The 139,792-nt window shown below is 44.9% G+C and overlaps 9 protein-coding genes across 19 annotated transcripts; 3 read left to right on the top strand and 6 right to left on the bottom strand.

The window, feature by feature from the left end:
- Nucleotides 1-12,864: 12,864 nt before the first annotated feature.
- Nucleotides 12,865-27,749, top strand: ZC3H12A (zinc finger CCCH-type containing 12A). Of its 2 annotated transcripts, XM_087727021.1 has the most exons (6): nt 12,865-13,848; nt 14,240-14,794; nt 23,186-23,325; nt 24,153-24,387; nt 24,740-24,846; nt 24,931-27,749. In XM_087727021.1, exons 2-6 carry the CDS (start codon nt 14,292-14,294, stop codon nt 25,854-25,856), a joined length of 1,911 nt encoding a protein of 636 aa, XP_087583147.1. In that variant the 5' UTR covers nt 12,865-13,848; nt 14,240-14,291; the 3' UTR covers nt 25,857-27,749. The 2 variants fall into 2 exon arrangements, with proteins under 2 accessions (XP_087583147.1, XP_013923080.1); XM_014067605.2 differs by lacking the exon at nt 12,865-13,848 and having other exon boundaries at nt 13,904-14,794.
- Nucleotides 27,750-32,502: 4,753 nt separating this feature from the next.
- Nucleotides 32,503-36,284, bottom strand: MEAF6 (MYST/Esa1 associated factor 6). Of its 4 annotated transcripts, XR_015698270.1 has the most exons (9): nt 36,022-36,284; nt 35,775-35,890; nt 35,589-35,676; nt 35,456-35,501; nt 35,091-35,280; nt 33,795-33,824; nt 33,593-33,651; nt 33,078-33,111; nt 32,503-32,777 (listed from the first exon to the last, which is right to left on the bottom strand). XR_015698270.1 is itself a non-coding variant. In XM_087727118.1 (8 exons), the coding sequence occupies exons 1-8, from the start codon at nt 36,124-36,126 to the stop codon at nt 32,769-32,771; spliced, it is 618 nt and encodes a 205-aa protein (XP_087583244.1). In that variant the 5' UTR covers nt 36,127-36,284; the 3' UTR covers nt 32,503-32,768. The 4 variants fall into 4 exon arrangements, 2 of the variants coding, with proteins under 2 accessions (XP_087583244.1, XP_087583245.1); XR_015698271.1 differs by lacking the exon at nt 33,795-33,824 and having other exon boundaries at nt 36,022-36,280; XM_087727118.1 differs by lacking the exon at nt 33,593-33,651.
- A 288-nt stretch (nt 36,285-36,572) lies between these two features.
- SNIP1 (Smad nuclear interacting protein 1) lies at nt 36,573-41,707 on the bottom strand. The gene is made up of 4 exons (XM_014067609.2): nt 41,558-41,707; nt 41,365-41,473; nt 40,339-40,919; nt 36,573-37,191 (listed from the first exon to the last, which is right to left on the bottom strand). The coding sequence occupies exons 1-4, from the start codon at nt 41,626-41,628 to the stop codon at nt 36,921-36,923; spliced, it is 1,032 nt and encodes a 343-aa protein (XP_013923084.1). The 5' UTR covers nt 41,629-41,707; the 3' UTR covers nt 36,573-36,920.
- Nucleotides 41,708-41,832: 125 nt separating this feature from the next.
- DNALI1 (dynein axonemal light intermediate chain 1) lies at nt 41,833-44,288 on the top strand. The gene is made up of 6 exons (XM_014067610.2): nt 41,833-41,984; nt 42,068-42,204; nt 42,285-42,454; nt 42,535-42,713; nt 42,867-43,031; nt 43,713-44,288. The coding sequence occupies exons 1-6, from the start codon at nt 41,904-41,906 to the stop codon at nt 43,746-43,748; spliced, it is 768 nt and encodes a 255-aa protein (XP_013923085.1). The 5' UTR covers nt 41,833-41,903; the 3' UTR covers nt 43,749-44,288.
- Nucleotides 44,289-60,326, bottom strand: GNL2 (G protein nucleolar 2). The gene is made up of 16 exons (XM_014067608.2): nt 60,196-60,326; nt 60,031-60,115; nt 57,084-57,178; nt 56,764-56,903; nt 54,908-55,092; nt 53,996-54,062; nt 53,396-53,554; nt 52,982-53,095; nt 51,395-51,523; nt 50,062-50,166; nt 48,536-48,694; nt 47,965-48,072; nt 46,837-47,240; nt 45,469-45,548; nt 44,809-44,897; nt 44,289-44,437 (listed from the first exon to the last, which is right to left on the bottom strand). The coding sequence occupies exons 1-16, from the start codon at nt 60,260-60,262 to the stop codon at nt 44,309-44,311; spliced, it is 2,115 nt and encodes a 704-aa protein (XP_013923083.2). The 5' UTR covers nt 60,263-60,326; the 3' UTR covers nt 44,289-44,308.
- A 14,769-nt stretch (nt 60,327-75,095) lies between these two features.
- LOC106549851 (SMAD family member 9-like) lies at nt 75,096-88,622 on the bottom strand. The gene is made up of 6 exons (XM_087728257.1): nt 88,106-88,622; nt 86,229-86,489; nt 85,023-85,154; nt 83,627-83,845; nt 79,193-79,449; nt 75,096-75,542 (listed from the first exon to the last, which is right to left on the bottom strand). The coding sequence occupies exons 1-6, from the start codon at nt 88,515-88,517 to the stop codon at nt 75,399-75,401; spliced, it is 1,425 nt and encodes a 474-aa protein (XP_087584383.1). The 5' UTR covers nt 88,518-88,622; the 3' UTR covers nt 75,096-75,398.
- Nucleotides 88,623-96,616: 7,994 nt separating this feature from the next.
- Nucleotides 96,617-107,122, bottom strand: TMEM234 (transmembrane protein 234). Of its 4 annotated transcripts, none has more exons than XM_014067615.2 (5): nt 107,027-107,122; nt 104,928-105,079; nt 100,900-100,966; nt 100,140-100,232; nt 96,617-99,982 (listed from the first exon to the last, which is right to left on the bottom strand). In XM_014067615.2, exons 1-5 carry the CDS (start codon nt 107,118-107,120, stop codon nt 99,906-99,908), a joined length of 483 nt encoding a protein of 160 aa, XP_013923090.2. In that variant the 5' UTR covers nt 107,121-107,122; the 3' UTR covers nt 96,617-99,905. The 4 variants fall into 4 exon arrangements, with proteins under 4 accessions (XP_013923090.2, XP_013923089.1, XP_013923091.1 ...); XM_014067614.2 differs by lacking the exon at nt 107,027-107,122 and adding an exon at nt 106,794-106,969; XM_014067616.2 differs by lacking the exon at nt 107,027-107,122 and adding an exon at nt 106,794-106,969 and having other exon boundaries at nt 104,928-105,052.
- Nucleotides 107,123-107,282: 160 nt separating this feature from the next.
- EIF3I (eukaryotic translation initiation factor 3 subunit I) lies at nt 107,283-117,698 on the top strand. Its single transcript, XM_014067612.2, has 12 exons — nt 107,283-107,309; nt 107,413-107,604; nt 109,775-109,867; nt 110,548-110,635; nt 111,223-111,288; nt 112,987-113,136; nt 113,235-113,362; nt 115,464-115,574; nt 116,318-116,407; nt 116,777-116,850; nt 117,041-117,133; nt 117,223-117,698. Exons 1-12 carry the CDS (start codon nt 107,283-107,285, stop codon nt 117,302-117,304), a joined length of 1,194 nt encoding a protein of 397 aa, XP_013923087.2. The 3' UTR covers nt 117,305-117,698.
- Nucleotides 117,634-139,356, bottom strand: LOC106549856 (myotubularin-related protein 9-like). Of its 4 annotated transcripts, XM_087727882.1 has the most exons (13): nt 139,140-139,356; nt 138,018-138,062; nt 137,263-137,483; nt 136,303-136,362; nt 134,627-134,735; nt 130,913-131,038; nt 129,325-129,498; nt 127,198-127,415; nt 124,768-124,929; nt 124,472-124,613; nt 122,906-123,126; nt 120,589-120,731; nt 117,634-118,310 (listed from the first exon to the last, which is right to left on the bottom strand). In XM_087727882.1, the coding sequence occupies exons 2-13, from the start codon at nt 138,018-138,020 to the stop codon at nt 118,198-118,200; spliced, it is 1,692 nt and encodes a 563-aa protein (XP_087584008.1). In that variant the 5' UTR covers nt 138,021-138,062; nt 139,140-139,356; the 3' UTR covers nt 117,634-118,197. The 4 variants fall into 4 exon arrangements, with proteins under 4 accessions (XP_087584008.1, XP_087584010.1, XP_087584009.1 ...); XM_087727884.1 differs by lacking the exon at nt 136,303-136,362; XM_087727883.1 differs by lacking the exon at nt 138,018-138,062.
- Between the last annotated feature and the right edge of the window lie 436 nt (nt 139,357-139,792).

Raw genomic sequence — 139,792 nt, 5'->3', positions numbered from 1 at the left:
GCAGTATGGAAATTTGAGAGGAGAGCTCCATTTAATAAACCATACTCCTAGGGTTTTGGACTCTCTGAATTTGATTGAGGTGTGGGTGTTTATTCCACTTGTATTGCTGTTATGACAGGAGTTGAAGGAACAGCTGTGGAAATGAGAGGATTTCTTAATGAGATGACTTTATTGTTCCAAGATATTATGAACTTAGTCGATGGTATGGACCAGAAAGTGGAAAACATTTTGCAAAGAACAAGGAAAAAAGACCAAACTTCCCATGAACTTGTGGAAACAACAGAAAGATTGGATGAAATGGACTATTTAAGCCAACAAATGGAACTCAAACAGGGGAAAAATATGGATCAGAAAAATCAGCAAATAAATCAACAGCTTGACGAAGAGGAGGACCAGATAAATGATAAGCAAAAAAAGCAGAAATAACAGGTGGATTGGTCACATCAACAAATAAATCAAGGACTGGAACAAAAAATAGGATTGACAAATCAGCTCACAAAGGAAGAAAGACCGAAGAAAATAAAACAGATAAATCAACAATTGGAGAGTCAGATTTAGATTTTAGATTTTATTTATTATTTATAGGCCGCCCTTTTCCCTGAGGGGACTCAGGACGGCTTACAATTCACGGGAGGGGGAGTGCAAGACAAAACATAAGACAATACGTGAGTAAAAAAAATTAAAACAATAAAACGCAACTTTCATTCAACATTCGGGTGGGGCGGATTAGAATTTTTATCCCCAGGCCTGACGGGATAGCCAGATCTTAAGGGCTGTGCGGAAGGTCTGGACGGTGGTGAGGGTGCGAATCTCCACGGGGAGATCGTTCCAGAGGGTCGGAGCTGCTACTGAGAAGGCTCTCCTCCGTGTAGTCGCCAGTCGGCACTGACTGGCGGATGGAACTCGGAGGAGGCCTAATCTGTGCGATCTAATAGGTCGAAGGGAGGTAATTGGCAGGAGGCAGTCTCTCAAGTACTCAGATCCACTACCATGGAGGGCTTTATGGATGGTAAGTAGCACCTTGAAGCGCACCCGGAGATCGACAGGTAGCCAGCACAGCTCGCGGAAGATAGGTGTTATGTGGGCGAACCGCGGTGCGCCCACTACCACTCGCGCGGCCGCATTCTGGACTAGCTGAAGTCGCCGGATGCTCTTCAAGGGCAGCCCCATGTAGAGCACATTGCAGTATTCCAGCCTAGAGGTCACAAGGGCTCGAGTGACTGTTGTGAGAGCCTCCCGGTTCAGGTAGGGTCGCAACTGGCGTACCAGGCGAACCTGGGCAAATGCCCCCCTGGTCACAGCCGACAGGTGATGGTCGAAAGTCAGCTGTGGGTCCAGGAGGACTCCCAAGTTGCGAACCCTATCTGAGGGGTATAAAATTTGACCCCCCAGCCTGAGCGATGGAACACTGGCCAAATTATTGGGAGGGAAACACAACAGCCACTCGGTCTTGTCTGGGTTGAGTACCAGTTTGTTAGCTCTCATCCAGTTCTTAACGGCTTCAAGACCCCGGTTCATCACATCCACCGCTTCATTGAGTTGGCACGGGGCGGACAGATACAGCTGAGTGTCGTCCGCGTATTGGTGGTATTTTATCCCGTGCCTCCGAATGATCTCACCCAGCGGTTTCATGTAGATGTTAAATAGTAGGGGGGATAAGACCGAACCCTGCAGCACCCCATATGTTAGGGGCCTAGGGGATGATCTCTGCCCCCCAACCAACACCGACTGCAACCTGTCCGAGAGGTAGGAGGAGAACCACTGCAAAACAGTGCCTCCCACCCCCACCTCCCGCAGTCGTCGCAGAAGGATACCATGGTCGATGGTATCGAAAGCCGCCGAGAGGTCAAGGAGAACCAGGATGGACGCATGGCCTCCATCCCTGGCTCTCCAGAGATCATCGGTCAATGCGACCAAAGCGGTTTCTGTGCTGTAACCAGGTCTGAAGCCGGACTGGAAGGGGTCAAGGTAACTAGCTTCCTCCAAGGACCGTTGAAGCTGGAAGGCCACCACCTTCTCAACAACCTTCCCGACGAAGGGGAGGTTGGAGATTGGACGGTAATTGTTAAGAACGGCTGGATCCAAGGATGGTTTCTTCAGGAGGGGTCTCACCACCGCCGCTTTAAGTGCGGCGGGGAAGTGCCCCTCCTGAAGAGAGGCGGTAACGACCGCCTGGATCCAGCCTCGTGTCACCTCACTGCTGTTGGCAACCAGCCAGGAGGGACACGGGTCCAGTACACAGGTGGAGGCACTCACAGCTCGTATGGCCTTGTCCACATCCCCAGGGGCAACATCCTGAAACTCAACCCAGAGATGGTCTGTCAAGTTATCTCCCTGTGCCTCGGCTGGATCTGCAAAGGTGGAGTCCAAGTCCGACCGAAACCGAGCAACTTTGTCCGCTAAGAACTGGACATAATCATCAGCCGTACCCTGCAGGGGGTCCCCCGTATCCCTCCTATTTAGGAGGGAGCGGGTTATCCTAAACAGGGCGGCTGGGCGGGACTCAGCGGACGCAACCAAGGCAGGAAGATACTTTTGATAAGGAGATTGGGATATGGGTGGAAAACTGGGAGAATTGGCAACACAAGACTGCACTGGGAGAAAATTTTAGATTGAACAAAAAAGAGATAGACTAAAATAGAGATAAAGATGAGGAGTGTGGGAGGTGAATAAAAAAATGGATAAGAAGTGAAGCACTAAGGAAGAGATGATGGATAGAAAAATTGTCCTTTAAAATTAAAATAGCCTGAGTGTAAGCTAAGGAGGCAGAAATAAAATTAGGGGAAATATTAGAACATAAATTGTTTATAGAATGAATAAAAATAATAGATAGATTAGAAGTTTACAGATTCTAGGCATTTTTCTTTTATGTACGTTTAAATAATATAATGAGAATTACTATTCGATTAATGTGATAGAGATTATTAACAATGTTAGCATGAATTAGATTGATATAAATGATACCTAGTTAAATTTGTTCATGTATAATAGAGGAATGTTTAGAGTGAACAAGAAAGATACAGATACAGCGACAAAGATGAGGAGTTATGCATTTTTTGTTTAGGTATGTTTGAACAATATAATGAGGAGTACCTAAACTTGATAAATGTGATAGGGATCACTAATACTGTTATTAGAAGAGATGACATTAGGCATTCTCCTTTTATGTGTGTTTAAATAACATAATGAGAATTATATAAAGTTGATAAATGTGATAGAGATTATTAACAATGTTAGCATGAATGGGATCAATATGAATGATATCTAGCCAAATTTGTTCATATATAATAGAGAAATGTTTAGATTGAACAACAAAGACATAGATGGAGATAAAGAAGAGGATTTTCTTGCTTATATATGTTTGAACAATATAATGAGGATTACTTAATTTTATAAATGTGATAGAGATTACTAATACTGTTGTTGTGAATTGGATTAGTATGAATGATACCCAGAACCAGCCCTGTTCACACACAATATGGATATATATTTAAATCATCATCATCATCATCATCATCATCATCATCATCTAGAAAAATTGAAAGATATGAGGCAAGAATCATCCAATATAAACAAAATCAGCAATTCGATCAGACCAACGGCGTTTTTATCAAAGTCTTAATGTGAATGGTGACACCAAAAGTGAAAAACCAGAAAAGCAGGCCACAGTTGAATTCTGGAAAGAATTGTGGGAAAATGCAAAGGACTACAATAAGGAAGCAAAGTGGATACATGACTTTGAGAAAAGCATTGGCAACAAACAAATGCAAGTATTAGAAATAACAACTGAGATGGTCAAAAATCGAGTAAAAAAGGTAAAGAATTGGACATCACCTGGAAAGGACCAATTACATGGTTTCTGGCTCAAATATCTGACCAGTTTACATGCAATATTGGCCAGGCAACTGAATGAAATTTTACAAAAGGGCCACATTGATGAATGGTTGACAACTGGAAAAACATACTTGATTCAGAAAGATGCAACTAAAGGAACAACACCTGAAAACTACAGACCAATAACATGCTTGCCATCAACCTTCAAATTACTCACAGGCATTATTGCAGATAACATGATGGATTATTTGGAAACAAACAACATCTTGCCAGTAGAGCAAAAAGGCAACAAAAGAAGGAGCAGGGGCACAAAAGATCAGCTCCTAATTGATAAAATGATATTAGAAAATTGTAAGAACAGAAAAACGAACTTGAATATGGTCTGGATTGATTCCAAAAAGGCATTTGACTCACTGCCACATAGTTGGATCATAAAATGCTTAGAAACAACTGGCATTAGCAAAAAATATTACATCCTTTACTGAAAAGGTGATGAAACAATGGAGAACTGAGTTGGCAGTAGGGAATGAGATCTACGGAATGGTTAATATCAAGCAAGGAATTTTCCAGGGTGATTCACTTTCACCTCTTCTCTTCATCATCGCAAAGATCCCACTATCAGTAATCTTAAAAAAAATGAAATTAGGCTACCAAACAGCCAAAGAAGCTGAAAAAATTTCGCATTTACTATATATGGATGATTTGAAACTCTATGGAAAGTCAGAAATAGAAATCCAATCATTGACAAATACAGTCCGAGTATTCAGCACCAATATTTCAATGCAGTTTGGCATGGAAAAATGTGCCACTGTATCCATAAAAAGAGGCAAAATCACTGCATGTGAGGGAATTGAAATGCCCAATGGCCAACTAATTAAATGCAACAAAAATGAAGTCTACAAATACTTAGGCATTCTGCAGTTGGATAATATCAAGCATGGAGAAGTAAAAACTATTGTCAGGCGAGAGTACACCAACAGAGTTAGGAAAATTTTGAAATCTAAATTGAATGGTGGAAATACAATCAAGGCCATAAATACCTGGGCAATACCAGTTATAAGATACACAGCTGGTATAGTTAACTGGACACAAGCTGATTTGGACCTTTTGGACCGAAAAACCAGGAAACTAATGACAATGCACTACAGTTTACATCCACGTGGTGATACTGATAGACTATATCTGCCCCGAAAATCAGGTGGCAGAGGATTATTACAAGTGAAGCAAACAGTTGAAGAAGAAAAACATGCACTGGATGATTATTTAAAAGAAAGTCAAGAACATCTATTAATTGAAGTAAAGAACAAAAATCTACTGAAGGCCCAACAGACAAAACAAGAATACAGAAAACGTGATAAAATCAAGAATGGGGAGTTGGCAGAACAAAGCACTGCATGGCCAATTTCTGGAAAAAATAAAAGATAAAGTGAACAGTGAACAAACTTGGTTATGGTTAACAACAGGTACATTAAAGAAAGAAACAGAGTCACTAATCCTGGCTGCGCAAGAACAAGCTATCCGCACAAATGCCATTAAGGCCAAAATTGAAAAATCCTCTGATGATGCCAAATGCAGACTTTGCAAAGAAGCTGATGAAACTATTGAACACATACTCAGTTGCTGTAAAAAAATCGCGCAGACTGATTATAAATTGCGGCACAATTCAGTAGCACAAATGATCCATTGGAATTTGTGCAAAAATTATAATATTAAAACAGCAACAAACTGGTGGGAACATCAGCCTGAAAAAGTCACCGAAAATCAGATGGTCAAGATCTTGTGGGATTTTCGCATACAAACGGACAAAATACTGGCACATAATACACCAGATATCACATTGGTTGAGAAAAATAAGGTCACAATGATAGACATAGCAATACCAGGTGATAGCAGGGTCGCTGAGAAGGAACATGAAAAAATCGCAAAATACCAGGACTTAAAAATTGAAATTCAACGGCTGTGGCACAAACCAGCAGTGGTAATTCCAGTGGTAATTGGCACACTGGGTGCTATTCCAAAAGCACTGGAATTACATTTAAAACAGTTAAAAATTGACAAAATCACCATCAGCCAAATGCAAAAAGCCGCACTGCTTGGATCTGCACGCATATTACGAAAATACGTTACAACGTCCTAGGCCCCTGGGTGGGGCCCGACTAGTAACCAATGCCAAATCCGGCGAAACAACTGGCCGCTGTGATACAATTGTATTGTAAAATAAATGTATTTTTTAAAAAATCAGATGCTGGCAACTGATGATTACAGTGTCCCTTTTTGTGACCTTCTGACAAGCAAAGTCAATGGGGAAGCCAGATTCACTTAACATGTTACTAACTGAACAGGTGCAATGATTTACTTAACAAATGCAGCAAGAAAGATTATAAAATGGGGCAAAATTTACTTAACAAATGTTTCATTTAGCAAAAGAAATTTTGGGATCAATTGTGGTCTTAAATTGAGGATTACCTCTATTCTGTTTGCCTTTCAGAGTTCCTGTTGAGAGAGGAAGAGGCAGTATAAGTTTGTTCAACAGATCAGTAATAAATTTACTAATCAATCTGGGTGAGCTATAAGGAATCTGACTTGTTTTTCAATCTCAGTATTTGCACACTTTTGAACTGGTTACTGAATTAATCCATTAAGATTTTCCAGGGCCCCACTTTTTCAATATCCTTTTCCCTTTGAACAATTTCGCTTTGTTTAATTCTGCTGAACACTGTATGTCAACCTCCTGTTAATTGCTTTTCCTTCAACTCTGTTTATGCCATTAAACCAAAACATAACATATGACTCATTTTAATATTAAAAAGGGAAACGTGTTTGTTTTATATTAGAGTTACCTACCCTGGCTGCTTTGGCCCACAGAAATATTTCATTTAAAAGGGAAAATAATTAAATTTCACAAAAGATAAAAGACAAAAAAGGAGGAGGTTAAGAAAAGAGAGGTTAAGAGAAAAGCAAACTCAAGAGAACAAAAATAAAGAAAAAAGAAAATGAAAGGCGGGAAAAACTATATTTTCCAACTCTCTTTGGTAAAAATGCAGAAAATAATGCACTAACATCTTACTCTAAAATCAGCACAGTATTTCCCTTATTCATAAACCGTTCTAATCATCACATCCCAAAGTTAAATTTTAATTTCTTTCAGTTTCTAGCAAGAGGTCCAACAATTACCTCCCTAAGACCGATTAGATCCCACAGATTAGGCCTCCTCCGAATTCCATCTGCCAGCCAGTGCTGACTGGCAAATCCCCGGGGGAGGGCCTTCTCTGTGGCTGCTCCGGCCCTCTGGAACGATCTCCCCGTGGAGATCCAGACCCTCATCACCCTCCAGGCTTTCCGCAAAGCCACGAAGACCTGGTTGTTCCGGCAGGCCTGGGACTGATGGATTTCCAGCCCCACTTGAAATGTTGTGATTGTTGTTGTTTTTTACTCTGTTTATCTTTTGTCCTATTTGTACCCCTTCCCCCCCTTTGGTTGTTAGCTGCCCCGAGTCCCTCGGGAGTGGGGCGGCATACAAATTAAATAAACATTCCAAACATTCCATGTGGAAACAAAGTCAGATTTTTTTCCAGGGTTCTGAAAGAGCTGACAAATGGGATCTGTCGGAACCACTGAGCAGAATCATTCAGAGTTCCTGGGACAGGGGAAACTACCAGAGGACTGGAAAAGGAGCCACACGTTTGCGATTTCCCCACTGCCTGCAGAAGCATTTTGGAGCCTTTTTAAAAATCTCTGGTTAAAAAAGTAGCAGTAAGAATAAAAATAAAAAAAACAAAAGTTTCCATTCCTTACAAAGGAAGATGAAAAAGTGTTCTGGATCGAACAAGGAGGGGAGAGCATAGCAAGAACCACCTAATTCAGGGGTGGGTTTCTTCTACTTCCGGTTCGCTCAGGGATGCACTTCGGGCAAGCACCCTCTTGGGGGGAGGCCATGCACAGTAGATTAAAAAATGCTTCTGCATGTGCCTACGGTGCCGCCAATAGAACCAGTTCGGGGGCGTGGCCGGCTGAATTACTATCTACTCGGCTGAACCAGTCCAAACCAGTAGGAACCCACCTCTGACTAATTTTAGAGATCTTTATTTGGAGGGGAGTATCCATTAGATTAAGAAATAGTATTTGGGGAAATAAATTAAGGGGGAGGGGGTGCAACCTTTCCTTGTTAATGCTCCAGTGTGTTTCCCAGGTTTAACTGAATAACAAGGTTGAAAGGGACCTTTGAGTTCCTCTAGTCCAATTCCCTGCTCAAGCAGCAGATTCCTAGACCATTCCAGACAAATGGTTGTCCAATTTAACCAAAGGTTAAAAACTGCCAGTGTTGGAGCACCCACAACTTCTGGAGGCAAGCTGTTCCACTGATTAACTGTCAGGAATTTCCTCCTTATTTCTAGGTTAGACCTCTCTTTAATAAGCTTCCTTCTGTTACTTCTTCAGGTGCTTTGGAGAATACATTCACCCCCTCCATCTCTGTCAAATGTTTGAACACTGCTATCATGTCATGCCTAGTGCCAACCATCCAGTGGTGGGATTCAAAAATGTTTACTACCGGTTCTGTGGGTGTGGCTTGGAGGGTGTGGTGTGGCTTGGTGGGCGTGGCAGGGGAAGGAGAGGGTGGAGCCTAATAACTTTAGGAACTCCCTCCAAAAGTGAGAGGTGACTTGGACCCCCTATCTGAGAAATGCGTTCAGGAACACCGTGTAATTTATACACATATAGGATGAACAGTTTAACCAGCGTTTTTGCAAATGAAATCTTGGAGCAGGGCACAAAATGCACTTGCTTGGAGAACAAATATATGACCACCCAAATGACAAAACTCCACAATAAAGTCCATGGATATCTCCTTCCAAATGGCACCAGGTCCTTGAGGTTTTCTTGGGGGTCTCTTTGCCGCAGCACAACCAGGACAACTAGCAATGTAGGATTCTATGTCTTTTTTCAGAGAAGGCCACCAAAACTATCCTTTAACCAAATGTAAGGTCTTCACGAATCCAAAATATCCAGCTGCTTTTGAATCATGGGCCTGATGGAGGACAACACTTTTTAGACTAGCAGGCACATACAACTTGGCTCCCACCCATGCAAGGCCATCCTGCATGGTGCACTCATTTGAATGGGACTAGAAGTGGAAGTGGAACCACACGTGAATTGGAGGAAGAGACAGCTACGCATCCACTCCGCCCAGCCGGGAAAGGAGGTAGGGAAACCCTCCTGCATAGCCAGAGCCATGAAAGAACTGGCAGTGTTCACATGCAAGAGAATTGAGGGGAGAGGAGAAAATCTCAAAGGAACATTGAGACCTCAGAGGGACATTTAGCGAAAGGGCTTCCAATAAGCTCCCACCCTATCACCCTACTGATTGCAGTGTAGAATTCGTCCCAGGGATAAAACTCCTCAAGCCGCAGATTTACTTGATGTAAATCGAGGCTGACAGTCACTTTTTTTTCAGTATATATTTGAACCATTACTTAAATGAACTGTTGTAAGTTGAGGACTACCTTTAAGAGTCTGAATTCTCACTATATGTATAAACAGATCAGCTAAAAACCAAGTAAGCTCTGTATGTCAAAGGTTCAGCACATCTGAGACCTAAACACTTGGAAGGCTAAGCAAAGTGTCAGTCAGAGGCCTAGGAAAAAATGGCTGTGCAAGGCAGCGGCAGATCTTTGCTGCTAGCAAACGGCCCACAACACAACATAGTCTGCCAGATGCTTCCCTTATCAGAAAACAATCATTCTGCATTCGTTGGAGGGGGGGGTGAGGATCATGTGTTCCTTCCCCTCCAGAAGTGGTGGGTGGCCGATGCTCTCTGGGGAAAGCAGAAGTGCAGAGTTTGGGGTTTTTGCTTAAGATAGCATCAAACATTGAGCAGCTTCCCCTTTCGGATTCTAGGCCTCTTTGTTGTTTGGCTGCTGCTATTTTATACACAGAAGAAATTCGAATATAGCAGGAACAGAATGATAGAGTTGGAAGGAACCTTGGGGTTCTTCTAGTCCAACCCCTTGCTCAAGGGGGGGACCCTTTATCATTTCAGATAGTTGTCCAATCTCTTCCTTGGTACCTTGGGTTACCCCACTGCTTACTTTCCTTCATGTGGATATAGTTCCATTAAGGACTGACTATACATTGAGTGCAGTTTGTCAACCATTTATAAATCCATCTGGTGGTGGTGCTGACTAACCCAGATTTTTCTACTTTATCAAGTAGTTTGTGGTCTATTACGTCAAATGCCTTACTGAAGATGTGTACTGTGTCTAGGGCATTCTGAAGGTCCACTAACTTAATCACTTTGTCAAAGAATGAAATAAGATTTATTTGGCACGATCTGTTTTTGACAAACCCTTAGCTATAACTTCTGGTTATAGCATGTTTATGAAGTGGCAGCGTCCAGGACTGAAGTGCTGGTCTCTATCGGGCTTTTCTGCAAGAAAGCCAGGCTTTCAACACCTACGGCTATAGGTAGGAAGATGGGGGATCTTGGGAGTAGAGCCTTTGGTGCCAAGTCCCTCTTCTGCCCCCATGAAAATTGTCCTTCACCCTACCCCCTTAAATACATGTAGGGTGTTTGTTTTAAATGGATAAAAAGATCTGTGCTGCTCGTTATCAAAATCCAAGTGAAAGTGAGGCCGCCGCCGGTCCCCGCCGCTGGGAACTACCCAAAAACGCAAGGCACGGAGGTGGCGATGGCCTGTGGCAATCCCTGCAGCCTGGAACAGCTGATTGGAGGTATTCTGAGAGGTCAATCCATCTGCTAATCAGCTGCTTGTGCTGAATCAGGCTGCAATAATGTGCTGAAGATGACCAGGCTGTTTGCTATTTGCTGCAAGGACGTTAGCCAGATGAATACCAATGGAAGCTGGTAGGCAGAGGAAGATTTTTTTTTTCTCCCCCAAAACTAAGGTGCATTTTATACTCCGGTGCATCTTATAGTCTGAAAAATATGGTAAAAATTTGGGTGCATCTTATACACTGAATACAGCATTTTTGGCCTACCGAAACCCCGCACCCTTTGCAAAAATGGACGTGCAGAGGGTTTGGGAGGCTTGCAAAGTGCTCCTGAGAGCTGGGGAGAGCAAAAAATAGGAAAAAATGGGCCGTTCCCCCCCCCCTGCCCTCAGGAGCACTCTACAAAGCTCTGCATGCCCCCTCTTTTTTTTACAAAAAATGAGACGTGCAGAGGGTTTGGGAGGCCTACAAAAACTTTTTTTAAAAAATTTACCTCTTCAAAATCATGGTATGTCTCATACTCCAGTGCGTCTTACAGTCTGAAAAATATGGTATATCCAAAACATACATACAAAATGCATGTAAGGAATAGCCACTCCCCTACGAGAGTGGCTCAGTGTTGTATACATTTTACCCCATAGAAACAAAGTTTACCCAATCAGAGACAAAGGTTCGTTACCAATGTGATTTTTAAAGTGTTCTTTGTTCAGGCTCGTTTCTGTCCATCTTATCTATAGAGCATTCCTATAGCCTTGTGTACAGGTGGTCCCCCACCCCTACCTCAACCTGGCCAAGTTGTTTATTCAGCAGAATGCTTTCAGCATTCAGAATTTATGAGGCAGGAAAACTCTCTACTCTGGTTCCTTTATACAAGGGGCCTGATATTCCTGGGTAACAGTTTCTTCTATATTTTCAAGGATGTGCCTAACTTTGAGGCCAAGAATAGAAGTGAGAAAACAGAAGTGAGATAACAAACTGCACTATACCAACCAGTATTAAGGTTACAATTTACTAAGTTAGAATTAGTTGCTAACAATTACTTTCTGACAGTGTACAATAATATAAGCAGGAGCCAATAACAAAGCTTAATTCCTAATAAATGATTTCTTGCAGCTTGTCAGAAGCAAACAGCAAATATTGGTTTAATCATTAACAATTATATCAGGGATCTCCAAACTTGTCCACTTTTAGACTTGTGGACTTCAACTCCCAGAATTCTTGGAGTTGAAGTCCACAAGTCTTAAAGCGGACAAGTTTGGGGACCCCTGAATTATATATTAACCTAAGCAATTTATAATAAAAGCAAATAGCCAATATTACTTTGATTCATATACTCCTTCAAGTACATTCCAGTCATGAGTTTTAAACGCAAGTTTCAATAATGGCAACTACATCACATCTGCCTTCAGGTCCTAATACTTCAGGTTCACCCTGTTTGTTCCCCAGACTTTAAGAGTTGGGGTACAGGCATTGGAGTCCTTTTGGCTGACCCTGGGGACGCTACCGACCTTTCCTGCTTCCTATGGGGTTTTCTTTCCTTCCTTCCTTCCTTCCTTCCTTCCTTCCTTCCTTCCCTCCCTCCCTCCCTCCCTCCCTCCCTCCCTCCCTCCCTCCCTCTACTTTGTTTGATTGGGAGTTTCTGCTTGGGGGGTCCTAAACAACTTAAAGGCGGGTCACCTACCCCCAGGGGTGGGTTCCTACCAGTTCCCCTTTTCTACAGAAGAGGTTCCACAAATCTACAGTGCTGTTTAGAAATAGTTCCAGCTCCCTCCCCCTGCCCGTCTGCACATCATCAAGATGAAGAGTGAGAGGAGGAATTCTGGGAGTTGAAATCCACAAGTCTTAAAGCTGTCAAGTTTGAACACCTATGGGTTTTTTTTCTAAAGTATTAGGGGTGGATCTTGTAACTTGACAGCTTTGAGACTTGCACACTTCAATGCCAGAGTTCCTTCGCCATCATGGGGAGGAATTCTGGGAACTCCACAAATCCACAAGCCACTCCCATCCAGTCACATGGTCAGTAAGCCACTTCTACAAAGCAGGCCACACCTACAGAAGAGGTTCTAAAAAAAATTGAAACCCACCACTGCCCACCCCCACCCCACGAGTTTGTTTTGGAGAGGGGGGGAGAACCGGCAACTCCCCTGGCTCCACGCAACCTGGCAACCGAAGGGCAGCCAAAGGCCCGAGGGCGTAAAGGCTCCAGTGAAACCAGGAAGCAAGTGCTGCTCTTCCCAGGGGAGTCCCTCTCCGGCGCGGGGATGCAAATCTTCCCCGGCCTTGGACGGCCTGCTTTGCATAGAGAGGCCAGGCGTCCTCGGGGGAGTCCCGGCCCGCCGCCTCGGGCAGATGCGGTGCCTGATGCTGGAGCAGTCAAGAGCGGGCAATCCCGGGCGGAGGCGGGAGCGCATCCCTCCCAACCCGCCTGGAAAGAGAGCCAGCCTCACTCGGAAGACGGAGCCGGCGAGCCCATCTCGGCCGCCCCCGCGGGCGGCACCGGGCGCTTCTGACTTCCAGCGCCGGGCTCGGCTCCTCTGCAGCCGCCAGCAGCTGCTGCTGCCCCAAGGCTCGCCTGAAGGGCCGCGGCCCCTTCCCTGAACCGGCCACCGCTGGACAAGAGTTGCCCAAGCTGTTCGGCTGCCCTGGAAGGTCGCGTCGATCAGCGCTCTTGCCCGCTCCCGCAGAGCTCATTTGCTGGCTGCGAAAGTGCAGTTGCTGCCCGGGGAAGAGAGACCCCCGACGACGCGCTCCCTTCACCGGGGCTGCTCGGCGGGGAGACCAGAGCCCTGTCCTGCCCCGCCAGGCAGCAGCTCCATAGCGCTTTCGGGGCGCTGCCCGATTAACGCAGCTGCTTCCGACGGAGTTCCCGAGGGTGCGGCCCCTTCCTTGCACTGAAGGCGGCCTTCTGCCCTGCAGCCTCCCCGCCATATCACCGCCCTCAGCGGAGGGTTGCTTGGCCGCCGTTCCCGGGAGGCTCCGGCCTTTCGAGCGCCGTCGCGGGGGGAGGCCTGGGAGGGCGAGGTGAGCGGAGCCGCCGACAGGAGCTCCAGGCCCCGCGTTCCTCCCCCTCCAGCGGCTCCCAACAACCTCGCGAGGCAGGCAGGCCCGTCCCAGCCAACCCCCGGCCACGGGTTCCATCCGCCCGCCGCGCCTCTTCCGCGGAGACCTTCCAAGACAAGCCCGGAGGGGGGAGAGGCGGAGGCGGCGCCACCCGGGCAGCCCTCGCCCTCCATAAAGAGGCGGCGACGCGCGGACGGGAACACTTCGCCCCCATGGAGGCGGCCGGTAAGCAACTTGGGGGGTTGCTTGGGGGTGGCGGGGTTTCTCTCCGCGCGAGAGGGGCGAACGGGGAGGGCGCTGGCCGGACCGGGGCTCGGAGTCCCACTTCCCGTGGAAAGGCCCTCTCCCTCTAGCCTTAAGGTGGCCGCCGCTTCCTGCCCCGCCGCTTCGGGGAAGCCCGGCTGGGCGCCCCGTGTCGGGACTGGTAGCGAGCGGAGAAGCGCCGAGCCCTCCCCCGTTTCCTGCCGGGCTCGGCCGGTTTCCCCCTTCGGAGGGCGGGGCGCACTTCTGTTTGGAGGGAGGAGCCTGGCCGAGCTCGGGATCGCCTTGCCCGACCCGCGGGCTCTCCTGCTTCTCCGGCCCGGCCGCCTTCCTAGCTGCGCGCTTCTCTCGGCAGGCCAGGCGTGAGCGAGCGAGGAGCAGCGCCGCCAGAAGCAGCAGCAGCAGCCATGGACCTGGACCGACCGCCGCCCAGCGCCCTGCGCTTCTCCGGCTGGGCCGAGCCCCCGCTGCCCTGCGCTCGCGCCGTGGGCCGCGAAGAGCCTCCGGAAAGCGGCTACCTGAGTCTCTGCGGCTGCAGCCTGGAGGGCAGCGGAGAATCCGGCGGGGGAGGCGACCCCTGGAGCGCCCCCGAACAGGGCCGAGCGGAGAGGCGGCAGAAAGTTGAGTTCTTCCGCAAGTTGGGCTACTCTTCGCAGGAGGTGCTGGGCGCCCTGCAGAAGCACGGGCCGGAGGCGGACACCAACACCATCCTGGGGGAGCTGGTCAAGCACGGGGCGGCCCCCGGCGAGAGGGAGAGAGAGCCCGCCCCGGAGGCCCCCGAGCCGCCGGTGCCGCTTCCCAGAGCGCGGCCTGCCCCCAACAGCCCCCCGACCCAGCCGGGGCCTCCGGAGGAGCAGGACGGGGATCATCTGCGGCCGATCGTCATTGATGGGAGCAACGTGGCCATGAGGTGTGTCTAGGCGGGCTCCTCCGCGTTGGGGCCCACCCAGTTGGTCCGGGAAAGTTCTGCCGCCGTGGCCGGGCCGGCTTGGGGGGGACTCTGGGGGGCTCTTTCCTCTTCTGGGTCCCTGGATGTGCTGGGGCACAAAGCGGGCGCCCTTCTCAGCCCTGCCGCTTGCGGGCTCGGGGATTCACACCCGTCGGGTTCAAGCAAAGACGCGACCCCCATGCTCCAGACTTCAGGGAGGGAAAGGGGAGGCTGCCCCCAGAAAGGGAGGTTTGGCCTTGGGAGGTGAAATAGTCCGGAGTGAGCTGCTTCCAGCCACAGACACAAACACACACTTCCCACATTGTGAGTTGCTGGATCTCTCATCCACTGGGTTCTGACCTTGCAGTGGAAACAAAATGGGTCTTCGGAGAACGAAAGCACCACCAGGCTTCCATTTCCTCATGGCAGTCCTGCCCATGCATTCCTAGTGAGATCGCCACCACCACCACCACCAAAAAATCCAGATCTTGGGATCTGGTGTTGATCTGGAGTGGGGAACAATGGAGGCGGTTGAGGCTGAAACCCCCTCGATGTCTCTGCTTTGGCTTCCCTCCTTCTTAACCCTACAGATGGCCATAAGAAGTCATTTTATCTTCTTGGGGGTTTCATAATGTTTGGTTGCTGGATTTTGATAATACTGTAAGGCTACGTGATTAGATGAGATTGGACAGGTGGGTTTTGGGGGTGGTGCATCCTTGTCTTTGTTGCATGTGAGGGGGTCTGCTTGGGACCCCCTGCAATTCCCTCTATTTCTGAAGCAGGAAGGATTTTGCCAGGAGGCTGGGGGAGCATGTGGCAACCAGTCTTGTGGCTCAGGCAGCTCTGCCTTTCAGCTGCATTGACTCTGTTGGGCAAACATTCTTTCTTATCTAAACAGGAAGAAACCCAGTGACTCAAGCACCAGTGCCTGCGGGAGCATTTTTCTCTTCCTCCAGAGGTCCCCCCCCCCCAATCAATTGGCCTCTCAGGGGGAAATGAAGGGGATGAGGCACCACAGAGAGAGAGGCACTGGAGGAGAGGAGGCAAGCTCTGGGCACAACCAAGTGTGGCCCTTAGTGCAGACTGAATTGGAAAGAAGGGTGGAGGGCCCAGGTTGAAAACAGAATGAAGCCCAGCCAGTCCTGGGTGAGAGGGTGGCCACCCCAGGGAAGGGAACTCACATTGCTTCCCTGTCCGTGGGAGAAACATTTTGGTTTTGAGATGAAAGCTGTGCTTCCTAGAATAACAACTTCTCCATTTCCCAGGATTCTAAAACGGTTGGAAATACAGCAGCCCTCAATTTAAGACCACAGATGAGCCCAGAATTTCTGTTCCTAAGTGAGATAGTTAAGTGAGCTTCGCCCCATTTTACGATCTATCTTACCACAGTTGTTAAGTGAATCACTGCAGGTTTTTTTAAAGTTAGGAACATATTTGTTAAATGAATCTGTCTTCCCCATTGACTTTGCCCCACAAAAGGTGACCACTTGACCCCGGGACACTAACCGTCATAAATACATGCCAGTTGGCAAGTGTCCAAATTTTGATCATGTGACCATGGGGATGCTCGAATAATCGTGAATGTGATAAACGATCATAGGTCACTTTTTTCAGTGCTGTTGTAACTTTGGTTGCTAAATGAATTGTTGTAAGTTGAGGACTACCTGCACACGATAGGGCAAGGATCCATGAACATTTATCCTGAGCTGTAGCTGCTTAAGTGGGGAATTTGCAGTTGGAGATGCTGGAAGATGCGGCATTCTCTCCTAAGCACCATGCGCTGGCTTAACCACTGAACCTGGAACTTTCCTGGCAAGTATCACTGACTGATCACGTGATGCCAGCAGTGGTGGGGCTGCAAAAATCTGGACCGCTCCCAGATGGCAGGAAAAAGACAATCGAGCCCTAATTCTGCTCTTGGCAATCCAGATCTGGTAGCCTGCAGGGAGAAGCTAGCAGCAGTTCCGGACTTCTGTCCTTTCCTTGCTGTATTTAAGATAAGCCAGATTGCTCTCCAGCTGTAAATGCCGGCCAGAGGGCACTTTCTGTTGAAAAGGGAGGGGGGCGAGTGGAGTTTCTGAGTGGTGCCTGGAGCAGCAGAGGAGTTTCTGAACAATCTCTTTTCAAGGAAAAAAAAAAAACCAAGGGGAATTTTTACAGACTGCTTCCTGCATGAGTGGAGTGACGAACTGTTCCTCACCGATTTACCCTTGCTTGGATAACACTTGTGGCAGGTTTATGCAAATCTTGGGAGGGATGTGTGCAGAGCAGAATTGTCCCCGACTTCCTTCTACGGGAATTTCTCACGTCTGTTGCCACATCAGATGAACTACTTGGACATGTTGAGAATGGGGAAACGTTGGAGGAGATCCCGTCCCTGGTATTCCTTACTCATCCTGAATTGCACTTGCAGGATACGGAGGGGGAGCAGAAGGGCAGGGTTGGCTAGGCAGCTTTGTGGAGGGGGTAGTTTTCAGAAAAAGTAGGTAACGAGCTGTAGTCTTCCTGATTTCATCACTGCTTTTTCTAACATTGGACCCAGGAAATAATAGAATAACAGAGTTGGAAGAGACCTTGGAGGTCTTTTAGTCCAAACCCCCTGCCCAAGTGGAGACCCTATGCCATTGCAGATAAGTGGCTGTCCAGTCTCTCTTTAAAAGCCCCCAGTGATGGAGAAACCACAACTTCAGACTAAATGAGAGTGGCAACCTTCATAAGAGCCCACCCTCTGAGAAGAGTATGCCCTGGGGCAGGGGTTGGCAAACTTAAACACTCAAAGAGCCATTTGGACCCGTTTCCCACAGAAAAGAAAACACCAGGAGCCACAAAGGTCCTTACCAGAAGCACCCCCCCTTTCAATTCTGAAGCTGATCGGAAGTTCAGTTCCCCCAGCATAGAGTCTCCTCCTAGAGTGGTGTACTTTTTCCTCTACATGTCATAACCGAAAGCCCTGTCAATTGTGGAGACAACTGGAAAACCCACCCCTTGCCATAGAGTCTTCTCCTGGCACACTGTGCTTCTCTCCCATCGGAAGCTCCTCTCAAAATTGTGGTGCCGACCGGTGACGGAGCCGCAGCAGAGGGAGGAAAGAGCCACATGTGGCTCCAGAACGTAGTTTGCTGACCCCTGCCCTGAGAGACTGAGGGGCAAGTAACAGCCTTGCTATTTATTTCATTTGATATGTGTGAACTCTACATTAAATTGGGTGGTGCTGGGATTAAACTGGGATTAAATATTCACCCAGTAGCAAGGTATGAAGAGTTGTATTACCTGCTCTAAGCAATAGCAATAGCACTTAAACTTATATACCACTTCATAGTGCTTTACAGCTCTCTAAGCGGTTTACATCTTGGATGAGAAGTGAAACATCTTCAAAGAAAAAAACAGCAAGTCCAGTTACTCCTTGAAAAATCACCTTTGGAACAAACATGACCTGGATGACTGAGAATCGCCATAGATACTGCTTGCTCTATACCTGTGATGGTGAACCTAGGGCACGCGTGTCTCAGGTGGCACGTGGAGCCATTTGTAGGGGCACACAAGGCGTCCAGAGGGCAAAAAACAACCCAACGGACAAACCTGCTTTTGGCACACAATGGGAAATGCTCTATACCAGCGATGGCGAACCTTTTTTGGCTCACGTGCCATAAGTGGGGGTCATGCGCAGGTGTGCCGCAGCCTTAATACAATGCGTGACCCCCCAGTGCATATGCGTGTACTGCAGACGCACCCCCCCCCCTTTTTTTGCATCCTTTTTTCACCCTCCCCAGGCTCCAGAGGATTTATAGGAGCCTGGGGAGGACAAAAACATCCTTCCCCACCCCTCCGGAGGCCCTCCGGAGGCTTCAGGGGGCTTCCCAGAAGCCTCCGGAGCACTTAAAATGACCCTCCGAGCAAACCGGAAGTCCATTCCCAAACTTCCGGTTTGCCCATAGGGCCGGTTTTTTTGCACTCTAGAGGCTTCAGGGAAGCTATGAAGCCTCCGGAGGGGCTCCAGCAGGGGGCGGGGGAGCTCTTTTTGTCCTCCCCAGGCTCCTATAAAGCCTCTGGAGGCTGGGGAGGGTGAAAAATGGCTTTTAAAAAGGGTGAACTCAGCTGGCCAGCGTGCGCATGCCCTAACAAATGGCTCCACGTGCCACCTGTGACACACGTGTCATAGGTTCGCCACCCCAGCTCTATACTGTATTAGTGAGGCCACACATGGAATATTGCACCCAGTTCTGCTTTACCACAATACAAAAAGATGCCTAGGCTCCAGAAATCATGCTGAGAAGAGAAACAAAGAAAGATGAGAAGGGGTCTGAAGGCTAAATCATGTGATGTCTTAGTGGTTTTGCTCTCCAAGCTTGTTTCAATTTAGTTTCTGAATGTTCTGTTACCAGACTAGGTAACATCATCAGGTCTGGGAGCAAAATGTTCAGAAACTACATTCAGAAACAAGCCTGGAGCACAACCACTGCCAAAATCTAAAACCTTAGCTACATGTATTTTCTATTATTTCCATGTATGATGAAGGATTGAGGAACTGGATATGTGCGACTGAAGGGATTAGGGGTAATGGCTGTCTTCCAGTACTTGAGGAGCTGTCACAAAAAAGATGGAGGTCTCACAGTAGGCAATAAAAACTGATATAAAAACACATTAGACGCTTCCCACCAGCTTTCCATTGACCAGCCCCAATTCAACACATCCCAGTTCAATGTTTAAGGGAAGAGCCAAGTTTTTACAGCCTTCCAGAAAACTAAAAGGATAATGCCTATCTCAGCAGGAGGTTATTCCAAAAGTCCAGGCAGCTACCAAGAAGTTGCACCTCCAAACTCTGGGAGAGCCAATGGCCAGCATCTGGAATCATGCAGGAGCCAGGGCAATTGATGCAAGTGGGATGCAGTGGGGGCAAACTGCGGTGCCCAGAACTGTGCATGCCTCTGTATCCTGGACCAGCTGCAGCCCCCTGTAGTGTGCAGTGTAGTAGTCCAACTGAGAAGGGATTGCTGGCAAAACTGCTGGTTTCCCCATGCCAGGTCTAGTTCTTGTGCCAACTCCATCAGATGGCAAACCCTTCTTTCTGCTGTTCCCAACTTTCCTTTGCTCTGCTGCAGAGGTCTTCAAACTTGGCAACTTTAAGATTTGTGGACTTCAACTCCCAGAACTCTCCAGCCAGGAGTTGAAGTCCACAAGTCTTAAAGTTGCCAAGTTTGGGGAGCCCTGCTCTATTGCTTTGGCCATCTTATTAGTGCTGACACTGAACATTAAACTCATCTTTCCAGACAATGGATTTGAGTAGGGAGAGCAGCAGGGAGCAGGCAGAAGAGTTGGGTCTATATGGATCACTTTTAAAGGCAGTGCAGGGAAGGACTTGCTGCAACGAGGCCCAACCCCGTCAAACTTCATCTTCTTGTATCTTCGGTAAACTCTCATTTCACAGCAGCTCTTCAAGTTTTTTAAATTGCAGCGCCATTGTTTTCGGGGATTTGTCCAGGAGATAGGAGAACGAGTTGTTGATTAGGAGGACCATTTATGTTTGATGAAAGTAACACTGCCCAAATGCCAAGGGCTTGCACTATTATGCTGAAGTGGATAGAAACTATGGGATGTATAGAGGGGTGTTTGCCTTTTTCTCACCCTATTCCTAGCAAAACGTTGCAATGGAGCTCCCTCATCAGCCTGGCACCCCACAGGATTTAGCTCTCCAAGGAGAGGTGGCTAGTCCCCCTGGCACCAAGAGAAGGTATTCGCACCTGGGAAGAGAGCAGTGGTGGGTTTCAAATCCTGTTCCAACTGGTACAGTTGGAACGGGGCCAGCGGTGTCCTCATGGACGCCTGCAGCGCACACATGCACATGCATCTTAGGCCTCTGCTTCAGCTGCTCCGCGGAGCATTGCGCAGGTGCTATACCCACCATGCACGTGCACGGCAGTGCAGAAGCTTTAAAACACAGGTAAGGAGCTCAGGTGGGTGGGCGGGCCCTCCAGAGCACCATACCAGAATGGTATCTGGTGCTCCGGGGTGGCTCTGGTACGCCTGTACCGGGGCATACCACCTGCAACCCACCACTGGACGAGAGGCATTAGAAAGGGAGTAGGGAAGGAGATGGATGCCTCCCAAGCATCTTGAAGACCTGCTCAGGGAGGGAAGAGGGGTCAGCAGAACAGCCCCTCCAGGCTGAAGAGGAGAGGGAGGGATAGAAGGGGTAGGTACAGATGAGAAGGTTGCGGTGGTTTTCAAGAATACATTATTTTCCCTGTAGGTTTCTCATTCATCTAAGAATTGAAATTAGTGCTGGAATTGAATACAATAGGTTGGAAGGGACCTTGGATGTCTTCTAGTTCAACTTCCTGCTTAGGCAGGAAACTCTACACCACTTCAGACGTGTTTATCCAATCTGTTCTTAAAAACTTCCAGTGTTTGAGCAGTCACAACTTTTGGAGGCAAGCTGTTCCACTGATTAATTGTTCTAACTTTCAGGAAATTTCTCCTTCGTTCTAAGTTGCTTCTCTCCTTGATTAGTTTCCACCCATTGCTTCTTGTTTTATCCTCAGGTGCCTTGGAGAATAGTTTGACTCCCTCTTCTTTTGGCAGCCCCTGAGATATCAGAACACTGCTATCATGTCTCCCCTAGTCCTTCTTTTCAGAAGACTAGACATATCCAATTCCAGGCAACTGTTCTTCATATGTTTTAGCCTCCAGTCCCCTAATCATCTTCGTTGCTCTTCTCTGCACTCTTTCTGCAGTCTCAATATCTTTTTTCCATTGTGGTGACCAAAACTGAATGCAGGATTCCTAGTATGGCCTTACCAAGGCCTTATAAAGTGATATTAACACTTCATGTGATCTTGATTCTATCCCTCTGTTTATGCAGCCTAGAACTATGTTGGCTTTTTGGCAGCTGCTGCACACGGCTGGCTCATATTTTAAATGGTTGTCCACTAAAACTCCAAGATCCCTCTCACAGTTACTACTATTGAGCAAGGTACCACCTATACTGTACCTTTTTTTCTTTGCCTAAATGTAGAACCTTACTCTTCACCATTGAATTTCATTTTGTTAGATTTTTTTTGTTGTTGTTGTTATTTTTTACTTTCATTTGAGCCTTAGTTTTTCTCACTTCATCTTTGCAGGCTCTGGCTATTTGCTGACATTCTGCCTTAATTATGTGCCCCTTTTTCCAGTTTTTATACTTGTCCTTTTTGTCTTTCAATTTATTAGGAAGTTTTTTATGCAGCTATGCTGGTTTCTTTTGAGAGCTGTTATTTTTCTTCTTCACTGGTATTGTGCTAAACTGGGCTTTTATAATCTCATTTTTCAAAATTTCCCAAGCTTCTTGAGTTATGTTCCCATCAGGATTCTCATCCATGGAATCCTTCCAAAGCTCTCTTTAAATTAGAGAGCAAGTCAAACTATTCTCCAAAGCATCAGCGGGCAAGACAAGAAACAATGCATGGAAACTAAACAAGGAGAGAAGCAACCTGGAATTAAGGAGAACATTCCTGACAGTGAGAACAATTAATTAGTGGAACAGAAGTTGTCTTCAGGAATTGTGGATTCTCCAACACTGAAGTTTTTTAAGAAGAGATTGGTCAGCCGTTTGTCTAAAATAGTATAGGGCCATGATGGCGAACCTAGGGCACGCGTGCACAGATGGCACGCAGAGCTGGCACCCCACCCCAGCTCCACCATGCATGTGTGCGCACCTCCCGCCACCCAGCTGGTCTTTGTATCTCTGCCACACATGCGCGGGAGGCATGCGGGGAGCAGGGTGCATTGGGGAACGTTCACATTGCATTTTGGGGGTTTGCCTTTGTTGGTGCAGCTGGGCACGACTTCGCCACAAGACACTGGCCTGCCAGCACTGCCTCTTTGCCTGCACGAATGGCCTGCAGCCTCAGCCTCTTTGCCAGTGTGAGCCCCACCCCCCACGCACCCTGTTTTGGCTTTCAGGTTGGTGCAGGAGGCTTTCCAGGCCCAAAACGGGGTGTCAGCGGGTGCTCACATTGCATTTTGGGGGTTAAGGCAAGTGCATTCCCACCCACACGCTTTGGGCTCTTGGCAGTGAAAAGGTTAGCAATCATTGGTAGAGGGTCTCTGCTTGAGCAGGGGGTTGGACTAGAAGACCTCTAAGGTCCCATCCACTCTTGTTACTTTGTTATTCTGTTACAATCAGAGTCAATTTCCTGGCATGGTTGAATGAGTTTGTGCACAGATCTCTCTCTCCATCGATGAGCCAACTTGGCTTTATTGTGAATAGCAGAAGTGCAGTGAAGCGTGACCACTGGGAGACTTTGGAAGGGCTGCCCCTCCCCTTTGGCTGCCTGAGGTCTCTTGGATGCCAAGTGGGGGAAGCACTCTGAACCTGCCATTCTCTTCCATTTGCAGTCATGGAGACAAAGACTCCTTCTCCTGCCGAGGCATCCAGCTGGCTGTGACCTGGTTTCTGGATCGAGGACACAAGGATGTCACGGTCTTCGTCCCATCTTGGAGAAAAGAGCATTCACGCTCTGATGTCGCCATTACAGGTAACAAGGTGGCCTTGGGCAGCTGTCCATCCTAGTACATTGATGCAGGCTAGTGGTGGCCCCGTGTGCTTCTTCCTCAGGGTGGGGAGACACTTGACTGAGATGGGACATGCCGCTTCTTATCCCTCTGGTGGGAATTTTGCTTCTCAGTGGCTTTAAGGGGCCGCTCCCTGAATTTTGCTGCTGGCCAAAGCATCAGGAACACTGTGGGCACCATTCAAATAGTCAGCCCTGTTTCCAGACGTCTATCTGGAATCACCTGAACACTTGACAGTTTCTAATGGCAAAAATTATGTTTGCAGATTTTTTTTAAAAATGCTACAGCAATTTTAGAGGATTGATTTGTATTCTTGACCTTCTAAAGCAGGGTCTTCAACCGTAGCAACTTTAAGACTTGTGAACTTCAACTCCCAGAATTCCTCAGCCAGCTATTCTGAGAGTTGAAGTCCACAAGTTTTAAAGTTTCCACGGTTGCAGCCCCCTGCTCTAAATCATAATCTTGTTTAGATATGTAAATTAAGGGTAGAGCTATGGGAGGCAGTGCCTGGAAGAAAACATGGAGGAAGAGGAAGAGGGACATCTAGGCAAACAAGAAAGACTAGAAGGAAGGAGGGAGAGAGGGAGGGAGGGAAGGAAGGAAGGAAGGAAGGAAGGAAGGAAGGAAGGAAGGAAGGAAGGAAGGAAATGATTTGGCAGACCGCTCATTGAGATCAGCCAAGGGCCTTGTCCTGCCAAGGGGCTCTCTGGAGCACCCACAGCTTGGTTCCCCCTGATCTTTCCTCTGTAAGAAGCCTGAGTGGGGATGACTTTGCCACCTCTTCCTGCAGACCAGCACATCCTCCATGACCTCGAGAAGAAGAACATCCTTGTCTTCACTCCTTCCCGGCGAGTGGCAGGCAAGCGAGTGGTCTGCTACGATGACCGCTTCATTGTGAAGCTAGCCTGGGAGTCGGACGGCATTGTGGTATCCAACGATGTCTACCGGGACCTGCAAGCAGAACGGGCAGAGTGGAAGAAGTTCATTGAAGAACGCTTGCTGATGTATTCCTTTGTCAATGACAAGTAAGTCCTTGGCCTTGGGGAAGGCTGGAGGCTGGCCATGAGGCTGAGTAGGGTTCGGGAGTGGTGGTGAAGAGTAGCCCCCCAAGGCTATGGCTGAGAATTCTGGAACATAAAGTTCCTGACTAGGAAGCGCCCTTCTCATTTGCAACCTGAACTGACAGCGTGCCCAGCAGGGTCTTCTTAGTCTCTGCTGAGCTTCCCAGGCCCACCAGGTTGCTCACTTCTAGCCAGCTTTTCAGGAGGCGGTGGAGTTGGTGGGATCATGGCACACTATTGCCTTGGCAGATGGGGAAGGGCTGGGCCTGGCCTTGGGACCTGCAGCTCCTGATGACGTGGTTCATCTGCTCCCCAGGTTCATGCCTCCCGATGACCCCTTGGGGCGCCATGGACCCAGCCTGGATAACTTCCTGAGGAAGACGCCAGCAGTGCCCGAGCACAAGAGGCAGCAGTGCCCATACGGTGAGGCCTTGCTGCTTTAGACAGAGCAGCGTGAAGGGTTTGGGGCGATGGACACCTGTCACATGGCTCACCTTTCTCTTTTAGGCAAGAAGTGCACCTATGGCATCAAGTGTAAGTTCTACCACCCTGAGCGGCCGCACCAACTGCAGCGCTCCGTTGCCGATGAGCTCCGGGCCAACGCCGGGCTCTCCCCCACCAGGACTGCACCAGCCACCAAGGAGGAGAGGAGGAGCTGGAGGCCCCCCCATGGGGAGTTCTGGGGCTCTGTACCTGCAGAGAGTGAGAAAGTCCCCCTGCAGAAGGCCTTGGCTGAGAAGACGAGCTCTGCCCCTCTCATTAGACATGGTGATGTGCCACCCTTCTTCCTCGGTGCCCATGGCATCCCAGCCCGGAAGAGCCACGGTTATAGGAGTTTAGATCAGTACCAGCTGCCTCCCAGGGACTCCCTTGCCCATGTCTCTCAAGACCACCTTGACTCGGGCCTTGGCTCCCTTGAGAATCAGCTCTCTGAAATGTGGCCCAGCCCCTCGGCTAGCCCTGTCAAGTGGGCCCAGCAAGAGCCACTTGGGGAGAGCAGCTGCAGGGGGCAGGGGCCTGCCTATCGGGTTCCTCCTGGCCCGGAATCCAGGAGCTACAGCCAGTACCGGCCTCAGAGCTTCCTGCCAACCCCATCTGAACAGGTCACTCCTCACTCCTTTCCTGGCTATGATGTGGCCTCCAGTGCTTCTCTGGGCCCTAGGCGCAAGTACTGGTCCGAGCCATATCATCCAGGGCCTGCAGTGCGCCAAGACGTGTCGAGAGCTCCCTGCCTGGCCTACAAGGACTCCTCACACCATTGGGCCTCCCCAGACAGTTTTGCAGAAGAGCGTGCAAAGGTGCACGTCAAGCTTTGTGGGATCTTCCATCCTCATCTGGTGGAGACTGTCATGAACCGCTTCCCACACCTCTTGGAGCCACAGCAGCTGGCTGCTGAAATCCTCACATACAAGACTCAACACCTTGGGGTGTGACACAGCTGGAGGAGGGAAGCCCAACTGGGGGGGGGGGCAAAACATCCTTTTCTGCCTGCAGTTTGGACCCTCATCCAGCGGCCACTCATGGAGGGCAGGCACCAGGATTGTAGGGGGCTCAGGTGGGATGGAAAGGTCTGCCTCAAGCAATCCAAGAAACTGGCCCAGGAACCACAATGCTGAGCCATTTTCTCGTGCTGCATAAAGGCTGGCTGGCTGGTTTATGCCAGGCAGAAGGCAGGCAGCACGGCCTTGCTGGCCGTGAGTGTGTCTCTTGCTCCTAACCATGTGGCTGCTCCGAAGAGGTTGATTTGGAAAGGAAGATGGTGTGAGTCCCAAGCTTTCTGGCTATGGCACAGCCAGGACTGGAGTGGGGCAGAGAAGAAGAGGTTATGATTTACAACCATAGCCCTTCCCCAAATGGCTGCAGGGAGATGTAGCCGGTCCCAAAAGAAATAGCAGGGAGAAAAAAGTTCCAGGGCCTGCAGAATGAACTGTGAGGAATGAATGGAATCTGACTTGCATCCTAACTGCGCTGCTTCCAGGTGGCCGAGACATGCTTCCTTCCTCAGCCCAAGGCAGACAGCAGAATGATGGTTTCTCCTCGTATCTGTACCCCAAGAGTTTGATGTTTGTGGAAAAGAAGCTGGCCAGGACAATGACTTGCCAGGAGGGGAATTCTGGAAGGGCTTCCTGCCTCTCTCTGTCGATGTGGTTGTCCTAGTGGTCTCCTTTCCCTTGGTTTGGAACCTCCTTGGATTGTGAAGCATAACATTTGTTTCAAGCCAAATACCAACTGTCATTTCAGTTGCCCAAAGTTCTGTGTTGCTTCCAGAGTAAGATTTGAACACAACTAAGCCCTCCATGTCATTTCCTCTCTTCTGGGAACAAGCCTGCATCCCTCCTCCTCCAGTGCTGCTGGTGGCAGGCAAGTCCTGCCATGCGGGCACCTGCACCTCTTCCCGGAGTGTTCTGGCAAGTGTCCTGAGATGGAGCAGTGAAAATGCTCCATGGAGCATCTTAGCAATGTTAACATCATAATCAAGTTTATATCTAAAGCTCAGATGTCACAAATCCCAAGGCTAAATGCAAAATGCATTAATGTGAAACCAGGAGGGTCTCCAGAAAAGGGACTTGCTTAGATCAACTGTTGGGGAGCCTTTAGTGCCCAGCTGTTTTGGGCAACTTGCTTGTCTGCTGACAGAAGACAACACCACTTTCTTGGTGGCTGTAGAAAGACCCACTGGAAACCTGACCAGGGCGGGGGGGGGGGGTGCATGGTTAGCTAATCCTTTTCTATCACAACTCAGTCTTGAGGATTGGTAAGTCCAATACGGGCAGTTATAGATCCTTCGGTAATGAATTTGCAACGATTGTTCCTGGTCCTGCCCCCTTCAGAACAAGGTTCACTTGCAGGCCAGGATCAGTTGATCGGTTGATGCACATTGCATCTATCTCTCGAGTGGTTCTTTGGAGTGGTTGATGCTGAAGTCATCCTGGGGGCTGCTGCCTGGAGGAGCAGCAGGGCAAGAAGCCCCTGTGGGCAGCTGGCAATGCCACCAGGCCTTGCTGCTCTCCTTGCCAGGAGCCCTGGAAATCGGTCAGCCATGCCAGCACCGTGTGCTCAGGCGGCCACATGGCCAAAGAAACCCTGTTTGTATCTGGTTAATTATGATCCATCACAGAAGTGTGGTGCTTCACGTTAGTAAGCAAAATGCTTTTTAGTAATCATTTATAATCTTACAACTTTGCACTTGTAAATTACAAGAGCCATAGTTTTTAATGAAATGCTTTCTGAGCTGAGGCTGCTTTGGTGATGGTTGGTCTTCCTTTATTCTGCCTTAGGCAGAGATGCAATCAAGTAAAAAAATAAACCAACCTTGAACCTCGGAATGACTGTCTCTTTTCTTCCACCGCAAAGTCTCTTTCCAAAGTACAAATCAACGCTTTGGATGCCAAGACCACTCTTGGCTTTTTCTTTGGCTCCTACAAACCTCAAAGCAAAAGGGTGGGCCACAAGTGCCCTCTGCCATGCCCCAGAGCAGGGGTCCCCAAACCTGTTAATTTTAAGACCTGTGGGCTTCAACTCCCAGCTGGCTGGAGAATTCTGGGAGTTGAAGTCCACCGGTCTTAAAGTTGACAAGTTTGGGGAACCTGCCCCAGAGGCTTCGGAAGGAGGCCACAGGATGCTAGGAAGGCCACAGAAATGTGTCTCCCCTCCAGGATAGCTGAGCTGGGGTGAAACCCTTTGCCCAGTAACTGAGTGGGCTTACATCCAGAGAAGGAGGGGGGGGTTTAGGAAGAGCTCTTTACAACCTGAAGTTTTGAGCATTTCCTCTTCTGTGGCCACCCTAAGGTAGGAACAGGCAACCAGCTTGTGCCACGATTTGCAAAGTAAAGGATAAATATGCTTAAGAGCAGTAATACACACAATTAGGTGGGCCCCTTATGATTGTGCATGAGTGGGGGGGGTTTGAGGGGGGGCTGCCACAGAGAGGAAGTAGTCAAGCTATTCTCCAAAGCACCTGAAGGCCAGATAAGGAATAATGGATGGGAACTTTCTGACAGTGACAACAATCAACCCATGGAACAGAAGTTGCCTTCGGAGGTTGTGGGAGCTTCGTCACTGGAGGCTTTCAAGTAGATATTGGATACCATCGGTCAGAAATGGGGTAGGGTCTCCTGCTTCAGCGGGGGTAGTGATGGTAGTTGGACTAGATGACCTAAAAGGTCCCAACTCTCTTCATCTGTTAAGGCGCTTCACCCAACGACTCCGCGCCCCCCCCCCTGCCACGGCCAGGGAGCGGAGGTGGGGTAGGGGGTTTCCAAAGACTTCCAAACGACCCTAATTTTCCCCGGGAGGGAGGAGCTGATTTCTACACAACCGCCGGAGCCCTCGACCTGCAGCTGGCGAGGAAATGACGGGGCTTCCCGGTTCCTTCGGGGATGACTCTTAGGTAGGCGCCTCCCAGGCGGCCAGTCCACGGGGCGGCTTCGCACGTGGCAGCGCCCACGGCCGAGAGCCAGAGGGTGGGGCACGCGGTCCTCCTCCAGGCCCCCGGAGGTTTCCCCCTCCAGCGCGGGCTCCTGCCAGGGAATTTCCCCGGGCCCCGGGCGCTTCCTGCCGGCGGAGGCGGCCTGGCGCAGCCACGGGGGTGGGGTGTGGGGGGACGGTTGCTCTAAGTGGGAGGGGGCTTTGTGCGGGCCGAGACGGCTCCTGTTTTGCTTAGCCCAGGGGTCCCCAAAGTTGGGAACTTTAAGACTGGTGGACTTCAACTACCAGCTGGCTGGAGAATTCTGAGAGTTGAAGTCCACCAGTCTTAAAGTTCCCAACTTTGGGGACCTCTGATGTATAGTTTGTATAGGCTTAGCCAGAAGCCAAGAAAGGGGAGGGGAGACCTATGTTGGCTTCTCTGTAGCTCATGGCAGGGCTGACCCTCTCCAAAATGCTCCTTCTGGCTCCCCAAACACGCAGGCAGGATGGCAACCCCGATTCAAGGACTTTCAGATGTAGAAACAGGCTCTGGTGGGAGTGCCTGGCCTTGGCACGCCTTCCCCACCCACCCACAGCCTTTTTTATCCTTGGCCTCTCTGGAGACCAGAGTGTGGACAGCCTCCAGCCAGTAAGCCAAACAAAAGGCAAGAGGGAGGCTAGAAGGGGTGAACTTCCTTCCTCTCTCAGGCCAGACTACTCGGAGCGAAACTTGGAAAGTCCCCACCTCCAGAGACAGAGTTGACACGCAGGACTTTCCGGAAATGGTGGAGCAACTCTTTAGGGCTTGGGAGGAAGGAGGGAAGTCCTGGGGATCCATTCCCCAAGGAGAAAGCCACCAGTTGTATCTGGCCATTATTCACTTCAGAGGAAGGGAGAGAAGGAAGTTGGGAGGGAGGAGGGGGAAAGAAGGAAGGAGGGAGGGAGGCAAAGAAGGAAGTTGGGAGGGAGGGAGGGAGGGAGGGAGGGGGGAAGGAAGAAAGAGGCTTTTGATAATATTTAACTATTTAAATGGAACTGAGTGTTTACATATGGGATATAAAGAACTGGGACTAGTGAACTTCTTGAAGGGAAATTTAAGATCAAATAAATAGTTCTTGGATTGCCGGACAAAAATTGAATCCTTTAAAACAAAGTAAGATACTTTATAAGGAAGAAATGAGTGGAATTTCAAAGGAGATGGAGTTACTTTTTCAAAAGACATCATGGAGAAAGTTTTTAAGGAGATTATGGGAAAAATGGAAAATACCATATGAAACATGATGAGTAAAGACCAAAATGCCTAGGAAAGGGGGGAATCAAGAGAAGGAATGAAGGAAGAAGTTGACAAAGAGGAGACAACAATGAAAATAACATTGATTGATGAATTAAACCAGGGAGAAAATATATCAAGAGAGTTGGAAGATATGTTTGAAAGGGAGACGGGTTTGGGTAGAAACTTTAGAAACTGGGCAGTGGAAGAGTAGAGATGGGAGAAATGCCTAGATTGAACATCCAAGAAGCTGATGCAGACAGAGATAAAGATTTAAGAGAGGAATTTGGGAAGCAAGTAAGAAAAAAACATAGCAATTAAAGTATTGAAGTGGGTAAGAGATGATAGATACATTTGTTGTTCTTGTTTGGATTTGTCTAAAAGAAAAAGTATTTTAATAAAGGATGACATAATTAAAAACTAGAATAAGTGATAGAAATAAGAGAAGGGAGAATATTATTGTATACACTTTTATATAATAAAAGTAATAACAAAAGAAAGTCTGGAATAATTGAACAATGATAGATTTCAACCAATATAAATATGTATTATTATTAGAAACACATAGGTGGAATGAATGTAATAATTATGATTAACTTTGCAAGTTTTATTTGTATTAGAATGTATGACACCCAGGTGCCACACTGTTCATTCATTGATTTGACACATTTATAAAAAATTAAAAACTTGGGGGAGGGGGGAGAGAAAGAAGCAAAGTGGTTCAATCTTGACACTACATTTACATGGAGGGAAGTATGCAATAGGGTACCCCAAGGCTCTGTTTTAGGGCCAGGACTCTTCAACATCTTAATAAATGATCTAGATGAGGGTATAGAAGGAGAATTCATCAAATTTGCAGATGACACCAAGTTGAGGGAAATTGCTAATACTTTATATGATAGATTCAAAGATACAGAAGGATCTTGACAGACTTGAGCATTGAGCGCTATCCAACAAGACACATTTCAGTGGTGAGAAAAATAAGGTGCTGCATCTAGTCAGCAAAATCAAATGCACAGCAGAGGTGGGTTCCTACCGGTTTGGCCTGGTTTGGCTGAGTAGGTAGTAACTTGGCCTGCCATGCCCTCGAACTGGTTCTATCGACAATGCCGTAGGCACTTCCATTTTTATTTTTTTTTGCTTCTGCACATGTGCATCATTTTTTAAAGTACTGTGCATGCACACATAGTGCACATTAAGCGTTCGTGCATGCATTTCTGAGCAAACTGGCCGTAGCAGCAGCCGGAACCCACCCCCGATGCACAGGTAATGAATAGGTGGCACCTGGCTCAACAGCTGTAATTGCAAAAGGGATCTAGGTGTCTTGGTGAACCTAGAATATGGAGAATTTTCCTGATAGAACAATTAATCGATGGAACAGCTTTTTTCCAGAAGCTGTGAATGCTCCATCATTGAGAGTTTCCAAGAAGAGACTGGATAGCCATTGTCTGGAATGGCATAGGGCTTCCTACTTGAATAGGCGGTTGGATGAGAAGACCTCCAAGGTTTCTTTCAACTGTTATTCCAAATTCTAATCTTTAAGGACCTGTTTGTATCAGTTGTTTAGGCAGATAACACGTCAGTGGCACAGAAGAGCAGGGAAGGATTGTTATTCTGAGGAACGTCTTTCCAGAGGTAGAAACTCACTGGCAGGGATCCCAATCAATGCCTCTGGATATCTGTGGCAAAGCAAGAGATCCTTCCCTCAAGGGAAACTCCAGAAAGCCCCCAAAAGGCCATTTCTGCCCCACCCACCCACCACGGGTGTCTGAGGAGAGAAACAGAACAGAGGCAGGCTCTGGAATCTGACTCCTTGGCTTGACTTTCTCTGGGAGGCTGAATTCACACAACACCCAAGGCCAAGGCAAGTTTGTTTATCTGCATCTTTCTGTATTGCAACTCAAGCATCATGGTTCATAAATCAGACTTCATTTATTAGATTTTTATCCCATTATCCTTTATAATTCAAGGCAACAAACATACCTGATGTTCCTTCCTTCTCCTATTTTCCCCACAACTAGGGAGGTGGATTGGACTGAGGCAGCACTAGAAGTCTCCCAGTTTCTAGCTTGGTGCCATCACCACTAAACCAGATTATGCTTTAATATTTATGCATCAGCACAATTTAGGATATCTCCTAATTTTGGTTTACTCAACTACCCGTGGTTATAGCTCTCAGTGTGATATGAGCGCAGCTACAAAACAATCTAAAGTGAATGTAGATGTTTTATTTACAATAAGGAGACATACGTATTAAAAAGGAGACTGCTTGCCCCACATATCCATGTTTTTCCCTCAAGTTAGCAGGCGTTTCAGAGTAAAATCAAATCACCTTTTCCAGTTTGAAAAAACTATTTGGGCTCTGAAGAATGAAAGCATCCAGCAGACAATTTGTCTTAATCTTTAACAAATGGAAAATTAAATAAAGTTTATTTTTTTAAAAAAAGAGCCAAATACATAAGACAAAACAATTCAACCAGAAGATGGCAGCAAGTAGAGAGGACTTTACTTCATGGATTTTATGCATGATGAATTGGCAGCAGCTGTTTCAGCCAGCAGGGCCGCTGGTGTATAGGCTGCTGCAGGAAAGAGCTGGGCTTGTGCTTATTCAGTCTCTTGAGAAGGAAGGAAGGAGAAAAGTTCCTGGAAGATTCATCCTGGAGGACTGCTAGTAGTCCTGTGGGCACAAAGGGCAGAGTGAACATCACCGGGGATGCCAGCACAAACCTGAGAGGCATCGCTTCCCACCTAAGGGAGTGAGAAGGACTGCCTGCAGGATTAGAGCAGAGCCAACCCTAGAAAACCCTGCTCCAAACTCCGATCACATCCCCTCCAACAATCTTTCAACCACCTAAAGCAGAGGCTGCAAGGACATTCTTCTCCCCTTTAAGCAACCTTCACCCCAACCCTAACCCAGAACTGTGCAGTAACTGAAAGATGGCAGGACGTTGGGAAGAAAAAGAGGAGGGATACTTACAGCTCGTGGTTTTTTGTTCAACTTGAGATCAATCCTGCAATGGGAAGAAGAAATAAGCGAATATTATGCTTATGGATGGCTAAAAAGGCAGTCCCTGTCTGGGCCACATCAGCAAAGGGACAAGCCTGATATGAGCATTTCCAACCCACCTCCCAATGGCACCGAAAAGCAGATTCCACCCAACAATCAGAAGAAACACATTAGAGAGTTAGGCAGCATCCAAAGACCATGGGAACACGTCATCTGCTGGGTTAGCATGTTAAAGATAGAACTTAGAGGAGGAGGCAGCAGAGGAAAAGGAAATGGTAGCCAGAGGACTTAGTGGCACCAATAAGAATCAAATTGTATTTTCTGCATTTGGGAAACTGCCTTATCTGTAGGCCTCAGAAAGCCAAGCAACAAAAATCAATTTTCAGAATTCAGTAGAAGTTTATCTGCTTTTCAAAATGACATAAAGAAGCAAAGAGGGTAGCCGAATGAGTTTTTTTAGCCAAGGTTATTAAATAAAAAGTTACCTCCGTTGTGCTTTTGTCTGTATTTTTAAAAACTTGCCAGCCTAACCTAATATACATACCTACAATTAAACAGATAAACTATGGATTAGAATAGTCTTGAAAGCGCACATGGGGAAGTTGAAGGAGGATGGTGAAGGGGAAAAGAAAAGTCTACACACTGACATCACAGTACAAAAACTAAGTCAAATCAAGTCAAACTTACTCAAAGTCATAATCAAACATGCCAGACGGGCTGAGGGGCAGCATTCGAAAAGAAGAAAGCAATAGAAATTAATACACTAAGGAATTAAATCAATTAGTTGATTAGCCACCCTAGCAAAGTTCAAAAATAAAAAAGAGCAAGTGGCACATCATTGTAATCTTGAAATATGAAATCCACCCAAGACCACTCCCCCACCCCCCCCAGACATCTGCTACCCCAAATAACCCTATGAGACAAATATCAGCAACCTGGGAAGAAAAGCAAGGTGGGAACCTCCCACAATGCTTGAAAGGAGCACAGCAAACAGCCAGGTCGGTAAAGGATGGGCAAGATTCTGTCACGACTGCCTGGGCAGAATGGAAGAGACTTTCCCCTGCTGCCTGGCTGGGCCTTCTTAGCCCAATGCTTGAGAAGGCAGAACACCAGCCTGGATTAGGGAGAATGCTGGGCCAGGGGGATCAGCCAAGAGAGCCTGCTTTCACTTTCAGGGGTAGCTCTGGCACTGAGAAGACTCTGCTCCCCAAGTCCAGCCCAACCTATGTCTCTGCAGCTTTCTCCCGGCCTGTGAATGGAAAGATCTGGCATCTTTCAGAACAGAATATCCAGGCTCGACCTTTTTGTCTCTTGGTACTTCCTGCCTTGAAAGAAGGCCAATCACCATTTACTTGAAGATTTCCAATTCTCCATAAGGAATGACTCGCTACACAAAAAAGGGTTATCATCAGACACTTGCAACCGAAACAAAATATATATAACAACAACAACAGTCCCACTTCCATCCCCTTCTCTACTATCATTTATTTTCAAGGCTAGGTGACTGCTGGAACAGAGCCACTTCCTTGCGTTGCGGACTGCATACAGAGATAGTTCATGGCTTTAGCAGTAAAATGTCATTTCTAGATCAACCTGCCAACCTAATAGGCTGTGTCTTTAAGAGAAGAGGGGGTGTCTCTCTCTGGGACAGAATCCCTGGAAAGCAGCTGCTGATTTATGATTCTCCTTGGGGTAGAAGACCAGGACCAGCCTCTGAGGCTTTTCCATCTGAACCCCAAGAGGGTCCTTCGGCTGGGGATCAGCTGCCAGATTTAAAGCCCCTCTTGACCACTCAGCTGAGGGGGAGGGATGAACTCTGATCCTCATGCACTTTGTCTGGGCGGGGAAGCAAGACAGGAATGTTGAACTAGGACTGTCCAAGAGAAGGTCAGGAAGACGCTTCCTTCTCCAGGGGCTCAGGTGGGGGCAGCCGAAGACCTGGAGAAAGAAGCTGCTTCGGGGTCTCCAGTCTACCCAGCTCACCTGTGTCGGTTTTTATTCTTCCGCTTTTTGTGGCTACTGTGGTGGCTCCCGGAGGCAGAAGAGGCCGCTTTCTGGGGTTTCACCCCCTGAACGGACCCATCCAGGTCTTCCACCTCTTCCTGGCTCGGCTCATTCTCTTGGTTGTGGAAATCCGGGGAAGTGTCGCTCTCGGTACCGCTGCCGGGCTCGCCTGGAGGGAGGCAAGACCACCGAACTGGGCTACCCAAGACCAGGCAAAGGGGCCAAGGGAAGGCTGGAGGGAGGCAGGCACTCAGGACCCCCGAGCTGGGCTACCCAGGACTGAGCAAAGGGGCCAAGGGGACCTGGGAGAGAGGGAGGGAGGGGCAGAGCACCCCCAGACTTACGCTTCTCAATCAGCTGGTCCTGAACTCCAGCCAAGGCACTGACCGCCTGTGGGGGGCAGAAGAGAGGCAGGAGATCAGCGGGACCTCGCCTCGTCCACTCCCCCCCCCCCAGCGAGCCCCTCCCCCCACTCACAGCGGCCGAGGTGACGGAGGACTTGCTGAAGAGCCGCTCCGCTTCCTTGAACTTCCGGTTCCGACGGTCGTTCTTGCTGTTGGAGTTTCTGCGGGGGGAGGGAGGGGGAGACGGGCGGGCAGTAGCGGGGTCTGGGGGGCGCCCCCTCCCTCCCCCCCCGCAGCCCCCGCCCCTCCCCCCGCTCACTTCTGGTTGGTCAGGTAGCGGTCCCAGCCGCGGATGATGTTGCCGTACATCTGCGTGTCCTCCAGGTAGCTGCCCTCGAAGGCGTAGATCTGCCGCTCCAGGTTGGCCAGCGTCTCCTGCGGAGGAAGCACCGGCCGGGCTAGCTGTGGGGCTCCTCCGCTGCCCGCTCCCATCCCTCTTTCTCCCCCCCCCCAGCCCTCCCGCCCTCCTCCCCCCGGGCGCCCCTCCCTCCCCCTTCGAGGCTCACCGCCAGCTCCTGCTTGCGCTTGACCAGCTCGGCCAGCTCGCGCCGAGTGTCGGGGATCTGCGGCGGGGCGCCGGCCTTGGCGCCCGCCCCGTGCAACGCCGCCATGGCCCGAGCGCCCGCGCGGAGCAGCCCCACCACGACCAGGCCGGCGGAGGAGGCGGCGGCGGGCGGGGCGGAGCGTGGCGCGGCGGTGACGGGAGGAGGAGCCGCGGCCTGGAGCGCCCTCGGCCGGCCGGACGCCCGCCCGCCTTCCTCGGAGGCCGCCGCGCCCCTCGTGCGCCTAGGACCGAGCGGGCCGCGCCAGGGCAGAAGAAGCCGCCTCAAGCAAGGCCGGGCGGGGAAACGCAGGAGGCGGCCCGGGATTGGTGCCCGGAGAGGGGAGGCGGTTCGGCTCATCTCCTCCTTCCCGGAGGAGGACCCCCTCCCCAATTCCACCCCCACCCGCCCAGACAAGCCCCTCCCCACCCCATCCACCTCTGTTGGGGCTGCAGGGTGTGATGAAGGCAGAGGAAAGGCGGTAGGCGAAGAAGAGACACACACAGAGGCCTCTGTATTCTCTGAACCAAAAAGCATCTATTTTTAGACAAACTGCACAAGGAATAAAAAAGGGACAAAACGAGCAAAAGGTTCTATTAACTGTAAATGGCGGCCCTGCGTATTCAGGATGGTCGACCACTTATGAGATTTTAATCATGAAACATGCACTGGAAAAATTACCAGATGCCACTGAAGCATCAAACTTTTAAAAATGTCACCCCCAAAGCAAAAATGGGGTTGTTCCTGGCCTGTTACCATGTCTGGGCATCTCCCTCTGAGGAGCCTCCGAATGTTAAGGCAGCGGGGGCACCCGGAGCCTCAGGGCTCCAATGTCCACTAGATGGATCCTAGGGGATCCAGGTTTACTCGCTATCAGCAGGGCAGACCGATTCTTCCTCCTCCTCCTCTTCTGCCTTCTGATCGTCCTCTGTGGCATCGGAGGACTCGTGGAGGAGGACGTATTCCCTGCTGCTGAAGCCAAATTTTAGCACATCCTTTTCTCTCAGTTCATAATAGCGCTGAGATTCGATGCGTTGGTTATTCAGAAAGGTGCCATTGCCCGAGCCGAGGTCAATGATGTATGGTTTCACCTTCCGACCTGCTGTGCCATCAGGACGGGTGTACTCCACAAGCCTTGCAGAAAAGAGAAAAGAAACCCATGCCAGTTAAAGCCCAAAGACCCAGGAATAGTTTGTGTCATATGTACCTCTGTATTTGGATTCCTTCAGCCTCTCACATAGCTCTAGAGAGAGAGATCAAAAACACCAGATCCCTTTTGATTCCACAGCTGGAGGCCTTTGTGCCCAGATGGGAGAAGGCAGTTTATGTCCCTAGATTGAGTGGCTGCCCAACTCCCAGCAACTCGAGAGACTTGTGGAAGAAGGGATGGGGCCAAACTGTGTTAAAGATGACATTCCTCAAATAGCAGCTCCTGGTTTCCCAGCCTGGAGTCTCTTCAATATCCTGGTGGAGAAAAATCGCTGGAACTCCTAACACTAATCCTTGATGGGCCTTCCTTCCTCTCCTCTTATAAAAATAATGTTCACTTCTCCATCTCAGGAAGGGGTCTTGCACCGGATGATCTAGTTGGCTTGGCCATGGGTGAGGGATGGTTGGAATGAGGCTTAACAAAGTCAACAACCAGATTCTCCACATTGCTGCCTTTCCACTTCGTTGCTAATACTTTCTCCTCAATTCCTTTTGAAAGCCAAAGGAGTGGCCTTCTGCTGGTTATCCTCCCCACCTATTTCTCTTCCCAAAGTCAGGCTCATGTAACCAATGAATTTTCACTTCTCAGCAGTGGTTTTTTTCTTCTAAAAGCTACTCCTCTTTTTCCAGAGGTGGTCCTGAGGGTGAAATCTGGGTGCGTCTTATACACTGAATACAGCTTTTGGCCTCCCAAAACCCCACCCCCTTCACAAAAATGGACGTGCATAGGTTTTGGGAGCCCTGCAAAGTGCTCCTAGGGGGTGGAAGAGGGCAAACATGAGCAAAAAATGGGCTATTTTTGCCCCCACCCCCTCCAGGAGCATTCTACAAGCCTCCCAAAACCTATGCATGTCCTGGGTTTGGTTGTTTTTTTTTTTGCAAAAAACTGGCTCATTTTTTGCTCAAATCCCTCCCCCCCCCCCAATATTTTGCAGGTCTCTCAAACTCTCTGCATGCCCCGTTTTTCACCAAAAACGAGGTGTGCAGAGGGTTTGGGAGGCATGCAGAGTGCAAAAACTGTTTTTTTTTTTTATTTAACTCTTCAAAATCTTGGTGCCTCTTGTACTGCGGGGCGTCTTATACACCGAAAAATACGGTAACTTAGAGCTATAAGGACCTTGACAACAATGGGATAGTTATCAGAAGTCAACACCTCAAGAGCAAGTTTGCCAGGCTAACTTTATCTCACATTTTGATCAGGTAACCAGTGCTTGGTTGTGGAAGCCCTTTGGCAAAAAATATTGACCTCAGGAACACATCTGATGAAATGCCTCAGGACAGGCTGTTTTGCAAGTCAGCTAAGTGTAGCATGAGAATGAAATGTATACCACAGCTGGCTTACAAATCTTATCCCAAGAGTGCTTGTCAATCATTCTGTCACACTAAAAAGTTAAAAGTGGGCAGCAGTGGATCAGAATAGAAGTGGCATCACCTCTGTATCCTCTATTCATCAATGATTTTCTTAATTGGGAAAAAAAGTGATAGGAATTCTTATCAATTTGCAATTCTCTCTCTCTCTCTCTCTCTCTCTCTCTCTCTCTCTCTCTCTCTCTCTCTCTCTCTCTCTCTCTCTCTCTATATATATATATATATATATATATATATATATATATATATATATATATATATATATAATCTATCTATCTATCTATCTATCTAATCATCTATCTATCTATCTATATATATATAAATTTAAAAAAAAATGGATAGATAGCTGACACCTAGAAGACAAGAATAATATGTTGAAAGGTTGGAGAAACAGACCAAAAGTATCATAACAATATTTAAGAGAGACAAATGAATAGGTACAGATCGGGAGATATCTAGCTTTATAGCAATAGTTGTGGGGGGAAATAGTGCTGTGAAACTCTGCCAAAAGCTGTGGAACTAGAATTAGGGAAGCATAGCAAGCTACTCCACTGCTGGGTCGTGCGATGCAAGCCAATGAAGCTGCTTCAAAAGGGGCGACCACTTATAGGATTGCACCACGTGGTCCAGTAACAAAGTAAGTTTGCTATTTTTTCCTAAACCAAGCTCCGGAGATTTTCAAAAGGTGAAGAGGATGTGGGGCCTGGTGGGCCTGCAGAAACATGGGAGTGGAGTTGGGGGCGGATTGAGAGGGGATGCAGCATCCCTGTGGTCTGCTGTATAGGTGAATGACAGCATTGGGGCTGCAGAGGCCATAATTTTGAGACCAGATTGTACGTAGGTTTGGGAGGGTCCATCATACATACCTTTAAACGGACCTATGGACCAGTCAAGAACTACTTGTAAAGAAGTTGACTAAACATGCCTGCGTTATACATACAAATTTAAGCCTGACCTTCTCAAATTCTCCTCCTCCCTATCTACTGAAAAAATCCCATTCCACTTCTTGATTACCATGAAGCATGTATTTATTTATTTGTATCCTGCCTGGCTACTTTACTTTGGCTAGCATGGCAGCAGTAACTGCCACCTCTTTCCAGCAAGATCATGGTTGCCTATTGCACCTGCCAGACTATCCATCTTCTCCTTACACTTGCCTTCTCTTCTACAGATCAAGCAGCAGTTAAGAAACCTGGACCAAGATCTGGAGCAGCCACTGAGACTGCAGAATAACATAGGAAAAACTTGTTTAGCTTTTGCCCACCTTTGTTGGAAAAGCGATGGCAGTGGAATGGCACAACTGCTGCCAAAAGGAGCTGAGCCAAAAGGAGCTGAGCCCTCTGTTTCTTCTTCTCCAGTGGAAGGAAAGAAGAAAGTATAGCGGGCTGGGTGAGAAAATACAGGGGGCAGCAAGCAGCAGGCTCTAGAGGTCAGGGTTGGTGTGGGACAGAGGTTGTTGTTGCTGCTGCTTTTGTTTCTACCACAACAACCTAAATAGGCAGGGAGAGAGTAGAATAGGCAGCCAGGTTGTCCAGAGAAACTCTGCAGGGGGTTGGTTTTGCCTGTGCAAGCTACGTTTTTGTAGCTCTCTTCAAATTCACTCAAAACCTCCCAGGGTGTTGTGGCCCACAGCTTGAAAAATCCTGCCCCAAGCAGCTAACCCCACTCCCCACTTCACCTCACCCCTCTGGATTCAGAACTTACCGGTACTGAAAAACAGCATGTTGTTTAGAGCATGAGGGATGGTCAATAGGAATATCAGCAATGCGTCGGTGTCTTCCCAACAGATAAGCACTCTGCCGGTGAATATACATTACAGGAAGAACCTCATCATTCTTGAAGGGATATAAACGCCATCGCTTTTTGGGAATGCGTGCTTCTGGGGGTTCGGTATATTTGATCACAACACCACGAAAAGTATTGGAATCCTCCAAAAGAGCACCAGATAGTTCAAAGCTTGGTTTTTCCTTCTGGCTAGCCTCCTTGTCCGTATTCTTGTTGCTGGGCCCTTTTCCTTCACTATTTTCCTCATCTCCACTTGCTTCCATCTGTTGACGATGTTGCCGCCGCCTCTCATTATAAAACTCCCTTTCCGCCTGCTGATCCAGGAGATGGTTGGCATCCTGTTTCCTTCCACGACTCTCAGCCTGTTCCTTAGTGAGCTTCCTTCGAGCTGAATGATCCCGGTACCTCTCTCTATTGCTTTTTGGTTGCCTACGGTCAAGCTCTGAGCGGTCTTGATTCTGCCGCTCTTCATGTCCCCTCCGAGAATGATCCTCTGGTTCCTATAACAGTGGAGGAATAAATAGATAGCTACAAGTGGAACCCAGGAATAAAGATAAATGGATTCCTAGCTATACTTTATGAGAGCTCACTATTATTCCAATAATGGTTGAAATACATGGCTGCAAAGCACGGCTAACATTTGAACTACTGAACAACCAAGTGTAACTTAATGGTAAGCCAAATGGCGAAGGGCAGTGGCACAACGGAAGTGCTAGGGCTGCATACCACCAGAAGCGCCTGAACTGGAACCCTGGCACCGAGGCTGGGCTGGTGGCTGTGAGGCCCAGACCCGACATCAGCCGTCTGACCTGCGACCTTGAATCCGCTCTGGAGCCTGGAAAGTTCCGATACACGGAAAGAGAAACGACCTGCCGCTCACGCGGGCCACGGCCTCCTCCGCCTCCCTCACGGCCACCCCGCACGCCCCCCCCCCCAGCCGCCTACCTGCTTTATCCTGACACCGGCGTGTCGGGGACTCCGGCTCCGCTTTTCCCGAGGCAGCGGCGACCTGCTCCTTTTGCCCGAGGACCGGCGCTTCTTCCTCGATTGCGACCTTCCAACGACACAAACCCCGTCAGGCACCAAGGCCGGGCCCGCCACGCCCCTCTCCCGGGCCGCCCCTGCCCCCGACGCTCACCTGCCGGCCTCCCGGGGGCTTCCCCGCGGGCTGCGCTTCCGGTGCCTCCGCCGCCGCTCCGACTCCTCCATGGCGCTTTACCGGCTCCCAGTTCCTGGTTTCCGCCTCTAGGCCGCCGCCACCCTCTACACGGCCCGGAAGCGCTCGACCAACTGCTTCCGCCCTCAGAGGCGTGGCTTGTGCCTCGCGGCACGACGTAGCCCGTGATTGGCCGAGGTCAGCAAGCGGGTTTCTTGCATCATGGCGGGCGGGGGGGCTTTGTGCGCCTGCGCGCCCCCGGCGTCCCTGTGGCCGTGGCAACGGCGGCGCAACTGGCTGGACGCCGGTCGGGCCTGGAGGAACCGCCATGATTCCCCCCGCCGACTCCCTCCTGCGCTACGAGACGCCGGTGCTGGTCAGCCGCAACACCGAGAAGCGCTCGCCTAAGGTAGGCGGGGGCCGGAGGGAAGGGGCCGGAGGACAGCGGGGCCGCCGCCGCCGTCGGGGACTGACCGCTCCGCCGCTCCGCAGGCGCGGCCGCTGAAGGGGACGCCGCAGCTGTCGGTGCCCGCGGGGCCTGTCTCGCCACCCAAGGGCAAAGCGCCGCCGCCCTCGGTGGACCCCAGCAAGCAGGCCGAGGAGATCCTCAATGCCATCCTTCCGCCGCGGTGAGGCATGCGGGGGACGGGGGGGGGGGACTCGGGGGCCCCCGAGGTGGACGGGCTGATAACCTGCGCTCCCCCCGCAGAGAATGGACGGAGGAGAACCAGCTCTGGGTGCAGCAGGTCTCCAGTACGCCCAGCACGCGCATGGACGTGGTGCATCTGCAGGAGCAGCTGGATCTGAAGCTGCAGCAGCGCCAGGCGCGAGAGACCGGCATCTGCCCGGTGCGCCGCGAGCTCTACTCCCAGTGCTTCGGTGAGCGATGGGGGGGGGAGACGGGGCACTGGGTGGGAGGGGCTGCCAGCAAGGCTGACTTGTCACTTTTTGCCCCGCAGACGAGCTAATCCGGCAGGTGACCATCAACTGCGCCGAGCGCGGGCTGCTGCTGCTGCGCGTGCGGGACGAGATCCGGATGACCATCGCAGCGTACCAGACCCTCTACGAGAGCAGCGTGGCCTTTGGCATGAGGAAGGCCTTGCAGGCCGAGCAGGGCAAATCCGACATGGAAAGAAAGGTAAGGTCAGCTAGGCGGCCTGGCCCAGGCAGAGGGAAGACGACTTCCCTCCAAGGCTGCCCTGGGTCTGAGGAAGCCGGAGCAAAGGGCAGCTTGGAAGTGGCAGGCAGCCATTCTTAAAGGTTCCCTGGCTGCTGTCTTCTCTGTCTCAAGATTGCAGAATTAGAGGATGAGAAACGGGACTTGGAGAGGCAGGTGAATGAGCAGAAGGCCAAGTGTGAAGCCATTGAAAAGCGGGAACTGGAAAGGCGACAGGTGGAAGAGAAGAAGCACACCGAGGAGGTCCAGTTCCTGAAACGGACTAATCAGCAGCTCAAGGTTAGGGAAGACACAAACTGAGCACTGGAATTTTAATAGGCTGCAACCTGTAGTCACATTACTCTGCCTTCCCTGCACAAAGTCCTTGACTAACCATAACTGAGCTCAGAATTACGGCGGTTAAGGTTACTGCCTGAGCAGACCTGATTTTGATGGGTTTTTGCATTGTAATTAAGTGAATCTGTTTTGTCATTTTTTGCCATGTGCTCATATCATTGTAGGATGCTGCAAAGGTGAGCCAAGTGCCCAAAATGTGTTCATGTGACAGGGTGCTGCTGCCATCACAACTTTCAAATCAAGTCATAAATTGCTTTTGATGAGTCGATTGTAACTTAAAACACTCACTAAGCAACTGGTTGTAAACTGAGAACTACCTGGACTTGTTTTGTGTCTTAGGCTGAGTTGGACCTGGGCAATTTACACTGCTGGCAGTGTTGAAGTCTCTAAAACAAAGCCCACTATGGATTCTGTTTTTCAAACTTAACAATTATGCTTTAATTTCTAAGCCAATCATACGCTGTTGCAGAATGATCCACTGCTAAAATATTTGATACAGTGTCTCTCCTTCGTGCCCAGTAGCAGCCGTGCCCAGTAGCAGCACCATCTCTCAGGGAAAAGTTTTCTATCTTTTGGCACAGGGCAGTAGTTATTCACTGATTAACTGCTTTGTCTGCATTTTAGGCACAGCTCGAAGGCATCATTGCACCGAAGAAATAAGATTTGTCCGCCCAATGCAAAAAGTGCCTTGAGGGGAAAAGGAGAACACGGCTGTAGAGAATTTTTCCTGAAAGTGTATCCAAACTGTTCCACCTCATCTGAATCAACATAAATCCAAATACTCTTCAAATGTCTCTTGCACATTTAAAAAGGATCTCAACTGGCTTGGGATTTCTTTTCAATTAATATTTACTGGAGGTAAATAATAGAGGTCATTTTTAAAAAATAAAAAAGGCAGTATTTTAGTTCTATGCGGGAGTCTGCCCAACCACAAAACAAAGGGCTTTACAAAATGCGATAAAATTAATCCTGACTTCTGCAATATGATGTAGTGGTTTAACTGGTGATCACACATCCTAATCAACTTCTCTTTTACCATCCATATAAGGCAAAAGTAGTAAGAAATCTTACTCTTTCTGCTATTTTTTTTATTGTTTTTGCATCAATTGTGTCTTTTGTAAGGATCCCAAATGGAAGCCAACAGTTTTCATGTTGTAAATGTTTACTATGTGGATTTATAAAGATAACAATTTCAAGATGTATCTTTATTTATTTATTTATTATGTTGTAAGCCTCTGGGCTTCAGTGTCAATTTTCCTCTTGTTCCTGTTTCTATTTTTGACATTATGAGTATCATAATATCGAACACCAACTTTCTTTGAGTGCTGCTGCCGCTCTGCTCTTCTCTTCTGCAAAGGCAAAACAATGGTTTTGGGAAAATCCAAGACAATGGACAATGTAATAGCTGTAACTTACTATCCCAAAAGGAAAAAAAAATCCCATATGTAAGCGCTACTACACTTCTATTTTTAAAATCCACACTACATGACAACTATGCCACATAAAATGAACAAGTTTCCCTTAGGCTGCACCTTATGAAAGCCACAGAGGACAACTGATTTACATCCTGCCTTGAGTTTCTATATAACTGAAGATGACCTATGTAATGCTCCCACCTCCTCCCCCCCCCCCACCCCAGAACAATTCCATGAGATGGTTTGGGCTAAGGAAAAGTGACCATAGCAAAGCCACTTAGCCAGACTTCACCGCTGACACCTACCTCCTTTGAATTTGGTTTCTTGCAGACGCTGGAACTCTGCTGTTCCTCTCCCTCTGAAACCTTCCTTTTCTTCCTTTCTCCTGGTTTTCCTAAAAGTAGCATGTCAAGAATAGTAAGTGACGAAGCTCTTTCTGAAGAGCCAAACATTGTGAGCAAGAAAGAGTTTTTCAGTAAAGGACAAAACTGTTTTGGAATGGGATGGCTGGGCTCCCCTCCCACATAAAATGACAGCTTCCTGACCTTTCTCTTATGCATACCTTAAATAGGTTCAACAAACAGAAGAAGCAAAGTAGATCACAACAACATGAGGAAAAGTGCTCTCCAGAATAGGTGTGGGCCTTTGTACCAAATGCTACACAGATGCAATTGGGAAGCGCTCCAAAGTGAACAAAGGCAATTACACTTTTTCACTGTCACTCCTTAACAACCAGTACTCAATGCACACTGTCAGTGATTCAGATGTTAGTCAAAATCCATGCAGATTAGTAACAGTTGATAGTTTTGAAAAGAACATTTGTGGACGACTGGACTATCTGCACTGCAACACAGAATTCTGTGGCTTAAGTACGTCATGTGGAATCAAGCCAATGCGGGCCCTTTATAAGAATAAAGCTATGAAATGTGCATAGGATGCAGACACTGCTGCAGGAGCCACCATACCTCTAGTCTTCTGAGTTTCAACAGCCACTGAATCCAACTCCAATTTTGCAAGTATTATTTCATTCAGCCCCTTAGGGATTCTAGGCAGGAAAGCAAACAAGCAGTTACTCTACCTAAATCTGACTCCCCATTCCTCTAGCAGTTATATAGCCTTAAATTTCATAGGATAGCTTAATTCTCTACCATAATCACAAGCTGAAAAAAAATACAATGTAGAATGCATATTTTACAAATGAGTATCTCACTGGCTGCTCAGTTAACCCTGACTTGATGGGATGTAAATAAGGAGGGGAGGCTGCTTTGCACCTAGAAGAAACCCTTTTTTAGGATTATAATGGGGGGGGGGGAATAATCTTTACTTGTCCTGGCTTTGGGAAGAAGAGAATTTTTACAAGGCAAGGATGGTGATGTCACTGTTTCTCATAAACTCCCACTTCCCAAGCTGCAGTCTCCCACTAACCCAACCACCTCTACATTTTCAGGTGCCTCCCTTCTGCAGAAACAGGCAGAATATAAGTAGTAGGTCTTTATCCCAATCATGCTTCATTAGATGTTGAACTGCTTAGCATTGGGAGGGGATGAGATGGGACCTTCACTGACACAAATCAAGGAAAGAAAAACATCCTAATCATAGGGGTTGCTTAATCTCTTTAGGTGACCACAAAGAGATTTACTGACTGCTATAACTGTTGGCAGGCTCTCCTATTATTGCTGGAAGTGATTGGGAATTCCTACATGTGGCAGAAGAAACTGAGAAATTTATTTTATGGCATATCCCTACAGCTGCAGCCCTCTGTGTGTCTTAAGTATATGTCCTAAAGCATGCTTCACACATCTAAGAAGTTCCAAGTAGAAAATGGCTGCCAAAGAGTAAGCTTAAGTGGGCAAGCCTGATTTTTTGGAAAAGGGTGGATAGGGAAAATATGGGTTATGCAAACAGACTGACTGTGCAGGAACAACTATGAGGAGGAGAGAGCAATGCCCAGATTATTCTCTCCCTTCCTCCATAGTACCCTCTTGATTTTTGTGCCCTATTATTCCACTTGCCCCATACTATTTCTACCAGCACTATTCCATTTCAGTCCCTGCACAGATTAAAAAAGCTCCTTTTGTTTCATTCAGGGGACCAGAGAACCCCAAATTCAGGAGGCCAGAGAACTCCAAACGCCACCTGAAGACCACAAAGTTCCAGGCACAAAACATATTGTGCCTGGAACTTTTGTTTTAAATATGAATTGGGTGTTGCAACCGGTGCTGGAAAAAAAGGAAGTTGGGGATCGGTCAGTCTTGAGTTACAATGGCAAGTGGGTGTTTTTAGGCCCTTCTTTCTAACGAATCAGATGAACCAAGGAAGCTCGGATGCCCTACCTTATTGCCGAGAATCTCCTGGCCTTTGCCTTCTCCAAGAATCTCTTGTACTTGGCAATCTTCTCCTCCAGGGACCTAAGTACCACCTTTGGATCTTCTTTAGGGTTAGCCTCACAAATTGACCTCCCATGTGGGGAACTCTGCTCCTCCTCCTCCTGCTCTTCTTCCTCTGTACCACTGTCTGTTTCACTGATACCCAGTATATTCACAGGAGCCAGATCCTCTTCCAAGAACTGAGAGGTCACTGTGATCTTCTTATAGTTTTGTGGCACTTGGGGCAAAGGCCATTTTGGTGTCACACTGGAGCACTCATTAGTCCCAGCCTGTCCTTCACATTGTTCTTTCATCCCTGGCTTCTCGCTGTGACTCAGGCCTATAGTCACATCTGAGGCAGCTTCTGTGGGCTGAGAGATTAAGCAATGGAGGTTTGTCTGTAAGCAAGGTTACTTGTCCATCCCCATCTTTCACTTTGCCACTGGATTGCTCAATTCCAAACAATCGTGGTACCATTTTCTACTTGTAAAGGCCTTCTATAAGACTGGACAGGATCCCAAACTGGCCTGTGCCTGTCAGAACCCAGATTCATGAGAAAGGATAATCAAGCGCCCCCTTTATGCATATGCACCACCACTGACTAACCATCCAATCCTCCCATCTCCCTGAAAAGAAGATAAGGATTCCAGACATAAAAGATGGCTCTGTTTCCTTTTTTTCTCTCTGACAACAGAACATGTAAGAAGGAGGAAGATAATTACAGGTAGTCCTCTACTTATGACCACAACTGAGCTCAACATTTCCATTGCTAAACAAGACAGTTAAGTGAGTTTTGACCCATTTTAAGACCTTTCTTGTCAACATTGTTAAGGGAATCATTGCAGTTGTTAAGTTAGTCACTCCAATGTTAAGTAAATCTGGCTTCCCCACTGATTTTACTTCTTAGATCACAAGGAAGACAAACCATTATAAGGGAAGGAACGTTTCTATTATTTCAAGTTTTTGCTTGAAAGCCAGCTCATTATCAGTTCTGCTTAAATACTGCTTGATCGTTAACTACTGCCCTTTCATTTGCTTTCATTCCCCTTTTTTCTCTTTGAAAAGAAACACTCGAGCTATTCTGGCAGCCCTTACCTGAGAATCATGTTCCACATTTGGAGGCTTCACAAAGAATGGGATGCGGCCTCTCTGCCAGTCATTCAGCACCATCCGACTGACCGTGTGCAGATCAGGCTCTCCTCCCTGAAAAGGCAGAAGGGCCAGCAGTCACAACTGAAGAAGGTTAGAGAGGAGATCAAAGAGAACAGCCTGAGGATGAAGGGGCCTGACATCATGATTTCAGGCAGGATGTGGGGGGGGGGGGGGGGGAGAGGAGGCACTTGTGGGTTAGACTCATGTTGTACCTCCTCAAAATGTTTCACTGTGTACTCCAGTGGCCTGATTCATTCAATATGCAAAGACAAAGAGACACTCTCCAAATTACCATGAACCCCATTTCAGCCCCCTAGAGAATGCCATGAGCAACCACAGTAAGTCATCATCTCTTTGTTCCATAATAATCTTTTCCCTTATCCCTACTGGCTGCTCCCCGCAGGATCCTCAGGAGCAGATTCTCCTTCAGAAAACATCTCTTTTGCTGACGCAACGTCTGTACTAAGGGCTCCAAATTCCGTTTTCTATTCAGCACCCACAAAACCAAATTCACCTTTAATAACTTCCCAGTCTGGAATGCTAACTTCTTCAGAAAATCCTCTGCATTTTCCCAGGACTCTATTTTGTACGTCTTCCTGATATATTCCGGCTTGGCTCTGTCCAGCACTGTAGCAATGTGGTCTTCTGGACTCTTGATTTTTTCTACCTGAACCTGGAAATTACAGAAGAGTCAAACTCCCAGCTTTTACTGAAGACACAGATTTCCACACATACATTTCCAATGACTACTAAAATACAGTTGGGACTTTAGAGGTCTTCTAGCCCAATCCCTATACCATTCCAGACAAATCATTGTTCAATCTTTTCTTGTAAACTTCCAGCAATGGACCATCCACAAAGGTAGCCCATTGCACTGATTAATTTTTCTCACTGTGAGGAAATTTCTCCATAGTTCTAGGTTGGATCTCTTTAATGAGCTTCCATCCATTTGTTTGTTTCCTGCTCAGGTGCTTTGGAAAATAAGTCAATCCCCTCATCTGTAGCAGTCCCTTGTATACTGGAAGGCTCCTAACATGTCACCCCTAGTCCTTCTCTTCGTTAGGCTGGACGTATCCAGTAGCTGGAACCGTTCCTCATACGCTTTAGCCTCCAGTCCCCTAATCATCTTTGTTGCTCTTCTCTGTACTTTTTCTAGAGTCTCAACATCTTTTTGTGACTAAAACTGGGTGCTGTGTAATATAAAGCTCTATTAGCCCTTCATGTGATCTAGATACTATCCCTCTGTTGATGCAGCCTAGGACGGCATTGGCCTTGACAGTTGCAGCACACTGCTAGCTCATTGTGAAATGGTGGTCTACTAGGTCACCAAGATTCCTCTCAGTGTTAATACTGTTGAGCCAAGTGCCACTATTCTGTCTCTATGCATTTTTTTTCTTGTCCAAATGTTAAAAGAGGTTGATTTTCTCACCACTGAATTGCATTCTGTTGGATAGGACCCAGTGTTCAAATCTGTCAAGGTCCTTCTCGATCTTCTAAACTAGGGGTCTGGTTTAGAAGATCAAAGTGGTGGCCCATGGGCCGGAAGCATCACGTGCAGGTCACACCCACCCCGGCTCCGAAAGGCAAACAAAACTGCATTATTTGTCACGTGACATGATTGACAATGTGTTCTAAAGTGTTGACTATTCTTTCCAGCTTTTTGTTATCTGAAAATCTGATGAGTTTCCCTTCTATCCTCTCACCTAAATCATTCATGAAGATGTTAAAGAGTACTGGGCGTAAGACAGAACCCTGGGGCACCCCACTGCATGCTTCCCTACATGGTTCCATTGAGGACTAGATGTTGAGAGCAGTTTGCAGCCAGCAATAAATACATCCGGATAGTGCTGGTGTCTATTCCACATTTTTCTATCTTACTAAGAAGTAGGCTGTGGTCTACTTTGTCAAATACCTTACTGAAATTTTAAGTAAACCAATCTATTGTAATTATTTAAGCACCTATATTTTGGCAACATTTCAATAATAAATAACACTGGCAAATCAGACTAAGATAGAAAAAATATCTCCCTTGACACTTACAACTCCTTTCAGTACAATATCTGTTTCTGTGTCTCCTGAGGGGTACACCACACCTGGGCAATCAATAAGGAAGATACGACGCATTAAAGTGATGTACTGCCATACCTGCAGGGGGAAAAGGCCAGTTTGTCTTTTATTTCAGAAGGAACAAAACACATGGCAGTAGCTCTTGATACTATTCAAGAATCTAAACATGTGAGTAGCCCTTTAATGTCATTACCTCACCTGCTATTATTTTGGAAATGCTCTTTAGCAAGCATGCTAGAGTGCAGGGCAATACAATAAATCTGTGGGGAGTATATTCCTAGTGTTGGGTAGGCTATATATATATGTATACATATACATATACATATACATATACATATACATATACATATACATATACATATACATCATATACATATACATATACATATACATATACATATACATATACATATACATATACATATACATATACATATATATATATATATATATATATATATATATATATATATATATATAAATGGTCGTTGTTGCTTTAAATGAGTGGATGTACTTATCAGGTGTAATTAACTTTACTATAAGAAGGAGTCAAGAGAGCTCTCTCTCTCTCTCTCTGCTAGTCCTATGCTTGATAACTTGATGACTGGAATGTGAACTGCGACTGTAAGCTATTTTTTGTTCTTTGAATTGTGTTTGGACTAATTTCTACTATCTATTATCACTGCTTGTGAAGTAGTAAAGCTTTATCAGTAGTAAAGCTACTTGTTTTTACTAGCAGTGTCTGAAACTCTATTTGTGTGTTTCTACTAGCAACATTCTTTCTCTCTAGCTGTTCATTCCGCTGCACTACTTTCTGTCTTCCAACGGAGATACCCCTAACAAAATCCAAACCTGTTTTTCTTGTCTTTAAAGATAGCTTTTCTAGTGTTCACACATCAGCAAAAACTCAAAACCACATTTACGTGGCAAGGTATTTTTTTTTTATAATGACATTTAAGTGACATTCTGTAGCTGGCTAATCATCTAGGCATAGACACAAAGTTTCTCATTCTATTGCTAGTTCCAACATGGCCATTTTGAGATCTTTTGGCCAAGTTTTGTTCAGCATTGGCCTCCAGGGGATCGTGACAAGTAATCAAGTATTTGTCATATCTGCAAAATTAAAACCTTAAGTACAGAGGACTATGAACTATACATGAGGCACTTTCACCCCAGCCCTGCAATTCTGCAATCCTAGAAATGAGAACATCCTTCACACTGGCACAGAAGACCTTGCCTTCAGGCAGAAGAAGTCCTGTCAATCACAATGGCTATATTTTAATCCTGAATCTGTCGGGAAGCTTGCCTTGGTTTCACCAGCAATGGGAGCCACACTGCAGACTTTCTTGGAGCGGAGAGTGTTGATTACAGAGCTCTTCCCCACATTAGGGTATCCAATGAAGCCCACGCTGATCTGTTTCTTATCTACATGCAGCTGTTAGGGACAAGACACAGAATAACAAACATCCCAAGAATCAGAGAAAGTATCTTTGGACCAGCAATTGGCCTTTTGGAGAGCCAAGTGTAAGATAGTTGATTGACTAAAAGAGTCACCCAAACTGGCAAACTCTCTTTTTCATCTACAGCTTGTTGGTTTAAGCTTTTAAACATAGCTTATAAAATGGGCATTCGTCAGTAGACACTTTAAGCAACCAGGTTTTGTGGAGGACTGGAAAAAGCTTCAACTGATGGGGCAACTTAATCAGACAGGGAACTTACTTCTTTGTTTGGAAAGGGTTAACCATATCTGCTTTTCCCTGAAAAGCTCTGGAGACTGCAAGAGGCCATTCCATACATAACCTTGCAATCCCCTGGCCATTCAAGTGATCTCCTCTACAAGTCCATGCCAATGTGATAATGTCCCATGGAGGACATAAATAGCTCATTAGGATGCAAGCATCCAGTTTTGATCTTTCTTTCCCCATCTGGGTGATGCTGATCCCCCTCCAGACTACGCCACTTCTTGGCCAGTCAGAACTCTTTTGGAAGACAATTCCTTGAAAATGAAAGTTCAGGTGACCTTATATCATCATGCCATTCTGAACCCTCCCTCAAGTAACATTTGACTGTCTACAACAGGGGTGTGAAACTGCCGGTCCACAGGCCAGATGCATCATGTGTAGGCCACGCCAACCCCATCTCCATGAAGGGAAAAAACGTCGTGAAACATCACGTGCCAGCGTGATGCCACAAGTTTTGACACCCGTGGTCTACAGAATAGCATGATCTCTGGGAGAACAAATCTTTCAGACATCCAGCAGCTGACTCCACCTCAGGACTGATCCTTCTTGCTAATTATGACAAATCACCACTCCTATCTGTGTCCCATCAAACAAGCAACAGAATCTCTAAGAATAGCTGCTTCTTTTTTAGTTGAAGCTTCAAGGAACCTCTGGACTAATTAATTCTCTTGGAATTTTGTACTTACATCTTTCGCCCCCACCCCCATCGCACCTCCAATGTTCCAAATTAGTTCCTGCATCTTAGAAAGGTGCTTTGGGGAAGAGGCGGTCAACCTATTCTCCATTCTGAGATGCCAGGATTAATTAGAAAATAGGTTGACTTTTCTGTGACAGCCCCTCAAGCGTTGGAAGACAGCTATCGTGTCACCATATTTCTTTGCTAGACTCAACATATTCAGTTCCTACAACTGTACATTGTACAATTTAGCTTCCCTAATTATCTTTGTTGCTCTTGTCTGCATAATTTCTAGGGCCTCAGCAACTTTTTATCTATCGTGGTGATCAGAACTGGGCCCAATATTCCAAGTATGCTCTTACTAGTGTAGGCCTTTTTTACAGCTGCAGCACACTGCTGGCTCATACTGAAGTGGTGGGCCACTTAACACAGCATTCTTCAGTACATTCAAGACAAGCATAAAGGTTTACTATACCTTTCCAAACTGCCGCAAGAGCTGAATGAAGGCGCCTTTTCCAAAAGGGTTTGTGAGGCTGGCATGAAAAGCCAAGGTCGGATACTCCTGAGACAGCACTGCCACCCAGCGCCTCTGGAAGAAAAAGCCCAGTCTCCATGCTCAGCAGCCCCTCTATCCCATGCAAGCCAACAGCTTAAGGGGGAAGTTGCCAGGTGACAGGTTCTGGACACACACACCCCTCCCAGACCGTTCCAGGATGCAGCAGGTAAAGCACACATCCTAGGAGCTGCAAAGAGTCATTTCTGACTTAAATATCTGCAAGCTCCATTCCTGACATTTCCCAAGCTCATGTGCAAAATGGTCTCATCTACACTGAAGACAAGCAACCAGCAGCTTCTTCTTGTGGCTCACCTCACTTCCCAATCAACCTACCGTCACCCACGTGGGCACAAGATCACATTTGTTCAAGACAAAGATGAGATGCTTCCAAGGCTTCTCCTTCTTTAGGTAGGCCTCCACGTGAGGGGAACGGGTCCCCATGGGATCTCTGGCATCCAACACTTGCACAATGACATCTGATGAATCTATCACCTGGCATTCCAGAAATAGTGCAAGAGATTTAGTGGACTGGGGAAGCATCCAGGAGGATTTCCATGTTTTAACTCTTCATAACAATCAAGTTCAAGCATTTCAAACTATGCAGATAAGGAGTTCTGTCGAGAATGAGTTGAGAAAACTAGAATTGAACACATCAAACTCTAGGCCTACTTCAACTTGAAAGAAACTCAGGGCTTTTGATCTACAGGTTAGGGAATCCTCTCTCAGCCCAATCCCACCTCACAGAGAAAGGTAGGAGGAAGAACATGTATTAGGTATGCTTGCCACCTTCAGTTATTTATACAAATAATAAAGGAATGATAAAGACAAGCAAGCTATCTCAGGATACCTTGGCAGAAACAGTTTTCCCATGCCTTAGTCAAAAATGTTTGTGAGAACACAATTGCAGCCACATTCACCCCCACTTTCATGTACCTTGTAAAGTTCTCCCCAGATCCGCTTAGACTGTCCTTTTTTGTAGATTTCTTCTTGCACCTCCACCCTGAGAAAGGGAACCAGAAGACTCAGTAGCACAAAAGCACAACCATGCTATATGTCAGCAGATGACTAGATGGCAGATTCCTTTTCCCCTGGGAGAAGGAATAGCACCCAACATATTGTCCCTTCTCACAGAATACTCTTCCATCAGCTGAACCATCCATGCAGGTGCTGCTGTGGTGGCTCCTCTCTCATGCCCTATGTATCTTTTTCATGAATAAAATAGGATTCATTTATTCAAAAGTTTTATTGATTTTAATGCCAAGCAGGAGACACATCGCAGCTGCCCCTTTTGTTAGTTCTATGTTAAAACCATTTAATTGTAATTAAGTAAAACAAGCATTTGCAGACTATAGCAAAGCTCACTAGCACATAAAATAATACTGCCCCTGAAGGGCAGAGAATATACAAGTCCCATGGTCAGAATGGGAAGAATTCAAGTTGAGTGGAAGCAGAATTATCACCCAAAAGTAGTAGCATCCACCCAGAACAGAAAAGCTGGAAACAGCCAAAGAAGTCACAGTTCTCAATGAGATGCCTTTAATGCAGGACCAAAAAATCATCCAGGTGCTCCCAATCATGTAACTGGAACTATTAGTGATTAGGGATAGAGGTGGACACAACCTAGACAGTATCATGAGCCTGATCATGATGTATTGTGACTTTTTTGCCTTTGCAAACCCGGGGTGGGCGTGGCCTGCAGGTGACGTATCCTGCCTGCAGGCTGACAGATTGACAGGCCTGCTATAAGGGTACCTACCAACCCTCCAACTAAAAAGAAAAAATGCACCACCCTCCACACAACTCTACACCAAACCATATTTCTAGGTGTCAGTTCCAATAGTATACCTCACTCCAGTTTCCTCTATCACTAGATCCCGGTCTTTGTCTTGGCTGTAGTTGCTGGCCTCAGCTATGGCATTTTCCACCAGAGACTGCATATCACTTGCCAGGAGATTTGGTCGTTTCCGCTGAGATTTTGGACCAAAGGTTGTTCCAAAGGTTTCTGTATCAAGAATGTGGACTTTGGAATTCTAAAAGAAGAAAAAGATCCCATCTACATCCTCCTGGCTCAGAACAGGTTGCTCCAGCTCACCTGTGCCCCACAAAGAATTTCCCCCATCTGAACTTTCCCCAGATATCAGCTACAGGGCCACAGCGACACCACTCCTGGCCAAAGCGGGCTATGCTAGCCAGAGTATAAACTTTGTAGCTTGGCATCCCTTCCTTCCTCTGTGATTGAAGTTACAAGAATGTATCACTGTTCTTTGCTGACTGCTTTGTTTCAGCCACAGAGGTTTCATTCTGTCAAAATTCAGAACTGTCCAGGATAACCTTCCTCAGAGTTTGATTTCTGTTTTGGAAATCCAGCTCCTTCTTTGGAACCAACTCTTCTCTAGCTAATAAGAACTGCTAAGTGAGTAATATGTATTTGAACTTTAGAGGACCCTAGTCAGTATTTATCGGTTTTTTTTAAAATATTTTTTTTAATTTTTTTTGTTACATAGACAACACATACCCACAACAATTTAAAAAAAACATCATCACATATAGCATGTTGTTTGGTTACAAGTGTTTTAACATTTATCATTCTTATACATTTATTATTTCATTTAATAGGTTATAATATACAGTTTGGGTTGCTTTGTTTACCATCCCTTCCTCCTGTTATAACACCACCTTATTTTCCCTTTCTTTTCTCCCTTCTCTACTTTCTTCCTTCCTGCTCTCCTTTCCCTTCCTTCTTCCTGTACCTTTCTCCTACTCCTGCTCTTCCTCATTCCCTTCCTACCCTCTCTCCTCCTCTTTCTCTCCTTTCCATCCTCCTCTCCTTACCTCTTTCTTTTCACCCTCTCTCCCTTCTCTACTTTCTTCCTTCCTCCTCTCCTTCCCCTTCCTTCTTCCCTTACCTCTCCTTTACTCCTACTCTTTCCCTTCCTACCTTCTCTCCCTTTTCTCTCCCTTCCATCTTCCTTTCCCTTTCCTTTCTCCCTCCCTCCCTTCTCTACTTTCCTCCTTCCTCCTCTCCTTCCCCTTCCTTCTTCCCATACCTTTCTCCTACTCCTGCTCTATCGTTTTTATTTTATTAGATATACAATATGGGAACTACTGGAAAAAAGCTGTTCAGAGGAAAGTCAAGCTACACAGGAAAATAAGAAACATGGCTCTTAAACCAGACCAAAAAACCATTTTTGGACTTGAGATCAAGGCATTGGGATCTGGCAAACTGACAGGTAGACCTCACCAGTAGCTTGAAAGCAGTTGGCACCACCATCCCACCAGGGACTTTCAGCCCCTGAACAGCATCATTTTGTATAGGCAAGTCTTTTCCCAATAAAGGCAATTTGGGACCAGAATTTTGCTGGATACCTTCTGACAGAGAAAAAGAAGTGGAACGATCATGCCACATTGCATATATTTTGAGTATATCCCATTTCACTCTTCCTCTCCTCTTTATAGTTAGGAAAGTGAGAACTTTAGCCCATGAAAGACCTAATGCAAACTTGGCAGGCAGAAGAGATCCTACAGAAGAGGCTTTCCTATTGCAGTCTTACATTTTGTAATTGGCAGAGGGCGTCTCATTCTGTGAGGCGGGAACGAGGAAAGGGAGAAAGAGAATGCAACTAGAGTCTCCCCCAGAGTCCGAACCTCCACCCACACACTGTGGTAATACAATAGGTCAACAGGAGAAGCATACTACTCACATGAGGTTTAATCCGGTCATGGAGCAGAGAGAGGGGCAACTTGCTTTGTTTCATGACCACTCGATAAGGATCCTTCATCACCGTCTTCATCTCCTCCTGGAATCTCTGGAGACAGGACTGTTTGATCACACGTGTGTTTCCTACGTAAAGAGGATGTTCCAATTGTTGGTCCCTGATGTAGCTTGGATTGACAAGATGCAGGGAGCAAAACATCACTTGTATCAGCAGCCCTCTCAGTCTGTCTGATTCAGCTTTGGGGTTAATCAAACCCATGCACAGAACCCGCCCACCCCCAAATGTCCCAATCAAAGCAAGCTTACCAAACCATTTAATGTTAGGCTCCACGCGGGCTACGGTGCCTGGCGCCACTGTGGACTGAAACTCGAGTGGTCGGACCACTTTCCCACGATTGTTCCTGTATAAAGAAGAGCAACATGGGAGCCCTTATAGTAATTGGCTTGCTTACAATATACAGCTTAAAGCTGCAGCTCTGTGAGAGAGCCCCCTTCACATGAAAAAGGTCCTGGCCCCCCTCTGGGTAATGCTAATAGGATCAGCAAAGATATTATAGAACCAGATGGCCCAGCCCTCTAACTTGTATTCTCCATGTGCTAAGAAGATGGATGCCTTTAAAACTGTATGCATTTTCAGAATGGGTGGATTACAAAAAGATTAAATAAATTAAATCCCATCTCTTAAGAAAACAAGTTGGGCCATCTACCACCACTCCTCTTGTTTACAGGATAAGGCAAATAAATGCTCAAACAAAATTCAATAGCCTGGCATAACAGAGTAGACTGCCAGGTGAACAAGTGGAAGTAATAAGGGCTCCTTGGTCAGCAGTCAGGTGGAAGGGCAACAGGTTGCAGAGATGGAGGCCTCAGTTTTCCACAGTCTGAGCCAAGTGATGGAGCACAGCATCTGAGAAACACATTGCTAAAAGATTTCATAGTTGCAGTTGGTCCCCTTCCACAGGCAGAAATGCTTGGGAAAACACGCAAGGATGATTTCATTTAGCACCTGCTAATGCATGCTGAACACATGTGAGTGCACAACTGAGCACAAAATTGACTGGTTTCCATAAGGTCACAATATTGGGAAAATATTCAAATAGCTGAGGAAAAACAGAGGCTAACTGTACCTCAAACTCATACCTTGATCGCTCTACCACATGATAATATCAATATAAGATTTGCTAACTAACCCCATGTCCAGGAAGCCAAAGAATTACAGCTCATGAGGTACTAAATCAATAAGAGAGTGATTGTGGAAGCTCCCCCCCCCCACACACACACTTAAATATTTTTGATCTGCGATGGATAGTGCCTACAAAGGGAGAGCAGGTGGATTTCACTGTAGTTTCCCAGGGAGAGTGAGCACATTGCAAAAAAGGGGGGGGGGGGAGAGACAACAAGCAACACAACCCAGAACTGGATAGGAGAGAAAGGAAGAGAGTCACTGCCACTCCCTACAGTCAACCAGGGTGTATCTGTTAGGGTGGGGGCCATAAAGGTTTAGTCTAACAAAATTCTGTCAAATGGTGTGAGCAAATAAGACACTAGACTTTGGCTGGATTGTTGTTCTTGGGTTGGGCCTGACATGGTCAGGAGGTTGGAAAATGAGCACTTTTGATGCGGCTCGGAATCCTGAGCAAAGAAGTCTTCAGCAACTGCGAAGAAAAAAAGCCTGGATGGAAATGGCCTGTGAAACTGCTTTTCAAGTTTTCAGGGAGAATGGATAGCTGTTCCTTTCAAGATCTTCCCAGAAACTGATATGACCATGTCCAGAGCTAGTTCATGATTTATCTACTTCAGGTTGGTGAACTAGATAAAGCTACAGAGGAACATTTCTCAGCAAAGAAACAGAATAAAAATAATACAAACAAATCAATGAAGAAAAGTTTAGAAGAGCCATTAGAATGATCTGGGTGGAATTCTGAAGTTACCTACATATCCTCAAGAACTGTCTCCTCCCAATGGGATTGGTTTCCCCACTCCCTCCGCAGAAAGGGAATGCTGCAGATCCTATTGGCCAAGACATTCCAGCGGTTGGGGTCCAGAAGAGCCTTTTCGGCCTGGCTCCTGCCCTTTGGAAACATCATGTCCCTCATTTCACACTGATCTGCACCGACCCTCTCAGCCTTCCAAAAGGGCCTGAACACCTGGCATTGCTGGTTCCCCTGGGGCCCTGAGAGGGAATTCCATGCTGAAAGGGGTTAATGGACTCGGAAGGAGGTCCCACCCGCCTTCCATTATAGTCTGGTTGTATTCTGATTTAATTTCTGCTAATTTTAATAGTTAATGTGTTAATGTTTCTATCTTTGCTTTTATGTTGTAAGCCACCCAGAGTCACCTGCCAGTGAAATGGGTGGCATATAAATTTAGCAAATATTCCTCAGTACAGGTAGTGCTCAACTCACGGCCACAATAAGATCTGGAATTTTGATCCCTAAGCAAATCAGTCATAAAGGAAGATATCATTTAGTGACTGCAATCCTGGCACTCCAAGCTGCCAGGGTTGTTAAAGGGAAAGAGTATGGGTATGGAGCATGGGGGTGCTTCAGGAACTTGTGGAAGAAGGAGAGGGAAAAGGGGGGGGGTGTCTCCCTGACAGGATCTAGGTTGTAATTGCCTTATTTTGCATGGATCTCTAACGATTGGCTTTGCCTGCTGGCTCCACTCCCCCTCCATAGCCCAAGTGGTAGGATTCATACAACACGTGAAGCTGGAGAGGATGGATAGATGGATGGACGGATGGATGATAGATATAAAAAGACAGAGACAGACAGACAGAAAGAGACAGAGAGAGGGGGAGTGAAAGAGAGAGGGAGAGAAAAGAGGGAGGGAGGGAGCAGGAGAGAAATAGAGAGGGGGAAAGAGACAGAGGGGGGAGGCAAAGAGAGAGGGAGGGAGAAACAAAGGCAGAGAGAGAGAGGGAGAAAAAAAGAGGGGAAGAGAGACGAGGAAGTCTGTTGTTTTTCAATCTTGGCAACTCAAGGTGTGGACTTAAAACTCCCAAAATTCCCCCAGCTTCCCAGGGCATTCTGGGAGTTGAAGTCCACAAGTCTTAAAGGGGCCAAGTTTGAAGAGCTCTGGCGTGGAGTCTGTTCCACCAGAAGAGGAGAGCTAAGCCGGGGAGGATCCAGCTTGCGAGGGTCGTCGGGGGCCGAGATGAACCGAGAAAAGCACCCCCGCCAGTCCCTCTCGGCCCAAGGAGGCGGGCAGATGCCTCGCAGCACCGCCCAGGGACTCCGGACCTTCCACTCACCGGTGCTCCCGCTGTCGGTACATATTGAGGCGGCGGATGGTGGCGCGGTCCCGCATGTTGTGGCCTCCGGCGCCGGCCGGGCGATCTGAGGGGACAAAGCGGAGGTTCAGCGCCCGCCGCCCGGCAAACCCCCGCGCCCGCCTGCCTGCCCGCCGCTCCGCTTACCCGGGTTGGTGCTGGCGCGCGACGGGTTGAGGCTGGCGCGGTGGCCCTGGAAGCGCGGCTTCCCCATGGCGGCGGCGGCGACGTCTGAGGAGGCCGAGGGAGGCTGGAAAGGAGGGTTGCTGGCGACGACTTCCGGCAGAGCCCAGATGCTCTTCCGGCTGTCGCGAGCGACGCTCCGCCCGGCCGCATGACGTCACGGACGACGTCAGGCGGTTGGGAAGCAGAGGCTGCAGATCAAAAAGTTGAAAAACTTTTCCCACCAGATTAGAATGGAATGGAACAGATAAACTCAGATTAGATATTAAAATTTTAGATACATCTTTTATCAAAAAAAATCATGATAACTATTAAATCTCTATAATATATTATAATATAATATTATAATACAAATTAGCACATCTTTTTCTTCAGTGTGCTGAAATATTTTATAGGTAGTAAAAACAAATGAGTTGTATTTGCACATTAGTCAAATCTTTAAAATGAGTATCATTTTTTTCTCTTTACATATTTTTGAATCTACACCTAAAACAGTCCATGCTCAAATAAGTGAAATGTCCATAACCAACCAAATCTTTGGGAATTCTCCTATGTTTTAAATGTCAGGTTTATTCCAAGAGACAAAAAGTAGTAGTTGATTCTCATTCAAGTGGCCCTGATAAACCTCCAAGTGGCCTCAATGACTTTAAGAGCTAACAACTGACCTTCAGAGTGGTGCTAATGCCAAGATGACTGCAAGGAATATAAACCCTTCCATTCACCACCATTCAATCAGAACTGAAGACAAATCTATTTTCCTTGTGCTCTCTTAAAATTATAGCCCCTGGTTCCCTATGTTAAAAGAGAAAAAGATTATCATATATTATGATATATGATATCATAAAATCATAAAAGGTTTTATATTATAAAATATTATCTTATATTATCAAATACTCATATCAAATGATCTAAGCCCCAGAGCTCACTGTAACAGTATTGCCAAAAAGGCATTAAGAGTTGTTAATTTAATCTTGTGAAGTTTTTATCTGGTAATATTGTAGCGCAAACTAGAGCATATAAAACCTTTGCTAGACCAAATCTCGAATACAGCTTGTCTGTCTGGAATCTGAACTGTATATCAGACATTAACACAACTGAGCGAGTCCAAAGGCATTTCACAAGAAGAGTCCTCCACTCCTCTGCTCGCAAACAGAATATCTTTTTTTATTTTTATAAAAGTTTTTATTTTTGGACAAAGACAAACAAGACATAAAACATAAAACCTTCTCAATTACATATAGCATGTCGTTTGGTTACATGGCTCTTCTGGTTTGCTCGTAGGGCGGTTTAAGCCCTCCGGAGCCTTCAGGGGAACTTCCAGAGGTTTCCCTGAAGGCTCCGGAGGACTCTGGTTTGCTTGTAGGGCAGTGATGGCGAACCTATGACACGCGTGTCAGTGCTGACACGCGTAGCCATTTCGGGTGACACGCACATGCTCCCCAAACTTGTTTCAGCGGCAGCTCTCAGCCTGGGCGGCAGCGTCACACAGGCTGTGGAAGGAGGAGGAGGAGGGAACCAACCAAAGAGAGGCTTTTACCGGGTCTGCGCCCCACAGCCAGGATCGTCCTTGCGCCTCAAGCCGCGTTTCTTCCTGCAAAGCCCTTCGGGCAACCCGAGAGTTCCGCTTGACGCCAGAAGGGCTTTGCAGGAAGAAACGCGGCTTGAGGCGCCAGGACGGTCCTGGCTGTGGGGCGCAGACTCGGTAAAAGCTCTCTTTGGTTCCCTCCTCCTCCCCCTCCTTCCACAGCGTGCGTGACGCTGCCGCCCAGGCTGAGAGCTGCCGCTGCCGCTGCTGCACAACTGAGGGAGGGAGAGGGAAAGCAGAGGTAGCCTCAAATTCCACCGTTGGGACAGGGGAAAGGGCTTGTCCCTCAAGAGTGGGGGGGGATAGAGGTGGGAAGAAGGGGCCCGGCCTGTCCCCAGCGCCCCCCACAGACGGATTACGGATCGAACGCTTCTCTCTCTGCAGCCTTTTTCTGCAAGTCCCAGCTACTCAGCGGGGCGTCATCATTTCCGGGGGGTTGCAGTTTTCCAGCTCAGATATCAGGATCCGCCGGGATTAAGTGGGAGAAAACGCCGCTGGCCGAGCGGAACAAACACATCCAAAGGTTAATCTTATTTTACGAAAACACAACTTCCAAAAGTCGATCGTGGCCTCTGTCAAGAAGCTCTTCCCCCACCCCCACCCATTCTGGGGTCTTGGTGTCCCTCGGCTAAGATCCACCCCGGAAAGCAGAACGGGGGCAGCCCTCCTGTAATTCTGGCTGGGTTAAAGAGCAGGGATGGAGGAGCCATATCACACCTTCATTCAAAGGGTGGGGAGGGGGAGGCCCGATAAAGTCCCTCCCTTGGGGTGTCTGAAGTCCCAGCTGAAGCAGCCGAAGGAAAAAGGATAAGCATCCGTCGCTGCCCAATGGCGCTTGGGGTAACCCCGCTGGGCAGAGCCAGTCGAGGCTCATCCTGCAAATGAGGGTTTCCTTTGGGGAGGGCCAGGTGGTTTCAAGCACCCCAAACAGCCACCCTCTCTCTCTCCGTCCCCCTTCCTTTGCTCCTGGGGCTGCAGAACTTTCCATGGGCTCAACAGTAATTGAGTAAAATTCTAAGCCACTGCAGTAGCTGCTTTTTGGTTTTATTTTTTTTAATATTTATCAGTCTCTCTTTTAGTTGAAGAGTTGAAGTCCACAAGGCTTAAAGCTGTCAGGTTTGAAGACCCCTGGGGTTTTTTTCCTAAAGGGTTAGGGGTGCAAGGGTCTTGTAACTTGACAGCTTTAAGACTTGCACGCTTCAATGGCAGAGTTTCTGAGCCAACATTTTGGTTGCTAAGCAGGACCGTTGGTAAGTGATACTGATAATAATATCAAGGGCAACATACGAAATCGACTGATGAACAAAGAAGTTACTAAGCAGCTATGTTAAATAATTTGTTTTTGGTTTATTAAATACAATTATATTGCAATTATATATTTTTGTAGTTTAAACTATAAATTGCGCAAAATTATGTTTTTGTCGAAGTGACACACAACGCGAGTTATGCTCGATTTTTTGCCGATTTTTGACACACCACGCCAAAAAGGTTGCCCATCACTGTTGTAGGGTCATTTTTCGTCCTCCGGAGCTTCATGGAAGCTTCCAGAAGGCCCCTGAATAAGGTGACCAGATTTTCAGATTGGTAAAGAGGGACACCTTTGACCGGGGGGGGGGGGGGTTGATAAAAAATTTTATACGGAGCAACAAAAATTTTCATACAACGCAAAAATAGTATTGTAATATTTTTTTTATTTCAACATAACTACAATTTACAAATATAAATTGTAACTGTTGCCAAACATCAAAATTTTGATCACATGACCATGAGGATGCTGCAACGGTCGCTAAATGTGAAAATGGTCGCTAAATGTGAAAAATGGTCATCAGTCACTTTTTTCAATGCCATTGTAACTTTGGTCACTATACTACCTTTCTGGCCACCGTTCTTAAGTGAATAACTGCAGCTGATAAGTTAGTAACATAAGTGAATCTGGTTTCCCCATTCGACTTTGTCAAAAGGTGATTATATGACCCCAGGACACTGAAACCATCATAAATACGAATCTGTTACCAAACATCAAAATTTTGATCGCGTGACCATGAGGATGCTGCAATGGTTGCTAAGTGTGAAAATGATCGCTAAGTGTGAAAAATGGTCATCAGTCACTTTTTTCAATGCCATTGTAACTTTGATCACTAAGCCCATTATACCACCTTTCTTGCCACAGTTCTTAAGTGAATAATTGCAGCTGGTATTTTGTATTTTGGATAGAATCTTTTTTTAAATAGCCTATGACAATTTAAAAAAGAATCCACACATAATAAATTGAAGTAAAACATTTCAAACTATTCTTTCTATGCACAATATATTTCAAAGTATTGTGCATAGAATTTTTAAACATGGTTTTACTTCAATTTATTTTGGATAGAATCTTTTTTTAAATAGTCTAAGACAATTTAAAAAAAGAATCCACACAGAATTTTAAAAAATCCTATGCACAATAAATAAAATATTATTTTAAAATACATTAAAAAAAGAAAAGAAAAAAAACCAGCTCACTTACCAGCAGGCACAAGTGAGCATTCCAAGTCAACCCAGAATGATGTAGATGTTAATACAAAGAACTGAGCAAATTGAAATGGTGAAATTAGTCAGGGAAATATTTTTCAAAGAAACTTTGCCACCATTTTTTCTACACGAGCAGACCTGCAACCTCCGTGCCCCTCCCCTCCGGAATATCCAGGAAGTAACACTCGTGACCTCTCTAGCCAAGTATTTCCTGCAGCTCTATGGTACTTGGTCATTTTTTTCTTATAAAATGAGGTAAAAGGGGCGCGGGGGGTCCGTTTTGTTGCTTTAACGTTTTAATATCTTCAATGAAAGTACTGAGACATAGAGAGAGAGGTTAGACAGGGTGTCTTTTGTCTTGCCCCGGTTAGGATTTCTTAAGCAAATCCACTGGGCTTTCAACATGAAGCCAGAAAATCGGGACTTTTTTAAAATGGCCCGTGACACAGGACAAATTGTTATGAAGCGTGATTGTCCCGCTGAAATTGGGACGTCTGGTCAACTTACCCCTAAAGGCTCTGGAGGGCTTAAACCGGCCCTATGAGCAAACTGGAAGTTTGTTCCTGAACTTTCAGTTTGCCCGTAGGACCGGGGTTTTTGCGCTCCAGAGGCTTCAGGGAAGCTCCTGAAGCCTCCGGAGGGCCTCCGGGGGGGCTGTTTTTGCCCTCCCCAGGCTCCTATAAAGCCTCTGGAGCCTGGGGAGGGCAAAAAAAGCATGCAAAAAATAGGGGAAGTGGCTGTGTCAGCTTCTGCCTTGCTGTTGCTTCAGCTGTCATGAAACGGGGAGGGAGGGCTGGTATTTGGGAGGGATTATTCGATGTGCTGGAGGAATGTTCTAGGATGTACAAGATGGTTGGATTGTGCATGCGTGAGTGCTTCCCACCTGGACCAACGGCCTCGACATTCCATCTTCGTGATGTCTTTTTGAAGTTATCTCACACCTGACATTTGAAGGACTTATGATTGGCCTGAGGCTATTATCCTAAGGGGTGAGGAATGGACTATTCTATATATCAATCGCTTTCGCGCCTAATTAAGTAGACTTTGCTTTGCAACTGCTCGCTAACCATTTGTAATTAGTAAAAGTACTTTTGATTTCCAACACATGGAATCTCTTAGTCTTTCTTTCCTAATTATTTAATGGAGTGATGCTGACAAGAAGCAAAGTCTGCTTAAAACCCTTTCCAGGAGATTTACGTCTACCGTGAAGGGAGGAATGTCTTCACCGATCAGGGAAGAAAAGGGGGCCGCTTGCGATGTGGATACCAGCGGAGCCGGGCCTCCCGAACTTTCGCTTCACGAGCCCGGGCCTCCCGACCTCTCACTTCATGAAGATTTGTTTCAACTACAAATATCCAGCCAGCCTGACCCTCCCCCCCCCACGATGGTCCACTTCGGTAGGACAAAGAGAGGAAGAGACAAGCTGGAATGCAGGGGTCACCCAAAGACAACCCCGACAACGAACGCTGGAGACGGGAGCCATGAGAAAACCCCAGAGGAGTGAATTACCTGATTATTGGGGTCAAAGGTATTTTGGGGAAAGGAGTGGGGAAGATGAAAAAGACTGGAGGGGCTGGCAGCGACAATACCCACGCGCGCCTTCACCCCCCCCCCCTCGACCTGCTTCACCCCCTGTGGCTAGAGGTTTTGCTGGACCGGGGGCCCCACCTCCCCGAAGGCACAGGATGGCAAAAATCCCTCCCCTGCCTGTGCGATACAATGGTGATTCTGCTAGCCTGGCCTCTTTTATTATGCAAGTTTTTAATTACATGGAAATTTATGGCCGTGATTTTGAGACATATGGCATGAGGGTCAGAATGGTTCTCCTATCCTTGGACGGCGAAGCAGCCACCTGGTCCACGGCTTTACATATGTCTGGCTCCCCCCTCTTGGGGGATTTCAACCGATTTATGGAGGCTTTCCGACAACGCTTTGATGACCCTTTGACTGAGAAGCGGAGCAAATTGAAATTTATAACCCTCGAGCAGGACGATAGACCTGTCGCCCAATACATCCAGGAATTTCAGTGTCTGTCCCAATATATGAGAGGATGGGGGGAGGACACCCTTCTGGACAAATTTGCTTCGGGCTTAGATGAAGATATTTATCAGCAATGTGTCAATCGCAACCTGCCCAGACGTTTGACCACTTGGTTTAAACACGCAGCTGACGCTGAACTCGACTTAACCAGGCTCCGTTGTGCTAAAGAGGAAAGAAAGAAGAGGAAGGAGAAAGCTTCTAAGAGCACCCCCCCTCCAGGCGGCAAATTGCAATTCAAACGACGGGGGGAGGGGCCCTCCTTCAGGGCTCTCCAGATCCATAACATGCTTCCGTTGCGGGAAGTTAGGGCACACCGCCCCCGACTGTCGTGCTAAATTACCCATCTCCGCCCAACCCCCACCCAAACGTGAGGAGAAGTCTAGCAGAGTCTCCGACAAGAAGAAGAAGGAAGCTGCCTTCGCTGTGGATTCCAGGCCCCCCCGTTTCACCCAGGCGTTGGAGGGAGACGCGAACGCCATCCCCTCTTCTTCTGAGGACTCCGATGACGACACATCGCCTCACTGGGTGAGTTCAAACAAAGGGCCCCTGCTAATCCCCATAGAGTTAAAAGTTCCACCTGAGGGGCAACCTATGACTGACACTCCTGAAGTGGCCGCTAGAGGGCAGGAGAGGATTGAAGGAGAGGAGAAAATTCCCAAAGAGTATTGGGACCTTAAGGAGGTTTTCAGCAAAAAGTCTTCCGACAAACTGCCTCCCCACAGGCCTACTGACTGTTCCATAGACATCTTACCCGGGGTTAAACTGCCAAAACCCCAAATTTACTCCATGTCACCCAGGGAGATGGAGGAAATGCGGTCTTTCATTGATAAAAATTTGAAACGTGGATTCATTGAACCGGCTCGCCCCAAAGTGGCTGCCCCTGTACTTTTTCGTGAAAAGAAAGATGGCTCTCTTCGATTATGTTGTAATTTAAAAAACCTGAACGCTATATCGACTCAGAATCTCTACCCACTCCCAGACATGTTGGCCCAGCTAGGGAAGGGCCGCATTTTTACTAAATTGGACCTCAGGGAAGCTTACTATAGGGTCCGCATAAAGGAGGGAGATGAATGGAAGACTGCCTTCAACTGCCCTCTTGGTTGCTTCCAGTTCCGGGTCATGCCTTTTGGCCTACAGGGGGCTCCTGCAGTTTTCATGCAACTAATCAATGAGATCTTGCACGACCACCTCTACAAAGGAGTTATCGTATATTTAGACGATATCCTTATCTATACTCGCACTTATGACCAACACGTCGCTCTTGTGCGCACTGTTTTGAAAAAACTCCAAGCCGCTGATCTTTATGCCAAATTGTCTAAGTGTGAGTTTCACCAAACTAAAATTGACTACCTGGGATATCGCATCTCACCAGACGGCATTGAAATGGACCCTGAGAAAGTGAGGGCGGTCCCTGAATGGGACGTCCAAAACTCGTAAACAGTTACAAAAAATTTTGGGTTTTGCTAATTTCTACCGTCAGTTCATTCCTTCTTTTGCTAAAATTGCTCTCCCTATAACTAATTTGCTCAAGTCGAAGGGGGAACCGAAACCTAAACCTAATAAGCCTCTGGACTGGAACATGGAATGCCAGGCGGCGTTCGAAAAACTTAAACGTCTGTTTGCCGCTGAGCCAGTGCTAAAGCATCCTGACCTAGACAAGCCTTTCGTCGTCCAGGCTGATGCCAGCGACGTCGCCGTGGGGGCCATTTTGCTGCAAGCCAACGACCAAGGTAACCTACAACCTTGCGCGTACACCTCCCGAAAGCTCACTGACACGGAGAGACGTTGGGCGGTTTGGGAGAAAGAGGCTTTTGTGGTCCGTTGGGCCCTAGCCATGTGGCGCCATTTCCTAGAGGGCGCTAAACAACCGTTTGAGGTGTGGACTGACCACAAGAATTTGGAAGCTTTGAGAACGCCACGACGTCTCTCCCCCAAACAAATGCGATGGGCCCAATATTTTAACCGTTTCAATTTCACACTTAAGTATATCCCGGGGGGAAAAAATTTCATGGCAGATGCCTTGTCCAGACTACCTCAATATAATTGCTCTAAACTGAGTATCGTCCAACCGCTCCTAGCGGCTCCAGTGATCACGTGCCAGCAGTCCCGAGCAAAAAAGGATGTGCCTCAAGATCTTCTTTCTGACCTCAAACAAGCGCTTCCTCACGACGACTGGTTCCTGAACCATCGGGACGAGTGCACTATGAGGGATGATCTGCCGTGGATTGGCGCCAAATTGTACATCCCCGCGTCCCTACGACTCGTGGTCCTTCGTCGCGCACATGATTCCAGATTGGCGGGTCATTTTGGCTTCGTCAAAACTTTGCATCTAGTCAAGAGACAATTCTGGTGGCCCTCTTTAAAAAAGGACATTGAACTTTATGTGGCCAGTTGCCCAGTTTGTGCCACCGCCAAAAGACCGCCGGGGAAACCACAAGGGCTGCTCCAGTCTGTCGCTCGGCTGGTTGCCCCTTGGAAGGAGATTTCTATGGACTTTATTGTTGAGCTTCCCGAAAACCAGGGGCATACGGTCATATGGGTGGTCACTGACTTGTTTTCCAAACAAGTTCATTTCGTGCCTTGCCACAAAATTCCTTCCGCTAAGGCATTGGCTAAACTTTTCATTTCCCACATTTACCGTTTGCATAGAGTGCCCAACCGTATTATCTCCGATCGTGGTGTCCAATTCACATCTAATTTCTGGAAGGAATTTCTCAAATGCATTGGCTCCGCCCAGGGCCTTAGCTCCGCCTACCATCCTCAGACTAATGGCGGCTGTGAACGTACTAATTCCGTTCTTGAGCAATATTTACGTTGTTTCATCAATTATCAACAGGATGACTGGGTAGACTTGTTACCACATGCTGAGGTGGCCTACAACAACTCGGTTCATTCCAGCACGGGTTTCACCCCTTTTCGGGTCGTTTACGGTCAGGATTTTGTTCCTATTCCTGAATTGCCTCGGGACCAACCGCAGGTTCCTTCTGTTGCGGACTGGAGTGAGCGTCTCAGTCGAGTTTGGCCATTGACCCTCTCCACTTTGGACGCTGCACATAAGGCCCATAAGAAACAAGCAGATAAGAAGCGCTCTCAGCCCTATGAATACCGGACTGGGGATTTGGTGTATTTGTCAACAAAGTTCCTGCACACTACACAGAAATCAAAGAAGTTGGGGCCCAAATATGTAGGCCCGTTCCCCATTGTAAAGGTCATCAATCCTGTTTCTGTTCGTTTACAATTGCCCAAACACCTCAACCGGATCCACCCTGTGTTCCACATTAACCTCATCAAGCCTGTTCGGGTTTCCCACTTGCGTCCCCCTGATGATCCTCCGCCTGCTCCGTTACTAGTCGATGGGGAACGTCATTTCGAAGTTCGTGAAATTCTTGATTCCTGCAAGCACCGTAATCGCATCCAATACCTGGTGGCTTGGAAGCATTTTCCTCCCTCCCACACGGAATGGGTTGATAAATCCCATGTTCGTGCTCCCCGCCTGCTTCAGAAGTTTTATGCTGCTTATCCCGACAAGCCTTAATTTTCTTTTCCCCCCCTTCTTCTTTTTATGTTTTGTTGTTTGTCTGTTCGTTTGGTTTTGTTTTTTTCCAGGCCTAACAGCCTTTTTCCGGGGGACGGCCGGATGTCAGCTTCTGCCTTGCTGTTGCTTCAGCTGTCATGAAACGGGGAGGGAGGGCTGGTATTTGGGAGGGGTTATTCGATGTGCTGGAGGAATGTTCTAGGATGTACAAGATGGTTGGATTGCGCATGCGTGAGTGCTTCCCGCCTGGACCAACGGCCTCGACATTCCATCTTCGTGATGTCTTTTTGAAGTTATCTCACACCTGACATTTGAAGGACTTATGATTGGCCTGAGGCTATTATCCTAAGGGGTGGGGAATGGACTATTCTATATATCAATTGCTTTCGCGCCTAATTAAGTAGACTTTGCTTTGCAACTGCTCGCTAACCATTTGTAATTAGTAAAAGTACTTTTGATTTCCAACACATGGAATCTCTTAGTCTTTCTTTCCTAATTATTTAATGGAGTGATGCTGACAGGCTGTCATGCAGGCATGCACGCTGGGAGTTGTGCATTGCATTATGGGTGCAGCACGCCAGCACACAACCCCCCTGTGCTCCCCCCACTTTTGGCATGCAAGCCAAAAAAGGTTCGCCATCACTGACCTAGAACTATGCCGCCTTCAGTCTGACCTGAGCATAGTACACAAAATTATCTGCTACAATGTCCTACCTGTCAAGGACTACTACTTCTTCAACCGCAATAATACATGAGCACATAATAGTTACTAACTTAATGTAAACCACTCCAAACTCGACTGCAGAAAATACAACTTCAGCAACAGAGTGATCAACGCCTGGAATGCTCTATTTGACTCTGTTGTTACATCCTCAAACCCCATAACTTTAACCTTAAACTGTCTACTGTTGACCTCACCCCATTCCTAAGAGATATGTAAGGGGGCATGCATAAGCACACTAGTGTGCGTACCGTCTCTGTCCTACTGTCCCCATTTATTTGTTCCCATTTCCTGTGTTCTTATTTATGTTTATTCTTACTCCTGTTATCTTATACATGAGTGACAAACTAAATAAATAAACAAGCAAACAAACGAACTGTATCTCCCAAATCTTTAATAAAGATTGGAGTCCCAGTGCATCTTAAAGAGGGGGGAAAGTATTTTTTCTCATACAGATACTGCTTTAGAGATGTGTGATTATTAACAATGACAGAAAAAATACCACAGTTTCTAGCAAGAAGATATCAACAGATTGTCAGCTTAAGTTTTATGCAGCAGATAATAAAGACTCCTGTTAATGATAGGACTGCATTGTTTTTAACCAGTGTTTCCCCAACCCGGTCAAATCCTCTTTCAAGCAAAAGGTTATCCTCTCCTACAATGCTCTTTGCCATGTGTCAATTCCTACGTGTTTAACACAAGAAGAGAAACAAAGCATGGGAGAAGGAAGGTAGTGCCTTTCAATATAATTGGCAAACATAGCCACTGGAAAACAATTTCACAAATTAAGCAAGATGAAATGCTTGCACGCACACACACCTACCAAAAAGAAATCTCAGCAAATCAACTCTGTCTTCTCCAGCTGAGCATCTTCTTGGAATATAACTGTAGAACTGAAATTACCCAGCCAGCTTAGTCATGGCTGAATGATCTGGGCATTTTAGTATACAAACATTGAGGATAGTTATCTTGCATGACTTACTCAGATGTCTGTCAATTGATCAAATCTGTTTATATATGCTTATCAGGAGGAGGATGGATAAATGATGCTAGGAAAAGTACTGTAAGAATGTGGGACTCATGCAACAGCTAAATGAAATCCAAACTTAGTGCAAAATGAAAACTTAGTGTAAGAACTTTTCTGTATGGTAAGAGAATAACTGGAGGAACTGATGTCTGCTATTCCATCTTTACACATCTACAGCAGAAACATTAAAGCCATAAAATGGATATAACTACACATCACTAAATTATTAAGATAATGAATCGTTTGAGAACATGTTGGAATAAACTGGGATGAGCTGCTATAATTTTTTAAAACTATAATACAATTTCAAGGGTTAGGATTAAAGTTACCAAAGGTGGTAACTTTATTGCCATCACTCTACAGAGCAACGTTTATGAGTTTTGTACTGATTTTTTGAAGTTAATGTTTGTAGGCTGCCCAGAGTTAGATAAGGTGGCAGCACATCAATCTAATACAGAAATAAATAAAATAAACCACCCAAGTTGGTGAAGGGGCATCTAAAGTTATATAAGACACCATTTCTTCTGACCAAATACTTGGTCGGCTTACATTTATAAACCATGATTTATCTGGAGCAGGAAGTAGATGTGGGGAGAAGGGGGTCTTACCATTTTCTTGTTTCATTTGATTTCACCCTTAAAGCCAAAAGATATTCTTGAAGTACAGGCAGATTTGAAAGAACTTTCAAGCCAACGCTTTGGTCTTAAATGACTTCTATACATGGAAAAAATATCTTTGACAATAAATGACAAGTCAGAGTCTAGAAATTTGGCTTGAAAATTCTTCTGTGTTAACCCAGTGCAAGGACTCCTTGAGCCAGAAGTGAATCACTCACTGGGCAGGTCCCTGGCTTTGGTCTTGTTCCAGGCTGGCTGCATTGATTTGATACCCCACACACTTTTTGACTAAAGTTCTCATCCTCAAATTTGTTTGGCTACAATGCCAGGATAATAAAATGGTTATTTAAAGGTATTTATAGCAAACGTATCTGCAGCTTGACATTTTGACTGTCATTGGAAAAAAATTAGCAAGTAATCTTGACTGCCTAGTTGGGTGGGAAAAGAAGATGCACATTACTGGTTTTCTATTATGGTCGTACTGATACTATAATTTAACTTATTAAATGTATTCTGGGTAGCTTATAAAATCTACACAAAATAAGGGAGAGTGAGAATGAAAGTGCAATAAGCCATTCATTATGGTTGGAAGAAATGTCCTTCTGGGGTTTAATTCCAAGCGGGGGAAAAGACTCTGTAAACATGGAGGCTGCTTGGAAAGATGGTTTAATGGTGGACAGGATCACATGGCTTGAGCTCCTGAACAGAAAAAGGGGATCACATGCTTCCAGATGTTGGGTGAAGAAGAAAATGGGGCAGAGATGCTAAAAGTCCCTGGTTTTATGCCCTCTCTGGCCTTTGATCTTGAGTTTGTATTCTGATTGGTTGTCAGACTCCCATTGGGCCATGCAGGGGCAACTCTGTTAAAAGAGAATTTGATAACTAGACAGATTATTTGGGTATTAAAGTTTCTTTACCATGTGGAATGGGAAAAAGGAATGATTACCTTTAAGATTAGTTGTTCTGTTTGCTTCACCTAACTAAAACAAATGAAACAGGATATTGATACTAATACCCCGTGGGGAGGTAAATGAGTAATGAATGTCATGTCTCTGTTTTGGGAGATTGTGTATGAGGTCTACGTGACACAGGAAGGCCAGGTACTTTGGGATGATCAATAAGTTGTCTAAGAGTATAAAAGACTGTAAACAACTGCCCTTCGGGGTTCAGATTTTGCTTGACCAATCGCTACTGAACCTTTGCGCAAATAAACCTCTCCCTCTGACAAAGAGCTGGTCTTGTCTCATTTTCTGCTACATTTCAGGCTGTGTTTTGAGTCCATGTTTGGTTGAGCATTGCTTCTTCCCAGGCACCCTGTGATGAGATGGGTAAAGGGCTAATGCTATCATGCCTTAATCCCATCACCCTGGAGCTGAAAGGGAAGATCTTTGTTATGTAGAATAGACTGGCTCGGGCATTTTAATGGCCCATTGACAAAAGTGGGGGCTATTAAGAGTGAGTCTGCTTCCTGTCTAAAAACATGTTTCTCCATTTCTTATCCAGGGAAATATAATATTCTGCCTTTTCAATATTTCCCAGGATATTTCATTTTTCTAGAAGAGGGGTGGGTGCCAACTTCCTACATTATGATACGTAATTTAATGTGATACTAATTTGTGCTCAAGAAGGAAGATAGCTGTGCTCTCTAGACTGGGCTGCCTTGAAAGGGGAAGGCAGAGGTATGTTGATCAGAAGAAATGCTGATTCCTGGGATTCCTTGGCAGCAGGAGAGAAATCTCTTGTTAGCCAGACAGCTATTGTAGCAGTGAGAAGGAGCAAGCGGGCATGGTGGAAAACCCAGCTTGTATCAGGAGGCTGCTGCTTGATCAGCCATATGACAAAGTGCCATCTTGGAGCCTCTTTTTCTTTTCATCCGACACTTAGACTGTGGCCACCTGGTGTCTGCAGTGGAGTGGAGACCCCAAAGCAGTTGGATTCCCTGATGGGAAAGGTCTGGAGTGGCCATGACCACCTTGTGGACAGGCTGTTTGGGGAATGGGCTGAGTGGGGCTGACATTTCTTGCCAGTTGATGAGAGATGGGGGGCGGGGAGGGTGTTCCCTGCAAGGCTGGTAAGTGAGGAAGATGACAACTGTTGCACAGGCTGCACTGGCTTCCAATTTCTAACAATTCAAGGTACTGATCATCACCTTCAAAGCCCCATATGGCACAGGGCCAGGCTCTCTGCAGGACTACCTTTTCTGAAGGACAACTACTAATCCTACCAGGTTCAGATAGGGCAGACACCCTGTCGGGCCTGCAGCCATCTTCCTTTTGGATCTTTGGCCTGCCATACTTTCTATTATTCCACTATGCATTTTCTATTGTGGGAAAATGGGGGGGGGGGGCATTGTACGGAGTTAGATGATATGTAGCCATAACAACATTCTTTTTAGAAAGCCAAGGTCATCCTTTGTCTCTGCACCTCTGCACCTGACCGGAACTGGAGGGGTGGAACTGCCAGCCGGGCAGTGGGAGATTGAACCTTGTGATGGACTGGTGGGTGTGGGGCAAGATCTTGAACTTTCAACTGGGTGGGGAAAACTGAAAAGCTTTTAGATTTGGGTTTTCCCTGATGTGCTAACATGGCTCTCTTAATAAATTGGAACTTTGAGCAATACTTTGCCTTGGACTCTGATTTACTTTTGGATGCTATTATAAGTTTTTATAAGAGTTGGCTGAAAGATGGGCAGCTATAAAAAATGTTTTAAATAAATTAATAAATACTTGGAGATGGATTCTTTACCATTTTTTTTAAACACTGAAGTTGACATACATTTTTAAGAGAGAGAAAAATGTAACCATTTAATATTAACCTATAAGGTTATTTATTTATTGTTATAAACTGAAACAAAGATTAGAACATATTAATAATATATTAATTACCTTCCACTCAGGATTATTGAAGATGACAATTATCCTCATTCATTATGATTATCAATAATTAGGATAAACGGGAGGAATAAAGTCATCAACAGAACACAACAGACTACCATCTTAAATACTAAAACAGCATGAAAAACATTAACTATCAGATAAAGAAAAATGGAGAGGGGGGAAGGGAGAGAGAAAAACATCTCACATACAGTATATCTGAGGCCGTGTTTGTCCACCAGATACTGGAGACAATTCTTATGAAATGGAAGAGATGGGAACCTCTGGAGAGCCCATTTCCCGCAGCACCTTATCCAGCCATTTTAAAGCTCCATGAAGATGGATCTCCACCCAACAAGGGGTGCTGGTGATCGCCTGGCGATGGTATCCTGCTCCCCAGCCCTACAGAAGAGGCCAACAAATGGTAAAGGATGAGATGATTGTGGCTGCATTCTTCATTCTATTCAAGAAGACACTTTCTTGATTTTAGTCAAATATACCCATTACCTTTTCTTTGCATTTTGAAGTACTGAGAAGTCACACAATTGTGGATAGGATTAGGATGCATCTAATAACTGTCAGGCCTGCAGCCATCTTTTCTTTTGGATCTTTGGCCTACCACACTTTCTATTATTCTACTATGCATTTTCTATTGTGGCAAAGGGAGGGGGGAATCATACGGAGTTAGATGATATGTAGCCATAACAACATTCTTCCTAGAAAGCCAAGGTCATCCTTTGTTTTTACATCTCTGGAAGTGCCAGCATGGCAGTGGGAGATTAGGCCATGTGATGGACTTGTGAGTGTGGGAGCAAGATCTTGAACTTTCAGCTGGGTGGGGAAAACCGGGAAGCTTTCAGATTCAGATTTTCCCAGATGTGCCAACAAGGCTCTCTTAATAAATTGGAACTTTGAGCAGTACTTTGCCTTGGACTCTCATTTACTTTTGGATGCTATTTGAAACCCTGACAATAAAAATAGGTGGACTTGGAGCAAATTGCATTAGTATTACTTCAATAACTCATACAGCATTCTTCAGCAAGGAAGAATTAAGGAAACTGAGTCTAATACAGAGTTACATCTGCCAGGCTTTCAGTTCATTAAATGATTTTTCATCTCCCTGTGGGATAGACCTGATTTCTATTCATACTTTTCCTACTTAAACCACACAATGCTGTTGTTTAAATTATGCCACTTTTTGAAGATGTAATGATTATGTAAGTGAAGTCTCTATTATATAGTCTCTCATAATGATTGAATCTTTGGTTATATTTTTAAAGTTAAACCTGAATCTGAAGAGAGTGACTGCTCTAATCACAGCACAGAAGCCTTTGTGGAATTTTAAGTCGCTGATTTCTTCCAGAAATCAAATTCAGAATGAACTTCGTCTTCTAAGTTAAAACAGAGGGAAGTAGGAGAAGAAGTGGCAGAACCTGAGGGCAGAATGAAAAGAGGGAACAGCCTAGGATTCCTATGTAGCTATAAGTGAAGTAAGTCCAACCCACCCCTTGATTGCCTTTGACTCTTATCTAACTCTAACTAAGTGCTGACCATTAGCTGAAAAGATTCCTGTGAATAGGCTTTTAGCAATAAATCAGTTTCACAGAACCTTCACATATGGGCTTGGTCTTTAGCGCCTGACAGTTTGACTGTTTTGCCTTATTCATAACATTGACTAATTAGTTTAATTTGCTTTTGATGCCTTACGATTCCAACTGACTCTGCAATCCAATCTAATTTTAAGTATTGTGCTAGTCTTGTTTATTGGTTGTTCTTGTTCTGCCTCTTCATAGTGTGGCCTATGCATATTGTGCAAGGACTTCATCAAGTCCTTGACTGCTGCAAGAATGATGCATGCTTCTATTCTCACCAAGCAGGTGAGAATAGAGAACAGAATGAGCTCTCACCCTGCCTGTTGGATGACTCTGAACAGTGAAGGGAGCCATGAAGACTCCTTATTTCTTTTTTAAAAGTTTTTTTTAAATTTTTTAATACAACTTTATCCATATTATAGAAACAAAGTGTTGACCAGATCTTTCCTTTTACATCCTCTCATTTACATCATCCATTTTACATCATAGCTTAGCTTTCAGCCAAATTGTTTTCTTCCATTATTTTCCATTTTTATACTCATTTTTTCTTAATACATAAACAATATCTTCAATTGCCCCTTCAAACATTACACCAAATTATCATTTCATATTTTTCTATTTCTCTACTATAAGCAATGCATATCCTGTAGTTACGTTTTGACATAGAAAAGGAGACTCCTTATTTCTTGATGGAGGAGGAAGAGGAGTCATGTTTTTCAAAACAGTGCTGAGCAATCCCTGGGTTAACTAGGCCTGAAAAGAAGACCCCCAAGGTCCCTTCCATCTCTATGGTTCTAAGTTCTATGAAAAGCCCTTGGGGGCCAGAAGAACAGGTATAGAAAGGCCCAGATCCCACCTTTGCTGGAGCGGCTGTGCTGGCCTTTCCTTGATGCAGAAGTCATTCTAGAGAGGAAAGCCAATCTCTTCCCAGTGTCTGTGTCCAAGGAAGTGCACTGCAGTATCAGCAAATTTGGTCTCCAAACAATTATGAAAGCTGCATGTCTTATATGAAAGACTAATACTACCTTGTGGCTACCTTTTTCTCAATGTCCCTTTTCTGCAGTTCCATTGTATAACATTGAAAAGGCAGAAAAATGTCCCATTAATTCATTATTCCCCAACAGGTGCTTTCCTATTGTCATTAGCAGCACAGGAGGGTAATAAAATAGTCTTCCCCAAATGTGAGGCATGGGCAAGCTTTCCATGACTCAATCCGGTTTTTCTAGTTTGCAAATGCCTAGAGGGGTGACTAGCGTAGTGAAATGCCAATGTGTTGGGATATTCTAAGCTGCAAAGCCCCAAATCTTTTGCAGATACCCTAGTGATAGCAACCAAGAAATTCCTCAGTTGAGGATGCACCCAGTGCCTGTTTGAAAAAGGCCTCTGGGACCATGTGAATATGATGGGGCTGCATCCCCAAAGAGCTTCTCTACAAGCAGACAAATAAAAGCCACCTCCTCTGCTTGCCTCGTCTTTAAAATATGTAGTAAGTGCAGGGCATGCACGGAGGCTCAGGGAGGGTGAAAAACAGGCCTACCAGAAGTTTGGGAAGACCAGAAATGGGCCTGTTTCTGGCCTCCAGAGGTCTTCTGGAGGCCGTTTTCGTCCTCCCGGAGGCTCGAGAAAAACATCCAGAACCCAGAGAGAGTAAAAATGCCCTCCGCCCTGGTGCAGGAGGCCAAGTAGGACACACCCACCATGGCCACACCCATCCAGCAACTAGGCAGAGAACCCCTTGCTAAAAATTTTGAAGCCCACCCCTGGCTATAATCAATTATAAAAGCAATGAAACCATCAGCAACATTCCTAAACTTGACTATTTGGAGAAAATGTATCTGAGCTTAGTGGGTCTCACTCCCAAGAAAGGAGGTGCAGGACGGCAGCCTTTAGAAATACTCTGGTTTCTCTTCAGATCATATAAATCTTTCACCTTTAGAAATGGTTTTAGCTCAGGTCTAGTTCTGTGAATCCCAAAAAGTTCAAGGAGCATGGAGATGATTTTAGACTGAGGGCTGTTCTAATATTGAAGAAATCATAACTAAGGGGGTTGGAAGAGTGCTCTTGAGAAGGGCCTGGGAAAAGTAAAACATATATTGTGTGTTCAACAAGACCAATAAAAGCTCAGCTGAAAATTGCCATGACTGGAACTGGAAAGGCAGCCAGAGGAGCAGCCCATGTCTGCAGGCATGTATGGTTCATTTGGAATAATCTTGGACATAAATTTAAATTTAAAGAAATTTTTATTCCCTCTTGTTAGAGATCACTTGTAATTGAAGTCAATAGTGCTAAGACAGTGCCACAAATTTCAGAGAGTTGTGATCATTTTTCACTTCTTACTTGTTTATGGAGAAATACAAAAATACAAAACTTAGTGCATCTCATCCTTTTAAAATGTCCTTGTAACAAAGAGGCCAATCCCATTTTTTCAGCTTTATAATTCAAGACAAAGAAAGTTCTTACTTTAACAAAGCTTATCCGGATGAAGCACATCTTGGTGAGCTCAGAGACTGCCTCAAAACCGTAGTTAACCGACTGGGAAAGCAGTTGTGCAAAGAGTAGGTTGTTAAAAATCTTCAAGTTGTATCCACTGGGGATTTTGCAGATGGTGCTTGGGTGGAGACCGCACTCACGGTTGGCATTTGAGCTCTGGACAAAAACACTGCAGTTGCTCAAACACTCGACAAAGACCTCTCCACCTACATAATACAGGTGGACACCTTCAGGAGACAAGAGGGACCAAGAAGGATTTCATCCAACACAGATCGAAGCAAAAAGACTCTTGTTCTAAACTACTTCATGATACACTAAGTTTGGGATAGTGTTGCAAGATGGACAGAATCAGTTGGCAAGACAAGCGCACTCAGCAGTCCCAATGCTAAAGACACCATTTTTGCTGTGTGGCAGTCTTTTCTTTTCAGGAATCCTGTCAGGACTGCCATCCTGCTCCGCTATGCATTGCCTCTTAACGGGGAGGGAGAGCTGCAGGGTGGGATTAAGGGGGGGGGAGGCGGTTTAGCATGAGAAGAATCAAAACTAAGCATTGGATGATAGCCACCGGCCATTGGTCACACTAAGGAATGCAGAACCATCCAGCCTGCAAAGACAATGACTGTTAGCCAAACAGTTTGTTAGTACCTACTTGGACACTAGATAACCATGGGGGAAGTTGGGAAGAAGGGGACATTAACTGGATGCTTTGGGTATGAAAACCTCAGATCCAGCTGTTTCTTCTGTAACCACTTGGCTTTTGTAAAGTGTGCTTTTGCCTGACTTTCTGTTCTAACTGACTAAGTTGGTCACTTCTATGGACAGCAAAACGCTCCATTTAGCTTCCATACTTTTGACATGGAGGCCATTTTTATCTGGGCAATCTCTTGTCAACTGTGGGCTTGCTCAACATTCTGGGGGGTTAAGACCAGGGGTAAAATTCAGCAGGGTCTGACCAGTTCTGGAGAAATTTTGAGTAGTTCAGAGAACCAGCAAATACCACCTTTGACTGGCCCCAGAGGTGGGGGGGGAGGAATGGAAATTTTGCAATATCCTTCCCCCAAGAGTGGGGAGTGAATGGGAATTTTGCAGTATCCTTCCCCTGGAGTGCAATAGCAATAGCAATAGCAATAGTTAGACTTATATACCGCTTCATAGGGCTTTCAGCCCTCTCTAAGCGGTTTACAGAGTCAGCATATTGCCCCCAACAACAATCCGGGTCCTCATTTTACCCACCTCGGAAGGATGGAAGGCTGAGTCAACCCTGAGCCGGTGAGATTTGAACAGCCGAACTGCAGAACTGCAGTCAGCTGAAGTGGCCTGCAGTGCTGCATTTAACCACTGCGCCACCTCGGCTGGGGAGGGAATGGGGATTTTGCAGCATCCTTCCCCCAGGAGTGGGGAGGGAATGGAGATTTTGCAATATCCTTCCCCCAGGAGTGGGGAGTGAATGGAGATTTTGCAATATCCTTCCCCTGGAGTGGGGAGGGAATGGAGATTTTGCAGCATCCTTCCCCCAGGAGTGGGGAGGGAATGGAGATTTTGCAATATCCTTCCCCCAGGAGTGGGGAGGGAATGGAGATTTTGCAGCATCCTTCCCCCAGGAGTGGGGAGGGAATGGAGATTTTGCAATATCCTTCCCCCAGGAGTGGGGAGTGAATGGGGATTTTGCAGTATCCTTCCCCTGGAGTGGGGAGGGAATGGAGATTTTGCAATATCCTTCCCCCAGGAGTGGGGAGTGAATGGAGATTTTGCAATATCCTTCCCCCCAGGAGTGGGGTGTGAATGGGGATTTTGGATTGGATTGGATTTATTCAATTTGTATGCCGCCCTATCCCCGAGAGGGCGGCTATATCCTTCCCCAGGAGTGGGGAGTGAATGGGGATTTTGTAGTATCCTTCCCCTGGAGTGGGGAAGGAATGGAGATTTTGCAATATCCTTCCCCCAGGAGTGGGGAGTGAATGGGGTTTTTGCAGTATCCTTCCCCCAGGAGTGGGGAGTGAATGGGGATTTTGCAATATCCTTCTCCTGCCACACCCACCAAGCCATACCTACAGAACTTGTAGTAAAAAAAAATTGAATGTCACCACTGGTTAAGATTTTGCTGGCCAGACCACCTTCACTCTCTTTCCCTTCCCCAAGGGTGGCAATCATAGTTTCTCTCCTGCTCAGACATCCCACCTTCTCTTCATGTACATCAATCTATTAGAAATATTGCTAATAATGTGAGGTCCTTCATAAAAGCCAAGCCAGTCACAATTTCACTGATTTTTTGCAGCCCAAAGAAAATCTTTTTGTAAGCCATTTAGGATGACCGCCCTGAACAGATACCACACTTAGACTCAGGCTGGCATGTAAGATGGTGTGCCAGGAAAGAGGACCATTGAGATGTACCATTGGTTCTACCTCTAACCTAATCCACCTCTTTCATTCTATTACTATCTGAAAGGGCTTTGTGTATTGACAGTAAAGGTTTGCTAAGGATTTGAGCCTTTCTTAAACTTTCCACATGTGGATCTACCACAGCTGGCAGCATCTTGCTTAATCCACCCTTGAAGTAGGATCAGACCTCACTTGTGTTTGCTACGAAACCACCAGGATATTTCCAGGCTGTATATAAAGTGGGAAAAATAATAATAGTTCTATAACAGGACAATATTAAACCATATATATGTTATTACTTAGAAAATTACTCAACTTGGGACTGAAATTTTCATTGTTAAGTCATCATGGTCCTAAAGTGAATATAACATGAATGAACTATAAATTTTAAAATTATATTGACTTTCTCTCATATTCCATATTTTTATGTTGTCAAAATAGTAATGCCGTGCATTCATTCTTATAATAACTTAAAAAATAAACATATGTTTACATTTTAGGAACAGACTTCCTAAACCACGAACAGAGCTTAGGAACAGGGTTCCTGATTCATAGGGCTGGAAATAACTTGGAGGTCTTGTAACCCAACTCCCTGCCCAAGACAGGAGACCCTAATACCATTCTGGACAAATATCTGTCCAGTCTTTTCTTGAAAACCTCCAATGATGGAGCATCCACAACTCTGGGAGGTAAGCTGTCCATTGACTAATTGTTCTCACCATCAGAAAACGTCTCCTTAATTCCTGGTCAAATCTTCAACTGACAAGCTTCCATCATTGCTTCTTGTCGTATCCTCAGGTGTTTTGGAGAATAAATTGATGCCCTCTTCCCTGAGACAGCCCTTCAAGTATTGGAGGACTGCCATCATGTCTCCCCTAAGTTTTCTCTTTGTTAAGACTAAAAATGCCTAGTTCTCTTGGTCTCCAGACCCCTTATCATTTCTGTTGCTTTTCTCTGCACTCTAGAAGGTGTCCCAGCATCTTTTTTATATCATGGTGACCAGAATCGGACACAGTATTCCAAATGTGATCTCACCAGTGCAGTATAAAAACATTACAATCACTTGATATGATTTTGATGCTAACCCTCTTGATACAGCCTAGGACTGAATTGACTTTTCGGTAGCTGCGGACACTGCTGGCACATACTTAAGTAGTGGTCCACTAGGACTTCTGTATCTTTTTCTCAATTACTACTGTTGAGCCAGGTACCACTATTCTATGCCTGTGCATTTGGTTCTTCCTGCCTAAGTGCAGGACCTTACTTTTCTCACCACTGAACTGACCTTGTTGGATAGAGCCAAATGCTCAAGCCAAGATTCTTCTGAATCTTGAATCTAGAGCACTGTGGTGGGTTCTGGCTGGTTCACTCCTGTGTGTGTGCATATGCAGTTCAATTAAAATTAAAAAACAAAATGGCGATGGTGACGGCAGCGACCAGGGAACCTGTTTGGGGGCATGGCCGGCCTGGGTCGCTGCCGATTCCAGCAACCCAGGCCAAACTGGGCTGAACCGGTAGGAAGCCATCTCTGCACTAGGCCCAAGTCAGAACACTGAGGTACCCCACTGCATGTTTCCCTCCATATAGAGATAGTTCCAGCGAGGACTACATGTCACAGCAAGCTGTGAATCCATCTGATGGTGGTACTGTCTATCCCACATTGTTCTGTCTTACCAAGAAATAGGCTGTGGTCTATTTTGTCAAATGTCTTACTAAAATGCAAGCATACTATACCCACAGCATCTTTTTTACATCATGGTGACCAGAATAGGACATAGTATTCCAAGCGTGATCTCACCAGTGCAGAATCTTGATGCACAGATTCAGTCACAATATCAAAGGCGGCCATAAGGCTGGTTTGGCATTATTTGATTTTAATAACCATATGCTGGTTTCTAGTGATCACCTTATTCCTTTCTAAGTGTTCATAAATCCACGGCTTGATTATCTTTTCCAGGATTTTCCCAGGTATTGATGTCAAGTTTTGAACTGAGCCATTTCCCAGCAGGGTTTCTTTGTAATTACCTTTTCCGATGTGGTTTCGGGTGTTTTCTATGGAAGAATTCCTGCCAATATTAGAGAGAAATCCAAGGCAGAAGCGGCCCTTGTTTGAAGGATCTGTAAAGCCATCTATGAGTATACTTCGAGAAAAGGCCTGAAAAGTCTCTCCTACTCTCTTATTGAGTTCGTAATAGGCAATTGAGCACCACTGATCTGGTTCCTCATAGCTCACAGGTTGGGCATCTGGAAGAAGGTTTCACAGGTGTATATAGATAGAAATGCAGTAATAGCAATGTGATTTGTTTCATATCCAAATACTCTCTTCGCATACACATTTAAAGAGCTGGCATTGGCAGGACAAAAAAGATATAAAGGCTAGTCCTTGATTTATGAGCACAATTGGGACTGAAAGTTTCATTGCTAAGCAATATATTCATTAATGAGTCACATCTGTCTCAAGATTTATAAACTCTCCCCTCCCCCACCCAGTTGTTAAGCAAATCATTGAAGTTGTTGAGTGACTCATTCAGTTGTTAAGAAATCTGGCTTCCCTTATTGATTTTGAAAGAAGCCCACTAGGAAAATTGCTAATGGAGATCATGTAACCCTGAGATGGTGCAACTGTCATAGATACATGCTGGTAGCCAAGTGCCCAAATTCTGATCAAGTGGCCATGGCGATGCTGCAATGGTCATGTGCAGGGACCAGCATCATAAATCTTTTTTTTTCAGTTGTTAAATGAATGGTCATAAGTTGAGAATTACTAGAAAGGACAATGAAAAATAATGCAATAAAATTAGTATGTTGTATCAATTAGTGTAATTAACTGAGTGTGTTACTTTCAAAAAGTGAATTTCATCATAGCAATCACATATATTTTTATTACTTTATTTACTTTTATCCTACTTTTATAAGTAACTCAAGGCAGTGAACCTATCTAATACTCCTTCCTCATCCTATAATGTTTCTATTTCAATCTAGGGTTTGACTAAATATGGAATATATGCACTGTTCTGTTGTCATCTCAAAGAGTTTTTCTGAAGTTGGAACAGCACAGGAAAAAAATGAATGGCCTTTTAGTGTAAAATAAGGCAAGCAACAGGAAAACATGATTTATATAAAACCATTGGTAGCAAAATATTCTTCCTTCCACAAGATTAGAAACTCTGGGTCATACTCAGGAATGAATGGCCAATGTTTTTCTTTCTACGAGGCATAATTAATTGATGGTCTTTCTTGTTAACAAATAAAGCCAGTATCTTCAACAACACTAGCAATAATCAAACCAAGTTAAACCTATTCTGGTTTCAGTCTACTAAGTGGAACTATTTTGGCTAAGAGCCTTTTGGAGGAAAACCCAATCATTCATGGGCTCATGGGCAGATATTTCCCTAGGGGAAAAGTACAAATCTTGACATACCTACAGGTTCTCCAGCTTTACCTCCACTGGGCAATGGTGGTATTGATGAACTGCTTGGGACTTCCTGTGCAGGGCATTCATTGGGCTTTTGTGGCATCTCTTTGGCATTAGAAGGCAGAAGAGATGTGGCAGCTGAAAAGAGAAAGCTATTTTATGAGCAGCCTATATAAATAAAAGGAGATGACCTCAGAGACAGTAGATATTTACTAAGCAAATTGTATTACTGCATTCAGTCAGATGCTTGCCAATGTCTTGCCATGCATACAAAGCTCAAATTTCCAAAAACAGCATTGTGTTAACGCTTCCCTTGATTGTATGAATAAATCACCTTAAGGTATACCCCGATTTTGTTAACAAGAGTTCAGGAAAGCACACATACTATTTTTTCGTACCACAAAAATAAATAGACTGGGCTGAGCAAATGGCCCAAAGTCATCCAGCTCTTCTGTGCCTAAGAGAACTGAACTGATCGGCTTGCTCTGGTTTGACACTTTCATCAATTATTCCTTTTTGTTACTGTTGCTTTTATAATGCTGTGTTGCAACCCGTCCAGAAGCTTCAGAGCTGATTGAGCTATTAAAAAACTGTAAAATAAATAAATAAATAATAAATATGTCATTCTCCAACCCAAATTCACAAAATTAATACAGCTGCTACTACCAGAATTGCATGAATTTGTAGGTAGCATTGAATAGCAATAGCACTTAAGACTTATATACCACTTCACAGTGCTTTACAACCCTAAACGATTTAGAGTCTCAGCATATTGCCCCCAACAATCTGGGTCCTCATTTTAGTGACCTTGGAAGAATGGAAGGCTGAGTCAACCATGAGCCTGGTGAGATTCGAACTGCCAAATTGCAGGCAGCTGACAGTCAGCAGAAGTAGCCTGCAGTACTGCATTCTAACCACTGCACCACCACAGCTCATTATGTTGGTTCTTATTTTATTTATTTTGTCAATCATGTTTAAGGTAACAGATATGTATAAACACGACTGTGATTACATGAAATGGATACAAATAAGTGGGGACAGTAGGACAGGGACGGTAGGCATGTTGGTGCGCTAATGCACGGCCCTTAAAAAAAGATGGAACACTTCACAAATGTGTGTGTCTTGCAGTTTAATAGCGCTAAATTCTGAATTTTCTAAAGAGAGTTGCAATACATTCAGTCCCACTGAGTGTTCAGGTAATGTTTCGCATACCTGTGAGCTCAGATGTCCTTTCTGGGGCAGCTGCATTTCCTCGGGTCACTGAGTAGTCCATGCTGCTTGTTGATGGTGTGTGCATATTGTGGGATTCTGAGAAAGGAGTGCAGGGAGGCTGCTTTGCAGGGTAACGATCAGGATGAGTTGCACTGTTGGACATCTGTTGCTCACTCTCAAGAGAGGCATTTTGGAATGGGATAAGGAGGCTGAACCATGGGTTGAATCCACTGTGTCTTGGAACCAAGACTGGAGGCAACACTACAACAGAAGTTTTGAAAATAGAAAGAAGTTCTTTGGTGTCAGGCATACAGATAGATTAGATATAGATAGATTATAGATATATAAATTAGATAGACAATAGATGAGAGTGAAAGAGGGAGATTACAATGCTAGATAAATAGAAATGAGAGAAAGACAGATTGAAAGAGACAGATAGGAAGAGATGACAGAATATAGAAGATATAGATTATATTGATTAGATACATAATAGATAGACATGATACATAGATATAATACATAGATATTATAGGTAGGTAGGTAGGTAGGTAGATAGGTAGGTAGGTAGGTAGGTATGGAGAGACGGGGGAAGAAGGAGAAAGGGGGGATGATAGATGATAGAAGATAAAAATCAATGATATATGACAGATGATATATAGGTGAGCTAGCTAGCTAGCTAGTAGATAGACAGATATAAACATGATAAATAACAATGACATATGATGGATGGATGGACGGACAGATAGATAATAAGCAGGCAGGCAGGCAGGCAGGCAGGCAGGCATATATACTGTATATTTAATGTGGGAAAATGATGACAAGATAGAGTTAAAGAATCTGCATGGTCTTATCCAGACATTCACCCTGAATTAAGAATGATTGCCAAAACAATTAAGTTAAGGATCAAATGGTGTTGAATTATTGTTCTATCATCTAATCTATTCTCTGTCAGTGATTTCAATTGTATCTTTTCTGCATAACATTCAATACGTCCTAAGAAAGGAGCAAAAGGGACTTTACTATTTCAGCACCTTGGACAAGCACAAAACACAAGGTAGAGGCCCCAACCAAGGGCACACAATTACAAGATTTTCAGTATCTGCTTTGCTAGATCCCAAAGGTAAGAGAGTGGCATCATAATGGGTTTTTAAAAGCACATAATTGTTTGTTTTTTATTTTTGTACCTAGCAGACAGCAGGCCAATTTACATGATCAAACAAGCAGGTTAAATATGAAGGTAGAATTCACTTAGACTAAGCCGCAGTTGAACAATTTGTTGAAGAAATTCTTGTTTGTATCATTAAAATTCACCTGCAGTTATAAAAAAATGCTTTGCAAAATTATCTGATTAAATGTAAAGAATCCAATTGTTTAAGGGGACATTAATTTTAACACCAATATATCACTTCTTATTGCTACAGTATTTTCTGCCATTTCATCAATGACACTGAAAACTCACTCTCATAAAATATAATCAGCTACATAAAATAAGTAGCCTAACAAAAGGTCAAATCACAGCAGCCAAACAGGAGAGAAAGAAAATCTAATCTGGGACTATTGGGGGCGAGTTATTACCATTGCCAGCACATTGCCGATGCACTTGCAGTAAAAATGAACTGGTCCCAGGGGTGAATTGCAACCCTTTGTATGCCCGTGGTCAATACATGCTCATTCCTATTAATAAGAATAGCATCTGAATCCCTCCTGTCTTTTCTTCTCTGGGTGACCTAACCTTAACTAAAAGTTTGCCTGTTGGATCTTTGATCTCTTTCTTTCAATCAAAGTTTCTGTGTAGCTCCCTCCTTTTTTTGCAGATAAGAATAATTATGCAACCAGGCAGGGCTGTCCTTTCCTAAACATGCAGCTGGCGGAATCACCTGGGGCTTCCACCCTTTGATAATGGTAAGGGTTGATGCAGACGTCCTTTAGCTTAGAGCCAAAGGGGAATTCACAGCAGGCTAGAGGTTTCAATTCATGCTGGGACTGCAAATCAGGCCAGCGCCATACTTGGCAGTAGATGACATGCGGGTATCTTTTGCGGTGGAAGACCTGCATCCTTCCATCCAGGGAGTGGGGGATGGTCACACATTTGCTGGGCTGCCCAGGACAGCTGAGGGCTCTCTCCAGTTCCTGCAAGGCACCCCTTTTCTTCATCAGCTTCTTCACCAAGGAATCCACTGCCATTTCAGCCCACTTTTCTTCCTCGTCCACTTGCTTCCAGCCCAACAGCCTCTTCACAGCAGGGCCAGTAAAGGAGAACAGAGGGGTAAAACAGCTGTTGGAATGCATGAGGACCAGTAGATCTTCAGTGGTCCAATTTCTTCTTCAGTGAAGAACCTCAGTACTAGAAGGGATGCTCCTTCAAAATCAGACTGGATTTTGCTTGACCGGTCTAAGTGTCTTCAAGTAGAGAGGAGTTCTACAACAGAGGTAAATTATTGTTATGTTTCTCTTTTGCGTTTGTCACTTCCATTTTTAATCAGTATCATAGATTTTCAATCACCAAGAATAAGGTGGCAGTTGCTACAAAAAATATTATATAAATTACAATAATTATAACTTTGTATCTTCTCACAAAACATTTTTTTTAAATCTAGGGAATACTTATCAATAAAGTTGGAAGAAACCTTTTTTCTGATATTTCTTATCCAGGAAATGATTAATTAAAAATACATAGCAGAACTGTCTATTAATATTATTTTCATATTTTGGAAGCAATTACCATTCTCTGCACATTAGATATGAGACTTCGTGGGGATGCGTAATATTTACCAGAATGCCAGCAAGATTCAACTGCAAACAGCAAAACAGGTTCAGCCCATTGGGGAAGGTGGCTATATTAAGTCTAATAATAATGAGATTTCAAAAAATCAAAACGATGGTGGTTGATGCTCCTTCTTTAATATGGTCAACTGACTCGTTGATAAAGTATACTCCTCCTCTACATTGGGAGGGTGCCAAATTAGCAGAATCTCTGGCAGCCTCCTCTATGGAAGTACAAGTGAGATGCCATTCATTTCTGTGATCAGTGCTGAAATTCACCTGGTAGACAAACTCAATTCTGCAGGTTGGGTACGTGATCATGTATGACCGCATTCAATCAATATGAACAAATACAGGTATCAATGCACTGTGCTGTAATTTGAAAGAAACAGGAAAATGTCGAAGGCCATGTTTGCATTTATGGGAGAACCAATCAAATCTAAAAAAAACTATTATTTTAGAATGTGGGCAAGGTATCCCAAAAGTGCTTTTTTCCCTTCTAAAAGCAACTGGACTTTCCTGTTTTTTCTTGAAGACGTTTTACTTTTCACCCAAGAAGCTTCTTCAAGTCTATTAACTGGTAGGGAATGGAAGATATTTCTACTCCTTACAGTCAACTACTTAGAACTGAAGAAGCTTATTGGATGAAAAATGAAATGTCTTCAAGAAAAATCAGGAAAATCCAGTTGCTTTTAGAAGGGAAAAAAAGCACCTTTGGGATGACCATCATCTGGATGACTGAGAACTTCCATAGACATGTGGACAATATATATTTCAAAACTTGCTGTTGTAGGGGGGAAAAGCGACTACAGCAGTGGTGGGTTTCCTCTTTTTTTTACTACCAGTTCGCATGTGTGTGCACGCACAATGCTTCTGTGCATGCACAGAAGCGTCCGGGTGGGTGGGTGGAGCCTCCCGCCACTGCCACTACCGGATTGCCCGAAGCAGGAGCAACCCACCTCTGGACTACAGGCCCATCCTTCTTTCACCAGTGGAAAGAATATTTGCATTGGGTCACAGCCCTTAAACCAGATGTGACTGCAGATCATCAGCCATGTGGATCCAGGAAAACCAGAGATGGCTTCAGGAATGGCTGATTTCCACATGCACAGCATGGAAAATGTGTTCTGCTTTAACCAACAATCCAGCCAAGCATTTTTACTCTGCATCAAGCTTATCTTGCTCTTTCCACTTCCTTCTGCCTTGGTCAGGTTCCATCTTTAGTACAGGTAGTCCTTACCACAGTTCATTTAGTGACGGTTCAAAGTTACAGGGGCACTGAAAAAAGTGACTTATGATCATTTCTCACACTTACAACCTTGGTAGCCTCCCTGTGATCATGTGATCAACATTCAGATGCTTGGCAACTGGTTCATACTTATGACCGTGGCTGTGTCCCAAGGTCATGGGATTGCTTTTGGGGAACTTCTGACCAGCAAAGTCAATGGGGCAGCCAGATTCACTTAACAACCATGTTACTAACTAACCTCACTTAACAACTGTGGCAAGAAAAGTCATAAAATGGGGCGAAACTCACTTAACAAATGTCTCACTTGATAACAGAAATGTTGGGCTCAATTATAGTCATAAGTCGAGGACTGGTTCTGGGCATCAGAGGGAGAAGTGGAGGTTTGCAATGGGTAACCTTGAATGCAAATGCAGAGCTGGTTACCCTCCTGGTTGCGGCTCTAGTTGCAAAAGCTCTTTGCCCCCAGAAGCTTTTTAAAGTGCAGGGAAAACGTTCAATGCGAAATAAAAGTTTTAGATATCAGGGAAAGGGAACGAGCACCTTAATGCTGAAATGCACAAGCGCTTCGCCTCCTTTCCTATCAGGGACATGAGGGGGGGAAATACGTTTTGCAAAGCTGAAGCGATGCGCGGTTCAACCGCGCCCAAGAGCCCTTCCCAAACCAAAGAATTATGGGCTTCATCCAGGTTCCTCCCTCAAGTAAAGTTGTGCAGAATCGTGTTGCCTTTTTTAACTGCAACTTTTGAGGAGTTTGAAACTTAGAGCAACTTATGGAGAAAAAACCTTGGTCGCTTTGCTTTGCTTTGCTTTGCTTTTGGGGGGGTTCCAGCAACTCCGGCCAACCGTGGGAGTTTCTGCAGTCACACCGTTGCGCGCAAGGGCTTCTCCTGGAAGAGTTTTTATGCGGCGGTTTAGCTGGAGACTTACAGACTTCCTAAACGGGCGGCTGCAGCGAAGGGCCAGGTCGCACTCTCCCAACGACGGGAAGCTCCGGACGGCCTGATCTGGGGCCTCCCTCCCCCTCAATCCCCGAGGCGCGCCCCTTCCCACAACGCCTCCCCGCTGCGCCTCGGCCGCCCGGCGTCCCAGAAAAGGCTGCGGCCGCTCCTTCCGAGACCCCGGCGTCGGCCCTGTCCCCAACCCCAAAACAAAGCCCGAGAAAGTCCGCCCGTTTCTCCTTGCAGCGGGTGGTTGGAGCCGAGGCCGGGAGGGAGGGAAGCAAGCGGCGCTGCATCCAGAGAGGCTGTGCTTGGGGAACGACGCGTCCTGCAGAGCTGGACAGGGTGACTTGCAGAATTGCACTTCGTCCCATAAACTAGGGTGTCCAAACTTAGGAACTTTAAGACTTGTGGATTTCAACTCCCAGAATTCCCCAACCAGCCAGAAGTGAGATAACAAACTTTGCACTATGCCAACCAGTATTAAGGTTACAATTTACTAAGCTAGAATTAGTTCCTAACAACTAATTTGTGACAGTATGCAATAATATAAGCAGAAGCCAATCACAAAGCTTAATTGCTAATAAATGATTTCTAGCAGTCTATCAGCAGCAAACAGCAAATATTGGTTTAATCGGTAACAATTCTATCAGAGGTCTTCAAACTTGACAACTTTAAGACTTGTGGATTTCAACTCCCAGGATTCATGCTGGGGAATTCTTGGAGTCCATAAGTTCCCAAGTTTTGACACCCCTGCCATAAACCCTAGTTAAGGAAAGCATCGCTCCATGCAAGGCGAGCTTAGTTAGAGCTAAGTGTGTGAGGTGCGGCTTCCCCCCCCCCCTTCTTTTACCGAGCTCGGCCGATTTCTGCTCCTTTTGCAGGAATTTGTGCCGATTTTGTTTTAGCATGCCGGGTCAAAAGGACTATGCAAAAGGTGTGCCTGTGCGACACTGGGCATGCAGGGAGACACACGTGTAGGGAAGACTACGTAAGAACGCTCGCTCCACTTGAGCACCCCGAGGAGGCGTTCCTTTCCGAGCAAAGGGGCAAATGTAGACAGGGTTTTTTTTTTTTGTAAAAAGTGTATTGTTTTTAATCTCATACATACATTTACAGGTATACATTCCCATAGTTATTATTCACATTGTGTATTAGCAATTTTGAACATTCATTTTTCCATATGAAAATTAAAATATATAATCGGGATTGCTTTGCTTACCATCCCATACACCTATTTTATTTTACCACAACCCTGCTTTTCTTTCCTTTTCTCCCTCCCTCTTTTCTTCTCTACTTTCCTCTTTCCTCTCTCCTTTCCTTTTCCATCTTCCCCTTCCTCTCTCCTACTCCTCTCTTCCTCTTCTCCTTCATACCCTCTCTCCTCCTCTCCTTTCCCCTCTTCCTTTCCTCTTTCTGTTGTGGCTGCATATTTTCCTCTTCCTCTGGTGTATTTTCGGGATGATATTCCAGCAAACCTGGTTCTATGTTTACCATTTACATTCCCTTTTCCTCATTATATTTTCCTATTTATTATTTACACATATCTCATTCTTTAAACATATACTTGTATATTAATATTTTTCTCTTTTCCTCCTCTTCCCCCCTTTTTCATTTAATAGTGTGTCATTAGGGGTCCTGTTTCCCTAATTTTTCTTTCCTATATTCTTATTCATACTTTTTCGAACCAATCATAAAATCTTCCCCATATCTTGTACACCGATTCCTTTTTATCCTTTATTCTCAAAGTTAATCTATTCATTTCCACACAATCCAAGATTATTATTTTTTATTCTCTCTCCTCCTGAAGGGATCTTGTTTGCTGTGAATGCAGACATTTAAATGAGCTTCATCCCTTCTTTTGATAATGGGCTGAAGCTGACATTTCCTAGGCAGAGGATTGGAGAAGGTCTGGAATGGAGGGTCCAAGGCAGGAAGGCGAGCAAGGAATTTGGGAAGGATTGGACTTGGGAATGTTCCCAGCGGGTGGAGAGGAGGTGGGGAAGGAGGTCCAAATTCAAGTCCAGTTTGGTGGCAAGGGTCTGCATAAGGTCTCCCCACCTTTTCCCACATGGATCCTGAAATATTTCTCCAGAAACGACTCTGGGGGTCTTTTCCCCCCCACTACCAGTTCTGGGGGATTGCAGCTCAGGTAGGCCACAAAAGAAATGGTGATCACTGCCAGGAAGTCACCATTTGGGGAGAAAGATCATCCTGGATCAGGTTTGGAAATGGAGCGTTTCCTAAACCTACTTGGACTCCTTTGAGAATGCAGTTTTGAAGGCACCTCGTGGTCAGGAAGAAGGTCAACCATCAACAGAGAGATAAATGGTTGTTTATGGAATCAATTGAAGGCATGACTTTTAAAATATGTTATACCTACAAATGAACACAAACCTCATTTGCTCATTTTATTGCTGCTCAAGAGTCACTTCCAACTGTGAGATGGGTGGCAAATAAATTTAATAATAAATAATAATTAAAAATAATAATTTGGTCTTTTTTATTTTACAATAGCTTCACTCCAATGTGTAGAACCCCAGCTTATTCTCTTCAGAAATAACAGCTGATGTTCATTTGCTGATAAAGAATTGCAAAATGTTATCTCTCTCAAATTTTACTAAATGACTTCATCTAGTCATTTTTTGCATTTTGCGCCCTCCAGTCCCGCAGGCACCATCTTTCGCCTGGGGCAGAGGTCTTTTTAAGTGGGCCCAGAAAGTGTGTGGGAAGGGATGCCCAGCTTGCAGAAGTGCCTGCAAGGAGTGCCACGCAACCCAGCAGCACAGTTGCCTGGCCTGCCCACCCATGGGGGACAACTTGGGTTGGCCTGGGCACTGGAGAAGTGCTGCATCCTTCGCGTTCTGTCTGCATCATTGGAGAATGCATCACCTGCCTCTCCTCGGCTCTACTCTATGGTGCAGCAGCTGCTTTGCAACTAGTGGAAGGAAAAGATGGACAGCAATTTTAAAAATTATAATAAAATTATTATTAAATAAAAAGATGTGTGTGTTTGATGCAAAAAAGAAAAAGACACAATGCACAGGAGTTGGGGAGCCTAGGATAGGATAGGATAGGATAGGATAGGATAGGATAGGATAGGATAGGATTCTTTATTGGCCAAGTGTGATTGGACACACAAGGAATTTGTCTTTGGTACAGATGCTCTCAGTGTACATTAAAAGATACATTCATCAAGAATCATAAGGTACAACACTTAATGATAGTCATAGGGTACAAATAAGCAATCAGGAAACAATCAACAATCAAAGAGGATACAAGCAACAAAGTTACAGTCCTGCAGTGATAAGTGGGAGGAGATGAGTGATAGGAATGATGAGAAGACTAGTATTAATAGTAGTGCAGCCTTAGTGAATAGTTTGACAGTGGTGAGGGATGTGAGGGATGCATAAATAACCCCCACTTTGATTTATAGCATTGCTGAGAGCATTGGCCATCCATCCATCCATCCATCAGGCACCAAGGCAAAAGGTGGCAGCGGAGGGCGAAAAGGTTTTGGTTCCTGGCCCTCCACCTCAGGTAATAGGAAAGGGATTCCCCAGGAATATCCCCCAACCCTGGCCTCACCTCCGCCTCTTCCCAGGACCTTAAAAGGGCCGCTTTGCTGCAACCTTAGTCAGGGGACTTTTCCCAGCCTTTCACTTCTGGGATTTAAGAGCAAACCCTTCACCTCCCCTTCGCAATAGTTTGCTTTACTAGGGATAACGTGCTTGTAGTCTGCCCATGAACCTTGAAAAGCTTCATGCAACATGGCATGTTATCTTACAAAATAAGACCTGTCAATTGGCCTTTCCGGGTGTAGAAAGGCCTGTAAAGGGGGCTGTTTGCAACCAGCGTTTTGGAAAATTGCTTTCCACAGCCACGTGACGAGGTTTGCTTTCGTCTTCTGGTTTTCTGAAAAGATGATTTTCAATTGAACTGATTAGCTTTGTGAAAATCAGTTTTGCTGTCTTTGGCCCTTGGATTGCTGAATGACTGCAACTTTTGGAATTAGTTTGTTAAAGAATGTACTTTCTTCTTCATTCCTCTCTCACCCCACCTTCTGTAGGCATGGAAAAATCACATGCCAAAATGAGGAAATGAGTCCTTAGGTTGCTCTCACCCCAGAACCAAGCCATACTTATCTGTAAAGAAATTACATCTTTCTGCATCTTTTCCTGACTTTCCTTTCTCCACTTTTGTTCTATTGATGACACTTCTTATCCTGACAAAGTGCCTGTTACAAATTCTTACAAAACGGTTAGACACACCTTGTAGAAGGAACCTTTGTGTCGCATCCTTCTCAACATCTTTCCATATGCCATAGTTTTGGCCTTGTCTTCAAGGCACTAGTTGTGCAGGCAACAAAGTCTTTAGTATGGCTTTAGAAAATGGTAGAACTTTGCAGAAATCCCTGGCAGAGGGGCCACTGTTATAAGCTTCTCCTTGGAGATCTGAAAGTGCCAGGTAGGTTGATAACTGATGGGTCTATGTTCAAAGGTTGTCCCCCCCACCAGCTTTGCTACTTACTTCTTGCAACCTGCACGTTTTCCTTCCGTTAATAGCACCGTCAGATATCTTGGGCTTAACTGTACAATGAAATCACAAATGATGTCAGACCTCCACCAAGTTAGGGAGAATTGCTTTGAAAATGCATCCATTGGTTGTGATGATTAACCACATATCTTGCACTGCATGGGTTTTTCCTTGTTTTTTCCAACTTTACCAGAGAGATGCAAATGAGGTCTTTGATTGCATCCAGATTCTGGTTGGATGGATTTCATTTCATTCTATTTCATTGGAGACAGAGGTGTATTCATGGAGAGGACATCTGATGTAGAGAGTAAGGAAGATGATCTTGATGGAAGGAAGCGGCATCCATTATTTAAGCCAGTGTTTCTCAACCTCAACAACTTTTAAGATGTGTGGCACTGATGGCTGAGAAATTCTGGAATTTGGAGTCAGACATCTTTGTTGTCCCCATTTCGGGTCTGAGCCTGGTGCCGAAGCTAATGATGGATGCCAGACACTAGGTGCAGGTTTTCTGATTGCTTTTTATTGGAAAAGGAAAGGGGCTTCTGGTCAAAAGGCCAAGAACAAAGAACTAAGAAAGCTTTATACTTTTTCACTAAAGGACAAGGCAGGACAAGGCGGGATAATAAGAAATATCATCTAATAAACATTTTAGTAGTAATTCTACAATTTGTTCTATTGGTCTCTAGCTGTCCTTATTCCTAAGCCTTGGCTAATGAATGCCCCAGGAGTATCTAATACACATTTCATTTGCTGCAGGCCATCCCTAACTTTTAGCTGAGGTCTGCAAGTTGTCTAACTACCCATAATTGCTAGAAGTTTTACACATGCATATTTCCTGTTATAAGCATTTGTTGCATTTGTCCCCGAAGGCTGAAGATGAGTGAAAAGAAACAATCCATGAGTAGCAGAATCAACAGAAGTTTATTGAGCATCCAGAATCAACAGCAACTTTATTGAGCATGACAGGATTTATATAGTTTCTTAGTTTCTCAGTTCTCACCTACTTTATGTATTATTTCATTATTGGTTAACAAATCTCCAAGGTACAGTAATTGGTTGGTAATTACATCATTGGTGTTCGTGAGAATGTGCATGTTTTCTCACAGAATGAAAGAATCAAGTGTTATACATTCAAAACAGCAAATGTTACAGGTTATACATTGTTTCATCCTGTGTCCTTGCACATGCCTGGGAACACTGCAAGCAAAGAATTGCTGGCAAGCAATTACATGTAATCGCATTTCCAAACCGCATTTCCAAGAACCATCCAGATGATGCATTGTAATAAGCCTACATTCATTCTTTGTTCTTGCCAGACAGACCCCCCCCCAATTAGTCTTCCTGATTTACTTACTAAGTGTGTGCCATGAACTTGCTTTAGCAGCCAGCCCATCATCTTAAAGTTGCTGAGGTTGAGAAACCCTTACTTAGCTTGAACAATGGGAGAATATGTGCAATAAAGATTTGCATTAAACTATAACTTAAAAGAAAATTTCTATAAGAGAATGTATTGTTGGTGTTTAACTCCATGTAAATTGTCAAGAATGTATAAAGGCATTTCAAATGAATGTTGGAAATGTAAATGTAAAGAAGGGACTTGTTATTGGAATACAGAAAATCCTTAAAGTGTATATAAATACATAGAAAACCAAAGACTTTTCTTCTGGGTTAACTGGAAAAAGACCTGGAAAAGAAACCCAGAACTTTGATGTTATATATGTATGTTGACAGCAGCAAGATTACTTTATGCAGAGAAATGGAAGGTCACCTCGATCCTCACAATGGATGAATGGCTGCAAAAATTGATGGAATTAGCAGAGATGGTTAAATTGACTGTTTTAATCAAAGAAAAAAATATATAAATACTTTTATTTCTGTTTGAAAACTGATTCTGGACTTTGTGCTTGAGGTGGAAAAAAATGAAACTGATTTTGAGTTTTGCCGATTAGATAGATTTATTCTAGAAATGGCTAGTTTATACTATTATGTAAAAGTAAAAAGTTGAGGTTTGACGTTAATGCCTTATGGCTTATGCTACTGCACCAAAGGAAGTCGGAAGTCAATGCCTTTTTTTTTCTTTTCCCCCTTTCCCTCACTTTTTCCTCCCTATTTTCCCTACTATTTACTTTTGTATTTTCTTTGTATGCTATATTATAAACTAATAAAAACTGTTAAAATGAATAAAAACTGTTTAAAAACTGACAGGTAAAGGAGTGTGCATATGAAAAAATTCTTTAAGTCCTGGAAAAAGGTAATATTTTGAAGAAGCTTGGTCACAACTCTTCCAGATTTATTTGACTATAAGAATTAGCAATAGCAATAGCAATAGCAGTAGACTTATATACCGCTTCATAGGCCTTTCAGGCCTCTCTAAGCGGTTTACAGAGAGTCAGCATATTGCCCCCAACAATCTGGGTCCTCATTTTACCCACCTCGGAAGGATGGAAGGCTGAGTCAACCCTGAGCCGGTGAGATTTGAACCGCTGACCTGCTGATCTAGCAGTAGCCTGCAGTGCTGCATTTAACCACTGCGCCACCTTGGCTCTTGAAGAGAGGTAGAGAATCACCAGATTTGTTCTAATAGCCAATTTCAATATGGGCAATTCTCAACTTATGACCACAATTGAGTCTGGAATTATGGTTGGAAGCCATGGTAGATGTTGTGGATGACTACGGGACACTGCAAATATCCATAATTGCAGGCTGGTTGCCAAGTGCCCACAATGCAATTGCATGAACTGTCAAAACTTGCAATTGGAAAATAAGTAGCTCTAGAATGATCTGTCAGTAACGGAAGATGATTAGGGGACTGGAACTTAAATATATATAAGAAAAGGAAGGACTAGGGGTTTCAATATTTAAGGAGTTGCCATAAAGAAGGAGTCAACCTATTCCCCAAAGCATCTGAACTCAGGAAAGAAGCAATGGATGGAAACTAAATCAAGGAGAGAACCATCCTAGAATGAAGGAGAAATTTCCTGACAGTGAGAACAATTAATTAGTGGAACGTCTCCAGAAGTTGTGGATGCTCCAACATTGACAGTTTTTATGAAGAGATTAGCAACTATTTGTCTGAAATGGTATGGGTTTCCTTCCTGGGCAAGGGGGGGGTGGTTGGACTAGAAGACTTCCAACTTTGAGGTCTTCTTCCAACAAGTCGCTTCCAACTCTGTTATTCTATAACTACTAACAGTGACTAAGCGACCAATCCTAAGTGGAGGACTACCTGTAAAGTATCATACAAATCATACAATTTTGTCTACTCTCACTTCATACATTGGGGTAAATTTACGGTAAATTTACCATAAGCAATATTATGGTAAGATGTTATAAGAATGTAAAATAAAATGTTTAGAATGATAAATATATAGAGATTTGTGTTAGAAATATGGAAACGATAGTTATGAATATGATACTGTATAAACAAGACCTAAATGGTTGCAACTAGGTGGCATAATAATATGTATATTGTAAAAAAATGGTGGATACAACCAGTATATTGCTGTTGCAAAGCTGAAAAAGGGGGGGGGTAACTTGTATTAAAAATACTTTAATCAAAGCTCTGGAGAAAAGAAACAATAATGGGTTTATACAACAACTGATTCATTTTAGTTTACTGCAGTGAATGAATTTGCATTTATGTAAAATCAAGACGTGTTAAATGAAGTACAATCTGTGGAGTCTTTGGTACTCCCTGAACTTGGTTATTTTCTTACAGATGTTTCATTACTCAATTAGGTAACATCATCAGTGCTAGAGGGGAGTGGGGTCTGCTCTCTGGTTATGGACAGTTCAATTCAGTCAAAAGACTTTACAGTTCAGAGATATTTCTCTGGGCACAAAGAGAAGTTCCACATGGCATCAGAAAGGGTATCTGAGCAGTAAATGCTCAGTTTTGAGATCTTTCTGCCTTCCCTTAGAGGCTCCTGATCTTGCTGCTTCCATTAAAGCAATTTCGGGGGCCCACAAAGTTTCTGGCTAACAGGAACATCAAGACAAGATCTAGGGACCCAGGGCCCTTTGGAATCCAAGTGCATGAAGGAGCGATTGCCAGGATATGAAGAACCATGCTCTCTCTAACATGGAGCCAGGGATTGTTTACCCCATGCTGCAACTTTTGAGGGTGGCATTAGCAGTTGCACAGATTCAGAATGGTCTTCCACAGAATTTCCACTCTTCTTTGGAGATCTCTCATGGATTTCTGTGCCCAGATGCAGCTATGCAGATGGCAACGCCCAAGACTACCAAGACCATTCCCAGAACAGCCCCTACCAAAGAGAAAAGGCAGGAAATCAACCAAAGCTGCAAACTTTGTTCTTGGGGGAGAGGAACATGGAATATTAATTTCAACCCTGCTTATTTTGAGTAAATACAAAGCAACAAGGAGGAATGAATTTGCATCTGATCAAGTCATTAGACACCTACTTGGACCACCTATGTTTTCTCCAAGAACTTTCCCTGTTGCCACCGTGAAGACCAGGGCCAAGGAATTACAAAGAGGCACAGCCAAGGTTAGATCTATAATGGAAAGTGGAACATTTAGTACAAAATCATCTGATCAAAAGAAATAAAAACCACTGAGGAGATAACCCTAATCAAATGGAAACTTCATCTGAAGGTTCTGTTCGGCTGGTGAATGCTGGGGAGTAACTCTGGTAGGAAATCCTTCTTCCTAAAAGCATGCTAGTAAGATCTCCACATTTAGGGATTTTTACATAGGACAATATTGACAAGATGGCAGTTACTTCCAATACTTGATTCTGCAGCATCAATCCAGCAAGCTTCACTTATCTATCTATTCTTTAACTGGTCTCTTTCAATCAATTCAATTCAAGAACTGCAATGAACATAACTTGAGGGCAACAAAGTTGTCCAAAGTGGGGTTCAAAGAAATTTAGATAATATTTGATCATGTGATTAAAATCTGCTCCTTTTGAATGTGCATCAGAAATCTCAGTGTTTTTTGTTTTTTTTAGGTAATCCTGCTCAGAAATCTATTAAGAATTGAGTTATTCCCATTTTGGTGATACAGTCACAGAAATTACAAGTCTAATAAATGGAAATTAGATTTTTAAAAGTATGTCTTTCTGCAGTAGGTATCTGAGTAATCCCCCACAATGATCAGAGTTCCCTCCCCCCTCCCCCAAAAAATCTTGACACTGGCAATAACTAATTAAGGACCAACCTGTGGATCCTAATGCGAGATAGTAGATGAATGAGCCACACTGGTTTACAATAAATGGTAACATGTACTGCAAGGGAAAAAAACATAGTTGGATGGAGAAAGCTTCCGGGTTACTTAATTTAAACCAATTTCTGATCACCAGGAACAATGCAATCCCTGGTATTCCAGTTATTGTAATGCGTCATATATTCTTTTTTTTCCAGTTGTGATCCTGGGTCAAAACAATTTTAAAAGACCATTGCTGACTAGTGGCTTTCTGAACAGTCTTCTATCTGAGAAGAAAAGGGGCATTATTTTTTTCAAATATTCTTAATTAAAGAGAAATTTAGAAAAGGAGGAGCCAATGTTGTGATGTCACAACATGCGGTCTTGATACTCTGAGACCGCCATTGATACTTTTGCCGCTGGATGGTCCATTGAGACCTAAACCGTCCTGCAGAGACGGTGATCAGGAAGACAAAGCCTTGCTGGTCTCAGGGACATCACAAAGTCCCTGATTGACCCAAAGGAAGCGCTTCAAGCTGGCAGTAAACAGGCAGCCCACAGGCTGATGAAGTTGGGACAGTTCCGGAAGGAAGAGAAAGTGAGTCCATCTGGTGAGGTATTTTTTCTATTTTGTGAAAGACCACCCAAAGAAATTTTTTCTTTAAAGCCAAATTAGTTCCTTAAGCAAAAGAATTGAGCAGTGAAACGAACTCATATTGGATTGCTTTGGAAAGCTTTTTTTTTTCTTTGTAACTATACTTTGTGGATTGAAGTGCTCACAATGTTTCTAATTTCTCCTCTTAAAGTGAACGGATTGATTTTTTTTCTTCTGCTTTTTGTTGCTTTATTTTTTTGACTTTTGGAATAAAACCTTCCTTTTTATTTTAACAATTCTTCCTATTACTTGTTATTAAATTTCATTAAAACAAATCTAAAGAACTTTGTTTTCTATAAGCCAGAGATAAATATTAGAAAGTGAAAAGTAGCAACACTGCCACTCAGAGGTCAGAGGCTGGAGTTTTTGAAACAATGTATCTCTTCTCTTTCCCTCTTTGATTTCACTGACTTTGTAGCTGAAGGGTTTTGATTTGATTTGATTTGATTGCACTTATATGCCGCCCTATTCCCGGAGGGACTCAGGGCAGCTAACAAATCAAGAGGAGGGAATACAGACAAGAGGAAAAAAAACAAACAAACAAGCAACTACAAAAAGAATTAAAAAAAAACAATCAACAGCCACACAATTTGAGCGGGGACGGGAACTCGTCAGCCCCAGGCCTGTCGGAACAGCCAGGTTTTAAGGGCTTTGCAGAAAGCCTGAAGGGTGGTGAGGGTCCAAATCTCCACGGGGAGCTCGTTCCAGAGGGCCGGATCAGCCACAGAGAAGGCCCTCCTCCGGGTGGTAGACAATCGGCATTGGCCGGCAGATGGGATTCGGAGGAGGCCTAGTCTGTGGGATCTAATAGGTCTGTTGGAGGTAATTGGCAGCAGGAGGTCTCTCAAGTACCCAGGTCCAATACCATGAAGAGCTTTATAAGTGATGACTAGCACCTTGAAGCGTATCCGGAGACCAATAGGCAGCCAGTGCAGCTCGTGTAACGTGGGTGTACCGGGGTGCACCCACAATCGCTCGCGCGGCTTTGCAACTTGTTTACAGAACCTGATAAAGAGCCAAGGGCATGAATTGTTTTCACAGGTGCCTTTGAGAACTATTTTGGCAGGGGAAAGAAAGGGGGGAAAAACCAGAACCCTTCTCCTTTGAAGAGCATAAGTCAACCTAAAATAAAAAAAATAAAAGAGGCCTGGAAGCCTAGAGTGGCATTGGCTATTAGTTTTTTTTCTTTCTTTCTTATTTTTTGGAAACATGGATCAATATTCAGATGAGGAAACCTTAAAATTCCAAAATATCTTGGCTGGAATTCAAAATCTATTGGAAGGATATGGGAGAATTGAGAAGAAGCTGGAAAGACTAGTCTTCCTCACAGCAAAAGATGATGGGGTTGGAGCCGCAAAAATTAAAGGGGAGAATGAAGATATAGAAGACAAAGACAAGACAATAGATGAATTTATTACAGAGCAAATGTGGGTGAAAGTGGAAAGAAGAGAACATGGAAAAGGGAATTCGACGAATTGGAGCTCTACCCCAGATTACTAGATACAGAAGGAAAAAAATGGTAATGATGATGGATTTAAGAAGAGAATTTTTTTCAGAAGCAAGATTGACAACCAAAGACAAGCTAATTTTAGTATCAGCTGGAGGGCAACTAGATTACCTGAGAGATCCTTCAAGCAACAAAGTGCGGAGAGAAGTCTATAAAAACCTTATAAAGGAGATAAAAAGAAGACTGACACCACAGTTGGCAAGAGAGATAAGACTGTTTTGTTACTGGAAAGATACAGGTTGACAATGAAAATTGATAATAAAAAATTAGTTGATTTTGGTGATCAATAAGAAGGAATTTAGTAACTCTTAGATTGTTTTAGATTGTTATTAAATGTTTATTTGTTAACAAATAATTAACTATAATAACAATAATGAAATGATAATGGATACAGCTTAATGATATATACATGTACTGGCAAACTAGTAAAAGAAATTTGGATATAAATTGCAAATTGCGACTTGGGAAAAAAGACCTATAAATTTTATTAACAAATTTTTATTTAGATCTTGTTATAAAGGTGTAAGGTTTTTTTAGGGGGGTCTGACGAGAGGAGGTGGGACATAAATAGTAAATGATTTTTAGCCAATTATAATAACAACAAGGAAATGTCAATGGACATTGTTTAACAATATATACATGCTATGGTATTGGCAAAAGCAACTTGGATATAAATTATAAACAGTGAGTTGGGAGGGAAAAGGTTTAGAAACTTTATTAATTGACTTTTGCTTAAAATATTTTATAAAGATGTAATATTATTGGAGGGTTTTTTGAAATAGCTAATGAATGCCATTATGTGGTTGTGTCTTTAAGTATGAATGAATTGAGGTAAAAGTATGTTCAAATAATTGTAATCAAATGAGAATTGTGGTACATTGATAGTAAAATATATAAACATTTTTGATTTAAAGTGTATAATCTAATATGAACTATAAGTAATGACTGTGGAAGAAATGCATGAAAGTTATATGTAACCAATCAACACGCTTTCGACAAGATGTAATGATGATTCTTTTTTTGTGTTTTTGTTCAATTAAAATAAAAAAAAACTTTTCAAAAAGAGAAATTTAGACAAGGAATTACTTCTCCATTGGGAAAGCTACTAAATGTTGTAATCAAAGAATCAGTTAACCAAAGCCTGATTACTATAAGAATATCATCAAGTAAAAATAAAATTAAATTTAATACCATACTAATATCTTATTACAGTATCGTGTAAGATTTAGAAAAAAAAATCTTGTGATGTGAACAGGCTGGTGCAGTTAAGGTACCTTCCATAGTATTTCCTTCCCCCAAACCTGGCCAGGGATCATTTACTTCTTGGGTCAGTAGGAACATTTTGAATTTGTTTAATAGGCATGAAGAGATAATGTCTATCGTGAAGGGCATAGCCATTCAACAATCATCCCTTTACTTGCTGCCGGTGCCCCAGAAAGTTACTTCCTGTTTCTAGTTTATCTTCCTTTTTAAAGAAAAATCAGCTTCCAATCCCATGTTTTAATAAAAACACTGTTTTTTTTTAAAGGCAGGAGGGATGGTCTAATGAGCATGAAAAGAAATGTCTGCAGGTGTAAAGATGCACAGGCAACTCAGATTCCTGTTGCAAAGGAGCTTCAGGTAATGGTAGGGGTGCCGACTGACAAGGACTGGGCTCTGTGAGTGACCTGATCTCAAAACAGTGGGACACTCAGCATAGGATTGTTTTGAATTCCATAATGGAATGTTTTGCACTATAGAAGAGGGTTTCCCAAACATGGCATCTTTAAGACACGTGGACTTCAACTGGCTGGGGAATTCTTGAAATTGAAAGCCATAGATCTTAAGTAGTTAAGATTAGAAAAAAACAGTGTGAAATGTGCTGTGTAAAATGGCAAATACCTTGTAATTCAGGCAAAGGAACTTTATTTCCGCCAGCATCTGCTGAGGTCTGCTTTCTCTCTTTACCTGCTCCAGACCCTCAGTTCCTCTTTTCAAAAATGGATTGGTTGTTCCCCAAAGAATTGCTACCAAAATCAAAATGGCAACATCACCTGCAAGATGACATCTCATTGACAAATTGTTTAATGAAGTACTCACAGCAGGGGTTATTCATCCATTACAACTGTATTCCTTGGTAAGGCAGTAGCTAATCAATGAATAATCATCCTTCTCTTTCAATACAAATATACTTATGTTTTACAGATTTTAAGATGCATGAAGTACATTGCATCTTGTTTAGCGTTAAGTCCTATTATAGGCAGTCTTGAACTTACCAACAGTTATTTAATGACCTTCAAAGTTACAACAAACCTACCTTGAAGCTTTATGACTTTGTTCATTTAATGACTGCTTAAAAAGATTGTAAAATCATATTGGTCACATGACTGACCCACTTTTATAACTGTCACTACTTACAACTATAGGGAGGGGGCTCTATTATGGCTGTCTGTCAAGGGCTACCTGTATATTAGTGAGCTTTGCTTACACCTAAAATTAAGGAGCAAGTGGTACAAAAACAAACATGGATATAAAATGTAATTGTTGTAAGATCCAAAAACTATATGGAAATGTTTATGCCAGAAATGTTGCATTATATCCAATGTTTTTAATGTGTATCTAATAAAAAACTTTTTAATTAAAAAAAAAAACATTCTTGAAGGAGAAATCCAGTGCTGCAGTTAAATTTTGCGGACCCACAGATATGAATAGAAAAGGATTTGTAGCACTTGCTTAATCCTCCTTCCAATTGCCCTAATCCTAACCCATTCACCCAGGTCAATAATCAAATTTAAAAAAAAGCCAATAGATGAAAAGCTCAGAAACACTTGGCTTTGGATGCACAAGGCCCCCAGGTCGAACCTTCAGTCTCTGGCCAGAAAAGGCCAGAGATCTATTTCCTTGAGCAGATCCTATGCTGAAACAGCCTCGGAGGACCCTCTCAACTCATCTGCGCTCCCTCTTTGTACTTCTTCTTTGGCCAACCTGGAGAGTCAGTGTCCCTCCCCAATTCCTGGAAAACCCCCCCCCCACGCCTCCCAATCTTTGGAAGCAATTGAGCTCCCTTTGGGGGGGGGGGAAGGACAATACACACATTTATAATGGTTTCGTGTGGTGTGTGTGTGAAGCACATGGCATGAAGCTGAGTTGCTTCCGCCTAGTGATTAACCTAATCTTGTGAAGCTTTGCACTGCTAACTAGGGCACACAAAACCTTTGCCAGACCAATCCTCGAATACAGCTCGTCTGCCTGGAATCCACACTGTATATCAGACATTAATATAATTGAGCAAGTCCAGAGGTATTTCATGAGAAGAGCCCTCCACTCCACTGCTCACACCTTATGCCACCAGACTCGAGATTTTGGGCTTGGACCACCTAGAACTACACCACCTACAGTCTAACCTAAGCTTATTACACAAAATTATCTGCTACAACATCCTACCTGTCAACGACTACTTCAGCTTCAACCTCAATAACACACAGGAAAACAATAGATCGAAACTCAAGGTAAACTGCTCCAAACTTGATTGCAAAAAATACGACTTCAGCAACAGAGGGGTCAACGCCTGGAATGCTCTACCCGACTCTATGGTTACACCCTCAAACCTTCACAGCTTTAACCTTAAACTGTCCACTGTGGACCTCACCCGATTCCTAAGAGGTCCGCAAAGTGGGCGTGCATGAGCGCACCAGTGTACCTACCGTCCCTTTCCTATTGTTTCCTTGTATCCATTTCATAAATTCATAATCATGTTTACATTTATACCTGTTATCTTGTGCATGTTTGACAAATAAACAAATTAGATTAAAATTAGTGTCCTCCGCAGGCGCTGGAATTACAACTCCCATCCTCCCCAACTAGCAGGCCATTTACATTATCCCTAAAAGCCTCATCAACCCCTCTTCTCTTAAAACAACCATTTCTCCCTCTCATCCCTCTGCCCCTCACCCCCACCCCCACCCTCCCAATCTCTGAGGCGCCGGAAGCGGCTCCCTCACCCAGCGACGCCATGGCGACCGGGGCACCATAGAGTCTGCAAAGTCTGTCTTCTTCCTCGTGCAAAACAGCTGTCAGGGGTGGTGCTCTAGGCATACACCTCTATGGCTCAACCCTACATTCCGCTAGGATTCAAGCTTCGCTTGGGCGGAGGGGGAATAGCGGCCCAAGAGACTCAGTCACTCGTGTATTGCCAAAAAATTTTGGAAGGCGAATTGGGTCTCTGCGGAGAGGGAAGAGGAAGCTTCCCAATGCAAAATGGCTCTTTCGATCTCAAACGATTCGGTTCATTCCGACTCCTTTGGTTGAAATAAAAAGCCGTTGAAATAGAGAGAAGCGTTATGCAAGAGTCAGCTTCATCTTCTATAAAATGACACATTCTTGATAGGAAACTATTCGCCCCGCTAATGGAGGCACTCCGAACAGCACCGGAAGTGGATGCTTAGCCAACACGCTTCTCTCTAGGCCTTGCAGGACCGCTTCTTTCCGGCCTAACCCGGAAGCAACGCCTTCGGCCTCACCCAGGAAATGGTTCTTCGTGTCTTCCGCTCGTGCTGCCGGCGTTGTCCCCGCAGCCATGGTGAGTCTCTGCGTCTCTCGGATTTCTTCAGGCGAATAAATCGTTAATTAGATTAACTAAGTCAGATAATTAATTAATTCAGACGTTGGTTGGTTTCCATTGGTATGGGAGGCAACCCCGCTAGTTTTCCTAAGGCTCAAAAAGGGAAAGATCTCGCAGGTCTACGGGTGGGGGGGAAGCGACTCGGGTTGAACCGAGTGGCGCCTCTTCCAGTAGAAACGCAAACGGATCAGGGCCCTCAGGACGAGGAAAGGTTCCCTAAAAGAAGGAACGTTTCACTTTGGGCCTAAATCAGGGGTCCCCAAACTTGGCCACTTTAAGACTTGTTGGACTTCAACTTCCAGAATTCTGGAAGTTGAAGTCCAACAAGTTTTAAAGTGGCCAAGTTTGAAGAGCTCTGCTCTAGACCACCATCCGCTTATGCAAGGAAATTGACATTATTCATATAAAAAACAAACCTTTGTTTTTCAACTTTGGTAATTTGAAGATGTGTGAACTTCAACTCCCAGAATGCCCTGGGTAGCTGGGAGAATTTTGGGAGTTTTAAGTCCACACTTTGAGTTGCCAAGATTGAGAAACACTGGACTAGAGAACTAGGAAGTCCGTAATGACAGAATCACAAGGGATCCTGAAGAATTCTAGGAGTTGAAGTCCACAAGTCTTAAAAGTGGCCATATTTGAAGAGTTCTGGGCTAAAGGGATATTTTTATAAGCATTGTTCCTGTACTTCGATTCAGAGGAGCATGCAATAAAATAAAAATTAAATGAAGCTGCCCCAATAAAATCGAGGCAGAATAATGCAGGCCTGCCATCAGTTCACACCTTGCCATGTGGCAAGGCTGCCAGACCATCTCATCCATAAACAGCTGCTGTATGGCGAGCTGTCTCAAGGAAAGCGAGAAAGGAAACGATACAGAGACATGTTGAAAGCCTCCTTCAAGTCCTTGGATATCGACACCACCTGGAAAGCCCTGGCACAAGACCGATCAACGTGGCGCACGCTGATCCACCACGGCTGCCAGGCCTCCGAAGACAGAAGAACAACTAGAGCACAAGAGAAGCGAGCACTCCGCAAAGCCAGAGCTGCAAATGCTGCAACAAGGCTGTCCACATATGTCTGCCCGACATGTGGCAGAACATTCCGTGCCCGTATAGGCCTTACCAGCCACTTGCGGACACATTGTGGCAGCCCACAACCTGTTAGATGTCAAGGTCCTCTTCGAACACGATGGACAAACATCACCAATGCATAACAAGAGAAAACAGAATAGCAAGATTCACTGCTTAGGAAAGCAATATACCCTAACCCTAAAAGATTTATTCCTGGATTTGTTTTGTATCCTAATTAATAGTAGCTCAAAGAAATAACAAAAAGCAATGAACCTAAATGTTCTACTAGAAGCATCCTGCTACATCTCTGGGCAACTCATTCCTGTTCCTGGGGAAAGACTGAGCACGAAAATAGAAGGTTGTAATTCTGGGCCTATTTACTAGGAAGTATATCCTATTAAGTTCACAGTAAATGTATGGTCAGTTTTGATTTCTCAGTTGTTAAACCTTTTAAGGGATACTTAGCTTTTCTTTTAAACTTGGATGATCTCATCTTTTCTCACCTGCCCCACCACCTATCTACACATCTTCATGCTTGAAATAAATAAATTTAAGATATTACAGTACATTTTTAGAGTGGAAAGGCGTCCTGAGGGTGGAACTCTGCCTCACAACAGGAAGCTATGTGTTCAATCCTAGGCGGATATTTCTCTCTCTGGGCACGAAGAGAAAATATCTGCTGCAGGTGCCATGTAGGCAGCTAACAAACAAACAAACATTCATCTCTATTCAGTCACCCAACTCCCCCCCCCCCCAGTCAGGTGACTGCAAGGGATTACAGGATTGTTAAAAGAAACAAAAAACCCAATACATCTTTAAACTCTGTTGTCTTTTCATTTTTTTTCTTTATTATTTTCTTATAGAAGAAATATGTCACCTGTTTCACCCCTTAAAACCAAAACTTGGAATTTCAGTTCTGTTGCCCAGCACATTATTATTTTATCCTTCTTTTCACAGCTGAATAGCAGCTGCAGCATTATAAATGACAAAGATATTTTCTAACATTGTCATTGGCAAGTAAACAGTGTTAAAACCTTTTTTTTTAAATTTCTCTTTACAGAAACCTATTTTGTTGCAAGGCCATGAGAGGTCAATTACTCAGATCAAGTATAATCGGGAAGGCGATTTGCTTTTTACAGTAGCAAAAGATCCGGTATGTTATCATTGAATGGTTACCTTAGTTTGTGTGGTTTTTTTTCAGTTAGCCTCATAGAGAATCTCTTCCTACTATCCTAATAAATAGGCGAGAACAATGGAAGGAAGAAAAATAGACACCTTTTACTTCAAAATCAATTGCATCCTATATGCCAACTATGGATCTGTATCTTTTGTGTTTCATGAAACTTGGGCATCCTGCTTTTTAAATCTTTCTCACCCTAAAGAAACGTGCACATGATGCATCAGCTCCATGATTGTCTTTGAAAGAAAATTTAAAAAAAATCTGTGGTGGATGGACACAGCTGGTTGTAGGGTGAATGTGTCAGCCACAGTTAAAGGTTTTGTTTTATTTCAGTGAATATTAGTCACCACAATCTATTAAAATCTACTCAGAATGTCCTGTTCACAATATTCTTCCCAACCTGTAATAGTGCTAATAATTAAGAGTTTGTGAAACCTGTTAATGGATTTAATTTTCTTAATGATTGTCCTTCATTGTTAATTAATAACTTACTACTTTCTTAATTTTACTCCATTATTATATAATCAATTTCAAGTTACTTAATCTTGTCTGTAAGTTATTGACTAATCAAAATATTTAATCAGGAAGTTGTTATTATGTACCAGTTTTTATATTATGGTTTTATTAAATGTACCTTATTTTTTGTTTATCAGACTGTTAATGTTTGGTACTCTGTCAATGGTGAGAGGCTTGGCACATACAATGGCCACACTGGTGCAGTCTGGTGTGTGGACGCTGATTGTATCCTTTGGTTTTAGTGTACAAAATCACATTTTTTCAAAGTTGCCTGAAAATAGCGCATGTATATATTGGAGCTGATCCTGCTGCCTGGCTCTCTCCCCCTCCCTCTCCCTCTCCCCACCTCTCTCTCTCTCTCTCATACACACACACAATCATTGTGTCATTATTTTCAGAGATATTTTCCTACCAGATTCTTGAATATCTTGGAAGTAATCGATGTTGAACTGTATAGCACAGTCAAATGACAGTAGTTGATCACAGGAATTGTTTTATTTCATTTTGCATTCTGAAATAAAATGCATTATGATAATGCTTGTCATAACATAATTTGCCAAAGGTCAGTTTCACAGGAATCATGGCTTTTGGCTTTTGGAAGCATTTTGTAAGTTAACCCATTTGAGTTTCCTTGGTTGAAAAAGTTCTGCTCTACACTGCACTGTTTTTCCTGCTTAAAGGTTACAAAATTTTAGTAGTGTGTGTGCATTTAATTCACAGGGTTTGTATCTTGAAACCATGTAGTAGTTCATTTCTGTTTCCTGCTGCTCCTCATTATGTATTTTGTGTGGCTCCTTGACTGCTCTTTTCAGGGGACACCAAACATGTCTTGACCGGCTCAGCAGACAACAGTTGTCGGCTCTGGGACTGTGAAACAGGTGAATGTCATTGTCTGAGGAGGAGGAAGAATGTTCTGATTATGCAGGATGAAAAATGTAATGTTAGGAGAGCAGAGAATGGTGTTTGACTGCTTTCCCTGTGTGTGCTGATACAATATGTGCATCTGGAAACTCGTCTCAAAATTAGGATTTGTGTGTGAATATTATAAACATTTTTAAAAGTTGTAGTGGGGGTCTCGTCTGAATCAGCTTCTACCCAGATGGTTGGTAGCAATATGCTGACACCAGTTGTGGGATTGAAACTTGTTTTACTACCAGTTCTGTGGGCATGGTGTGGCTTGGTGGGCGTGACAGGGAAAGGATACTGTAAAATCTCCATTCCCACCAACTCTAGGGGAAGGTTACTGCAAAATCCCCATTTCCTCCGATTAGCTGGGACTGGGGAGGCAGAGAATAGATGGGGGGCATGGCCAGTCCAATGTGATATTTACCGGTTCTCCAAACTACTCAAAATCTCCACTACTACTTCTCCAGAAGTGCTATTGCTATTGAGCATGAGTGGTGGGGACAGAGCATGCAGATCTCACTGTGTGAAAAGTAGCCCTCTTTGCTTTTATGTTAATGCAATGTTGTAGCCCTTGGTTTTTCTTGCTGCACTTGCCTTTTTACCTTACACGTAGTCCTTGTTTTACAACCACAGTTGGGGCCAGAATTTCTGTTGCTCAATAAGGCAGTTGTTAAGTGAAAATTTTACCTTTTTGTCATGGTTAAGCAAATCATTGCAGTTGTCTTTAATTCTATTTCCCCCATTGACCTTAATTGTTGGAAACCAACTGGGAAGGTGGCCAGTATTGGTCACATGAACTCAGGATCTTGCAACCATCATAAATAACATCCTGATTGCCAAGCCCCCAAATGTTATGGGGATGCTGCAATAATTATGAGTGCAATTTATGCCTGGTCATAAATCACTTTTTTTCAGTGCCAGACTCCAAATGGTTGCTAAACAAATGATTATAAATTGAGAAAATTATTTGTATTGTTATTGCACTTTCTCTTATCTGCTGCTGGTGGTTTTTCCAGCATTCAGCTAAAAAGTTCTTCATTTTTTCCCCCCTCATGAAAATATTAGGAACACAATCTCCTCTTCCACTTAAAGTGATAATGAGCTATTGAGGTCCCGTATCCTCTGGTTTTAGAGGTCTTTCTGAATCTATTCAGGAATAGGATTTGATCTAAGAATCTGAGATCTATTTGAAGGCATCCTTTTTGAAGCCTGTTGATGAATCTAAATGTATCTGGGGTGAAGAACTGTCTGGTGATGAGGAAAGTTGCTTTAAAGACATGTGGTCTCAGTGTTTGTACTCCCGTTTTTCTAATTCCAAGTGACGTGAGTAGCAGGAATGGAGAATCTCATTCTGGCTGGATATACCTAACACATCTCAATCTGATGACAGAATTAAAATTCATTTCCAGGAATCCCATGAACCATAAATGAAGTCAAACAAGCTGGGTTTGCACCACATGCTCAGTCCTTAAAAAGCAACCCTGTTAATATTTTGGAAGTTGTGTGCACACATTTCTGATTTCTGTAGCTGACTAGGACATGTAGGCTGTGTGTAGGCACTTTCTGTAGACCTGAAGTTTTAGAGACCCTTGGAGTAGATATTTCTGAGTTTGAGGGAGCAGTGGGTCTTTCAAGTTGTACTTACTGCTTGTGTTTCATCCCGTCTTTAGGAAAGCAACTTGCTTTAGTCAAGACCAACTCAGCTGTGAGGACTTGTGGTTTTGACTTTGGAGGGAATATCATCATGTTTTCCACAGATAAGCAAATGGGCTACCAATGTTTTGTGAGCTTCTTCGACCTTCGAGACTCCAGCCAGCTTGGTGAGACCTTCAGGTGTAGTTAGAATCAAGGTTGGGTGGGAAAATTGTCCTTCCTCAAAGTTGGTGTTAAAGAACCTTTTTTTTCCTTTTATCTTCAGAGGACAATGAACCTTACATGAAGATCCCCTGCAGCGAGTCCAAAATTACTAGTGCGGTTTGGGGTCCCCTTGGAGAATTCATCATTGTTGGGCATGAGAATGGGGAGTTGAACCAGTTCAGCGCAAAGGTTGGTATGGATTCATGAGAGGTATTTGTGTCCCATCAAGAAGGTAACCTAACATCAAATACAAAAAAGTGGATCACCACAGTCAACCTACCCCAAAGTCTGGAAGGGCGGATGCATTTTTAAAAACTTCTGAAGTATCAACAGGGTCATAACCAAAAGACTCTTTGTGGGATACCATTCCAGAAGGCAGCCACCACGACAGAGAAAACATGCTCTTTGGGTCGCAATAGATTCATCAAGGGGACCTAAGCCCACCAATTCTATCCGATCTGGAGAGGCGGAAACCATAGCAGATAGGTAGCCTCTTGCTCTGGGCCATAAAAGGTATTAGAGGCAATGACCCTTTAAATCTGTCGATGAGATTTATTGGTCACCAGTGCAACAGGTGCAGTCACATAGACAAAAGATAGATTTAGAGCACGGGTGTAAAACTTGTGGTGTCACGTTGCCATCCCATGACATTTTGCAACTTTTTTCCTATTCACGGAGCTGGGGTGGGGGTGGCTGGCTTGTGACGCATCCAGCCCATGGGCTGCCAGTTTGACACTCCTGATTTAGATTTTAACTACTGGAATACACCAGGCCTTCTCTGACCTGGAATAGGTCAATAGTTGCCATGCGGACCATGATCTCCTGAACTATCACTAGGCAGCAAATTGAAGTTCCCAAGAGTAAAAGTCTTGGGGGGTCTCTGCTCATGAATTTCAGCAGATCAGGAAGGGATGTTGCTAAGTAGTAGGGAGGGGAGTACACCAACAACTAACTCATCTATTCTCTAAAGCCCAATATTAACCAGAGCGTTGATCTGCAGATGAGAGCCTTGCAGAGCCCTTACGGATTAATGGTAACATAGTCATCTTATTTCCCACTCCTAAACCCTTGACTGATGAGGCCAGCCAACTTGAAATCAAAGGGGGATATAATTCGGAAAGGAGACCCTTGGGCCTTCTATCTTGTTTAAACAAGCTTTGTGGGTAAAGGACATTGTCAAGTTCAAACATGTCTTTGATATTATTTTGATAAGATTGCCTGTGAAGAATTCAAAAGAAGTTGGATGTCATTAAATTATTGGGTGTCATTTGCAGCTGCTGGTTTTCTCCATTTCTCTGTAGTTTCTGCCTTCTACCTTCGGGGCTACAGTTGGGAACACTCAAATGGCTCCTGGAGAATAGTAGCTAAAAGTAAACATTTGTCCAGAATGGTATAGGGTGTCATGCTTGAGGAAGGGGTTCGACTAGAACAGAGATGGCGAACCTTTTCGGCACCAAGTGCCCAAAATCGAATGTGTGCACGCCTGCACCAGAAACCCGAAGACCAGGTGGCTGGTGCACACTCATGAAGACCAGATGTCCAAAAGAGCAGCTGGCAACAGCGTGCATGCCCACAGAAGGGGGTCTGCGTGCCACCTCTGGTACATGTGCCATAGGTTTGCCATCACAGGACTAGAAGGTCTCCAAGGTCCCTTACAACTATGTTATTTTATTAAGTGTAACTCAATTTGCCTTTTGTTGCTTAAGCAAGATGGCAATTTCTCAGCTGAGGCATCTGTATTCTTTAAAAGAGGATGATAATCCTGCCATTATTATTTTTTTGTCTGGATATCTTAGATGATATTTATCCAGAGTAATTCAAGGACTGAACCAAGAATTCTCAATGGACACCTTGCTTTATTATTGCCCTGCTTAATTTAGCATCAAGGTGGTGATTTCATGTGACCTCAAACCATCCCTTTTGGTGATCCTTGCTAACTGATAGTTATAAGGACTGAAATAATATAATCTACCATTTATTGATTATATGTAACATTATGATTGTATCATTCATATATTCATATATATTTTAGATCCCACCTTTATTTTTGTAAATAACTCAAGGTGGTGAACATTTCTAATACTCCTTCCTCCTATTTTTCCCACAACAACCACCTTGTGAAATGGTTGTGCTGAGAGAGTGTGACTGGCTCAAAGTTACCCAGCCAGGTTTCATGGCTAAGGTGGAACTAGAACTCACAATCTAGCCTGCTTTCTAGCCTGCTGCTTTAACAACTAGGCCAAGCAAGGTTAGAGTAAAGTAGCAATGTCTTTCCTTTCTTCTCTTCTAGTCAGGAGAAGTCCTCATGAATGTCAAAGAACATACAAAGCAGATCAATGACATCCAGACTTCCAGAGATATGACAATGTTTGTCACTGCCTCCAAAGATAACACTGCCAAGGTGAGTCTTTGTTGTTGCTGCTGCTTGCTGCAAAAGGTGGTGTCCTATGATTGACCTGCATTTTTCAATTCACCCCAGGAAGAGAGGTTGCTTAGACAAGCTAGCTCTTCCTATTACTTTTGCCAAAGTTTTGAGATAATAAAAGTTTTGCTCTAACTTCAGTCAGATCATTATTACCCTCTGGTGGTAATTTTCATTAATATTTAACCTTCCTTTGCTGATGCCTAAACTGAGCAACTCTGGAGGTGGAAAGGAAAATAGAGGTGGCAGAGACATAAAATCTGCCCCCCAGAACGCCCCTTTTCATGACTCGAATTTCAGAGGAGTTGTTAGGGCTCGTAAGGATGGGCCTCTTGGCTGGAGACAATTTATTAATAAAGTGCTCTAAAACATTCATTGCCATACTGGCATTTTCTTTGATGTTTTTACTTTTTGGCATCTTTCCTACAAACCGTAAATATAAGCATCGACACACAAATTAGTAGCCACAGGAAGTTTTTTCAACTTTCACCGGAACTCAGGAAGAGTTGGGTTTTTTGTTTCTGTTTTTGATTTCCCGGGCTTATTCTGGTTGCCCTGTTCAGCTTCCAAGCAGTGTTTTGTTGGGACAACTGTTGTTCACAGGATTGGGAAGGGGCTGTGCTCTGCTGCGTGGCACTGATGGTGTAATTGGCATTTTCAGTTGATACTGGGGAAATTTAGTGCCTCCTTCAAAAGTCCTGATAGACCTATTTCTCTTGCAGCTCTTTGATTCCACAAATCTTGACCACCTAAAGACATTCCGAACAGAACGGCCGGTGAACTCTGCAGCGCTTTCTCCCATCTTTGATCATGTATGTTGGTGGGCAACGTGTTGGGTTTTGCCCCCTTATATTTCCTTTTGTCAGATCTCCTTAGACTGAGATTTGTATCGCTGTTGTGTGGTTTGTATGCGTCCTTCACAAAGGTAAGTTTGTCTGTGAGATAGAAGTGTCTGAGTGTTTTGGATGCTTTGCTTCTTGGCAGCTTCTGCGCTCTGATTGCTGTACAGGAAACGGGAAAGGATAGAGAGATCAAATGACTGTACTCTGCAAATGAGCAAAGTTTCCTTAGTAGGAAGCAACCAAATTTTAAGCCATGGCATTAAGCTGATCTGTTGGCATATCCTCTCCTAATGAAAGGAATATGAACTGGATCTCGTCCTTTTATTTTTCTTCTGGCAGGTGGTGTTAGGCGGTGGACAGGAAGCCATGGATGTGACAACCACCTCCACCAGAATTGGAAAGTTTGAGGCCAGGTGAGTTTGTTTTCTCTTCTGGTCATGAGGGATGTGGCATCGATTCACTCTCCTCTACTGCGTTCCCATGAAACCCAACTCTGCTTTCAAAAGATGTAAGGCGTCACTTCGCAAGCAAGTTACACTGAAGAGCTGCCTAACGTCCTTTTCTAATGGTGTCTATCTCTTTGTATCTTATTTATGGTTCTAGATATTTCCACCTGGGCGTTGAGGAAGAGTTTGGAAGAGTCAAAGGCCATTTTGGGCCAATTAATAGCGTTGCTTTCCACCCTGATGGGAAGAGGTAAGAGTCATCGGTACTTCTGGCTCTTTAGTTTCACAAGACTTGGACCAAGCGCCCCAGGAATTTCACTCCCTTTTTTCTGCTTCCAGTTACAGCAGTGGCGGGGAGGATGGCTACGTCCGCATCCATTACTTTGACCCCCAATACTTTGAATTTGAGTTTGAAGTTTGATCTGGCTGCTTCCTTCTCCTCTGATGCCTCTCCGGTCTTTGCGGTTCCAGCAGGATGGAAATCTTGCTTATCCTAAGCGATGCTTAAGGGCAAGAATCAAACCGAAGCGGAGAATGACCTGCTACAGGTTCTCTGTGGGAGAGAATCTCTCTACTTCTACCCTGTTGGAACAGCTGCAGTTGCCCTATTTATAATGTGAGACAGGGATAATAAATTCTTCCTTTGCAAACATGAAAATAAATATGTATGAATGTGTTAGCTAAGAACAAGCAGATTACTACTTTTTTTAATACTGTTTCCATCATGTGTATGATTTGTTGGCTTCAGAATTCATTGTTATCATTAGGGGTTTCCATATTGATGGTTTTGCTAAGTAAAGCCCAAGTTAAACATATTCCAGGTTTACAGTGATTTGAAATTATTGGATCAGTTTATTGGGTTAGAGGAGCATCTTTCAACCTTGGCAACTTTAGGTAGGGTAGACTTCAACTTGCAGAATTCCCCATCCAGCACAGGTGAAGCTTGACTAATATTAACATTTAAAAAACTTAGCCATGTCAGCTTTATTGTTCAAATACAGCTATTGGCTCCAAGTTGGGGGGGGGGGGTGCTACGTATGAGCATTCAGATGGCTTTCTCGTTACCCAAAAGATTATATCTTCCATTTCCTAGATCTAAAATGTTTTTTTAAAGAGCTGTATTTTATTTGTAACAGTTTTAAAAATAGACTTGGAAAATAGATCTACATATTCACAGTGCCACAGATAAAAGTGTTTGCTCTCCTTGGAGGCTCTGTGTCAGCAACTCTCCCTCTGTTTTCAGCTTTCCTCTTTTGGGGTGACCAGCCAATTCTTTGATTACTTCATCTAAAAAGGGGATGATGCAGTGTACTTTCATGTTGCTCTGTGCAATTGTGAGTAGGTTTGGCTGTTTGTTGTTATTTGCCGAATTTCTGTCCATGCTTCATCAAGATGTTCTGATGAACGGACCCAACGGAGAAATAAACCTACAGGGAGAATAATGGCCAGTTATCCATCTGTTTCACAAGGACAGACAGTCACCTTTTATATCTTTACAGCAATTCTTTATAAAGAACATCAGCAGTAGACACACTTAGCTTCCAGCCGCATCTGGGGGAGACAGCCAAATCTTTCATAATTGCCCCAGAAGAACTGGGACTGCTAACGGCACTGCCTAATTTTACATTTAAGGTCCTATCCTTCAAATCTGCAGGTTTACAAATATATTTAGCAGACGTTTGAAATTCTCACTCTGAAATCTGGATAGGAAGAGCTTTAAAGAGGAGTCTTCTGAAGACCCTGGATTCAGAAAAAAATGTTAGATGTGTTTCTTACATGTAAACTTGTATATCTCTTAAAAGCACGTAAAGGAAATGAGCAAGCAGCAAAGTGGATAGGTGGGTGAGGTTTTAGTTTCTACCCATCAGATGTGATTTGGAAATTTGATGATGTTCAGACAGCTGAAGTTCTTGAAACTATTAAGGTTTTAGTAAGGTTGCTTCCGTATTACAGATAGTCCTTGACTTATATCCATTCATTTAGAGACATTTGAAGTTAATGATGGTGCTGAAAAAAAGATGTCAATTTTTTGCACTTATGGATATTGTGACCCTTCAACCACATGATCACAATTTGGTTTTGTATCCCTGCAGTTGCATAATCGTAATTTGGGTGCTTGGCAACCGGCATCTATTACGACAGGTGCAGAATCCAGGGGGAGGGGGTTGCATAATCGCCATCTGTGACATTCCCAGTCAACTTCTGACAAGCAAATTAATGGGGAAACAACAGGAAAGGTCACAAGTTGTCTTGCATAATAACACATTTTTGTCCCTTTTTGGTCATAAGGCAAGGACTCTACAAAATTCTGCAATGCATATGTTCAGACATCTTCCAGCCCTCCCAATTGCCTGCTATATCTTCAAAATCTCTGGAATTATTGCATCAACCTGAGCAAACTTGATGAAGATGCTTATAAAAGTAAGGCTTATTTTCTTGTTGGTGTGAGATGTTTCCCTGCTTATCCAAGCAGCCTCTTCAGCCTGAACAAGTTGCTTAGGGGAATCTGAACAGGCAGAGAGCTATTGGAATGTACCAATTCTTTCCGCACCAATCTCAGGTTTTCTCCTCAAACTGGAATAGCAATAGTACTGTCAGATCCGTGAATCTGCCTTCTTCAGGGGAAGAGGGGGGCCCTATACTTCCTTTAGACTTAACTATCTTTCTTCCCTGTATATCCTGTACCATGTAATTAATTGCTTTATAACTTCTAGCCTGGTGCCTAGAGGCCTGGCATTTTCTCATCTTTCAGGGAATGTGAGGAGGGAGGGCCATGTAAACTGCATCGCTCAGGAAACGACCCTCACTTTCCTAGAGCATCTGTTACAAAAACATCTTCACACCTATGGATTGGACTGTTGGGCAGGGACTCTAATTTCCTTTAGTCCTGTTGTATTGCATTAAGGACCCCAGATCCTACTTTCCCTTCGCCCAGTTATCCTCTTTCAATAAAAGGTTCCTTTTGAAATGTTAAGTTTCAAGAATCTTTACTTCCTTGATTAAGGCGGGGAGGCCTTACAAGTACTTAGACTTATACGCCGCTTCACAGTGCTTTACAGCCCTCTCTAAGTTTAGAGAGTCAGTCTCTTGCCCCCAACAACCTGGCTCCTCATTTTACCGACCTCAGAAGGATGGAAGACTGAGTCAATTTTGAGCCTGGTGAGATTCGAACTGCCAAATTGCAGGCAGCCAGCAGTGTCTCAAACCAAAAAAAAAGTCCAGTTGCCATGACTCAACTCAACAACTTTTCCTGGATGACTGAAAGGCTTCATCAACATAGCACACTTTGGGAAAGAAACTTCTGAGGTTAGTGCGGGAGGAGTTGCCAATGACTCTCTGTAACCAACTTGCTCTGACTGAGGAAGCTGCTTGGATGAGCAGGAAAATGTCTCAACCCAACAAGAAAACAACTTCAGTTGCCATAACTCAACTTCTGGACTCAGCAAACCATCTTGCCAATGTTGGCCTATGAAACTGAAATCTAGAAGGCTTAATTTCATCCAAATTACAATGTCTCTCGCATGTGAGTGCTTTATTCCAAAGCTTTGGAGTTCTGGACAATGTGAGTTTGTACTTTATATGGTAAAAACAGGGGTCCCCAAACTTGGCAACTTTAAGACTGGTGGACTTCAACTCCCAGAATTCTGCCAGCTATGCCAAGTTGGAAGACCTCTGGGTAAAAGGAATAGTGGGTAGACCCCCTACCTTGCCAGAGCATCAAGCTCTGTGGCTCAACGGAGGGCCAGATGACCAGGGGGTTATACATGTAAAGGGGGTTCAGGTACTTCTCCCCATGGTTTATCCAGGGCCAGAGGCAATGAGTCTTCTCCCTCATTTCACACAACCTCCTGCAAGGAAGCCAAGAGCATTTTAGTCCTTCATTGGATAGACCTGGAGCACCGGTTCTCAGTCTGGGCCACTTGGAGATGTTGCACTTCATTTCCCAGAGGTCCCCAGCCGTCTTCCCAATCACCACATCCAACCAGAAGCCCACCATGTTAGGGAAGGAATACAACATTAATCTGATACAGGGGGACACATGCTCCACTAAAATTACAATTGGATATCGAGGGAAGACTTGAGAGAAGCAAATGCAATCTAACAATTAGTTGCTTTCTTGTAGCTTTGAGGTGTCCTTCCTTTTTTTATGGGCCACAATTTGAATCAAATGGGATTGTTAGAGATGCAAAAGCATGAAAGAACTATACTGTAGGTCCATGATGGCGCATGGAGCCATATTTGCTGGTACGCCTGCTGTCAGTTCCGGCACACATGCATGGTCTGGCTAGCTAATTTTCAACCTTCCGTAGGGCTGGGGGAGGCCATTTCCGCCCTCCCCAGGCTTCAGAAAAGCCTCCGGAGCCTGGAGAGGGTGAAAAATGGGCCAATTGGAAGTTTGGGAACGATTCAGCTTCCGGGGGGGGCAGGGAGACTCTTTTTGCCCTCCCCAGGCTTCAGGAAAGCCACTGGAGCCTGGGGAAGGATGGTGTGCGCATGCGCAAGGGGGTTGTGCGTGCAGATGCAGGTGGGCGGGGAAGATTGAATTGGTGTGGGCATGCATGCCTGCACAATAGCATGCACACACACACAATTTTGGCATGCCATAAGAAAAAGGTTTGCCATCACTCAAAAAGTGTTAGAACCAGCCCCCACACTTTTATGGCTATTGCTTCATCCCCACAGTCATGTGATCAAAATTGGAGCACTTTGCAACTGGCATGTATTTATGATGCTTGCAGTTTCCTGGAGATTATGTGATTGTCATATGTGACCTTCCCAACTGCTTTTGACAAGCAAAATCAATGGGGAAGCCAGATTTGCTCAGCAATCACATGATTCACTTAGTAACTCTAGTGTTTCTCTTAACAATTGTGGCGGAAAAGGTTATAAAATCAGGTGTGACTCACTTCACCATCACCTTGCTCAGCCACAGAAATTCTGGTTCCAGTTTTCATCACAGCTTGACTGCCTGCACTTTTCCCCTCCATAGCCATAGTTGACTCGGATCAATGAACCAGAATTAGACTTACTGCTTTTATAAATAGGGCTCCAAGGTACAAGGAAAACTGGCCAAACTGGATTTGTTTTTATTTAATGATCTCTTGAACTGGAGCAACAAGCAAGGAACTTTGGTAGGGATGTCCGCAAGGTCTGGTGGAAAAAGTCAATATGATGGCCATAAAGGTATGATTGAAGCTCTAACTGTAGTACCAGAGGTGGCATTCAGCAGATTCTGACAAGTTCTGGAGAATCAGTAGCAGAAATTTTGAGTAGTTCAGAGAACCGGTAAATACTGCCTCTGACTGGCCCCACCCCCATCTATTCTCTGCCTCCCAAGCCACAGCTGATCGGGAGGATTTCGGAGTATTCCCCTATGACACCCACCAAGCCACACCACGCCTACCACACCATGCCCACAGAACTGGTAGTAAACATTTTTGAATCCCACCATTGTGCAGTATCTGTACGATGTACACAAATATGTGAGTTTTGATCCCACTGCTGTGACTACCATCTTGACCACACTGCAGGCTCCTCTGAACCCTGGTTCTGTGCCTCCCCCCAAGTGTTTTATCATGGTTGGTTTAGCCATTTTTGTGGGAGAAGCAACGAGAACAACCAGCCAAGAGACTCTGAAATCTTGGTCCCCTTCCCTGCAAAAATGGCTGCTGTGACGTTTCCTTCTATGTGAAACCATTCCACTTTCCTAGATTGATTTTTCTCCTGGAGAACATCAGGTCCTAATGTTCAAATCCTGTGCATCTCAATTCATAAAAGTAAAAGGAGAGTTCTACCAGTGGGAGGATGCTTAGGGCATCTTTGGTGGCTCAGATTTCTTCACCTGAGATATTTGAAGTGGCCAAATTAAGTGCAAGGCCATCCCTCCATGTCTTTCAAGGCCTGTTGACAAAGAATTCTCAGCCCTCGTCAGGAAGATTTGAACCATCTTACTTGGCATCCTGCTCTCCCAAGCTGGCACCCTCAACCCTGCCTGCCCCTCCTGGGTCTGCTGCTGCTTTACCTTTCTTTCTCATTGTTGCCCAAGAACGTGCCGCAGGGTGAGGCATAGCAATGCTCAAAGAGTGCCAGCAGGAGATGCTCATTGAATGCCAGTGAGAAGGGGAACTGGCGCCCCAGTTGCCAGATGCAATCAAGGAAAAGGAGAAACGTGGGCGCCTCCTGCTTGAGCCGGGCGTGCGCATAGGCGGAGTGGGCGCAGCGGAGCTGGAAGGGATGCCCGGCCTGGAAAAACAAAAAAAGGTTGGCATCTAGAAGCAGAAAAGGGCCTTCCTGCTTCTTCCAGTAAAATCCAGGAAGTGGGCAGGGCTGGAGACAATCTTTCAACAAGAATCAAAACTCAATGAAGTCAATCAAAGAAACCCGTAAATATCAGCAAGAATTAAACTGTTCCTCCTTATGATCAAAGGTCCGTCTGTGTCACACAAGAGCCGGCTAGCGTGTTTTTCTGTGTAAGATGAGAGGGGCAGCCTGAGATCCTGCAAATGTTTCTAAAGTACAATTCCCAGCAGAGAGTTAAAGGCTTGGAGCAATGGAAGTTGAACTGTGTAGCCCTGTGATGGCAAACCTATGGGACGCCTGCCAGCTGGTCTTCTGGTTTCCGGCACATGTGTGCATGCCTGCCAGCTGGTCTTTGCACGTGCTGAAGTGTCAGAATCCAAAGCCCAGCTGACTGGTGCACATGTGCCTGCTGGACTATGGTCTGAATGTGCACACTGGCTAGCTGGTTTTTGCATGTACCGAAGCGCCTCGTCTTCGGGTTTCCACCACTCCAGCATGCACAAATACCAGCTGTGCACTGGCCAGCTGGTCTTCAGGTTATAGCCCTGCAGTGTGCACGCATTCCCACGGCTTCCAGTTTGGGCACTCAGCGCCAAAAAAGTTCGCCATCACTGGTGTAGCCCAGTGGTGGGTTCCGGAATGTGTTGCAACCGGTACAGTTGCAACTGGGCCTGGTGCCCTCCACATGAATGTGTGTGGTGCCCGCATGTGTCTTACCATTCAGCGATGCCTCCACGAGCCTCCATGACGCTGCAGCTGCTTGGTGGAGTGTTGCACAGGCGCTGTGCGCGCCGTGCACGTACACATAAGGATTGAAGAGTTTAAAGACAGGTAAGGAGTTGGGGCAGGAGGGTGGGCCCTCCAGAGCACCATATTGGAATGATATCTGGTGCTCCCGGCAGGCTTTGGTACGCCCGTACTGGGGTGTACCACCTGCAATCCACCACTGGTGTAACCCCATCTGAGGAGCCAGAGGCTCCCTCATTGGCTCTGATGATAATATTCAGTGGCCACACTAAGCCATGGTTAAGAAATTCTTAACTTCCATTTTGTAAGCTGACCCAGAATCAGATGAGTAATGTGTAACATAAATACCCTATGCCTCCACTTAGAAAGAATTACAATCACTTCCAATTTTGAAATTCTGTCTGTATTACTATTAGGAACTGTTGAGTTAAAAAGTACAACATGTACTTTCTTGCTTTCCAGTCATGGCAATTTTTAAGTGTGGACCTCATTTCCCAGAATTCCCCATGTCAATCCCCTTTGAACTGTCTCCTGCTAGTACCTGTATCCATTCCCGCTCCAGCAGTCCTTGGAACCCTGCCAATGTCCGGCAGGATGGATCCAGGATAACTTGGGCAAGAGCTGTCACCAACAAGGTGGCATCCTTCCCTTCGGCTCCATGCACCAGGACACAAGCCTCCTCTCTGGAGCAAGACACAGAGTATCTGGTTACACGACCGTCTCCCTGACATGAGCACATCCCCAAAGGTTGGGGTGCAGAGGGGACTTGCCCAAACAGCTTCTCCTGGGGGCTCCTCTCCAGACACTTTCTGGGGGAAGGACCAGAGGCAATCCTACCTTTCCAGGCACTGGGCTGCCAGGCAGGCAGCATTCAAGGCTTCCTTGACATGGGACAGCCATTTGGAGGCTTCCAGCCTGCTCAGCCAGCGGTCCATGTGGGCAGAAGGGTCATTGCAGGCTTCTACCAGCTTGATGAAGCTTTCCTGGAGGGAGCGACCCCTGAGAGGTGGGGAGGAGGAGAAAGAGAAGGAGAACTGCTTTGGTTAGGAGTCCTGCAGCCAATGGTGAAATTCATTTTTTTAAACTACCGGTTCTGTGTCTACTGTGGCTTGGTGGGTGTGGTGCGACTTGGTGGGCATAGCAGGGGAAGGATACTGCAAAATCCCCATTCCCTCCCCATTCTGGGGCCAGCCGGAGGTGGCATTTGCCGGTTCTCCAAACTACTCAAAATTTCAACTACCGGTTCTCTAGAACCTGTTGGATTTCACCCCTGCCTGCAGCTCACAATCAGGGGTTTCTCCCATGGACCAGCCTTGTCTGGCTGGAGAAAGTGAGGTATAGGAAAGGCTGGTTTCAACCTTCACATGTGTCCATCTTTCTGGATAAGAAAAGCTATTCAGATATAAGCACCCACTGAATGCAAATGCCTACCAACCTCAACTTCAGAAATCACTCTTTCATGCAGGAAGCATAAATTTGACTGAAAGCATATGGTTTTCTATCCCTGTTTTCGATTTCCTTGCAGGATTTCAGATTTTATTTTCAATTGCTGTGCTGAACAAATGTTCCATTAATGTGGGCCATTAGAAAAATTCTAGTGATCAGAGTTAAGGCATAAGGTAAAGGAGGCTGCCAGTACATGAGTGAGTCATTTTCCACAGGTTCTGATTCCATTATTCTTTTTTATTAAAAAAAAAATAGCACCATTTCTCCAACTGTTTGTTGTTGTTGCTGCTGCTATTTTCTGAAGGACTTGGTGAGGTTGAAAATCCACACGTGAATCTTCTCTGGACTTAAACATTTTATTCTCCCTCTTTCTAACTAAAAGGGGGTGGGGGTGGGGGTGGGGAATCTGTGATGGGAGAGAATTGCAAAAGAAATTACCGGCCAGTGGATCACCTGGAGAAAACATAGGTTGTTCCAAGTATGAGTTAGAGCAAGGTTGTCCAAACTTGGGAACTTTAAGACCTGTGGACTTCTACTCCCAGGATTCCCCAGCTGGGACTTGGTCCACAGATCTTAAAGTTCCCAACAGATTGGACACCCCTGAATTAGAAAATTTTAAGCTCTTTCCAGAGCTTAACTTTAAAAAAAGTATTTGTTTTATGGAATAGTCCTTTCACTCTAAGCCAGGGGTGTCCAAACTTGGGAACTTTAAGACCTGTGGACTTCTACTCCCAGGATTCCCCAGCTGGGACTTGGTCCACAGATCTTAAAGTTCCCAACAGATTGGACACCCCTGAATTAGAAAATTTTAAGCTCTTTCCAGAGCTTAACTTTAAAAAAAGTATTTGTTTTATGGAATAGTCCTTTCACTCTAAGCCAGGGGTGTCCAAACTTGGGAACTTTAAGACTTGTGGACTTCAACTCCCAGGATTCCCCAGCTGGGACTTGGTCCACAGATCTTAAAGTTCCCAACAGATTGGACACCCCTGAATTAGAAAATTTTAAGCTCTTTCCAGAGCTTAACTTTAAAAAAAGTATTTGTTTTATGGAATAGTCCTTTCACTCTAAGCCAGGGGTGTCCAAACTTGGGAACTTTAAGACTTGTGGACTTCAACTCCCAGAATTCCCCAGCCGGCTTTCCCCAGCCAGTCGGCTAGGGAATTCTGGGAGTTGAAGTCCACAAGTCTTAAAGTTCCCAAGTTTGGACAGCCCTGGCTTAAGCAATCTGCAAAGAGCAGTGATTGGGAGTTATCAGGCTGGTTTTGAATTTGAATTTTAATGGATTTGTATGCCACCCAATCCCGGAGCTGTTTCTTCCACAGCTTCTCTAACAACGGGGAAGAATCCATAATTAATCAGAGACAGTGCTAACTAATGCCCTCCAGATATGTTGGACTACAATTCTCACTGTTTCTAGAAGTTTTCAGGGCTAATTGAGAAACATTCAGTAATTCTTAGCCAAGATGACAAGAAAGCTAACCACAGCACCAGTCTTTCACAGATCATCCTTGACTTAATTAGGGAAGGAATCGTTTTCAGGCTGGCTCATCCTGCTTAGCATCAGAGGCATGGGTCACACCCATGTCAAGGAATTCTCAGGAGATCTTTTGATAATGGCCAACTTTGTTGACCATTTGTGGTTTTTTTTCCCAGTTTTGCTTTTTTGTGGTCATGATACACTGAAAGCACAGAAATCTGTTTTAAAGGGGTAAAAGAGGCTTCCGTAATGTTTTCAGAATATTATTTAGATGGGCTTTGTTCCGGGCTTCTGTTTAATATCTTCCCTTCAGGGACACAGCACAAATAGATAGAGGGGCTTACCTCTCTAGAGCTCGGTGCAGCCTCTTCCAGCCGTGGTAGCAGCTTCGGTGCTCCAGGCCGCCCCCCATCACCCGGGCCTGCTTTGCAGTCTGCAGCGACCTGGTGTCCAGGATGAAGCCACGTTCCCCACCCTCCAGGATGGTGGTCAAGAGCAGCTCATCCTCATGGCAGCGTTTCCGGTTGGGCCCCACGAGGGGCTGGCTGCTGCGAAGCATCACCTTTATGAGCAAAGGATGGAGATGGATGGAGGCAGTGATGAAATTCATTTTTTTTACTACCGGTTCTGTGGCCATCGCTTAGTGGACGTGGTGTGGCTTGGTGGGCATGGCTGGTGGGTGTGGCAGGGGAAGGATATTGCAAAATCCCCATTCCCACCCCACTTCAGAGGGAAGGATACTGCAAAATCTCTTCCCTCCCCACTTCAGGGGAAGGATACTGCACACTCTCCATTCCCTCTCCAGTCCTGGGGGAAGGATACTGCAAAATCTCCATTCCCACCCCACTCGGGGGCCAACCAGAGGTGGCATTTGCCGATTCTCCAAACTACTCAAAATTTCTGCTACCAGTTCTCCAGAACCTGTCAGAACCTGCTGGATTTCACCCCTGGATGGAGGAGAGTAAAGTGGGGAGAGACTCCTGGGGAGGAATGTAAATTGATTCATTTGAGGTTCTCCCAATGCACCTTGTGGCCATTGGTCAAGTACACCTCCTTAAGCTTGGTCTTTTTTGAAAAGCTCATCTGAAATGGAATGTATTTTGGGATATGTTTTCCTTAAGAATTTTTGTTTATAAATCTGTTTTGTGCTCAGTTTTTGCAACCCATTTTTTCTATTTTAGAGCATTTCATGCAGCTTTCGGGTTTTTAAAGTGGACTTTTCTTGATGACATATTTTCTAAAATGTCAATATTGATGACCTGTGTTGCAAATAATTCTGCAAATTACAGAATTATGAATTTTGAATAATGGCTATGTTTCTGCATATTGGTTTGAAAAAGTAAAATTCTGAAAGTTTCCCCTTTTGGGGCAAATGAAAAACATTTCTACATTCTTGTTGTGCTCATGAATGACCATGATAAAGTCATTTCTTTCTGAATTCTCAATTCCTAAGCAGCACTTAGTCTGTTTTTGCCTGCTGTCTGCTGGGTGATGCTCACATTCCTTTTGAGGGGGTTAGTGAGGGATCTGGAGGCTAAACTGTACCTTGAACGGTTAATTAGGGATGTCCAGCCTATCAAAGAAAAGGCTTAGGGGTGATATGACAGCAGTCTTCCAGTACTTGAAGAGGAGGGAGGATTGACCTAGTCTCCAAAGCACTAGAGGGAAGGACAAGAAGTAATGGGTGAAAGATCATCAAAGAGAGATCCAACCTAGAACCAAGGAGAAATGTCCTGTCAGTGAGAACTATTAATCACTGGAACAGCTAGCCTGTAGAAGCTGTGGGAGGTTTTGAAGAAGAGACTGGACAGCCATTCGTCTGCAATGGTAAAGAGTCTCCTGCTTGGACTAGAAGACCTCCAAGGTTTCTTGCAACCCTATTATTCTATTTCTATGAAATAATTAGGTACTAATGATGAAGGTGATACAGGCATGTTTAGTGTATCTGTTGGGTGTGCCAAAGCTGCCTGGTTCCCTTCCCAGCATCTCGTGGTACAGATGAGGAAGGTAGCCACTGGAGGGCATCTCTGTCTTCTCCTATCTAGTGCCCTCCAGTATTGGAGGATATGAATGCTAGGCATTGCAAGAGCTTCAGGTTGGAGGAGATTGCTGTTGCTAGTGCTGAAATGGAAGGCTACTTGTATTCACTAAAACAGTGTTGCTAAGCCTTGATAACTTGAAGGTTTGGGTGATTCTGGGAGTTGAAGTCCACACATCTCTGTCTTCTCGTCATCGTCAAGCTGATAAGGTTAAGAAACACTGCACTAGGGTGAACAGCTAAGGGAGTGAACAGCTAAGAATGCAAACAGTATTTGTGAGGAAGAGAGAAGAAAAAGAGGGTTGGCAGTTGGACAGAATAAAAACAGGGAAAGGAAAAGGAAAAAGCATATATTTAACCACAAGGATAGTTTATGCCCAGATGTTGGTTGCTGCAAGTGAAACGGGTGGAATGAGAAAGGAGGTAGACTTACCGTCCCATTTTTTTTGTGATAGTAGCTGAGAACTGGGAATCGCCTCCCCTGACGAAATCGGGCGCTCTTCTGAAGGACTCCATCATCCAGTCTTGCTGGGACGATCACCAGTGGTGGATAGCTGGGACAGACTCCAAAGTCTGCATTGATGGAACTCAGCCTCCAAGCCCCTGTCTGGGGGAAATAAAGAATGAAGGTGTTTGAAGAGCCAGGTTAAGTTCTGCTGACAGCGAGACTGTTGGCCTCCAATATATTCTTGCTGAACGTCCATCCTACTAGAGGACATCAGTTGGCTTCTGATGGGGGTGGATTTCGAGATCTATGGCCACTGCTGTGTGGTACCAGGCTTGTATATGCTCCAGAACTCCCCTGGTACCACATGCTTGTCTGAGTTCTGGGTCCAAGGTCTCTTTGAAGTAGTAGATGACAGACCCTGTTAGGGCCAGTCCCTCAGTTTTCCAGTAGTCTCTGGAATTCTGACACTAATTCGCTTGGGGCCAGCCCAAACCCAAACCCTAACCCTATTTCTTTTAATATTTTTTTGCCACCATAGACAAACATGGTTCTCTTCCTACAAAGCTTTCAATGTTTCACATTTCCCACATGTTCCCACTTCCAGGGTTGTTGGAATCAATGGACAACACAGACACACCCACACACAAAACAAGAGTTAAATAATTGCATTGGCTTAAAAACCCAGCTTTGATATTGGGAAAAAAGTGGTGATCTGGAAAAAAATGCGTGAAAGCAGGAATATAGTATAGACTGTCGACCAACTGGTACATGATGAGGATGAACTGGTAGTGATGAGGATAGTCCTCAGGTTATGACCATAATTGAACCTGCCCCATGTAAATCATGATGGTTATAAAGTGGGCCTGTTTGTCACATGACCAACCCAATTTTATGACCTTTCTTGTGCCAGTTGTTAATTGAATCTGTGATCTTTAAGAGAATTCTGTAGTCATCAAACAAACCAACATTCACTATGGATGTGATTTTGCCCAAAACTGGAAGTAAACACTGATTTTTGGCAAAACCATCATAAAACATGGTTTATAGCGTGGGATGCTATAAAAGGCTATAAAGGTGGCCTGATTGCTCAGTGCCTGAAGTATGATCATGTGACCGCGGGGGGGGGGGGGGCAACTATCAGAACTTCAAATCCAGATTATAAGTAACCCCCCAGGTAAATCCATCGGAATTCCAAACAGTTGCTAAGTGATCAGTCATAAGTTGAGGTCTACCTGAATTCCATGCTACAAGACTAATATCATCTATTAGATGTAACTCAGTGGCAATATTTACAATTACAATATTTGCTAACGCTATTGTTTGGGCCAGCATCATTTTCAACTTCTGATACAGCAGAGAGAATAGAACAACTTGTTAAGTCCTTTAAAATTAAAAAATAAAATAAAATTATTTTAATACATATTTGTTATCAATAACATGAAAAGGCCTTGACCCCAGGCCACAAAATGCCCTGCTCTAGCTGTCAGTTCTGCCAGCCCTGTTTCCCTTGTGTGCATCTATGCTCGGAGAGGTACCTATACTTCTCAAGAAGAACACTGGCCTCTCTACTCACATCAGTTGCGATCTGCTTGTAATACTGTTCAGTAATGTCCGTCAGCCACCCGGTGCCCAGTGTTGTGTTCTGGGGTCTGTAGAAGAAGGGGTACATCATCATCACCGATTCTAGAGAAGAAAGAGCCTGTGGGAACATGGTTGGCCCGGCATGGTTAACAACAGGCACACTCTCAGAGTTCCAAATAGCATCCAAACATAAATCAGAATCCAAGGCAAAGCATTGCTCAAAGTTCCAATTTATTAAGAAAGCCATGTTGGCACATCTGGGAAAACCCGAATCTGAAAGCTTCCAGGTTTTCCCATCCAGTTGAAAGTTCAAGATCTTGCCCCCACACCCACAAGTCCATCACATGGTCCAATCCTCCACTGCTATGCTGGCAGTTCCACCCATCCAATTCCAGTCAGGTGCAGAGGTGCAACGACAAAGGATGACCTTGGCTTCCTACAAATAATGCTGTTATGACTACATAGCATCTAACTCCGTACAATCGCCCCTCCCATTTTCCCACATAGAAAATGTGTAGTAGAATAATAGAAAGTGTAGCAAGCCAAAGATCCAAAAGAAAAGATGGCCTGACACACACATGACTTTCTCTATCTTGAAGTGTTTCTTAGACAAGCTTAAGACATTTTAAGATGCGTGAACTTCAACTCCCCAAATGCTCCAGCCAACATTGCTGCCCTTGATCCTTAAAACCCAGGCACTCATTTTGTCTACAGGAAGTCTTCAACTCATTCATTTAGCAACCATTCAAAGTTACAATGACCCCGAGAAAAGTGAGATACAACCAGGGGTGGGTTCCTACCAGTTTAACAACCACTTTGCTGAGCGTTTGCTTCACTCGCACATGTGCCAGGACCCATTTGTTCATGGGAGCAAACCAGTTCACTCTCAGCTTATTTTCAGAGCTACAGGTTTGCCCAACCGGTCTGAACCAGTAGAATTCCACCCAGTGGTGGGATTCAAATAATTTAACAACTGGTTCTCTGCCCTAATGATTCCTTCCAACAACCCGTTCACAAAACTGCTCAGAAAGTTAACAACCGGTTCTCCTGAAGTGGTGCAAACTGGCTAATCCCATCACGGATCCCACTCCGGATACAACCAGTCATCTCACTTGCAACCATTATAGAATCCCCATAGTCACATGATCAAAATTTGGATGCTTGGTAACCAGCATGAATTTACGATGGTTTCAGAGCCTCAGGGTCATGGGATTGCCATTGGTGACCTTCCCAGCAAGCGTCTGACAAGCAAAGTCAACGGTGGAAGCCGGAATCATTTAACAACCACATGATTCATTTAACAACCGTGGCAAAAAAAAAATCATAAGATCAGGTGTAACTCACTTAGCCGCCATCTTGTTTAGCTTAGCAACAGAAATTCTGGTCCCAATTGTGGTTTTAAGTCAAGGACTAACTGCATTAAAGTCTATCTGGGAAAAGGCAATCCATTTGGGTTTATCAGTCTTTCTATGCCATCTAATATCTAACCAGTATGAAAGAGCTGAAAATATTATTCCTGGCCAGGTGTGAGATGCTTCTAGTATGGTAGAGTGAGTATGGGGCAGATGTTACCTAGTTGGGTCATGAAACATCTGCAAGAAGGCTACCAAGCTCAGAGAGTACCAAGAACTTTCTCACCAAGTGAGAACCATCAACCTATGGAACTGAAGTTGCCCTTGGAAGTTGTGGGAGCTTCATTACTGGAGGCTTTCAAGAAGAGATTGGACTGCCATTTGTCAGAAATGGTGTAGGGTCTCCTGCTTGGGTGGGAGGTTGGACTACATGACCTACACGGTTCCTGCCAACTCTGCGAATCTGTTTAATCTGTAAGACCATACCTATAGTGGGGTAAATAGCATGGGACTAGGTTCCTTGAGGCCGCTTCCCATCAATTACATTGACCCATCTTCTTGGGTCCAGCAGGAGAGGCATCTTGCAGGTCCCATCAGCCAAGGAATGTCATCTGGTGAGACCCAGGAAGGAAACTTTTTCTGCTCACCATCCTCCAGAGATGTTCCACATCCTCCATAGTCCTGACTCAGCTGGCTTTGGCAACGGGCAGAGGACCCTGGGGGTCTGGTGTAGCTGGTGCAGTGCTGCACTGATTGCACTGATCAATGGGGATTCCCTTGGCTGTGAGTTAAAATGCTTTATGATGGGTTTTTTAAAAATATACTTTTATATTATTTTGCTTGTTTTTAAATTAAATTGCTCTTTTTGATTGTTGTAATATTTGTTTTAATTGCCAGTGTCAACATAGCACCAATCTGCAAACTAAGCAGCTCCTTCAAGCACCTTTTATCTGTGTGAAAGAAACTGGGGCTTCTGGGGGTCACCTGCACATGTGGGCCTGAAGCCAGTTTTATCATCCACAAGAAACTGGGGGAAACAGTCCCTGCCGCGAACTCAATGCAAGAGTTAAGGTTGGGTTGGCCAAATGCCAAGCACCACAAGATTCAGCTTCTTTTGCAACCCTCCCTCTTCTTTCCTATGCAAAATGAACCAACAGGAAATGGAGAGGAGGGTGTTGGAGGGGGAGGGCTTCCCTATTATGATTGCAAAGAAGGGGGTTAAACAGCAAGAATTAGGAATATTTTTTCTCCTTCTTCCACATTCACTTCTCCTCTTACTCCTTGATCCTCAAAGCTGCAACATTTGGAACAGTGGTGGGATTGAAATTTTTTTACTACTGGTTCTGTGGGCATGGTTTTGTGGGTGTGGCATGGCTTTTTGGGCATGGCAGGGGAAGGATATGTAAAATCCCCATTCTCTCCCCACTCCTGGAGGAAGGTTACTGCAGAGGTGGGTTGCTCCCGGTTTGGCCGAACCAGTAGTGGAATTCAGGCCTGGGTTGCAGAACCGGCAGTGACCCAGGCCTGCCATGCCCCTGAACCGGTTCCCTCTCCACAGCTGGGGTGCCGCCATTTTGTTTTTTAGTGACTGTGCATGCAGTTCACTGTAAATTGTTCTGCGCATGCATGAAGAACAATTTACAATGAACAGTGCATGCACATGTAGCACGTGTTTGGCGTGCATGGGTTGCGAACCAGTAGTAAAACCGGCAGCAACCAACCCCTGGGTTACTGCAAAATCCCCATTCCCTCCCACCCCACTAACCTGCTTTCCAGCTCCTCTCTCCTGTTCAAGGCAACAAAAGAAGATCAGCTGGGAGGCAGCGGGGGCGGGGACAGCCTATTTGCCAGTTCTCTGAACTACTCAAAATTTCCACTGTCAGTTCTCCAGAACCTGTCAAAACTGGCTGAATGCCACCTCTGATTTGGAAGCAACTAGGTTGAGCTGAGTTGGGCATGAGTTTAACCAGGGGAGGGAGCTGCTGAGTACAGAATAGTTTTGATATCTGGTTATAACTGCTTCATAGAACTGCAGAACAATACAGGTGTGTGTGTGTGTGTGTGTGTGTGTGTGTGTGTGTGTGTGTGTGTGTGTGTGTGAATATAAAATGTATGTCATGATACATCCTGAATGAAACACTGGCTGAATTTGCACAACCTTCAAGACCCGGCCAAAATCTGATTGGGGATTTTGTGGCTGAGGACAATGTAGGTGGGAACTAGTTGGCCTTGGTCCTAAACCTTCCCCTTGCAATAAATCAGGACAGGCACCCTGTACATGTTTAGGGACTAGTCCTCCTCCAATGGTCTGGCAGCAGCTGGGTTATGCCAAAATCCGGATAAGCTGACCTCACCTCAATGGAGCTGGCAATGTTCAGGCACTCCTCCATTCCAGGGATTTCCAACTGCATAATTTTCAGGTCTTTGCATTTGAGAGTGATGGTGCCAGACGGGTTGGCCAGCCTGTGCGAAGAGGAGAAAAGAGACCTTGTGAGCTGCCTCGCAAGAGGCCACAGGCAACTTCCGGTAGTTTGCAAGCAGAAAGAACCTCATGTTTGTGGCAAGGGAGGAGGGGCATCAACGATGGAGACCTTCACTTCACAGCCCCAGTCACAATCGGAAAGTCGGGCTTGCGGATGAACAGGAAGTAAGCAACTTATTAACCCAGAAAGAGAGAAGCAGAGGACTGCAAAGCTGTGATGGCTTCCCACAATATCACTAAGTGCATCATACACAGATGCAACTGATGCTACTTACATTACTCACATCATTGTCGGCTCACTTGCCCTTTTATCACCACCCTACAGAAAGTCCTAGACCTACAACCACGATTGGCACTAGACGTTCTGTTACTAAGCAAGGTGGTTGTTCAGTGAGCCATGTCCAATTGTACAACTTCTTTTTGCCATGGTCGATAAGCAAATCACTGCAATTGTTAAGGGAACCGCTGCAGTTGTTAAGGGAATCTGGCTTCTCACCACTGCTTGTCGGAAGCCAGCTGGGAAGGTTGCAAATGGTGAACCCTGCAACTCTTGTAAATGCACGCCAGTTGTCAAACACCTAAATTTGGATCATATGACCATGGAGATGTTGCCATGGTTGTAAGAGCGATGACTGCCATCAGTCACTTTTTTCAGTGTCATTATAACTTCAAATGGTCTTTAAATGATGGTTGTAAGTCAAGAACTACCTCTATTGCTGTGCATCCTTTTTCCATCCAGATAAAATAAATCTGGAATAACCACCCTGTGTGGTTCTCGAAAACTGCTATACAGGCCTTAATGCCAGACGAGAATGGCTTCGAGAACGGTCCAGAATTTTTGGCATCCATCTATGGACAATGTTTGGTGACCTTCTGATTTTCAAAGGGGCAGCTTCCCCCTTTGGTGACATCCCTGGAAGGCTGAAGAGGTTTCTATTTCCCATATTTTCCAAGCTTTTAGGTCAGAGGGACGTGGGAGGCTACAGGGAGCCTAACATTCTTGACCAGGCCTCAAACCCTTCTAAATCTATCTACTATTTAAAATCTACAGATAGCCCTCAATTTACAATTCCTTTAGCGACTGTTCAAAGTTACAATGGCACTGACAAATTACAATTGTTGCTGCATGCCCATGGTTATGTGATCAAAATTTTGTGGTTTGGAAAAGAGGCGCAAGGCCAAGAAGATAAGCACTCTGTGCATGCTTAAAAATATGCTCTCAGTTCAGATAATAGCCAAATCTGGGCTATGCCTGGCAAGACGTTGGATCTCTGATTATGGTGCCTGTTGCCAGTTCTCTCTACCCACTCCACCAAATTGTCCTGGCCTCGCTATCCATCAGGTAGAAAAAGGATACCAGGATGGCTAAAAGGTCATTCTTCACCTGTCTGGGATTCATTCATTTTCATTCCTGAAGCAAGACCTGGAAAGATGGGCTTCCCCCTCCCCGGTTGTGCAAATCAGCTGCAGAAGCCGAAAGTAGATGATGCACCAGCTGTCACCTCACTTGCTTGCATGCCTTGTGGTGTGAAAAGGGTTAAGGCAAACCTGTTCTCTGGTGGGGAGTCGTTAGTCCAGGAGTTTTGATACCAGCTTAAATTCTGAATGCTGAGAGTCACGGGAAGGAAAGAAGAAAGGTTAGCATCGTGTCCAAAATGCAGAGAGGTTAATTGGCACTGTGATGGAGAGCACCCGATGCCAACTTCAGTGCCCTCCCTCTTCCAGCACACTCTTCACTCTGCCACTCTGGGGGATGTGGGATACCCCAATTTTGCTAGGCCATGCCAGGAACGTGTAAGACTCCTGGTTTCTTTTGGTCTCTTCTGCAGCCTGCCCTCAGTGAGCAGGTGATTCTTCTTCCCAAGTCTTGCAGAAAATTGTCACCTCTTAAATCCACATTTGGCTGCCTTTTGAAGAGCTGAGGAGCAAAAGGGGGCAAGTTGGAGCTTCAGCAAGCAACAAAGCTAATCCATTAGCTGTCAGAGTAAGAAAAGCACACTGTTTCGCTCCCACCAGCCAAAGCCCCAGCCCAAGCCAGCCAATGCAAGATATTTGGCCTCCTTGCCTGATCTTTGCTTCTGATCTCACCATCCATGAGTGTGAAGGACCCTTGAAAAGAACCCTTGAGAATGTATGGTAATATTTGGGTGGGCAAATCTCCTTCATTTGGGTCTGAATAGTCCACCAAAGTAGTTTAGATTGCAGATGAGAGAGTTTAGAACTGCAATGGCATATTAGTTAAGCTTCTTCTGCAAAGCAGCAAACAAAGATTCTTCTAATTGTCCAAGATTAGTCAGTGAAGTTTGATAGTGCAGTTCAAACTCTGTTAGGCGACATTTGCCTAGGCCACTTATTTCTCAACCCTGGCAACTTTAACATGTGTGGACTTCAATTCTGCAGTCAGCCATGCTGGCTGAGGAATTCTGGGAGTGAAGTCCAGAAACTGGGGTTGCGGGGTGGAGAGAAACCATGATGAGAAGTCCAGCAATGCAGGACAAAGCTATTCACCTTTTTTCAATGGCGTCCACATTGCGAATAAGGAGCCACAGCTCAGTTCTTCTCTGTTCCCTATTCCCTTCTGCCTGGGATGAAAAGAGTAAGTGATGGCTGGTGATAGCCAGTGTCCCTCGGATGGTCTGGAGTCCTGGACATGAGAGAACCACATCATCCACCTTGGTGGTCTTGATCAGCTCAGCAAACTCCATGGTGGGAGGAGGTGACAGAGTGTCCTGGAAGTGTGACAGTAAAGGAGGAAGCTATTTCAGGAAAACCTAGGAGGTTAGAAAGAAAGCTGGCAAAGGCCATCTGGCCCTTCAAGATAGAGTTATGTTGGCTTATGACCACAATTGGGACAGGAACTTTGGTTACTAAGTTAGGTGATAAGTGAATCATGCCTGATTTTATCATCTTTTTTTGCTGTGGTCATTAAGCAAATCGCCCATTGTTAAACAAATCACACAGGTGTTTTAAAAAAATGAATGATTGTAGGTTGAGGACTATGTCTGTAAATGAAGGAATAATATAGTATAATTTAGTCAGAGAGATCTGCCTGGTAAATAGACTTTTCCAGGTCAAAAATGAATAGAGGGTAATGCTTAAATCCAAGATTTGTGAGGTGGGTTGGGCTGAGAGAGAGTGACTGGGTCAAAAACACCCAGCTGGCTTTCCTGCCTCAAGCAGAATTAGAACTTGCGCATTAGAACTGGTGACTGGCCTCAAGGGACACAGATAGCTTTCATGTCTAAGGTGGGTATAGAACTCACCATTGCCTGGAAGTTGGCTCAAAGCCCCCCAATTGGCTTTCATGCCTAAGATGGGAAAAGAATTTACAATCTTCTGCTTCTAGACCAGCACCATTATTAGAATAAACTGGCTTACTTGCATTACCCCAGGGCTGTCCAAAGTTGGGAACTTTAAGACTTGCGGACTTCAACTCCCAGAATTCCCTAGCCAGCATGGGGAATTCTGGGAGTTGAAGTCCATAAGTCTTAAAGTTCCCAACTTTGGACATCCCTGCATTACCCTTTCTCTGCTCAGAATCCACCATTCTGCAAGTCCTCAAACCCAGGGTGGCTTCCACTGTTTCCATCCTCCCCGCCACCCTCCTAGTCCTGCTCAAGCAGCAGAGACAGCAAGAGATTTCTTAACTCTCTCTGGTTTCTGGGCAACATCAGTGGCAGTTGCCAATTGACCAGGGCAGAGGCAGTTCTTGTGCCTTTTAACAAGCACTTGGATTGCGTCTGATAGGTGGCTTTTTGATCTGAATAGCAAGGAGGGGACAGCCCCCATGATAAACAGCACAGCTCTCTGTGGTTAAAAGTTGCTGTTATAAGGCCAGGATGGAAAAATTGGAAACTCAAATGAAGCATTCTGTTAATTTAGGGGTGAACCATACACAGTGTCTGCCAGATTTGCAAAATGCAGCTCCGTTCTATTGATAATAATCCAACTTCTGTCCAGGAAGACCAGCAACTGCCCTTTAGCTGGTAACAAACCAGGGGTGAAATCCAGCAGGTTCTGACAGGTTCTGGAGAACCGGTAGCAGAAATTTTGAGTAGTTCAGAGAACCAGCAAATACCACCTCTGAGTGCCCCCAGATTTGGGTGGGAATAGGGATTTTTGCAATATCCTTCCCCTTCCACGCCCACCAAACCACGCCCACAGAACTGGTAGTAAAAAAATTAATTTCCCCACTGTAATAAACCATCTGGTGCAACTAAGCTTTGCTGAATGTAGTTGCACACTTTAGAGCAGCCCAGATCTTTCGCTGGTTGGCAGGAGCTTTTTAGTAAAAGGATCCTCTTTCCCAGAATACGGAAGTATTCCTCTGGACCAAGTTAGTGTTGGAAGAAAGCAAAAGAGCTGGGAGCACCCACTTCCCTTACCTGAGAGCTGAATTGGGAACTGGATTTCCTCTGGGACCTGCAAAAGAGTCTTGGAAACAGGATCCCGCACCAGATCGGTCGCTCTGTTCCTGCTCCAGCCAGCCAGCCAGCCAGCCAAGCAATATTGGGAAAGGACAGTTGTGGAGAGACCTTGCAACAGCTGTTTGTTATGTTGCTGAGAGCTCAAGCTGGATCTTATATTGTGAAAGGGTACAACAGGAACTGCACAGCACTTAGAGGGGGAGAGGCTGAGCAGGGAGGGAGAAAGAGGATGTGTCGCTTAAGGTAGCCCGGCTGTAATTTGTTTTCTTTTCCACTGCTAAAGAACTAGGTGAGATGTGTGAAGATAGCAGATAAAGCATCGCTGTGATAAGAAACTGTCACACATTTGGTGGGCTTGTTGTTTCCTAGGACAGATGATGAGAAAAAGAGAGGCACAAAATTACCGGAACATTGGAGGAATCGAAACTCCGGGGGTGGAGGGGGGAGGATTTATTGCATGATAACAAGATATATGTGCAGAATAGTGCTTCATGAGCAAGTTCTTCTTCTCAGATATTTCCATGAAGAACTGCAGGGCTGCACTCTAGTGCAAAAGTAAATTAAACAGAAAAAAAATATCTGCCAATACTATAATTAATTTTATTTTATTT

The sequence above is a fragment of the Thamnophis sirtalis genome, unplaced genomic scaffold (assembly GCF_051295495.1).
Source record: "Thamnophis sirtalis isolate CommonGarterSnake01/CBP01778 unplaced genomic scaffold, rThaSir2_p1.2 scaffold_13, whole genome shotgun sequence".
In the NCBI taxonomy this organism is placed as follows: Eukaryota; Metazoa; Chordata; class Lepidosauria; order Squamata; family Natricidae; genus Thamnophis; species Thamnophis sirtalis.
Note: the sequence above shows the minus strand (reverse complement) of the source record. Positions and strands in the feature narration are given on the sequence as shown.

Bases quoted from the DNA above. Each gene is read 5' to 3' on its own strand.
- LOC106549856 (XM_087727882.1), bottom strand. The intron at 131,039-134,626 runs GTGAGGTCAGCT...ATGTTCCCACAG, and splicing joins ACATTGCCAGCTCCATTGAG to GCTCTTTCTTCTCTAGAATC. The intron at 124,614-124,767 runs GTAGGATTGCCT...GTCTTGCTCCAG, and splicing joins GCAGCCCAGTGCCTGGAAAG to AGAGGAGGCTTGTGTCCTGG.
- SNIP1 (XM_014067609.2), bottom strand. From the start codon at position 41,628: ATGGAGGAGTCGGAGCGGCGGCGGAGGCACCGGAAGCGCAGCCCGCGG. The intron at 41,474-41,557 runs GTGAGCGTCGGG...TGTCGTTGGAAG, and splicing joins AGCCCCCGGGAGGCCGGCAG to GTCGCAATCGAGGAAGAAGC. The intron at 37,192-40,338 runs GTAAGTTCTGAA...CTTTTCTGCAAG, and splicing joins CATGCTGTTTTTCAGTACCG to GCTTGTGGAGTACACCCGTC.
- DNALI1 (XM_014067610.2), top strand. From the start codon at position 41,904: ATGATTCCCCCCGCCGACTCCCTCCTGCGCTACGAGACGCCGGTGCTG. The intron at 42,714-42,866 runs GTAAGGTCAGCT...CTCTGTCTCAAG, and splicing joins AATCCGACATGGAAAGAAAG to ATTGCAGAATTAGAGGATGA. The intron at 43,032-43,712 runs GTTAGGGAAGAC...TCTGCATTTTAG, and splicing joins GGACTAATCAGCAGCTCAAG to GCACAGCTCGAAGGCATCAT.
- MEAF6 (XM_087727118.1), bottom strand. From the start codon at position 36,126: ATGGCGGCGTTGCACGGGGCGGGCGCCAAGGCCGGCGCCCCGCCGCAG. The intron at 35,281-35,455 runs GTAAGTCTGGGG...GCCTCCCTCCAG, and splicing joins GGACCAGCTGATTGAGAAGC to GCGAGCCCGGCAGCGGTACC. The intron at 33,112-33,794 runs GTAAGTTTGACT...TTCCCATTGCAG, and splicing joins ATGTTTGATTATGACTTTGA to GATTGATCTCAAGTTGAACA.
- TMEM234 (XM_014067615.2), bottom strand. From the start codon at position 107,120: ATGCCTAGAGCACCACCCCTGACAGCTGTTTTGCACGAGGAAGAAGAC. The intron at 105,080-107,026 runs GTGAGGGAGCCG...GTCATCTTGCAG, and splicing joins GGTCGCCATGGCGTCGCTGG to GTGATGTTGCCATTTTGATT. The intron at 99,983-100,139 runs GTAGGTGTCTAA...TCTCTTTGGTAG, and splicing joins AGAAAACATAGGTGGTCCAA to GGGCTGTTCTGGGAATGGTC.
- LOC106549851 (XM_087728257.1), bottom strand. From the start codon at position 88,517: ATGCATTCCAACAGCTGTTTTACCCCTCTGTTCTCCTTTACTGGCCCT. The intron at 83,846-85,022 runs GTATGTCAAGAT...ACCTTCTTCCAG, and splicing joins TAAAGCTGGAGAACCTGTAG to ATGCCCAACCTGTGAGCTAT. The intron at 79,450-83,626 runs GTAATTACAAAG...TGTCTCCTGAAG, and splicing joins CCGAAACCACATCGGAAAAG to GTGTCCACCTGTATTATGTA.
- GNL2 (XM_014067608.2), bottom strand. From the start codon at position 60,262: ATGGGGAAGCCGCGCTTCCAGGGCCACCGCGCCAGCCTCAACCCGTCG. The intron at 53,096-53,395 runs GTAGGTTGATTG...TTTTTCTTCCAG, and splicing joins TTGTGCCCACGTGGGTGACG to AGGCGCTGGGTGGCAGTGCT. The intron at 44,898-45,468 runs GTATGGTGGCTC...TGCTACTTTTAG, and splicing joins TGAAACTCAGAAGACTAGAG to GAAAACCAGGAGAAAGGAAG.
- ZC3H12A (XM_087727021.1), top strand. From the start codon at position 14,292: ATGGACCTGGACCGACCGCCGCCCAGCGCCCTGCGCTTCTCCGGCTGG. The intron at 23,326-24,152 runs GTAACAAGGTGG...CTCTTCCTGCAG, and splicing joins CTCTGATGTCGCCATTACAG to ACCAGCACATCCTCCATGAC. The intron at 24,388-24,739 runs GTAAGTCCTTGG...TCTGCTCCCCAG, and splicing joins TATTCCTTTGTCAATGACAA to GTTCATGCCTCCCGATGACC.
- EIF3I (XM_014067612.2), top strand. From the start codon at position 107,283: ATGGCTCTTTCGATCTCAAACGATTCG. The intron at 107,310-107,412 runs GTTCATTCCGAC...CATTCTTGATAG, and splicing joins TTTCGATCTCAAACGATTCG to GAAACTATTCGCCCCGCTAA. The intron at 116,408-116,776 runs GTATGTTGGTGG...TTCTTCTGGCAG, and splicing joins TTTCTCCCATCTTTGATCAT to GTGGTGTTAGGCGGTGGACA.